The 107100-nt window shown below is 44.5% G+C and overlaps 2 protein-coding genes across 3 annotated transcripts; both read left to right on the top strand.

The window, feature by feature from the left end:
• Positions 1-4897: 4897 nt before the first annotated feature.
• tyro3 (TYRO3 protein tyrosine kinase) lies at positions 4898-79318 on the top strand. Of its 2 annotated transcripts, XM_052019688.1 has the most exons (19): positions 4898-5100; positions 14541-14727; positions 21669-21769; positions 22582-22755; positions 27111-27197; positions 28021-28136; positions 39964-40159; positions 42429-42571; positions 48809-48950; positions 52338-52464; positions 54479-54585; positions 56739-56834; positions 58335-58415; positions 65609-65701; positions 70038-70159; positions 70551-70660; positions 73875-74034; positions 75015-75151; positions 78760-79318. In XM_052019688.1, exons 1-19 carry the CDS (start codon positions 5049-5051, stop codon positions 79130-79132), a joined length of 2604 nt encoding a protein of 867 aa, XP_051875648.1. In that variant the 5' UTR covers positions 4898-5048; the 3' UTR covers positions 79133-79318. The 2 variants fall into 2 exon arrangements, with proteins under 2 accessions (XP_051875648.1, XP_051875656.1); XM_052019696.1 differs by lacking the exons at positions 75015-75151; positions 78760-79318 and adding an exon at positions 72628-72740 and having other exon boundaries at positions 73875-74005.
• Positions 79319-90875: 11557 nt separating this feature from the next.
• On the top strand, positions 90876-106595 carry pigh (phosphatidylinositol glycan anchor biosynthesis, class H). Its single transcript, XM_052018386.1, has 5 exons — positions 90876-91195; positions 94699-94908; positions 101809-101892; positions 102548-102667; positions 104641-106595. Exons 1-4 carry the CDS (start codon positions 91022-91024, stop codon positions 102629-102631), a joined length of 552 nt encoding a protein of 183 aa, XP_051874346.1. The 5' UTR covers positions 90876-91021; the 3' UTR covers positions 102632-102667; positions 104641-106595.
• The last annotated feature ends 505 nt before the right edge of the window (positions 106596-107100 follow it).

Genomic DNA, 107100 nt, shown 5'->3' with positions numbered 1-107100 from the left:
CTGTTAGCTTTCCTAACTACCTACAATACCACGTTACTAGCCTTTTATAGGTAAGATATCTTTCACCATTTAAATAATATACTTTTTATTGTTCCTGTCTGAAAGCACATTTTCACATTTTCCCATTTGCCAGATCTTTGTTCAATTTACTTAACCTATCTATATTCTTTGTTTATATATGTTTATATATAGAACAAGTCTATGTTCCTTATTAAGTATGTTCTATATCCTTTGTAGCCTTGCTATGTCCTCACAGCTTGCTTTCCTTCCGATCTTTACATCATCAGTAAATTTAGCAACCATTCCTTTGACACCTTCATCTAAGTCATGTATCTAAATTGTAATAAGTTGAAATCCCAGCACCAGTCCCTGTGGGACACCACTCACTACCTCTTGCCAACCAGAAAATGACCCAGTTATGCCTACTCTCTGTTTTCTACTCTACCTCTTACACCATAAGGTTTTATTTTCTGCAATAATCTACAAGATGGTAACTTATCAAATCCCTTCCAGATGTCTAAACATAGTACATCCACCAGATCCTCTTTATCTGGAGTAAATGTTACTTCTTCAAAGAATTCCAATAAATTGACTAACATGATTTCCCTCTCACAAGACCATGTTGACTTTGCTTGATTACCTTGAACTTTTCAAAGGGGCCTTTTATAATGCCTTTAATAATAGCTTCTAACATTTACCCTGTGACCAATCTCACCATAAGTGTACTTCCTGATTTCTGTCTCTCTTTTTATTAAGAGTTACATTTGCCATTTTCCAATCTAGAAGAACCTGCCCTGAATGTAGAATTTTAGAAAATTAAAACCAACTCTCCAGCCACTTCTTTTAAGACCCAAGGATAAAGTCCATCAGGACCCAGAGACATAGCAATCTGCAGTTCCAACAATTTGCTCAGTAATTTTGGTGATTGTAATTTTCCTGAGTCCCCTCTCTCTTTCAATTTCTGATTTACAGCTATTTCTAGGACATTTCTTGTATCCTCTGTAGTGAAGAACTATACAAAATACCTGTTGAATTATCTGCCATCTCCTTGTTATCCATTATTAGTTCCCCACACTCACTTTCTAAAGGACCATCGCTCATTTGGTTAATTCTTTTCATCTTTAAATATCTATAGAGACTCATAGTGTCTATTTTCACATTTCTAGCCAAATTTGTCTCATACTTATTCATTTTTAGTCATTCTTTGCTGTTTTCATATTCCAATCTTCTGATCCATTACTCATCTCTCCATTATTCCATATACAAACCATCTCTCAATTAGATTCCAGCTTATTGCAAGGAAGCACTATACCATATAGAAATTATCTGATGCCTTTGATCAAGTTCCAGCCAGTAACTCTCTATGGGCCATCTATAATATATAAACCCAATCTGAACTCCTGGATTGGATTGCAGGCTGTTTATCCATGCATACACACCTAGCTATTATCTCATAATCATCCAAACCCCTTGATTATATTCTAACATATACACTGATACCTTGTGATCTCAGGACAGAGAGTGTTAATGTAATTAATGTTAAAAGGGGACTTTTATAGCACTTTATGTAAAGAGAGATCCATTACTGACAACGCTTTGTGATGGGAGCCTGGCATGAACCCTTGCTCTCCCTGTTACTGCACACTGCTGTGCCTGGAACCTTGACCTCTCCCAGCAATGATTTGCCCCAGTGCTCAGTGTAGACAGGCTGACTGAACTCAGGCATAGGGTTATACAGCACAGAAACAGGCACTTCGGCCCAACTCGTACATGCTGACCAATCTGCCTACCTGAGCTAGTCCCATTTCCCTGCATTTTGCCCATATCCCTCTGAATCTTTCCTATCTACATACCTGTCCAAATGTCTTTTAAACTTTGTAATTATACCCCCCTCTACAGCTTCCTCTGGCAGCTCATTCCATATACCCACCACCCTCTATGTGAAGAAGTTGCCCCTCAGGCCTCCTTTCAACTTTTCCCCTCTCACCTTAAACCTATACCCTCCAGTTTTAGACTCCCCTAACCTAGGAAAAAAGCATTGACCATTCCCTTATCTATGTCCCTCATGATTTTATAAAGCTCTATAAGGTCACCCCTCAACCTCCTACGCTCCATGGAAAAAAGCCCCAGCCTATCCAGTTCCTAAATCAAGCCCCCCAGTCCCAGTTATATCCATGTGAATCTTCCCTGCACTCTTTCCAGCTTAATGACATCCTTCCTATAGCCGGGCAACCAAAACTACACACAATACTCCAAGTGTGGTCTCACCAATGTCTTGTACAGTTGCAACACGACGTCGCAATTCTTGTACTAAAGGCACGGACTGATAGTGGCAAACATGCCAAATGTCTTCTTCACCACCCTCTCTACCTGTGTCACCACTTTCAGGGAACAATGTACCTGCAGCCCTTGGTCTTTCTGTTCTACAACACTCTCCAGGGCCCTACCATTTACTGTGATGAGATATGGGTCTCAGGGCTACACCCTAGCCAGCCCAGTGAGTGTGGTCATTGTTGGGGACCACCAGCACCAGCTCCAGGTTTGGACAGACCGCCTGATCCTTCAGTCTCTCTCATCACCACCCAGTGGATGTGACAGAAGCTGCCATCTCCCCCTCTCTTTTGTTTGACTGCACAGCTCTCCCCTCAGCCCAGAGGTTCCTCTGTGGTAACAAGCTCAGTGGTGGTCCCTGGCTATTGAGCTGTAGTACAAGCTCAGTAGTGTACAAGTACATGGATCCCTGAAAATGGTGTCGCAGATAGACAGGGTGGTGAAGAAGGCTTATGGCACATTGGCCTTCATCAGTCAGGGCACTGAGTATAGAAGTTCGGATGTTACATTGCAGTTGTGCAAGACATTGGTGAGGCCGCATTTGGAATACTCTGTTCAGGTTTGGTCACTCTGCTGTAGGAAAGATGCCATTAAACTGGAAAAAGTGCAGAGGAGATTTACGAGAATGTTGCTGGGACTCACTGAGTTATGGAGAGAGGTTGAGCAGGTCAGGACTTTATTCATTGGAGCGTAGGAGGATGAAGGGTGATCTTATAGAGATGTATAAAGTCATGAGGGTCATAGATAGGGTGAATGCGCACAGTCTTTTTCCTTGGGTTGGGGAATCAAGAACTACAGGACTTAGGTTTAGGGTGAGAGGGGAGACATTTAATGGGAACCTGAGGGGCAACTTCTTCACTCAGTGGGTGGTCCATGTATGGAACAAGCTGCCAGAGGAAGTGGTTGAGGCAGGTCCATTAACAGCATTTAAAAGGTACTTGGACAGGTAAATGGACAGGAAAGGGTTAGAGGGATTTGGATTAAATGCGGGCAAATGGAACTAGCTAAGATGGGCATCTTGGTCAGCATGGAGCAGTTGGGCCAAAGGGCCTGTTTCTGTGCCGTATGACTGGAAGGAGAGGGAGTGACAACAGCTTCCAACAGGTGGTGATGGTCCTGAGCCCCAGGTCTCAGTGCCGAGTGGCCACACTGCCTGCTCCAGCAAGCCCACCACCAGCCTTCATGGGCAGTCTCTCCACATCTGGCTGTGGGCGAAGATGGCAGCAGTGGCAGGTAGGTGTGCTGGGTTTCTGACCCAACCCGAGTTTAATGCAAGGGGGAATGTGTCCCTCTGAGCGTTTGGATGGAGCCAATAACAATTCGACACTCCATGGTGCAGCGCTAAAGCAGGTACTATGTAATCATCCTCCTGGGTTTACATTACTCAATATATCACTCATCTTCACCCCTTTGATCAGATTCCAGTTTGTAGCTCTCTCCAAGGTGATCATTATTCTACATATAATCATCACTTGAAGCCTGGGTTGGATAAGGCTACAAGTGATGGGGCAGAAGGTATGTTACCAGGGCTAATAATCCAGAGACCTGCACTAACAATCCAGGGACCTAAGTTCAAATCCCACGGTGGTAGCTGTTGAATTCAAATTCATCTTAATAACTGGGAGCTTAAAAACAATTCCTTAGCGCCCCCCCCCTCCCCTCCCCTCCCCACCAACAGGTGCTGCTCGACTCGCTGAGTTCCTCCAGCAGGTTGTTAGAATCTCCAGATTCCAGTGGCTGCAATCTCTTGTGTCTCCTCCTTAAGATACAACTTGCTTGCAGTGACAATGACCAGTAGAGCTTGGGGTTCATTAAATGCCCATCTGGGTCACTGATGGCCCCTCAGAAGAGGCAATCTTGCCGTCCTTACCCGGGCTGGCACACACGTGACTCCAGACCCACCAACAATGTGGTTGACTCTTTGGTAAACCCAGCAAGCCACACAGTTGCCATGGGCAATACATGCCGGCCTTGACAGTGATGATCAGATGCTGCAAAAACGTATAAATTATATACGAGCTTGAAGCACACTAAAGGGTATCTATTATTCAATATGTAATCAATTTTGAACCACTTTAATGAGATTCCAGTCTATTACTCACGCTAGCTATCCATTATTCTATATATAAATCGTCTGAATCCTTCGATGAGATTCCAGCCTTTAACTCTCTCCCATGTGGCCATTATTCTGTAAAACATCTGAACCCTTTCATCTGGTTCCAGCCCGTAACACAGTCCTGGGTACCCATTAGGCGCATTCTCTGTAAGCAACCAGCTTGCACCCGGAGTCGCTCGTTGACTGAGGTGATCCCGGTGCCTGCATGAGTTGGCTCTGGGAAGACTGTGGCTGCAGTGAAGGAGGGTTCTGCAGCTCCGGGTATGTGGAGCTTCAACAAGTCAACGTGCAGGAGCTGGATTGACTCCTTCCTGGAGGGTGAAACTCCTCCTCGTTTCCTGGCCCGGGATCCATAGAGAGAAGCGATGGGAGGTCCCTCGTTCTCCTCCTCCTCCTGCCCAGTGTTAGGTCGCTGGCAACGCCGAGGTGCCGGGTAGACGAGCTGCTGAAGGCTCCTGAAGGGAGTGATGAAGCTTTCTCCGCTCCGGGCCAGGGCTCACACTGCGGCCAGGGTGTAGAACGGCGTCGGAGGTCCCTCCAGTGACCGGTTCAGCCAACCGGCGATCCCCGTCCTCACCTAAAGCCAGGCTGCAGTAGCTGGATGATTGCGGTATCGTGTCTGACCATCGCCTTCCTGCTCCACCTCACCTGGGGTAAGCCCGCCAGAAGGGAGGGGTGTGCGGGGGGTGGGGGGGGGGGTGGGGGTGGTGGTGGTGGTGGGGGGGGGGGGTTGTGTGGGGGAGAAAGTTTGGAGAGAGAGGCACAGAAGTTTTCCAAACTCTGACATGGGATGGTGATTGGTCAGCGTTTTTATGTTTGTGGTTTGTTCTGGGGTGACTGGTTTACTTTCCGCTCCCAACGTGTCTCCGTGCCTGTGCATTTGCTGGGATCTTGTTGGCGGGAAGTTCCTGACCCCCGCAGCAACTCCGGTCCAGACTGAGGAAAACCGGCAGATCCACAGGCAAGTGCGGGTGGGAAGGAGCTGTCCCGGGCATCCGCGTCACATAGCAGGTTCTCTCTCATCATCACGGGCGGAGAGAGGGAGTTGCAGGCTAGTTAACTGGAGAGAAGTGCGCCAGGGTGAATTTATAAAGCGCCTCAGAGAGACATTTCAGGATTTGTTGTTGTGGGATTGTGCAGAAGTAACCTCGTACCTTGCGGAGGTGCTGCATGGCCCTGACATCGCGCCATAGTGACGTTACAAGTGGCAACATATGGGGGATGACATCACACTGATTATGTCATATTGTAATGGGATTACAATTAGGTGACATCACACTGCAGTGACATCACTGCACAGTGAATTCATATTCTAGTGATGTCATACCACAGTGCAATCACGTTCAGTGACCTCACATTGTGTGACATCATGCCACAGCAACCTTACAAGTGACACGGGGGTGACATCACACCATCCCGAGATTACAATTAAGTGACATCACACCACAGTGACATCACACCACAGTGACATCACCGCACAGTGATGTCACAACTCGGGGAAATTGTATAACAGTGACATCACTGCACAGTGACATCACACCAAAGTGGCATCACGTGACAGTGACATCACGTCCCAATGCAATCGTGTCACAGTGACCTCACGTGTGATATCATGCAACAGTGACATCCCTCTGCAGTGACATCACAGCACAGTGATGCCAGACGGCATGTTGTAATTACATCACACTGCAGTGACCTCACATCATGGTGATATCACAGCAGTGACATCACAGCACAGCGTTATTGCATCACAGTGACATCACAGGCAAACATGATGTCACCGTGCAGTTAAGTTCTTTTTTTCCTTTTCCAAAGCAGGTATATTCAGTGATAACAGCGTCATATTGTTGCAATGCTACAGTATTCCTCAATTCACACTATTTACAGTTTCAAATTATAATATGGTCATCACTATCCAGAATGCACTCAAGCCCCTGTGGCACCTATCAGTCTTGGAAATCCCCCAATGTACCCGTGGATACTGTGTGCTCCTTCTCCAGGGATATACGGGCACGGACGTAATCCCGGAAGAGTGGCAGGCGATCAGCTCGGGCAGAACCCTCAACTGCCCGCCGCCTAGACCCATGAATGCTCACCTTTGCCAGGCCCAGGAGCAAACCCACCGAGAGATCCCCTGAGCAATCCACCCCCTTCCGCACCGGGTGACCAAAGATCAGGAGCGTGGGGCTGAAGTGCAGCAGTTAAGTTCTTTGCATGACAACACATCCTAGTGACATCCCATTGCACACAAGTGTCATGATAACGCTTCGCAAAAGAATGACCACAGACTGCATGGGAATAAGACCATATATTTTTGTTATCTTAAATGAGAGAGAGAAACCTACTCCTCGCTTCAACACAATCCTTGTCCCTGATGTACAACCTACCTGCCTCAGGGTCACGTGCAAATGTTTAAAGTTGATTTTCTTGAAATGGGTCATTTAAGCAAGTACATATACACATATACTGTATAAGTACATGTAGAGCATAGAACAGTACAGCACAGGAACAGGCCCTTCAGCCCATGAATTCTGTGCCGACCTGATGCCAAATTAAAATTAAACCTACAGTATATCATCTGTTGTGCGCCGTCCATACATGCACAGATACATGTTAAATGTATTCCACTTTAAGTAGACCAACCCCCCCCCTCCACCGTGCTTCTTCTTTCCTTCCCTTTCCTAGCCTCTCTCTCTTTTTTCTCCTCACCATTTTTTCTCTCTCCTTTTCCTCCCTTCCCCCCATGCCACCTGCCTCCATACCTTTGACCCATCCCCCAGTGGATCTGCTCTCCCCTCCTCCCCCACACCTGCTTGTCACTATCTCTTACCTGCATCTACCTATCACCACCTTGTGCCCACCCCGCCTCCCCTCTTCTGTCCTCCTATCACTGCTCTGTTTTTCCCCCATGTATATTGGGCTTCCCCTCTTCCTATCTTCAGTTCTGAAGAAGGGTCCTGACCCAAAACGTTGACTGTCTGTTTTTCTCCACGGATGCTGCCTGACCTGCTGAGTTCCTCCAGCATGTTGCTGCTTTTTCATCTAGATTTCAGCATGGGCAGTCCTTTGTTTCTCTGTTAAATGTGTATATGCAGGACTCCCCAAACCTGCACATTCTACTGTCCCTCATCAGGTTCTTGAACCTACCTGCACAACCCTAACCCTGCTTCAGCGATGGAACACTACAGACCACCTCTTGCACTACCATGGACGAGGAGGCGCTGCCTCAAGAAGGAGGCATCCATCATCAAGGATCCCCACCATCCGAATCATGCCACCTTCTTGCTGCTACCATCAGGCAGGAGGTACAGAAGCCTGAAGTCCCACACCTCCAGGTTCAGGAACAGCTACTTTCCTACAACCGTTATGTTCTTGAACCCACCTGCACAACTCGAATCCTACCTCAGCAACGCAACACTACAGACACCTCTTGCATTACCATGGACTTGTTTTCGATTGTGTCTTTGTTTTGGTTGCAAAAGATCTTGCTTTTGCACAGTCAGTATGGTATAATTTTATGTTTAATTTATGCATAATTTATATTCTGTGTGTTGTCTGTACCTATGTGCCTGTGGTGCTTCTGAAAGCAAATGTTTCATTGTACCTGTACCTCACCGTACTTGTGTATATGACAACAAACTCAACTTGACTTGACTCTAACCCACTTCTTGATGTGCATCACCTTTTGCCTTTAGACCAGTTCTTTCCCTGTTTTAACTGGATCTCTGCCCTAGTGCACTTGCTATCCAGCCCCATTCTGATCCCCAGTCAGAACCTGTTTCACATTTCTTCGCGCCCCCCCCCCCCCCCCCCAACCTCACCATCTCCACCCTAATCCTGGCTCTGCACTTCAGCTGTTCCCTGGCACTGGCCCACTCCCTATCCCTTACATTTTCTGTTTTAATCTGCTCCTTGTTTCCCTTCCTGCCCTGCTCCTGTCCAACCTACCCTCTCTCAGTTTATCAACATGCCCTCTTCAGACCGGCACTATGTAGACTCATCAGCTGATTGTCAATGCAGCGTTAATGCGCCTTTCTGGTGATCCTAACACTCACTGCAGTTTGCACTCTGACAAGCAGCCGTCGGACTGTTAAGCAAACTGGTTTTCAGCCAGTGTCTCCTGCGACTGCGTATCAAGGCATGCAGACTTATTATTTTAAGTTGTAGGAAATTCCAGGAAATATTTTCCATTGCAGAACTTATTCCCTGTTTTTTATTATCCCTTGATCTGATGCAGTGAATATAGAATTCCTTAAAAGTGACACCAATAAGGTTGCAGATTCAAAGCTTAGTCTCTGTGCCTCAGTCCGGAGAGGGGGAAAGCAACTCTTCCCCCAGTTTCCTGATGCCTGTTTGTAGAATCAGATTCTTAGAGCATAGAAACAGGCCATTCAGCCCATTGGGTCCATCCTGACCATCAAGCACCCATTTACACCAATCCTACATGAATCCCGTTTTTCTCACCATCTCACCCCAGATTATACCACTCACCTACATATTAGGGGCAATTTACAGTGGCCAATTAAGCTACTGACCCAGCCGTGTTTGGGATGTGGGATAACACTGGAGCTCCCAGGGGAAACCCATGCAGTCGAGGGAAAGTGCAAACTCCACACAAGACAGCACTGGAGGTCAGGATTGAACCTGGGTCTCTGGAGCTGTGAGGCAGTGGTTCTACTAGCTGCACCACTGTTCCTTTTGCCTGTTGGAAAATGCAGATGTGTAGATGTTAGACTAGAAGAAAGTCAGGCTGCAGTATGATGTCACATAGCTGGAGGAACTCAGCAGGTCAGGCAGCATTTATGGAGAGAAATCAACAGTCGACGTTTCGGGTCGAGACCCTTCATCAGGACTGGAGAGGAAGAGGGCAGAAGCTGGGCCTTCTTTCCCCTTCCCCCCTTCTCTTTCCCCCTCCCCCGCCCTCATGACCTGCCCATCTATTTCCCACCGCCTTCCCTTTATTCCATGGTCCACTGCCCTCTCCTACCAGATTCTTTCTTTTTCAGCCCTTTGCCTCTTCTACGTATCACCTCTCAGCTTCTTACATCTCCCCCTCACCCACCCTCCTACTTTCCCCCCTCACCTTGACTCACCTATCACCTGAATTCACCTATCCCCTGCCTGTGTGTGCTCCTCCCCTTCCCCCACTTTCTTATTCTGGCTTCTGCCCTTTTCCTTTCTAGTCCTGATGAAGGGGCTCGACTCAAAACGTCGACTGTTTATTTCTCTCCATAGATTCTGCCTGACCTGCTCTGAGCTCCTCCAGCATTTTGTATGTGTTGCTCCAGATTCCAGCATCTGCAGAATCTCTTGTGTCTACAATCTGTCAGGAAATATCGATATTTTGAAGAGAGGAAAACACGAAAACAATGGGTTAATTGTTTGGTAAACATATTAAAAATGTACAGTCTCATCAAAGAGATGGTTTTCACAGATGTAAGGAGTACCTGATGTTTGGAACAAAATGCCAAAGCTGATTTAGATCAATAGAGTTTTAGACAATTAGCAGCGAGGGAGAAATTTAATTACTGCAAAATCACTTTCACCTTTAGCTAGCAACCGGGTTCTTATGCATTTGTTGCAAAGTCACCTCATCTGGTCCAGAAAGTTATTCAGCTGTTAACTTCAAGCAGGACCTTAGTTTGGAAATCAGACAGTGCTTTGTCAGTCCAGTCTTTCTCTGGATTAAGGAATTTGCCTCCAGGCATGTTTTCTTAAATGGATCTCGTTCCATTCCTTCAACCAAACAGGAAGAACAAGTTAGGCAATGGGTGTGTTCCACACAACTTTGTTGTTGATAGTAGCAGATCACCGCACGCAATGTGCCAGTAGTCCCCTATTACACCCAATCATGATGTTCTGGTAAGTGGAATCACAGGAGTCTTGTTCCAGGTCCTAGATCAGGCTCAACGCTTCCTTCATCCAGACAAAGACTGGACTGTCAAGCACTGTTTGATTTCCAAACTAAGGTCCTGCTTGAAGTTGGCAACTGAAACCTCTTATGTGCCATGTTGTTTAGGCTCAGATAGGATTGCCAAGTCTGCTTGGTGCCTTCCAGGAGGTTTCATCGCATGTGTTCCCCTGTCAACCTGTTCCATCTCCACTCTGCCACACTGGTTGCCCAAGACATCAAACTCATTCCAAAATATCTTGATTCATCATTTGGGAAGCAAGCAGATTTCCCTTACTTCATTGGAATGTTCTCCCCTTTCTGGTCTAGAAATTCCAATGTCACGGCACATACTTCTTTAACACCATGGGTTGAATTGCAGAGTGAAATCAATTGTGACTGCCATGGTAGCTCTTAGATCACCTTTTGCTCCCTTAAAAGATTCCACAGACAGAGAACCAGTGTTAACATTTAAGTCAAGTCGAATTTATTCTCATGTGCACAAGTACAGTGAGGTACAGGTACAATGAAAAACTAGCTTGCAGCAGCATCACAGGCACGTAGGTACAGACAACACACAGAATATAAATTATATATAAATTATACACAAATTATACAAGGCAGTGAAGAGAAAAATAAAGAGTGCAAAGCAAGACATTAGTGCAAAGACATTAGGCGGCACAGTGGTGTAGCGGTTAGTGTAACGCTATTACAGTGCCACTGACCTGGGTTCAATTCCCGCCGCTCTCTGTAAGGAGTTTGTACGTTCTCCCTGTGTCTTTGTGGGTTTCCTCTGGGTGCCCCGGTTTCCTCCCACATTCCAAAGATGTACAGGTTAGGAGCTGTGGGCATGCTATGTTGGCGCTGGAAGAGTGGCGACACTTGCGGGCTGCCCCCAGCACATTGTCGGTAACGCAAAAAGATGCATTTCACTGTGTGTTTCCATGTACATGTGACTAATAAATAAATATCTTATCTTATGTCTTAAAAAAAAACTCATAAGTACATTCAGAGATATCCATGGTTGTGCAAGAGGTAGTCCGTAATATTCCATTTGCTGAAGTAGGGTTAGGGTTGTGCAGGTTGGTTCAGAACCTGATGGTTGGAGGAAAGTAGCTGTTCCTGAACCTGGTGGTGTGGGACTTCAGGCTTCTGTACCTCCTGCCAGATGGTAGCTGTGAGAAGAGGGCATGACCTGGATGCTGGGGATCCTTCAATAATCTGCCATCCGTATCATCGACCTGAAGTGTTATCTCTCTTTCTCTCTCCGCTGATGCTGCTTGACTTGCTGAGTATCCCAGCGGTTTCCGTTCGCATTTCAGATTTCCAGGTTCTGCGGCATTTTGCTTTTAAAAGGCTAGCTTGCACTATCCTGTGTGCATTATACCCACACGCTTGAAGCAAGCAGGGGTGATGCCAACCCACATTTGACACCTCTTCTATCAGATTGATTCACCTAAGTGCCATTAACACACAGCGTGGGCCACACACAGAAGATCAGGTCTGAGCACTGGGATCAAGCCCAGCATCCACACTATGTAGAGCGATCATCAATTAGATGCAGCTTTGCATCAGCATTCAAGTCATTTATGCAAATTGGAAACTGAATTGATTCCAATATTAATCCCTGGTGCACCCCACTCAGTACTTTCCCCTCCCACTCTGGTGTAATTCCTCAAATAAATAGCAATCATTGCCTCCCCTTCATAGAATGAGACAACAGAGAAGGAGGCACATAGTCCATCATTCCTATGCCTGCTCGATGAAAGAAGTCAATTACTTTTCGGATTACCTTAAAACACTTGGTTACAACCCTTATTGGAAATAGTTTCTCTTTACTTTATATTAAAACCTTTCAGGACTTTGAATAGGTCCCTTCATGTCTCCCTTTTACCCCCTCTGCTCTAAAGAAAACAATCCCAGTTTCCTTAGTCTCTCTTTCATTGCTGGTGGCATTACAGTAAAGTGTGGTGGCCAGGATTGGATCCAGTGTGCCAGATAAAACTATCAGAATCAGAATCAGGTTTATTATCACTGACTTAAATGTCGTGAAATGTTGCGGCATGGTGGCGTAGCGGTTAGCGCGACGCTATTACAGCGCCAGCGATCGGGGTTTGATTCCCATCGCTGTCTGTAAGGAGTTTGTACATCCTCCCATGTCTGCGTGGGTTTCCTCCGGGTGCTCCGGTTTCCTCCCACATTCGAAAGACGTAGGGGTAGGTTAATTTGGGGGTTTAAAATGGGCAGCGCTGACTCGTTGGGCTGAAAGGGCCTGTTACCACGTTGTAAACAAAATTTTAAAATTTAGGAATTTGTTGTTTTGCGGCCGCAGTATAGTGCAAAGACATGAAGTTGCTATAAATTACAAAATAAATAAATAAATGGTGCAGGGGAGGGGTGGTGGGGCATGGGGGTGGAGGAATAAAAAAGTAGTGTTCATGGGTTCATGGACCATTCAGAAATCTGATGGTGGAGGGGAAGAAGCTGTTCCTAAATCATTGGGTGTGCTCCTGTACTTCCTCCCTGATGGTTGTAACGAGAAGAGGGCATGTCCCGGATGGTGAGGGTCCTTAGTGATGGATGCCACCCTCTTGAGGCACCGACTCTTGAAGATGTTCTCTGATGGTGGGGAGAGTTGTGCCTGTGATGAAACTTGGTGAGTCTGCAACCTTCTGCAGCCTTTTGCGATCCTGCACATTGGAGGCTCCATACCAGGCCGTGATGCAACCGGTCAGAACGCTCTCCACCATATATCTGTAGAAATTTGCAAGAGTCTTTGGTGACATACCAAATCTCCTCAAACTCCTCATAACTTTTGTAATAACTTCTTTGCTTTTGAACTGACAACTCCATTAAGCCTGGCGCCCTAGTTGCTTTCTGTACGTCTGCCGGCCTTAAAGACTGGATTACATTCACAAACCCAGGTTCCTCTGTAACTGCACCCTATCTGAAGTCATACCATGTGGTTTTTCTCTTCTCAGTCCACTGTTTTACAGTTCTTGGTGTCAGATTTCATCCACCATGTGTCTTACCAATCTATATCCTTCTGAAGTTATGATTAGTTTACCATTTCCAAGTTTCATGTCGGGTGCAAATAGTTACACCTGCATTCTCAAGTCCGGATCATGAATGTATATCAAAAGAAGCAATGGTCTGAAAGCTAGTCCCTGGGAAATGCCACTATAAACTTTCCTTTTGTTTGAAGAATATTCATACACTGCTATTCTCTGCTTTCTAATTTTCCATCCACACCATCACTGCACATTTTTAATTTCATGGGCTTCAGTTTTGCTAACAAGCATATTATGAATAGTTTTCCCAAATATCTTTTGAAAATTCATGTACATAGCATCAACCACCCTCATCCACCCTCTCTGCGATTAATAATTCCATTCTTTCTTTCCTTTATTAGCCCACTTAGGAGTTATGTCATAGATTAATATCTCCAGTAGATTCCACACCACTGATGTCGGTTAATCAGCCTATAATTTTCACACTAGAGGAAGGATTACAATGCAGCACTCAGGGATCAGTCTTGGGACTAAAAGCAAAAACTGCTTTATGGAGTTGTTTAAGAGGCTCTTAGATAGGCACATGAATATGCAAAGTTGGAGGAATAATGGACCATGTGCAGGCAGAAGGGATTAGTTTAATAAGGCGTCATTAGCTTAATTAGTTCAGCACAACATCGTGGGCCAAGGGGCCTGTTCCTGTGCTGTGTTGTTTAATGTCCTGTATTCTATGCTATAAATATTTAGCAGATCAGGCCTCATTTTTACGTTGTTGACCATCTCCACAGATGCTGCTTGACCTGCTGACCATTTCCTGTTTTTCATTTCAGATTTTTAGTGGTATTTTGGTTTTGTGACTATTTTGGAACTGCTTCTCACTTTGATATATATTGTTGGGTTTATCCCTCTCCCCATTTTAAATAGAGTGATAATATTTGCATTTTAGTTTCAAAGAAGGCTCAGAAGTTTATGGCCAGGGCATCTGCAATGTTTATCCTGGCTTCTGAAAAAAATCACCCTCTGTTAACCGGCAGAATCAACATCACTTGATAGATATTGTATCGGGACCAACAGCTATTTCCATGTAGGTGGAGATCTCCACTCTTTTAATTGTTTTAAATTTGTTGATATGCTCTAAATTTAATGGATTATACTTTGTAAACCCATTCTTATTCCTCCCTTTTACTTTCAGGGCTGGACTTTGTGGTTGGCCCCACCAACCTCACCATCTCGCTGGGTCTGAACGCCCAGATGCGATGTCAGTTGAAGGGGGTCTCCAGGTTGCCCACCATCCATTGGCTAAAGGATGGCAAGGAGCTGCACAATGCTGATTTCACCAGCGTGCCCCTCGGCGAGGACGAGGTGCTGAGCGTCATCAGGTAATCCTGCGGACAGGGGTAGCTGTTTGAATCTTACTCCAGAGACATGAGCGTAAATCTCAGGCTGGTGCTGATTGGCTGAAGTGCCCTGATTGGAGGCATTGAGTTTGAGATGAGGTGTTTAAACTCAGGTGCTTTCTGCCCTCTCACGTGAATGCAAAAAGATCCCATTGCATTATTGCGAAGAGCGACAATAGAGATCTCGCTAGTTTCCTGGTTATCCTTCAATGAGTAGCATTGAAATGGCTGTTTATTCCATTGCTGCTGGTTGGATGTTGCTATGCACATATCGCTTGGAGTGTTTCCTCTCTAAAAACAGTGATTACACTCCAAGGGGGCTTCTGAACATACTGAGGTTGTGAAAGATGCAACGTTAATGCAAATCTGCCTTTACATTGCATTGAAAGTCAGGTTGAGGTTGCTTGACTCGAAACCACAGAGAGGGAATTTTATGGTGGGAAGACATTGTACAGAGTCGAACTGAGCGGTCTGAGCTTATTGTGATGTTGCTACCTCTGACAGCACGGATGAAACAACTGAAGCAGTGCTACAGCGTCAGATGGTTGAAATTACGTGTGAACTTTTGACTGTTAATCCATAGTGAATTCTCAATCAGTCAGGCTGTTGAGAGATATGCTAAACGGAGGTGACATGCTGATTCCATGGGATATAATGCTTCCTGAGCTGTCTCCAGCATATGATTAAGAAGGATAATTTGGTTCTGCTTTTTTTCCCTTTACTGAAGGCAGTAACTAATGGTGCCATTCAGTAGGACTAGTTCTCCTCTGTCTTATTGTGGTGTCAAAGCTCAGTCAGTAATATTGCCATATCTGAATCAAGAATTTATGGGTTAAGTCCCACTCCAGAGGTTTAAGTATAGGTTTGCATGTCAAATTCAGGCTCTGTAAATGTCACAAGATTGGGATAGATAGGCTGGTTCCCCTACTGGGGGGTAGGGGGACTGGTTCCTCTAACCAAGGGCTCAGAACTGGGGTGTCAGCATTAAGGGGTCTACCACTTGGGGCTGAGACGAAGCGGTGTGAAAATCATTGGAGTTCTCCACCTCAGAGAGCTCCAGAGTTTATTCAAGGCTGGGACTGATGGACTTTGGCACCCCAAGAGATCAGGTACTAGAAGTGGGTTGGAAAATGATTGAGGGACAGGAAGAGCCCTGTGCTCAGTAGTTGGTGGGTAGGCTTGAGGGTCCTCTTCCAGGTCCTTTCTCATACGTCTTCTTTCCGAGCGAAGAAGAAATGGGAATTGCCCTTCAGTTCGCATTGGCTGATGCTTATCCCTCTGTCACATCAAACCAAAACAAATCACCGGCTCACGCTCACATTGCAGGGACCCACCTGTATATAAATTGCCTGCTGCATTTCCTACATTACACCTCAAAAGTACTTTGACTGTAAAATTCCTGGAGGGATGCGCAGGTTAGGATCATTTCTTTAGTCTGTGACTAGGGAAGTTGTGTAGCCGGCAGGAGAGAGTCGGTGATCATTGCTGCCAGTCTCCCAGGGCGGGAATCACAGAAGCTGATCTACGCAGTGGATTCATGGGTGATCTCTGTGAACACGGATTTTGAAGAAGAAGGAAGACAATTGGGACTCTTCATGATCAAGTGGCTGCCCGATGAGAGCTTAACCTGCTCAGATAGGGATGGATCCTAATGCTGGTTGGGAAACCAACCTAACAGCCCTTTCCAGTAACTAAACCTGCTATAACCAACCAGCTCCATCAGGATGGCTGCAGCGACAAGCACCTCGGGAGGAGGACAGGGGATTCGCAACACTGTCAGGTTGACAGTGAAGGAGATCAGCGAGGGGAACCCCTTCTCCAGGGACCTCTTCACCAAGAAGGTCCTGCTGGAGTGCTGCAAGTTTGAAGTGAAGGATATCTACTGCCTCCAGAACTTCCCAGGTAACGGGTACTTTGACATTACCTTCAAGTACCCGGTGGGATGGCAGAAGACGCTACAGGACTTTAAGGAGAAGGGGAATGAGACTCCGCAGTCACTGTTGAAGGTGCAGCCGCTCTTCACCCTCCCCACCCAGAAGGACCGTGTGATAATGGTGCACATGTTTAACCCACATATGCCCGTGGTGGATGACCTTACCTTCCTAGCTCGTTATATCAAGGGAGCAGGAAGCTGCATGGACATCAAGGACCTGTTTGGGATCTGGACCAGCAAGTGCCAGGTGAAGGTCAAGCTAAGGGAGGATGATAAGGGAGCCATTATTTGGTATTGGTTTTATTATTGTAGAGTGGTACAGTGAAAAACTTGTCTTGTATACCGTTCAAACAGATCAATTCATTACACAATGCATGACGTAGTACAGGGTAAAAACAATAACAGAATACAGAGTAAAGTGTCACAGCTACAGGGAAGTGCATTGCAGGTAGATAGATAGATATCTTTATTAGTCATATGTACGTCAAAACACACAGTGAAATGCATCTTTTGCGGACAGTGTTCTGGGGGCAGCCCACAAGTGTCGCCACGCTTCCAGCGCCAACATAGCATGCCCACAACTTCTTAACCCACGCGTCCTTGGAATGTGGGAGGAAACACACGCAGACACAGGGAGAATGTACAAACTCCTTACAGATAGCGGCTGGAATTAAACCCGGGTCTCTGGCGCTGTAAAACGTTACGCTAACCGCTACACTGCCGTGCCTGCCCAGTAAGGTCATCGGAAGGAACCGTGGGTACATGCTGTATGCAGGACAACCTAGGGTGTGTCGTAACTGCAACAAACCCGGACATGTGGCAGCCCAATGTGGTGCAGTCAATGCAAGAATTGCAAGCAGCAAGGCCACCAGACCAAGGACTGTAGAGGAAGCAAATGCTTCAACCTGTTTGTGGAGGCAGGCCGTCTCTACAAGGCCTGCCCCAAACGTGCCTGTACCTACGCACAGGCAATAAGAAGGGGAGCTGGCACCAACAACATCCAGAGGAATGCCAACACAGCCCCTACCAGTGCAGAGGCCCCAGCAGAGACTGAGACCAGGACTGAGGAAAGGCAAATCACCTCGAGCTCCCAAACCCCAGCCACAAGCCACCAGGTCCCTCCGCAAGAGGAGGAGTCAATGGAAGAGGGGCTGGCAGAGGGAAAAGAAGGGGAATGGCAGGTGGTGAAAAGGAAGAAGCCTCAGAAGATACCACCCAAGGGACAATGGACCTCCAACAGTAATGGGAAGAAAAGGGCCATGCAACAGAAAGACACCAGCAATCTCTCCTCGTCGAAGGATGAAGCCAAGATGGGAAACCGATGATGCAGGCAGAGAAAGCATCAAAGTGGAGGTGACAAAGAGGAGGAGGGGAGTTTATAGACAAACACAGAGGAGGGAAGAAATGAACCCACCACTCCTCAGCTCCAGGGGACGGGAGCAGCGCAGAGTCCAATGTACCCCAGCTCTGGGAGATGGAGAGCACAGAACCGTCAGAGTCAGCAGCCAGAACATAAACACAGACTGATCTCACCCCAGTGACACCACCAGCATCGCCACAAGGGACCCCACACCCTGGGGGAGACTATCCCGAGCACCTGAGCCCAAAAACAGTACGGCAGTTCACCGAGACTGTCGGCATGAGGGCCCAGGCTGATTCACAATGGACTGTATTGGTGAACCCTGAACACCAAAACAACTATGGAGGTAAAACTGGCCTCACTAAATATGCGCAGTGTGAAGAGGACAGTGCAATGTGTTAACGCCTTGCAATACCTTGCCAAGGTCAAGGCGGATGTGACTTTTCCAGAGGAATATGGGCTGCCACACCTCCACAACTATCAGAGGAGGTTGAGATGGCGGTCCCATGGATTGTCTATATGCTAGGGGGGGCAATGATTGTCGCACATCCCACCTGGGTATTCTGCTGCGGGAGGCAACTTCTCAATCACCGAAGTCAAAGAGGTGGTTGGTGGGCGTCTCCTCGTGGAGACATAAAGTACTGTAACATTCCACTCCGGGTAATCACTGTGTATGCCTCGCCCATGCCGAGCGAGTGGCTGGCTGTCTTCCAGCAGCTTGCACGGTTGCTGGTGACGTCTCAACCAGTCGTTCTGGCCGGTGACTTCAACTGCATCATCGATGCCGCTGGACAGTCCGGCAGTGCTGACAGGAGACTGGACAGCAGCTCCAGACTCCTGACGGAAATGGTTAAAGATGCAAAGTTGTGTGACGTTTTCAGCACCCTGCAGGTGGAGCACAGCTGCAACACACTTGGTTGAAACCAAACAACTCAGTACAGTCCAGGGTAGACTTCCTCTCCACGTTGAAGGCAGTCACGGTCAGATCCACCAATGTTGACTGGTATTCTTCTCTGACCACTGCCTCCTTCGAGCCTCCTGTCACCTACAGGAAGGTGAGAAGGCAGGCAGGGGGACATGGAAGTTGAACGTCAAGCCGCTGACCCTAGAGAACATTGAGAAACTAAACTGTGATTACACAGGTTGGAGAACCGTGAAGCCCCTCTTTGACTCTCTGATTCACTGGTGGGAAGCAACCAAGGAGAACATCAAGAGGTTCTTCATCCTCAAAGATGTTCAGAAAGCAAGACAGAGTCAGAGGGAACTGTTCCGACTCCAGACAGACTTGCAGCAACTTGTCCTTCTGTAGTTGAGGGGGGTGGATGTGAGAGAGGAACTCCGAGATGTGATGAGCCCGCAAGTTGTGCTCTTTGCCTCAGAATCCTCCAAGATCATCTTCTGATGCAGGGTCCACTTTGTGGAACAGGATGAGATGGGCTCATGCTTCTTCTTCCAAAAGGTTCACAGGGGGAGCTCCGTGATCCACAGCCTTAAGGAGGAGGATGGCTCAGTAACATCCTCACAGACAGACATACTGAGGATCTGCAGGTCCTTCTATGCCGGTCTGTATGACAGAAAGACCACAGACAGTACAGCCACCCAGAACGTCCTGTCCTCTATCATAGAGGTGTTAGACGACAGCAAACGGGAGAGTCTGGATCAGCCACTGCCCCTGGAGGAGCTGACTGGCTTCATCCATTCCCTTGGCTCGAATAAAACTCCTGGAGGCGACGGCTTACTGGCAAAATTATACTCAGCTTTTTGGAACTGGATGGGCCCAGACCTGCTGGAAGTGTGTAACGTTATGCTTCTGGCGGGCAACATGTCAGACTCCATGAGGAAAAGCATCATCACCCTAATCAACAAGCAGAAAGGGGAGAGAGAGGACATCAGGAATTGGAGACCCATTTTGCTGTTGAATATGGACTATAAGATCCTGTCCGCCATCGCCAACCAAGTCAAGTCTGCTCTGGGACAGGTGATCCATCCGGACCAAACCTATGCTATACCTGGCAGGAAAGTCTCTGACAGCCTTGTGCTACTCAGGGATACCATTGCCTACGTGCAGGACAGAGGGGTGGACAACTGCCTGGTCAGTTTGGACCAGGAGAAAGCCTTTGACAGGATATCACACACGTATATGATGGACGTGCTCCCCAAAATGCGTTTTGGGGACGGAATCAGAGAATAGATTCAACTGCTCAACACAGATATCCGTAGTGCAGATTACAGATTTGCTAAGAGGGTGTGGAGGAGGATGCAAGGGTCCTTGACTTGGTTCATCCCCAGCAGCTGCTCTGATCTACGGGCTGTTCCCAGAGACTCACACCAAGACAGACATCCAAGCACTGCTGGAAGTTCATCAACTCAGTGAAAGACGTCCTTTGGTCTGCCTGAAACTTGTTGGTCTTCCAGCACAGCAAGAGGTCCATGAGGGAATGCTGCCGACTGGTACATTCCAGGCTGCAGGAGTACGTGCTGAGGGACGCACTGAAGCTCGGTGCAGCCAATACAAAGGCTCTGTAGGGAAGGACCACAGTCAAGGCTCCTTCCACTACCGCACGTGGATGGGCTGAGTCGGGTGGGAAAGCCCCTCAAACAATGAAAGGGTGCATCTTCCCAGGGGACCACATGAGTGGTTATGGTGCGATGGTTTTTAAAAAAAAGTTAACGATACTGAATGTAATGACTGTGAATGTAAAAGTTTTGCACTGTTCCTCTTTTTCGTTATTATGAATAAAGTCTATTTTTGAAATATAAAAAAGTGGAAGTTGTGAAAGGGGTTTTGTACAAGTGGCCTTCCCTGACGCAGCAGTCCTGAAACTCCACGTGATTCCTGGCCATGAAGCGGATCACAAATGAACCTGCTTCCACCCTCCCAACAACCTCCCACTCCAATTTTGTCCGTGCCGTTTCAAGGGAGTTCACCTTGGCTTGAGTGTATTCTACTAACATAGTAAAATTTTACCTTTATTTTTTCTTTCTCTTGGACTTTGTCACCCTTTTCTAACGGCAGTTTGAGAAGCACTTCCACTTTCATGTAACGTGAACTCCTCACAGCATGTCAGCACTGTGCAGTCGACTCCCCGTCAAGCAGAAGGAATCCACAACTTGCCGGCGTCACTTTGAGACAAAAACAGAAAATACTGGAAACACTTAGCAGGTCAGGCAGCATCTGCGGAGAGAGGAACAGAGTGACAGATATGAAACGTTAACACTGTCTCCTGCATTTTCCTGTTTTATTTCAGATTTTGCTTTTTTTTTTGATTTTCACTGAGGCTGGTTGTGATGCTCTCGATGCCTTGGCTGAGATTCACGATGAAGGGTTTCCTTGAAACGTTGGCTCTGGTCCTGTCCTCATCTGACCTGCAGCCATAGTGTGTTGCTTTTGAATCATCTCACTCCAGATTAAACTTTGACCTTTGCTGTCCCATGTGGCCTAGACCTAGATCACATGATCCATTCAAATGCAGATATGTTGGGATAACTGAAAATTACGAGTGCTGGGGACCAGCACTCTCCCTTTGAATTAAATGAGTGTTTTTGCTTTAACACCAGTGCAAAGGTCACGTGGTTACTTCAAGTTTCCGAAGTTTGACTGGAGCCTCTGTGTTTCTGTCTCCGTTGCAGGTTAAGGGAAGTACAGCAGACAGACATGGGCTGGTATTGGTGCATGGCGATTGTGCAAGGAGTTCACATCAATTCAAAGAAGGCCTTTTTAACTGTCGAAGGTAGGAAGGGCAACCTTCAGGTCATCCTGGGCAAGGGAGACTTGGTGTTCAGGGTTTATTGAAGTGGACACAGAGAGGAGATGGGGCAATGTCAATGGTTTGGTGTTATGGATGATAGAAAGTCTTTGTGGAGTGCTTTGGATTGCTGAATAAGAGTGTAAAGTTTGGGATAATAGAGATTACACCCAGCGTCTCCATGTTCCTGGTACAAGGTTCAGATTCATTGGAATTGCAGGATCCTTAACTTGGAAAATTGATACTACTAAGGATAATAGTTATTGTAGGGCTCGTGTATTAGCCTCTAGGGTAACAGTGGTTGCTGTGTCTGTATTAAGAGCAATTGTGCAGGATGAAATTGGAGACTATAGGCTGTTATTAAGGATATTGCACAGGATTTAGGATAATAGTCGGAAAATGGGACTAGTTTAGATGGGAATCTTGGTCGGTATGGACTAGTTGGGCTGAAGGGCCTGTTTCCATTGCTGTATGACTCTATGAGTCTAATAGTGGTTGCAGGATTTATGTTTGGGATTTAGGATATTTTACATTTCATAAATTATGAAGAAATTATAATTAATTGGGGTTTAGGGTAAATTTTAGTGCGTAGGTTATAGGAAAATTGACAGGGTCAGTGTTGATCAGTGATATTTTGGGAGAACTAATCAACAGTTGACTGGTAACTGTAGTCTGGGTAACAAGCTAACTCAATGGAGAGGCAAATAATGGGATTTGTGCAGGTGGGGAAAGAGGAAATAGATGGGATTTAAGTACTTGGCATGACTTTGTAACGGCATCTCTATTTTCTTGACTAGGGTTGCCATATTTCACAATCCAGCCACAGGATATGTATGTATTTAAAGATGAGCCCTTTAATTTAACGTGTGCTGCTACTGGTCGGCCAAAGCCTACGGAGATTTTATGGAAGATCGCTGGGGTCTTAGTTGAAGAAACATGGAATGAATCCCCTTCTGTACTCACTGTTAAAGGTAAAACCTGTGTGAAAATGAGTTAGATTATTTCATATTATGTAGTCATCTTGGTATTGACAACGGCAAGAAAAGATCAACCGATCCCTCTGACAGTGTGCAGCTGTGATAAGGGGCATTGACCTCAAGTTCTAATCATATTATAGCACCAACCTTTGGTCCTTTCAATAAGAGTACATCATAGCATTGATATCTGACTGTCATCATTGGAGTCTATCATAGGAAGGACATGACTGCACTGGAGAGAGTGCAGAGGAGACTTACAACATTGTTGCCTGAGGTGGAACATTGAGGAGAGACTGGAGAGGCTGTGTTTGTTTTTCTTGGAGTGGAGGAGGCTGAAGGGGTGGTTGGGTGGACCTTCTAGAGGTATATAAAATTATGAGGAGCATAGATAGAGTGGATCATGGGAAACTTTTCCCCATAGTGGGGACATCTAAAACCATAGTTTAGTCTTTAGGCATAGTTTAAGCCCCTTTTATGGGAAGGCAATGGCTCAGTGTTATTATCACTGGATTAATAATCTAGATAGCCAAGGCAAACTCCTGGGGAACCTAGGTTCAAATCCCACCACAGCAGATGGTGATAAATTCGAATTCAAATTCTGGAATTAAAAATTCTAATGATGACCATGAATACCATTATCGATTATTGTAAAGACCCATCTGGTTCACCAGTGTCCTGCAGGAGAAGAAATCTTTCATCCTTACCTGGTCTGGCCTACAGGTAACTCCAGACCCAAGCAATTTGGTTGACTCTTAACTGCCCTCTGAAGTGGCTGAGTAAGTCACTCAGTTGTAATAAACCGCTAAGTGCTGGTAAATGGGAACTTGATTGTCAGCATGGACATGATAGGCCGAAGGGCCTATTTCTGTGCTGTATGACTCTATAACTAATAGTAATAGGCTATTATAGCACTCTATAATGTAGGAATGCTATGCTCTATTGCTTTGGTCATTTAGCCATCTGATTCAGTTTCATTATAGTACTGGAGATATCTATCAAATCTATCAGGTCCATTGAAAAGGACTGTACTACTGCATGGCTGGGTTGGCTCTCATGTTCTTGAAATGGGATCCATTCCAACGAAGCTGGAGTCTCAGTTGTTGTTATTCTGTTAATCTGTTGCTTCCTGAAATCAAAGTCAGTGCCGTGTCTTGTTCGCCTGGACATAGCAAAGATAGCCACGCAAGTAGATAGGGTGGTAAAGAAGGTGTAAGGCATGCTTGCCTCCATTGGTCAGGGCATTGAGTATAAGAGTAAAGAAGTCATGTTGCAGCTGTGTAAAACTTTGCTTAGGCCTCACTTGGAGTATTGTGTGCAGTTCGGGTCACCCCATTACAGCAAGGATGTGGAGGCTTTGGAAAGAGTACAGAAGAGGTTTATTAGGATGCTGCCTGGATTAGAGGGTGTGAGCTATATGGAGAGGTTGGGCAGACTTGGGTTGTTTTCTCTGGAGTGTCGGAGGCTGAGGGGAGTCCTGATAGAAGTTTAATTATTATGAGAGGCACAGATAGGATAGACAGTCAGAATCTTTTTTCCCAAGAAAGAAATGTTAAATACTGGAGGATGTGCATTTAAGGTGAGGGGAGAAAGTTTAAGGGAGATGTGCGGGGCAAGTTTTTTTACACAGAGGGTGGTAGGTGCCTGGAACTGGCTGTCAGGGTGGAAGCAGAAATGATAGTGACATTTAAAAGGCTTTTCGATAGATGCATGAATATGCAGGGAATGGAGGGATATGGGTCATGTACAGGCAGAAGAGATTTAGTTTAATTTGGCATCACGTTCGGCCCAGACACTGTGGCTGAAGGGCCTGTTTCTGTGCTGTACTGTTCTATGTTTTATATTCCAACTCATTTGACCTGCGGTTGAGGATGAAGTAACAGTTGCTTTGTTGGTTATTAAATTTTAAATTTTTAAGTTTTATTTACAGTGTGGTAACAGGCCCTTCTGGCCCAACGAGTCTGCGCCGCCCATTTTTAAACCCAAATTAACCTACCCGTACGTCTTTGTGACGTGGGAGGAAACCGCAGCACCCGGAGGAAACCCACACAGACATGGGAGAACGTACAAACTCCTTACAGACAGCGATGGGAATTGAACCCCGATCGCTGGCGCTGTAATAGCGTCGCGCTAACCGCTATGCTACCGTGCCGCCCTTTATGTCGGCACTTTGGGTTTTACCCAGCGTTACTGACAGCGCCCAGTCAGAATGGCCACAGGCCATGCAAGAAAGCCAGTACCAACCTGGCTGGAGGAGCAGTACTGTAGTCTGAGAACATTGGCCTTCTACCTGTGGCGCACAAGCCTCATTTGAACTGCTAGTTCTGCCCAGGTGACACGGCACCAGCTGTATTTTGCATTTTGTTGTCGTTTCCAATGTCAACAGGGAGTCTTGTTCTTGTAATTACTTCAGCCAGAACACATCAGAGTAACATCCTCACTGAGCTCTGTAGCATGCCTTCATGCCAGCAGGATGAAGCATGCTTTACTGTTTGAATATAAACGGGTTTCTGATTTAATTTGTCCATCGGCTTTTCATTGGGAGATGAGTGGTTATCAATTTCCTCCTCCTCCTCCACTCCCCTCCCCTTCTGGTGCAGAAGTAGGAAGGATGAGTGTGCTTAGAGGAGTTTCTCTGGGATCTGACAGCCCCTGGGTTTATTGGGGTTTCTTGTAGGGACCTGCTCTCCCATCCATCAGTTGCATCAGCCCATGTACCTGGAGACCTGTTCCTCCACGGACCAGAACCTGTCAACAGAGCTCAGCAATGAGCAGACAGACACTACACACCAATCCTGTTCATCCTTGTAGAGTCATACAACATGGAAAAAGGCCCTTCGGCCCAACTCAACCATGGATGACCAAAATGCCCACCTAAGCTAGTCCCATTTGCCTGTGTTTGGCCTGTATCCATCAAAAGCTTTTCCTATCCGTATACTTACCCAAATGTCTTTTAAATGTCGTTATTGTACCCGCCTCACCTACCTTCTCTGTAATCTAATTGGAATCTAACTGAAGGGTTCAGATGGTATGAATAGAATAATGGATACCCAAGAATGAGTTACAGACTGAAATCTAAGTGAGTGATTTGCAAGAACACAAGAAAATAAGAGCAGGAGTAGGCCAATCAGCCCCTCAAGCCTGTCCCACCACTCAATATGGTCATGGCTGATCTATCCAAGACGTCAACGCCTCTTCTGAGCCAGTTGCCCATTGCCCTCAATTCCTCAATCATTCAGAAATGTATCTACCTCCACCTTGAATACTTCTGATGAGGCTAGCCTTGATAAGTCTCCAGGGTAGAGAATTCCAGAGGTTCACCACCCTCTGTGGGAGGAAATTTCTACACACCTTGATTTTCAGTGACCACCCCTTATTTTGAATCTTCGTCTCTTCGTTCGAGACTTTCTCACTTGTGAAAATGTCTCAACATCTACCCTGTCAACCCCCCCTTAGGATCATATGTTGTAATAAGATCATCCCCCATTCTTTTAAGTGCCAAAGAATGCAGAGCTATACATTAGCATCATTTATATTATCGTTTGGGTGGCACAGTGATGCAGCTTGTAGTGCTACTGCTTCACAGCTCTAGTGACCCAGGTTCAATCCTGACCTTGGGTGCTGTCTGTGTAGAGTTTGCACGTTCTCCCTGTGACTGCGTGTGTTTCCTCCAGGTGCTTTGGTTTCCTTCCACATCCCCAAGATGTGTGGGTTTGTAAGTGGCTGCTATAAATTGCCCTGATTTGGGTGGTTTTACAGTGAGGGCACGGTCGGGCCCTTTATTCACATATGCACTGGGGTGGGAGGGGCCTTTGATTATATTGGCTGCTTTCCCGAGGCAGTAGGAAATGTAGACGGAGTCCATGCAGGGGAGGCTGGTTTCTGTGATGTGCTGAGCTGTGTCCACAACTCTCTGCAGTTTCTTGCAGTCTTGGGCAGAGCAGTTGCCATACCAAGGTGTGATGCATGCAGATAGGATGCTTTCTGTGCTGTGTCTATAAAAATTGGTGAGGGTCAACAGGGACATGCCAAATTTCCTTAGCCTTCTGAGGAAGTAGAGGTGCTGGTGTGCTTTCTTGTCCATAGCTTCTACGTGGTTGGCGCAGGACAAACTATTGGTGATATTTACTTGATAAGTAAGTGGGTGAAAGGTTACTGTAGTAGATGGGAATGAATGACAGGGCAGGTTTGAGCGTCTGCTCCTAATTTGTATGTTCTGTTCTCACCAGAAGACCAGGTTGCATGAGCCGCTCTGCCTCTTTACCTTCTTAGCTGTGTGAATGGGACGGGGAGCTGGCTGCTTTGAGTCAATGGAGTGTAACACATTGTCTCTCTGCACTCATTGCCCTCAGGGATTGAAAGCCAGACCACCTTCACTTGTGAAGCACATAACGCAAAGGGAGTTGCCGTCTCCAGGACAGCGAGCGTCTATGTCAAAGGTAGGTTCAAAGTCACGCTTAATCCACTTCCATCCAGCCTCACTGCTCAACCCCATAATTGTGTTCTTCACTTGACCATTCTAATGTTCTCCTGGCCCGACTTCCAGAAACCACCCTCCCTTCCGTGGACTCCGTCTACACTTCTCGGTGCCTCAGAAAAGCAGCCAGAATAATCAAAGACCCCAACCACCCCCGACATTCTCTCTTCCCCCCCCTTCATCAGGCAGAAGATACAAAGGGAGCTGAGAGAGTTTGTCTTTATCGTACAAGAGGTCTGTTCAAGAGACTTATAACAGCAGGATAGAAGCTGTCATTGAGCCTGGTGGTGCAAATTTTCAAGCTTTTGTATCTTCAGCCTGATGAGAGAGGGGAAAAGAGAGAATGATTGGGGTGGGAGGGGTCCTTGATTACATTGGCTGCTTTCCTGAGGTAGCGGGAAATATAGACAGAGTCAGTGGAGGGGAGGCTGGTTTTCATGATGGGCTGAGCTGTGTTTTCAACTCTCTGCAGTTTCTTTTGGCTGACTCAGTTTGGGGAAGCTTTTAAGATCACATTATTCAATATGTCATTCCCAGATGTTGACTGTTTGGATCCCAGAATAGTTATGTTAACAAGATCTGACAACACACACAATGGACACTCTTATACTCTTGTTTTCAAGCTGTAAGCTGGCTGCAGCCTGGATGCATAATTTTGTTTAAAGCCTTTGTCCGAACATTGCAAACAAAAGCTATATTAATGGTGAGATTCTGCATTGGGCAGGGAGTGGGTATGCAATGGGTTCACTGTCTGTGAGCCAACTGTTGACCAAATTATTCTTCAGTTTCACCAGACAAGCCCACCAAGTTGAGGATCGATGACCAGACCTCCAACAGCGTCAGTGTCTCCTGGGCTGTCACCTTCAACGGCTTCTCATCACTACACAACTGCACTGCTCAGGTAGGCACAGTGATCAGTTCAAGCAGATACACATTGCAGTGGAAAGCTGCTCCTTCCTTTGCTGGTCTTTGCAGAGAAGTACATGGATTTTGTGGATAGGGTTGGTGCAAAGTGGAGCAGGATTCAAAAGGAAGAAAGCAGAAATGAAATAGGAGGCGGAAATTAATGAGAGAATTTCAAAGTCAAAGTCGAATTTATTGTCATACGTGCACGAGTACATGTATGAAAAACTTACTCGCAGCGGCATTACAGGCACAGAGCATCAGATAAGCGGCATTAACAAGAAAAACATAAATTATACGCAACTTTTACAAGAAAGAACACAATTAGAAAAAAAGTCAATTTTAGTGAGAAGTGATCATGGTATTGCTATATTGTTGTGATTAGGGTTGTGTTGGTTGGTTCAAGAATTGAATGGTTGAAGGGAAGTAGCTGTTCTTGAACCTGGTGGTGTGGGACTTCAGGCTTCTGTACCTCCTGCCCAACAGTAGCTGTGAGAAGATGGCATGTCCCAGACGGTGGGGATCTTTGATGATAGGTGTTGTCTTCTTGAGGCAGCGCCTCTTGTAGATACTATCAATGGTGGGGAGGGATGTGCCCGTGATGTATTGCTCTGAGTCCACAACTCTCTGCAGCTTCTTACGTTCCTGCACATTTGAATTGCTGTATGAGACCATGATGCAACCAGTCAGGATACTTCCAACAGTACATCTGTAGGTTTGTTAGATTGTTGTAAGGAATGGCATCAGAAGCACATAATACTGATAAAGAACAATTACTAAAAGTGGGGAGAGAGGAAACTAGTTCTGCTGTTCGTAGGAATGAATGTATGTATGTACGTTGGACTTCTGAATTTAATAGTATTATGGGAGTTCCTTCATACGTAGGGGTGTCTGCAAGTCATGTATTCATAACCCAGGGACAGCCTGTGCTTGGATGTGTGCTTGAAGTTTTGAACGGTCCATGAACCCATGAACACTGCCCCTTGTTATTCCTTTTATTGCACTATTTGTTTTTGTAATCTATGGTAATTTTATGTCTTTGCGCTATATTGCTGCTGCAAAACAACAATTTTCATGTCATGTAAGTCACTGATGATAAATCTGATTCTGAAGTGTCGTGACCTGTGGGGTATGGACCCAGTGCTGGGAGGTGGGATAAAGAAGGATAGTTTTTTTTGACCAATCCGAAGATGCTGGATGAATGGCCTCTTTCTGTGCCATAACTTTTCTTTGATTCTACAGCCAGTTCTGTCAGTTAAAATTGAATTGGGGTTGGGGGGGGGGGGGTGGGCAGCAACAAAATTCAGTTCTTAAAGTGCTAGTAAGAAAAGAAAATACTTATATTTATATATTGTTTTTCACAACCTCACTCCCAAACCTCTATTCAACCGATTAAATACCTTTGGAATATAATTACAATAGAAATATGGCAGATTCCACAGACGACCAGGTAGATAGGTTTTTAGTGAAGTTGTTTGAGGGATAATTATTGACTAGGACAATGCGGTGAACACCATGCCCTAGCTCCTTTTTAAAAAGGTGGCATGGGATCGTTTGCATCCAACGCAGGGGAACTTTGGGCCTCAGTTTAACAAGTACAAGAGGTTTCTGAAGGAGAGGATGGGTGAAGAGCTTCCAAAGCAGTGACCAATGGAGGCTGAAGATAACCAACCTGTAACAACAGAAAAACTAGATTCTCAACCAAAGGAGTCAAAGTGCCTTTAGATCAAGATCTAAAGAGGAAGAGGTATTCCTTGACTTACAGAAAGCATGCATCCTTGGAAAATAAGGGAAATTTTGTGAATTGTAAGGGTTCTGCAAAATGCATTCTGGGTATTTTGGTCGAGTGTATTCCTATGGGTGGGAACTGGTGGGTTCCTGGTGGTGTTGAAAAACAGTTGGGGATACAGACCCCAGAGACCAGCATGCTGTGGCAAAGATTTGTAGGCTTGAGGTAATGGCAGACTGAACAAAGAAGGCAGAAGGAAGTGGCTGGGAAAAGTCAGTCTTCACCTTTTCATTAACCACAACCGTGGATCATTCCAACAGTGGGCAATGGAGACAACAGGCCCAGCTGTGGAAGGGTCTCCCATAGCCAGATGTGGACACTTCTGCTGTGGCCCCAAGGAAAGCCAAAATGAAGAGGTTTAGTCTGGATTAATGTCCCATTCCAAAAATGGCATTCAGACTGTGACACTCACCCTGAACACCATGCTGAAATGCCAGCCTAGAATTTTTTGCTGATCAGTCCCGATCAGTTTTTCACACCTCATTTACCAGCACAAGCATATGCATCGGTCATTGTTGCTTAGCAACTGCTGTAGTCGTGGTTTTTACAGGCAGGAGTATTCTGATGTGTGTAACTCACAAAGGGATCAACCTCTGTACTTTAACCTGAGTTTATGGCCAGGTATTTCTGCTTTACCCATCCAGCAAATGATTTGTGATTGGCATTAACCTTTAAAACATTACATTTTCATTTTCTCTGTGCTTGCCAGGTGTTGGTGTGCTGATTTGATTATTTATGGGTGCTTGATTCAATTCCTAGTACCTCTCGTTCGAGTTATTGGACTCCAGTTAGTTCATTCACAGACAGAGGACCTTTACTGAACAGCTTGGGAGGAGAAACCTGTCCACTCTCCTTGTATAATGAGGTGTGGGTGGATAACCAAGCAACATCTGTCATCCGTTGGAAATAGTCACCGTGCTCCCTATGGTGCTAACTTTTCCCAAGTGAAAGGTGGTAAAGCAATAGAATCAAAGCTCCAATTGTCTATTGATCAAAGTTCTCTTGAAACTTTAATAATGAATGAGTTGACAACCAAATTTGAAGAGATTATTAGGGGAATAATGATTGAGGCAGACATCTCACTGGAAGAGAAGTCCATTGAGCCCAGTAAACTGTGTGGTACACGAAGCTTTTTCTCTTTTGTGGCTGCTTCTTAGTATAGAAGGCACAAATCAGGACCTCCTTAAGAGTTTGGAAACTTATCTTGGTGTCACCTTATGTCATGTTCCACTAGCCCCACAGTGCACAAAGGGTTAAGGAACTGGACAGAGATCAGTACAGGAAGAGATCTCCCTCTCACACTTGCTCACTTATTCGCATTCTCACTCATTCACTTTCTTCTACACTAAGTAGCAACCACAAATGAGAAAACTCTTCGTGTACCACACAGGTTACTGGGCTCAATCATCCACACTTCTGCTCTCCCTCAGTCCGGATGGAGCTGAGAGGTGGCTCTGGAGATACAAGAGTGGTCATAGAGTCGTAGAGACATACAGCATGGAAACAGGCCCTTCTGCTCAACTGGCCTATGCCGAGCAAGATTCCCATCTAAACTGGTCGAATTTTCCTGCATTTGACCCATATCCCTCTAAGCCGTTCCTATCCATGTACCTGTCCAAGTACCTTTTAGAGTGGTGTGCTGTGGGAGGAGGTCAGAAGCTGGTTTTGTGAACGTTGAGTCCATTACTGTCCTGGGGAGAAGTGTCGTCATGTTTTGTGTTAGGTTTAATTCAAAGTCAAAGTCAAAGTTGAGTTTATTGTCATATGCAAAAGTACAGGTTTGCACAGGCGCAACGAAAAACTTACTTGCAGCAGCATCACAGACACATAGCATTTGATGCACACATTCACAAGAAAAACATACATTAAACATAAATTATACAAAATTATACAAGAAAGAACAGAATTAGAACAAAAATAAACCAAAGTCCATTGTAGTGCAAATTGATCATAGTGTTGCTATACTGAGGTAGTGATTAGAGTTGTGCAGGTTGGTTCAAGAATTGAATGGTTGAAGGGAAGTAGCTGTTCTTGAGCCTGGTGGTGTGGGACTTCAGGCCTCTGTACCTTTCTGTATTGTTCATTTCTTCCAGTCACTCTTGAGAATGTAAAGACTCCTGAGGCAAGGGTTAGCTATCATTTTTTCTCCTTACCTTTGACCCAACCCCCGGGGGATCTGCTCTCCCCTCCTCCCCCACACCTGCCTATCACTATCTCTTACCCGCATCTGCCTATCACCACCCTGTGCCCACCCCACCTCCCCTCTTTTCTCCACCTATCACTGATCTGCTTTTCCCTCCTATATATTGGGCTTCCCCTTTTCCTATCTTCACTCCTAAAGAAGGGTCCTGACCCAAAACGTTGAACATCTGCTTGGCCTGCTGAGTTCCTCCAGCATCATCGTGTTTTTCATCTAGATTCCAGCATCTGCAGTCCTTTGTTTCTCTGTTAGCTGTCATTTACATGCAAGAATGAGGCAATTATATGTCAGATGATCAAGTGAGCCAGTGATCAAGTGAGGAAGTGTGTGACTGTGGAAAGAACTTGTATAATTAGATACATTTCCCCCACTGTATTATCAAGAATTAGAATCATAATGGCTGAGCTATGATAGGAAGTAAGTGTGACACTTACAGGAAATATCTATTATATTGCAAGGCTTTTAAATCAATGTTTTAATATAAAATCTGTCCCTGATAATTGCATTGTGCAATACCACGGGTTTTGCTGGGATAACACTAACTGGGGTTAACACAGCTGGAAGCACAGGAGACTGCAGACGCTAGAATCTGGAGAAAAAGTAAACTGTTGGCAGAACTCAGAGAGTCAAGAGCATCTGTTGAGGCAAAGGGATGGTCGGCAGATTGGGTTGTGATCCTGTCTTTAACATAGCTGGAGGTGGCAGGGGAAGTGAAAGGGCACAAGGATTACCTGACCAGACTATTGACATCTGGTGTATAATTTTGGAAGATGTGAAGTTATTTATATCGGCAGGAAGTACATAAAGACAGACAGTTTTAAAATGGAGAGCGACTGTTAAATGTTAATATTCAAGGATTTGGGTTATTACAATAACAGGAAGTTAACCAAGCAATTAGACAAAAGGCCAAAGAAACATATTGGCCTTTATTGCAAAGAGGTTGGAGAACATGTTAAGGGAATCTTGCTACAGTTGTGCAGAAGCTGGTGAGACCAGACCTAGAGCACTAATTTGGTCTTCTCATTTCAGGAAACATATTCAAAGGCACTGACAGCTGGCTCCCAGGCCACTGGTGTCTGGAGTTTAATTGGGGAAGACGTAGGTTTATTCACATTGGCAGGAAGATTAAAAAGACAGAATATTTTTAGATAACTAATTCTTGGGCTAAGAGAAAAGTGGTATAAGGTGAATGAGTAAAATGGTCCTTTTTCTCTAGCAGAATTAGAGGGAATGCCATTGAAGTATGAGACTATTTTATCGGGATTAAGAGATCGGAAAACAAGAGCTTGATTTGAGACCCTGAAGGTAGACGACATGGTCTCTGGCTATTTAGTTCTGATTAAATAGCCAGACCTTCATCCTGCAACCGTGTTTCTCTCCCCATGCTGCCTGACCTGCTGAGTATTTCCAGCATTTTCAGGTTTTATTTCAGATTTGCAGCATCTGCAGATTTTTTGGGTTTTCTGGCCATTTAAGACCGGTAACAAGGACAGTTTCTATCCCACTGTTGTAAGACTTTTGAACGGTCCCCTAGTACAATAAGATGGACTCTTGATCTCACAACCTACCTCATTATGGCCTTGCACCTTATTGTCTGCCTGCACTGCACTTTCTCTGTAACTGTAACACTATATTCTGCATTCTATTATTTCTTTTACCTTGTACTACCTGGATGGACTGATGTGATGAAATGATTGGTAAATTGGTCTATTATTGTCACATGTACAGAAGTGCAGTGGAAAACTTTGTTTTGCATGCTGTCCATATAGATCAGTTCATCTCTTCAGTACATTGAGGCAGTACAAGGGAAAGACAATAACAGAGTGCAGAATACAGGTACAGAGAATGTGCGGTGCAGGCAGACAATAAGGTGCAAGGCAATGACAAGGTAGATTGTGAGGTCAAGAGTCCATCTTATTGTACAAGAGGTCTGTTCAAGAGCCTTATAACAGTGGGATAGAACCTGGTCTTGAGCCTGATGGTACGTGCTTTCAGGCTTTTGTATCTTCTGCCCCATGGGATGCAGAGTCAGAGGATTTGGATTCTTTAGAACTCCTCACCCCTGACTTCTGTTGATCTTCAGTTTATTCAAAACTGAGACTGAGAGAATTTAGGAATCCAAGGGTTTAAGATCAGCCATGATCTTATTGAATGGCAGAGAGTCCAGAAATGCTGCGTGGTCTACTCCTGCTTCTATATCTTGTTACTGCCTCAGGTGGTTTAAAGGTCCTCCAGGGGACAGGAGTCTAGCTCTCTCTTCAAGGGGACAGATACAAATGCATTTCATTTTCTTCAATTCTGAGAGTTCAGGCCTTTCTTCATGAAGGTACTTTTCCTCGATGAGGTCCCCTCTACTTATAATCTATATCAATGGCTTGGGTGAGGATAATATAGCCAAGTTTACAGATGATAGCCTGATGGGTGACAGTGTGGGCTGTGAGAAAGACACAGAAAGGCTTTGAAGGGACATAGACAGGCTGTGAATAGGCGAGATATGGCAGATGAAATATAGTGTGCAATAATGTGAGGTCATCCATTTTAGTAGGAAGCAAAGAAAAGTGGAGTATTTTTTAAATGGTGCAAGAATGAAGGGTGTTGATGTTACAAGGAACCTGGGTATCCTTGTACGTTAATCACTAAATAAGTTCATGTGCTGATATAGCACGCAATTGGTAATTGGTTTATTAATGTCACCTGTACCAAGATGCATTGAAAAACCCTGTTTTTCATGCCATCCATACAGATCATTCCAAACATCAGTACATTGAGGGAAAAGCAATAACAGAATGCAGAATAAAGTGTTAAAGTTGCAGAGAAGGTGCAGTGCAGGCAGACAATAAAGTGCAAGGGACATGACGAGATAGATTGTGAGTTCAAGAATTCATCTTTACCATACAAGAGGTCTGTTCAAGAGTCTTACAACAGCGGGATAGAAGCTGTCCTTGAGCCTGGTGGTACGTGTTTTCAATCTTTTGTATCTTTTGCCTGACGGAAGGGGGGAGAAGAGAGAATGTCCAGGCAGGATGGGGTCTTTGATTATATTGGCTGCTTTCCCGAGGCAGCAGGAAGTGTAGACAGAGTCCGTGGAGGGATGTGTCCGTTTTTGTGATGGACTGGGGTGTGTCCACAACTCTCTGCAATTTCTTCCGGTCTTGGGCAGAGCAATTGCCGTACCAATCTGTGATGCATCCAGATAGGATGCTTTCTATGGTGCATTAATAAAAATTGGTGAGACATGCTGAATTTCCTTAGCTTTCTGATTAGTAGGCAAATGCTGTGTTGGCCTTTATTTCATTGAGTAAAGGCTTGCTTTAGTGCAACTATAGAAAGCCCTGGTGACATCACAGCTGGAATATTGTCTACAGATCTGATCTCTCCCATCTTAGCAAATATAAACCTGTGATTGAGGGAGCTTTACAATGGTTCACCAGACTAATTCCCCGGATGGTGGGATTGCCCAGTGACAAGAGACTAAGCAGGGTGGTTCAATATTCTCTTGGATTTATCATGAGAGCTAACTTCATTATTGAAATTATGTAGAACCTTGGACCTAAGATTGAGAGGTTATCTCTTTGAAACATACTGACATCTTAGGGGACTTGACAGGATAGATGAAAGTCATGATACTTCCCCTGATTAGTGTCTAGAACCAGGCATCTCAACCTCAGACCAAGGGGTCAACCATTCAGAACAGAATTAAAAAGAAATCTTTTCAGCCAGAGGGAGCTGAATGTCTAGTTTTCCACACAAGAGGGCTGTGGAGGCTAAGTCGCTGAGTATATTCAAAAGATTTTTAGTTATTAAGGAAATATCAAGGGGTTAGTGCAGGATCATGGGGCTGAGGTATGAGATCAGGTACGATTGTATTGAATATTGGAGCAGATACGAGGGGCCGAATGGCCTGCTCCTGCTTCTGATCTGTTTCTCGTGCAGGGCCCAGCTTGCAGACCAATGCACCTTAGCACTCCGATCTTCGAGTGGAAATAGGAAACTCTGGGTGTAAGGATGCCACCACTGGCTGTAGCCCACGGCAGAATCCTAACGTCACTCACATTGTGGGGAGTGGGAAGAAGCTTTCACTCATTATGAGGATGATGAGCAGATCCAGGAGTTGCCTGAACCCAATCAGGGGTAGCACAACACTCCCATATCCTACTGCTTCGAATAATCCGGCCAGTGTTATAGTGAGTTTGGTATTGGTATTGGTTTATTATTGAGGAACATTTCAGTCAACCAGTAAGTGAATGTATCCTAATAGAAATTGTTGTGACCTCAAGATTCTCTCAGTTCAGCTCCTTACTGAATTGATTCAGTGCTGAGCAACTCCAGAAAGTGCAGGTGAAGAATGAAGTGGAAGATTCAGGGCTGAATGTACACAGGACTGGTTATACACTGAAGGACAGATCCTCATTGATACAACCATGGAGAGTCTCCTTAATGAGCAACTGCTCAGACCATGCATTTCTGAGTCTGTTCTTCAATTAAAGGATTAAAGTAATGAGCACAGATAATCTTAACCTCTTGCTAGTTTATTCTGGAGGTTAAATTCGGGAACCAGTTTGTCTTGACCCAATGCATGCAGATAGATAAAATTACAGGTGGAGTTTAGGGAAGGTTATTGATGCTGTTGAGCTGGCACCGAAGGTCGGGACGGTGTGGGTGAGGGGCGGTACTGAAGGACGGACAGTGTGGGTGGGGGGCGGTACTGAAGGTTGGGACCATTTGGGTGGGGGTGGTACTGAAGGACGGACTGTGTGGGTGGGGGGGATACTGAAGGTCAGACAGTGTAGGTGAGGGGCGGTACTGAAGGACGGACTGTGTGGGTAGGGGTGTTACTGAAGGTTGGGACCATTTGGGTGGGGGTGGTACTGAAGGACGGACTGTGTGGGTGGGGGGGATACTGAAGGTCAGACAGTGTAGGTGAGGGGCGGTACTGAAGGACGGACTGTGTGGGTAGGGGTGTTACTGAAGGTTGGGACCATTTGGGTGGGGGTGGTACTGAAGGACGGACAGTGTGGGTGGGGGGGGGTACTGAAGGTCAGACGGTGTGGGTGAGGGCGGTACTGAAGGACGGACAGTGTGGGTGGGGCGGCAGTACTGAAGGTCGGGACCATTTGGGTGGGGGTGGTACTGAAGGACGGACTGTGTGGGTGGGGGTGGTACTGAAGGTCAGACAGTGTGGGTGAGGGGCGGTACTGAAGGATGGACAGTGTGGGTAGGGGTGTTACTGAAGGTTGGGACCGTTTGGGTGGGGGTGGTACTAAAGGACGGACAGTGTGGGTGGGGGGGATGGTGCTGAAGGTCAGGACGGTGTGCGTGGGGGGCGGTACTGAAGGACGGACAGTGTGGGTGGGGGGGGGGTATTGAAGGTCAGACGGTGTGGGTGAGGGCGGTACTGAAGGACGGACAGTGTGGGTGGGGGGGATGGTGCTGAAGGTCGGGACGGTGTGGGTGGGGGGGATGGTGCTGAAGGTCGGGACGGTGTGGGTGGGGGGGGGGGTGGTCTGGAGATCAGGGTATTGCTGATGCTGAGGGGCACAGTACCAGAATGTTGCACTGTATTTCTCAGTGCAGGAGCTGGTACCAGTGTAACCCAGTGTTGGTGATGGAAGAATTGGTGCGGTAGAGTCATGAGGGTGGAGGTGGCACTCCTGCGAGGCACAGTGTTAAGAACAGTAGAAGCAGCAATAGGCCATTCAGCCCCTCATGGTTGTTCCACATTCAATAAGCCCCTGGCTGATCTTCTACCTCAGCACCACTCTCCAGCACTATCCCCATCTCCATTGATTCCCTTAATATCCAAAAATCTATTAATCTCTGTCCTGAATATACTCAATGACTGAGTCTCCATGGCCCTCGGGCTCTTAGTTTGAGACGATGATCCCCTGGTTCTGAACACTTCAATCAGAGGAAGCTTCATCTCTGCATCTACCCTGCCGAGCCCCTTGGAACTTTGTGTGTTTCAGTGACGTCACCTCTCATTCCAAGTTCCAGGTGCAGGCCAACCAGGGTCAGTACGCCACCTTTACTCTTCTACTGAAGTCCTCTTGCAGTAAAGGCCAACACATCATTAGTCTTCCAAATTGCTCGCCGTACCTGCACATTAACATCAGTTAATTTACATTCAAGGACACCCAGCTCCCGCTAAACACCAACGTGTTTCAATCTCTAACCATTTAAAAAAATTACTTTGATTTTTAACATTTCTTTATTAAAATGGATCCCACATTGTATTTTGTTTTCCACACCCTTGCCCATTCACATAGCTCTGTTTATCCCCTGAAGTCTCTCTGCAAACTCCACAAAACTCACATTGCTTTGAAGCATCTGTAAACTTGGATATATTATCCTTGAACCTTCCATTCAAATCTTTGAGAAAGGTTGTGAACATCTGGGGCCCCAGCCTGTGGCACCTCACTTGACATAGCCTCCCAATAGAAATATGACCCTCTTTGTCCTAATCTCTGTTTCCTGTCCTCCATCCATGGCATTATGTTACCCTGATCCAATGTCCTCTCTTGTTGTTTAATAATATCTTGTGTGGCATTATATCAAGGGCCTTCTGAAAGTTCCAGTCGTCATATCCATTGGTTCCCTCTACCTATTCTGCTAGGTACTGCTGTTGGACATGGTGGATCTAGTAGAGCAGTGTGCCATGGTGTTGGAGAGTGTGGAGCTGGGGAGATCCCATATTGGAGGGTGATGAGTGTAGCATACACCACAGATGAGACAAACCTCACCATTTGCTGTTGAAAATAGACTGTTACTTTTGAGCACCATTAGATGTTCTTGTTGGCATAGAGTCACAGAGTTAGACAGCACAGAAAGAGGCCCTTCGATCCGTGCCGACCAGGATGCCCTATCCAAGCTAGTCCCGCTTGCCAGTGTTTGGCCCATAACCTTCTAAATCTTTCCAATCCATGTGCCTGTCCAACTGTCTTTTAAAAGTTGTTATTTTACCTGCCTCAACCACTTCCTTGGCAGCTCATTCCACATGGATACCACCCTTAGCGTAAAAAAGTTGCCCCTCATGTTCCTACTAAATCTCTCTCCTCTCACCCTAAGCCTTTGCCCTCTAGTTCTTGATTCTCCAACCCTGGGAAAAAGACTGAGTGCATTCACCCTTTCTATGCCCCTCATGATTTTATACACCTCTATAAGATCACCTCTTAGTCTCCTACTCTCCAAGGAGGCCTGTCCAACCTCTCCCTATAACTCAGTCCCTCAAGTCCTGGCAATATCATTATAAATCTTTTCTGCACTTTTTCAGTTTAATAACATCTTTCCTACAGCAGGGTCACCAAAACTGAACACAATACTCCAAGAGTGGCCTCACCAGTGTCCTGTACAACCACCACCATGACCTCCCAACTTTTGTACTCAGTGCCCTGACTGACGAAGGCCAGTGTGCCAAAAGCCTTCTTCACCACCCTGTCTACCTGTGACTCCACTTTCAGGGAACTATGTATCAATTAGATATCAGGCTGTTGCAGGAGATTCTGCAGACTCTAGAATCTGGAGCAATACACACAAAATGCGGGAAGAACTCAGTAGGTCAGGTAGGCCTCTAGGGAAGGAAATAAACAGTTGACATTTCGGTTCGTGACCCTTCATCAGGACTAGCTGTGCCTTGGCTCCTGGATCCATATTAAATGAATATTCCATGGTTTTGGAATGTAAGGCAGGACTGAAAGGGATTTTGCAGTCAATATGAACCTGTACCTTTCCGTGTGGATGTGAATCTAAATGTACAAAGTTGCTTCTGGTCCCTTTTGCGCACAGGTTGGTTGTGAATAATTTGTTGTTTGTGTATTGTGTCTCTCTCTGTTCCTCCAGGTTTTTGATCCCAACAAGCTCAATGTTAGTTCAAACACTAACGTCTCCTTTGAGGTGACTTTTCCTGTGCCACCGTACAGCTACACAATCAGAGGACTGAGCCCGTTCACAACCTGTGGCGTTCGGCTCCGCTGTAGCAACGAGGTTGGGCCCTCGGAGTTTAGCGAGTGGACGCATTTTCGGACATCTGAAGGAGGTGATGCGATCATATGTATCGGGAGAAAATTAAAGTTTATCAGGGCACTGATTCTCTCCAGCCATTGCGCATTCTGCTGCCTGCTGAAGTTGCTTCATTCCTCTGGTAACCAGAGGTGTGGGTTTGAATCGAACTACTGCAAATGGAGAATTTAAATTTCAGGAATTAAACCATCTGGGATAAAAAGCTACTCAGTAATAGAAACTCATACAGCACAGAAACAGGCCCTTCAGCCCACTCCACCAACTATCAAGCACCCATTTACTCTAATCCCATTCTAATCTCCTCATATTTCCCTCGACTTCCCCCAGATTCTACCCCTCCCCTACACCCCGGGGGCCAATTTACAGTGGCCAATTAACCTACTAACCTACATGCCTTTGGCATGTCAGAGGTAACTGGGGCACCCAGAGGAAAACCACATAGTCACAGGGAGACCGTGCAAACTCCACACAGACGGCACCGGAGGTCAGGATCGAACCCGGGCATTGGAGCTGTGAGACAGCGGCTCTGCTAGCTGTGCCATTCTGCCGCCCCAGCTGATGATGGTGATTACAAGATGACCAGATTGATGTTAAAACCCATCTGGTTCATTAGTGCCTTCCAAGGAAGTAAAATTGGCCTCCGAGGAGTCACAAGAGACTGCAGATGCTGGAATCTGGAGCAACAAACAATCTGCTGGAAGAACTCAGCAGGTCGAGCAGCATCTGTGGGAGGAAGGGAATGCAGATGCAGGGTTTCGACCTGAAACGTCGACACTTCCCTTCCTCCCACAGATGCTGCTCGACCCGCTGAGTTCTTCCAGCAGATTGTTTGTTGCTCGATGCTGTGTCCCATGTGACTCCTGTCACGGACCAGCAACAAAAGAAACACACTGAGCATGATTCAGTGTTAAAAACTATTTTATTAATCACTACTTATGATAATACGTAAAATAAAAGTAAAAATGTTAGTATGTTAGAATTCAAAAATGTTAAACCTCGAACGTTAACCCCAAAACTAAACTCTTCGTGTGTGTGTGTGGCAAAGTCCCAAACTCCAAGTTCAGGAATGGTTCTTAAAGTTCAGTTCCGCAAGCCATAAGGTGAAACATGAGCAAGGGCTTCTTCAACAACCACCGTTGTCTGAAGATAAGACGTAGACGTAGAGAAACATAGAGAGAGTAAATACGAAATCCAAATGTTCCACGATGGAACCCAAACGACACTTCAGTGTTTACTCGATAGTGACTTCCTCACCCTGAAAAGCATCCGAATCGTGGTCGTCCACACACACAAATACCTGTTTCCTTCTACAGGTCAGCAACAAAGTGAACTCCACCGGATTACTTCCAACTTCCATACATGGATTTCAGTGGCAGACACAGTTATAGTTTCTCATCCATCGATAGAGAAAACTAGCAGGCTGGTGTCTCTCTCCCTTCTCTCTCTCTCTCTCTCACCTTCTTCTTCTAACTTCTTCAACAACGTCATTACGTCCTTTATCTTCTATTGACGTAAGCACGCCCCACACACACATACACACACACTCTCTATCTTAAAGGGACTTTCACTGAGTCCGTAACACTCCAGATCCACCACTGGTAATTCAGTAATTCGTTTATTATTGTCACATGTACCCAGATACAGTGAAAAGCTTTGCATGCCATCCAGACAAGACCATTCCATACATAAGTACATCCAGGTAGTACAGAAGGAAAAAACAACAACACAATGCATTTGATTCCTGACTGAAATGACACAGGTGAACCACTCGTTAATGGGGCAATTGGAGATAGGTAATGAATGCCAGCCTTATACCAGCATTTCCCACAACCCACGAACGATTAAAAAAAAGCTGAGTTAAACTCATGAGAGTGTGTCCCATATCTGGGAATGGAGAGGGAATGAAATCCATGCAGTCAATTAACTGGGAACAGCCAGAGATTGTGCATATTTCCGAGTTATGTTCCCAGTGTGGTCGAGGATACTGGACAGAACATCGTCTTTCTGCATAGCACCACGGAAGGTTAACTATGGGAAAGGCAAATAACGTGAGGAAATGGTTGATGCAAACTAATAATTTGTGATTTCACTTTGTGAGAAGTCAAATCTGGTATTATTAGTGGGGCATATTATGGTTTCTGCATTGTGGAGAAGAACTAGGGCCTCTCATTGACTTTACACTAGTTGTAGGGATCCAGTCACTGTTACTTGAACTTTTTGTGGTTGCATCTTTATGTGTTTTAGGTGGTACCACTCCAATGACATGTGGTCTGTTTTCCTCACAGCTCCAAGTGCGTCACCAAAGAATGTGACATACTCCTACAACGGCTCATTGTTGGTGATACAGTGGAATGAGCTGCCAGCGAGGGATATACATGGCATTCTTCTTGGATATGTAGTGGAATGGAGCAGGCCGGAGGGAAAAAAGGTGGCTATTTGCAGATACACCCTTCCATCATCATATATGAAATGTGCTGTGACTGTATTTCCTTTTGTCATTTGAACAGTGTCCTATCACAGGACAACAAACGAAGGAACATGTATCATTCAGTAAACCTGTTGTAGATAGAGTTGCGAAACCAAGCCTTGCCATCAACATGGCTGCACATCATGTGACCACCCTCCGCCCCTCACCCCCTCACCCCACACCCAGCCTCCTGTCTTCCAATCAGTTGTCAGGACTAAAGCCATCAGCAGTTATCTCCAGCAGCAGAATTAGGGTCTACCTTTCAGCTTTTGTAATCTTCCCCTGCTTGTCCCACTCTCTCTCTCTCTCTTTCTGTCTTTCTCTCTCTCTCTCTCTCCCCCACTCTCTCTCTCTCTCTTCTCCCCCCTCTCTTCTCCCCCTCTGTCCTCCCCCCTTTCTCTCTCTTCCCCCTCTCTCTCTCTTCCCCCCCTCTCTCTCTCCTCCCCACTTCTCTCTCTCTCTCTCTCTCTCTCCTCCCCCCGCATCTCTCTCTCTCTTCCCCCCCCTCCATCGATCTCTTCTAGGACCCCCACATGCTTCTTGCTTTTACTCACAATCTTGGTTTCTAATCTTTCTCACAAGTAGATGATTGTTTTGTTCGGTTAACAGCTGCCCCTTTTTGTTATCTTTCTCAAAGTCAATTTTGCCTTTAACTTAGTTCTCCATCATTGACTTTTAGAGGGCTCTTGACTAACTTTTTTTTATGAAACAGCATTCCAAAAGGTCAGGTAACCACTCCAAAGTAACCCACACCATGCCCCCGTTCTCCTAATTCTGCACCTATGGATCCGCAATACCAGTGATTTAGTCCAGTCATTATCCACACCTCATCCATCCTGTGTACCACAAGCCCCCAGGTACCAACCAGCTCCAAGCTTGCGCCACACTTCCCTGAACAATATGCCCAACCCCTCAATTATCCAACTCACTAATTATTCCCATACTTCTACAAATTACATTCTCAACGCCTTAAGGAGATTTGCAAGAAATCCACTTCTTTAGAAACAACACAGTCCCTGATTTACCATGAACAATCGTAACTGCAAAGTAATGAACGGCCTCTATATAGCCCTCCTGGTTCCTGTCCCCGGTTTCTTGGTTTATTATTGTCACATATACCGAGATACAGTAAAATACTTCTGTTTGCATGCCATCCAGGCACATCATGCCATACATAAGTACATCCAGGCAGGAAAAAGAAAACAGAGTGCAGAATACAATATAGTAGCTATAGAGAAAATGCAGGGCAGTACCAGAAGGAAGATCAAAGAACCTTAAAACAAAAAAGCAGAATGCTGGAAGAACTCAGGTCAAGCAGCATCTGTCGAGGTAATAGGTGTATGTCGACATTTCAGGTCGGGATCCTGCATCAGGACCCAACCTGCTCAACCCGCTGAGTTGTGCAAGCGATCTGTTGTCTTGTTCCAGGTTCCAGCACCTGCAATCTCTTTCGTCATCAAACAAGCTTGGGCTTTTTGACCTTGAAATGAGGTGCCCGACAGATATGGAAAAATAAAATACATATTAGTTCAAAGCAAATGTTGCAAAAAAGAAAAGACGCCATGGATTCACAGTGGTAATGAGCTAACGTAAGAAGTTGGCAAAATAATTTGCGTGTGAGAATAGAGAGTTTTGTTCCAATGATATAGGGCCCAGATCAGCCAGCACTTGGAATATTGTGTGCAACTCTGGTCTCTGTACTTAATGAAGGATATAGAGGGTGTGCAGTGAAGGTTCACCAGAATGATTCCTGGGATGGGGGACTTTGTCAAATAAGGATAGTTTAAGTAAACTGGGGCTATAGTGTCTTGAGTTTAGAAGAAAGAGATATGGATCTCATTGAAACAGGGATGCTAGAGGTGTTAAGATGATAAGAGGCATAGATCGAGTTGACAGTCAGAGACTTTTTCCCAGGACGAAAGTGGCTAATACGAGGGGGCATAATTTTAAGGTGATTGGAGGAAGGTATAAGGGGGATGTCAGAGGTAAGTTTTTTTACACAGAGAGTGGTGGGTGCGTGGAATGCACTGCCGGCAGAGGTTTGGGGGCAGATACATTAGGGACATTTAAGAGACTCTTAGATAGACACATGAATGACAGAGAAATGGAGGGCTATGTGGGAGGGAAGGGTTAGACAGATATAAGAGTAGGATAAAATGTCGGCACAACATCATGGGCCAAAGGGCCTGTAGTGTGCTGTAATGTTCTATGTTCTATGTTCTATTCCTATGGTGTGGAGATGAGAGTTCAGACTGTCTGCAATTCCTGGACCTAGAGTTCAGACTGTCTCTCCCATTCCTGAACACAGGGTCAATGTGGAATTGATGCATTCCCAGCGTGGAGTGTCTAGAACAGACTTAGAGTAATGGGTGAGCCATTCAGGACAGAGATCAAAGGAAATTCCTTCAGTCTGAGGATAATGAATCTTTGGAATTTGCTACCCTAGAGGCCGAGGATGCTCAATTGCTGAGTATATTGAAAGGTGGGGATTGATAATTTTTTAGATACTAAGGAAATCAAGGTTTAAGGATTTATGCAGGGAAATGGTACTGAAGTAAATAATCTGCCATAATCTTATTAAATGGTGGAGCAGGTGTGAGGGGTCAGATGACTTACTCCTGCTTCTGCTCTTATTTCAAAGCTCCTGCTCATACAGACTGATTAATGACATACATAGAAAGGAGTCTCAACCCTATAACCACTGGGCCTGCTCATGCTTCAGAGTGCAGGCGCCCAATGTGATAAAAGGCTACGCTTTAGATCGTCCCAGTGTGAGGAGGTGAAAGTTACCCTTCCAGGCTGCTGAAAATAGACCGCATCCAAAACGGCATCTCTGTGCGTGGGGTAGTCAATCTAGCATCACCCATGATGTGCCTTCAATTAAAAATACATTGCTGGTCACTTCAGGGAGATGGATAGGAAGGTCGTTTTGTCATTGAAGCCTCTCATTCATGTAGGTCGTGGGATTTTTCTGTGGACAGATTGGGGCTGCGTTGAATGGACGAATTACAGGAACTGCATCCTGTAGTGAGCATGATCTGGGAGGGATTTGAGGGGCTGGGATATTCATTGCTCCATTCTGCATATATTTCAGCCTGACTTGTGAATGCTACAGGGGGACAGTTTTAAAAGAGCTCATTCGGTGCCCTGTGTGTGGTTGCTGGACAGACGGATTTCAAAATGGAGAGAAATAGGAGCCAGAATAGGCCATTCAGCCCATCAAGCCTGCTCTGCCATTTAACATGATCATGGTTCATCAACCAAACTTAATAGCCTGTTCCAGCTTTCTCACCACATCCCTTGATTGCTCTAGGCAAAATATCCAATTCCTCCTTGAATATAGAGTCATAGAGTAATGCAGCACGGAAACAGGCCCTTTGGCCCAAGAGTCCATGCTGACCAAGATTCCCTTCTGAGCTATTCCCATTTGCCTGCATTAGGCCCACATCCCTCTAAAGCTTTTGTATCTATGTACCTGTCCAAGTGCTTTTTAAGTGTTGTTAATATACCTGCCTCAACCATTCCTCTGGCGGCATGTTCCATGGCATGTTGGTGGCACGGGCCACCCCTTGGGTGACAAAGTTGCCCCTCCGGTTCCTATTAAATCTCTCCCCTCTCACTTTAAACCGATTCGCTCTAGTTCTTGATTCCCCAACCCTGGGAAAAAGACTGCATGCATTCAGCCTATCTATGCCCCTCATGATTTTATTCACCTCTATAAGATCACCCCTCATTCTCCTACTATCCAACGAATGAAGTCCTGACCTGCTCAACTTCTCTCCATAATTCAGTCCCTTGAGTCCTGGCAACATCCTCGTTAAACTCTTCTGCACTCTTTCCAGCTTAATGGCTTCTTTCCTACAGCAGGGTGACCAAAACTGAACACAATATTCCAAATGTGTCCTCATTTGGATAATAGTTAATGATTTGGCTTCGACTGTTTTCTGTGGTAGAGAATTTCACAGGTTCATCACTCTCTGGGAGAAGAAATTTCTCCTCCTCTCAATCCTAAATGGATCATCCCTGTGACCCCTGGTCCTGAACTTCCCAACCATCGGAAGCATCTTAGGCTGTCCAGTCCCGTTGGAATTTTGAGGATTTCTATGAGATCCCTTCTCATTCTTATAAACTTTGGTGCATATAACCCTAATTAACAGAGTCATAGAGAGATACAGCACAGAAAGAAGTCCTTTGGCTCACTGAGTCCACGCTGACCAACAACCACCAATCCTACCCTAACCCATTTATTTACCTCACATTTTTATCAACATTCCTCTTCCCCAGATTCTACCACACACCTACACACTAGGGGCCATCTACACCGGCCAGTTAACTGACCAACCCGCACATTTCTGGGATGTGGGAGGAAACTGGAGGACCCGGAGGAAACCCACATGGTCACAGGGAGAACGTGCAAACTCCACTCAGACAGCACCGGAGGTCGGGATTGAACTGGGTCACTGGAACTGTGAGGCAGCGGATCTACCAGCTGTGCCACTGTGCCGCCCATTTCCTATTACAGCTCCTTCCCAGGTTACAGATGCCTGACTTATGTACAGCTCGCACATACGAGCAAGTGTTTGGGGCACTGGTGGGACAGATTTGCCCACTGGTGCGGAGCTGTAAGCATTTTCTGCCATGTGCAAATGGGGCATTTCGCTCATGCCTTCTCTCCCCACCCCCCCAACACAAAACGATCCCCCCTCCCTCCCCCATGCCCCTCCCAAGCCGAGCGGAGCTGGGAGCACTGAACGCACTCATTCACTTGCTCATTCACTGAGTCAGTGAAACCAGCTGACAGTCACTCTTCCCATGCCTGCTTGCTCTCCTGTCACAGCTATATCTGTGATCATTTCCAACTTACAAATGGTTCGGGTTACGAACAGTTCTCAGGAAGGGAACCCTGTCGTAACCTGGGGACCTCCTGTACTCTCTCATAGAGTTATACAGCACGGGAACAGGCCCTTCGGCCCAACTCGTCCATGCCGACCAGGATGTCTATCCCAGCTAGTCCCATTAGCCTGCATTTGGCCCATATCCCTCTAAACCTTTCCTATCCATGTACCTGTCCAAATGCCTTTTAACTGTTGTTGTCGTACCCATCTCTACAGCTTCCTCTGGCAGCTCGTTCCATGTACACACGACCCTCTGTGTGAAAACTTTTCCCCTCAGGTCCCTTTTAAATCTCTCTCCTCTCAACTTAAATCTACGTCCTCTGGTTTTAGACTCCCCAACCCTGGGAAAAAGACTGACCATCCACCTTATCTATGCCCCCTTATGATTTTATAAACATCTATAAAGTCACCCCTCAATCTCCTTCATTCCAGGGAAAATTGCTCCAACCTAACCAGCATCTCATAGCTCAAGCTCTCCAGTCCTAGTAACATCTTTGTGAATCTTTTCTGGATCCTTTCCAGCTCTCCCCAAACATTACAAAACCAAACCTTATAGCATTTGACTGACCAGAAAACTGACCGTTTTCTTCAACTTTAAACGAATGTGCAATGTGCACCATTTCCAATCCATTCATCCAGGTCTCTCAGTAACTTCCATTTCCATTCAGTCCTTGTTTAGTGCCCAATACTTTCTTCACTAATTTTCTGCCATAATTAATATCCATTCTTATCTAGTCCGTATTTTATGTTGCTGCTCTGTTACTTGGCATCCCACAATAATTGGGATTAAAAACTCAAAATCCGCAGCTAGTGTGGTAAATAAAAGCGCACCAGTTTTGAAGATGGAGGTATAATCTCCTCCCCATTCAGAGTGCAAATCCATTTGGTAGCTAACTTTCTTCCGATACATGTTGAACAGAAATGCTATGTACCACTATCACCAATATCAAGCCTGGATTAAACAGTTTGCCCACGGCAGGAGAACATAAAAAAATTGTCTGTATTAATTGCAGCATCGACCAGGAATAAGAGACCCTTTGAGAACTAAAAAGGATTGCAGGGTTTTGTGAATCATACCAATAGTTTCCAGGGAGACTGTAAAATGCAGTGGGCTCGCCAGTCATGTGAGGCATTGTGGTGATCAGATGAAGTCTGTATGTGATAATTAAAGACTGTGTCAGGGCATTCTGCTCTGTTTGGAACTAGTATTGTCAGGGAATCTTGTGAATCCAATGCTGTGGTTAGAAATGGTGTGTTTGCACCATTGCCTGAGAATAATGAGGGGCTTTGCATTGCTTTGCAGGAGATCCCAGTCGATACAGGAACCCAAGCTATCCTACACCCCTTCGATCCGTCTGAAAAGCATTCATTTCGGGTGTGTGCACTGACTGCAGGTGGCAGGGGCCCGTGGAGTGCACCAGCGCTTCCCTTAGGTCAGGAGCAAGGTAAAGCTAACTCCTCTCTCGTGTTTGGATAAGGGTGTGGGCTAATGAATCACACTGAAATAACTTGGCATTTACACAGAGAGGTTAGCACCGGTCACTGAGATGTTTATGTTGAATGTCTCGCCCCCTCCACATTTATTGGGTAACAAAGAAGGGAGGAACCTGGTCTTTCGTGTCTGTACTGGTTTGTTGAAAGAGCATTCCGATTAGTCCCATTCCCCTCCCAGTTTAGTGACATCTGTATGGTTGGAGTTGTACGCAACGGACCCAAGTCCAAGTCATTGATCTAAATTAAGCAAAGCAGCTGCCCGGGTACCATTCTCAGAGGAACTCCACCATAAAACAATGGTATCCATTCCAAAGAACAAGCTCTCATTATTCGCGTTTCCTGTAACCTAGCTGCTATTCCCCCTTGCACTGCCTGACCTTCATTCTTGACGTTAAGCCTACCATTTGGCACCTTTTGAATGTCCTTTGGATCTCATTAACTACATTTCCCTCATCAACCTTATTTTAGCCAAAACACTATTGTTAATTAGACGTGACCTTAACAAATCCATGCCAGCTTTCTCTAATTAATCTACACTGGTCCAAGTGACTTCCATCCATAATTAAACCAAAGTTACAATGACCAGTCTGTAATTACTGAGTTCATCCCTCAGCCCTTTTTTTTGAATGACGGTATAACTTTTGCAATTTTCCAGTTGTCAGACACCACCCCTGGATGGGACATAGTGGGACTTGGAAAAGGAGTCACTGTCTCAGAATACGGGTTAGGGCATTGATGGAATGAGTGGAGGAGAGAGTGGTGAACCTGTGGAACTTGCTACCACAGAGGGCTGTAGAGGCCGAAATTCAGAAGGAAACAGATAAATTCCTAGTCAGAAAAGGAATCAAGAGGCCTGGGCAGAGAGCAAGAATATAACGTTGAGATAGAGGGTGAAGCCATGATTGCATTAAATGTGGAACAAATGCCCTACCCCTGCTCTTGTATTTCTACTGCCAGAAGAAATCCACTGTCAGGGGAGATCCTGACTATAAGGAATTTATTGAGAGAACAGAACTACACCAGAGAGAGCTACTGAGAATAGGGATCTGCTTGGGGGATCTGCAACTGGAAGGAAATTCCTTCCAGAGATTTGCTGCTGGAGGGAAATCACTGTAAGCACTGATGACCAGCTTGAGTAGATCTAGGGAAATTAATGACCAAGAGATCTGTAGCTAAAGGGGATACATTGTGTGAGAACCTACTATGAGAACAGATCTTCTGTTGGAAGGAATTCACTGCTAGGGATCAATGTAAAAGAGAATCTTCTTCAAAGAATCTACCAGTAAGGGAATCCACTGCTTGATGGAATTAACTTATTGGATGAAGAGAGCTGGAGGTGGACAACCATTGCTGATAATACAGTGGAGAACCATTGCTGACAATACAGCCCAATTCTCTATAGCAAGAGGTGCCAGGCACTTGAGTCCAGTGACCATGTTAAGAACCAGACAGCTGCTGTTGACCCTAATGCTTCCTGGAGTACTCCACTCGGACTTTGGGCATCTGGCTCTCTGTCCATCTCTGTTACAGTTAGAGAGACTTGACAACTGACCTGAATTTAACACTCCGTTCAGAGAGACACTGGACACCTGTCTCTGTCCAGCCAGTGTCACTGGAGACACTGGATGCTTGACCCAGAGCCCTGTGCTGCACCACACATTCTATTGCAAGACCTCTGCTTCTCTCTCACCACAGATTGGGTAATGAGAAACGTGCTAACACTACTTGATAGAAAACTGAGATGGAGTGAAATCCTCTGACAACTATTTCCAGATCTTTGCAAGGAAGCTTAGTCCACATTGTGCCAGGAATGACCATCGTTGACCACTCCTGGGGCAACCATGTTTTCATAATAGTACTGGACTGGGACATCACCAAGTAAGACCAACATTTCTATCCTGCTGGCCCCACTCCCTTCCACAACACTGACTCCCCAACACCCCACTCCATCTAACAACTGATCTCACCACCAACTGCCACTGGTCTGACCCCTCCCCCCAACTTCTCCACGACTCCATCCCTTTATTACCCTGACTCCTCAATGGCTTGATGCTCCGATCAGCTCTCTGACAGCCAGTCCCTTCTCCCTGCAAGCCCCCTAGACCCAGCGTCAGTTCCAAATGTGTTCAGTTATACTGGGGGCTACTGAAGTTTGCAACGGATGGTTCCTGACTGTAACAGGGCCACTGGAGTGCTGTGTAACAACCATCTGTAATGGTGCACAACAACTTGTGAGCCATTGTGTTAATACCTGAAGGTTGAACTAATTACTGACATCATTATTCCTGTCACTGTAAATCAGGGTGTTATGTTATATTTAGCAACTCCTTTAGAACATACAACAGTACAGCAGAGGAACAGGCCCTTTGGCCTGCAGTGTTGTGCCAAACTAATTAAACTACCAATTAAGTGCCTAACCTAACTATTCTCTTCTGCCCACACAATGTCCATATCCCTCCATTCTCTGCACATACTTGTGCCTATCAAAGAGCCTCTTAAAAGACTTTATCGTATTTGCCTCCACCACCACCCCTGGCAATGCATTCCAGGCACTCATTACGGCTCCACACATCTCCTTTGAACTCAACCCCTCTCACCGTGAATGCATGCCCTCTATATTAGACATTTCAACCCCGGGAAAAAGATACTGGCTGCCTATCTATACCTCTCATAATCTTATAAACCTCTATCAAGTCTCCCCTTGGCCTCCACCGCTCCAGAGAAATCAACCCTAGCTTGTCCAACCTCTCCTTATAGTACATGCCCTCTAATCCAGGCAGCATTCTGGTAAACCTCTTCTGCACCCTCTCCAAAGTGTCCACATCCTTCCTCTAATGGGGCGATCAGAATTGAATGCAATACTCCAGATGTGGCCTAACCAGAGTTTTATAAAGCTGCAACATAACTTCCTGACTTTTAAACTCAGTGCCTCGACTAATAAAGGCAAGCATGCCATACACCTTCTTTACCACCCTACCAACCTTTGCAGCCACTTTCAGAGAGCTATGGACTTGGAACCCAAGATTTGCCCTATGTAATAGACACGTTCCCTGTCCGAACACATCCATCGGTGCCAGTCACCAGGAAGTGAACAAGAACGATTGGGGATGGGGTGGGTGCGAGGGGACTGGTGAATGATCTGCTTCTTTCCCACCATTTCCCAGGGTTGGGGACCCCCACGGTGTGAAGAAGCATTGGTTCAAACACTCACCACTGGCCCTCCAACGAGCACCTCTCTGCTTTTTATTTCCATTGCAATGTCTGCTGTGAGTTGCTGGCCCCTGACTGCTCTGCAGTTTTGGGGTTTAACCACGTCATTCATGACTTGTACCTTTTAGAGTCCAGGAGACAAAGGCCACGGATCTCATGGGCACCTTTGATAATTGGCATCCTGTGCGCAGTCTTAACTCTAATCAGTGTGCTGCTTGTTGTGTACCACATCCGGAAAAAGGAGATGCAGTTTGGGTGAGTGGGTCATTGTTACTCGATCTTAATCCTTCTACCGATGGCAGAGATACCCTTAGCTTAGGAACTCTTCTGCAAACCCTTTTTGCCCATCTACCTTCTTTGAAGGTGTTCCTTAAAACCTCCCTCATTGACGCAGCTCTCAATCAGCTGATTTGCAGTCTTAGATTCATAGAGTCATACAGCATGGAAAGAGGCCCTTTGGCCCAACTGGTCCATGCCGACCAAGAATCCCATGTATGCTAGTTCCGTTTGCCTGTGTTTGGCCCATATACCTCTAAACCGTTCCCGTCCATGATGCTGTCCAAATGTTTTTTAGATAGAATTGTACCTTCCACCACCACCTCCTTTGGCAGTTCATTCCATACACCCACCATCCTCTGTGTGAGAAACTTGCCCTTCAGATCCCCTTGAAATCTTTTTTGTCTCACTCAACGATTCAGGAATAGCTTCTTCCCCTCCACCATCAGACTTCTGAATGGTCCATGAACCCATGAACACCACCTCATTCTTCCTTCTTTATGAACTATTTATGTATTTTTGTAATTTATTGTAATTTTATGTCTTTGTACTGTTCTGCTGTTGTAAAACAATGCATTTCATGTCATTTAAGTCAGTAATAATAAATCTGATACTGATTCTTATTCTTAAACCTATGTCCCCTAGTTTTAGACTCCCTTACCCTTGGAAAAAGACCATGACCATCTGCGTTTCTATGCCCCTCATAAAATTATAAACCTCTATAAGGTCACCCCTCAGCCTCCTTCGCACCAGGGAAAACAGTCCCAGTCTCTCCTTATAACTCAAACCCTCCATTCCTGGAAATATCCAGGGTCGAAGTCATCGTGTTGATTGGACCAGTGCACTACTTTGTTAGTGATAAGCCTGTGATGAGTTTTGGGTCATTTTCCTCTGATAAAGGCACTTTCATTGCCAAACCAGGTCAAAGAGCAATCTCTTTTCCTTGGTGCATCTCCCCAGTTCGAACCTTCTCCCTGATACACCAGTGTAACCAGGACGCTGCCACTGCCTGGGAACTCTTGTTGTGTGTTTCCCATCTGTTCTCACTCTCCATGAGGAGGTAGTGCTTGCTGCCAGCTAATTAATCTGTTCAACATGAGCGGATCTTACATTTATATTTTTGAATTGATTAAAATGATGCTTAAATATCTTTTGGACAATACTTCATTGTTTTTCAAACATTTTTCCTTTTCCTTACTCTGAGCTTTGAGTGATTCCAGTCTTTTAATATAAATAAACAGGAAGGGTGGTAAAGTGCAAAAAAAAACAGACTGCTGGAGGAACTCAGCGGGTCAGGCAGCATCTGTGGAGGGAAATGGACAACTGACGTTTTGGGTCAAGATCCTTTACCTGACTGCAAGAGTAAAGGGGAGATGGCCGGTGTAAAGAGGTGAGGGGAAGGGGTGGAGCAAGAGCTGGCAAGCGATAGGTGGATGCAGGTGAGGAGGGGTGATGGGCGGATGTAGGAGGGAAGGGTGGAAACAGCGACAGAGGCTGCGAGGTGATGGGTGGAGGTGACAAAGGGCTGCAGATGATGGAATCTGATAGGAAAGGAAGGTGCAGCACGGAACCAAATAAGGGAGGTGGGGAGGGCAGATGGGAACAGTAGGGGGAGGGGCCCCAGTGGGATGATGGGCAGATGGAGGAGGTAGGGGAGGGGAAAGAAACAGGGTAATAGGAAGCTGGGTTGGGATGGAATCTGTAAATAACCCAGTCAGTAGCCTTATTGAAGGGGTCAAAGAGACTGTGGTCAGTTTATAACCACACCTTGGTGGAAAATCACTGACAGATACCAGCCTTGATACCAATATCATCTCAGCAGTGAGCACAAAGTAACCCCAGACATATAACCTTAGGAGAGGAGCCACGGGAGATTCTAGGCAGTGAATGGTTATTATTGGCATGACTTTATGATTCTGAGATGGGCACGTGTTCAGCGAGTTGTTCCGTATTGTGACTCTAGCGCTAATTTCTCAAGTTATTCTCCACACAGAGCTGCCTTTGCTCCGGCTTCTGCACCCGATGGAGTGGGCCAGGTGGTACAGTACAGGGCAGGAAGAAGCTACAATCGCAGAGGAGCAATGCGCATTGAGGCCACATGTGCGTGAGTTTGATGGCTATTGGACTCCTTTGTTGGCATAGTTATGTTGTTCTGGACAAACTAACACAGAAACGTCACACCCAATAGATCCTCAGAGTCATTATAACCAATTTACAACACAGGAACCAAAGTAGGCCATTTGGCCCATTCATTCTGACCCACCATTCATGGCTGATCTGGACCATTTACCCTTCTTGTCTCCGTGTCCTTAAAGCATCTTTATGTAATGCAGATCAACGGATTTTGATCTTAGAACCTTAAATTGTTACCCAGCTTTTAAAACCTTTGGAGAAGAGGATTTTATTTTGACAAACCTAGAAAAACTGCTTTCTGATAGCTTGCCAAGGTTTTAGGATTATTCACTGTGCCTCTGCATTCTCCACCATATAAAATTGCTTCTCAATATCTGCCCCACTGAATGTTTTAACATTTTAAGCCCTCTAATTGGCGGCTCTCCATGAACATGCACAACTGGAATATAGAACATAGAACAGTACAGCACAGGAACAGGCCCTTCGGCCCATGATGTTGTGCTGAACTGATTAAACTAATGACACCTAATCCCTTCTGCCTGCACATGATCCATATACAGTACCTCCATTCTCTGCATATTCATGTGGCCTAACCAGAGTTTTATAAAGCTGCAACATGACTTCCTGACTCTTGAACTCAGTGCCGTGATTAACAAAAGCAAGCATGCCATATGCCTTCTTTACCACCCTATTGACTTGTGCGGCCACTTTCAGGGACCCAACGTTTCACTTCCACACTTCTAAATCACAGTCCTGAGTGGTTTTGACACAGTGAATGTGGGCAGAATGTTTCCACCAGTGAGCGAATCCAGAATGTTTCCACCAAGTGGGTCACTGTTTGGAGTCTTTGAATATGTTTAAGGCAGAGGTGGGTGGATTCTTGAGAAGCAGGGAAGGTGAAGGACTAAGCAGTACTGTGGAATTGAGGTTGCAATCAGATTAGCATGTCCTTTTTAAACAGTGGAGCAGGTTTGATGGGCAGCTTACTCCAACTTGTAATTCATATGTTAGTATGTGCCGAGGTTAATGCCAACATAGAAAATTGAAGAACAGAACAACACAGGAACAGGCCCTCGATGTCTATGCCAACCATGCTTTCAACTAATCCCATCTCCCTGCACATGGTCCGCATCCCTCTATTCACCACCTGTTCATGTGCCTGTTTAAGTGCTTCTTAAACGTTGCTGTCATATCTGCTTCCATCACCACCTCCACCAGCACATTTCCAGGCAGCTATGACTCTGTGTAAAATACTTATCTCGTAAATAACCTTTTTGATTACACCTTGGACCCATAGATCTGGACTTAATGACACCTAAATATCTTTGCTTCACAGTTCTTAGTCCCTTGCCACTCAAAGATTTTTTGATTCACGTTGCTTGGATCTGTCACGAATGAATTCGAGGACCAAAGTTAATTTTTGGGAAGCATCAAACTAGCATTTATTTCTTAAGGAAGTGCGCATGTAAATCAGGTCTAAAGATTATTTTGGTGCCTGGGTGAAAAGAACACACACAGTGGAGTGGGTGTGTTAAACACACGTATACACACATTCCTGACTGCAATTTTTATCCATCTTTTGTACCTCTTCCATTTTCTCAGATGTAAATCCAGCCCCTATCTTGAACCTGCTGACGTGATCCACCTCCGCTGACTGTGTGGCAGCCTGTTCCACACATTTGCTTCCCTCAGTGTGAAATACAAAAAGTGGAACCATCTGTTCGTTGTGTTAATCATATTGTTAAAGTAACGCAAGCTGGAATAGGCAATACCTATTGTCTTAAAGCAGCACGCCGAGGAATTTTAATCTGTATGAAAGCCGTTGATTTTAGTGCTGTTGGAGCCAAAATGATTGGTCAGGTTATAATAATCCACTGACACATAGCAAAAAGTTTGATCAAGGTGATTGTAACATTGCATTACTAGAGTCTAACTTTACATTGAGGTGAATTGTAACAGTTTTGATATTTTTAGAAATTTGTTACTGAGTTAATCAGCTCTGTGCTTGTGAAAACTACTCACGGTTAACAAGGCAAAAATAATAATGCCTTTCGCACTTCCTCACTCATCCTGGTTATGTACAGTCCTGCACCCAGTAATTCTATGTTGTCTGAATGCAGTTGACACTTTGGGAATCAGTGATGGTTTGAAGCAGAAGCTGGAAGATATTTTCATCCATGAGAAGCAACTTGAACTGGGTCGGACACTGGGAAGAGGTCAGTCAATCAGTGGGTCTCAGGTCATCTACCCTGCTGGGTTTATGCAGCTGTTCTTGCTTAACTATATCTACTGGTGGGTGGGAGAGGAGACCTCGGTCAATGGCTGATGTTTCCTTTAATTTCTCCTTGAAGACATTGAATGACACAAAAGTACAACAGGAGAATGTGAGACAGTGCGGATGACTGCTATCTGCTAAACCAAAATGAAGACTGAGCTGATACCCACTGTAAAATCATTCATTATGTCACTAGGAATTACTGGGGACACAAAGGTGATGTGTTTGGTGGTACTGATGTCAGTCTTGACAATACATCTCCAGTGCCCACAGAAACTAGTTGGTTAACAAGCAACTGGCAAAAAAATATTAATCGCATCTGCTCTCCCTCACTTGCAGTAAAATACAATGTTGTGAAACAAAAACAGAAAATTCTGGAAATGCTCGGCAGGTCAGGCAGCATCTGTGGAAGGAGAAACAGAGTTAATGTATCAGGTTGAAGACCCTTCTTCTGAAATGTTAACCCTGTTTCTCTTTCCGCAGATGTTGCCTGACCTGCTGAGTGTTTCCAGAAGTTTTTTGTTTTTCGTTCAGACTTACAGCATCTGTGTTTTTTATTTGATTTTCATTTACAATATTGTTCAGTTGCCTTCTTTGGTCTTTCTCTCCTTCCCTTGATGCCCCGTGCTCAGTAATTCTATGCTTTGCCTTAATGCAGTTGGCATTGGGAATGAGCGATGCTTTGCAACAGATGCTGGTCCTGAGTCAGAAGATTGTGTGTGCAGGCCCCACTGCACAGATTCGAGCAGATAATCTAACACTGGAGGGATGGCTCTGCAGACACACAGCATTGGCTAGATTGGCTCTTCCTGTGCCAGAGTGATTCTGCCTCACTGCAGCTCACCATTGAAGCAGTGTTGCCCTGTTGGAGATGCTACTTTTTTGACATGGCATTGAAAATGTACTGTTTGGGCTCTCCCGTGGATAAAACAGATCTCCACATCCGAAGTGATGCAGTGTTTTCCTCAGTCCTTGCCAACATTTTATCCCCAGCACCTGGTTGTAATCCTACTGCTGCTTATGGTACAAATTGGCTACTTAATAACATGACCACACTTCAACGGCACTTCATTAGGCGCAGAGTGCTTTGGCTTGGTCTGGAGATGCAAAAGGCACTCGAACCCAGGCAACACCCTGGTGAATCTCCACTGCACCTTCTCCAATGCAGTCACAACCTTCCTTTAGTGTGGCGACCAGAACTGCACACAGTACTCCAGCTGTGTCCCAACCAAAGTTTTGCACAGTTGTAGCATAACCTCCAGGCTCCTTTTTTCTAGCAATGCCTTAAATTTGGGCCAGTATGTTGTGCATTACAGGCCATTGAACAAACCTCAGAATCCTGCCCAGGCCCACTGAGAAATCAGCTAAGACTCCCATCAGTGGTACCATTGATGATGCCATTCTCTGCTTTGCCAATGTTTGATTCCATTTTAATTTCCAGGAGAGTTTGGCTCGGTCAAGGAGGCATATTTAAAGATGGAGGATGGGTCCACCCAAAAATTGGCCGTGAAAATGCTGAAAAGTGAGTGGAGCGACTGAGCAGCCCCGGGGGCAACGGGATCAGACTGAAGTGGGGGCGTGACCTCTGGGTTTCTTCTCGCAATGCGATTGGTCTAGCTGTATGGATGTGAGTGAGTTCCAACTGAGCGACCTCACCTCACCTCACCTTCCCTCAAAGGTGAGATGGGAAGAGGCCATTTGGCCCCTTTGAGGCTGCTTTCCCTGTTACTCTCAGACCTTCCACTTTAACAACCAGCGGCAGCTCTCAGCTGCCCCTCAGTGGTTAAGTTCTCCCCTCCCAGCAGGATTCCCACCTCCCATTCTGCATCCCAGTGGGATTCTCACCTCCCATTCTCTCTCCCAGCAGGTGCTCAAACCTAAACCCAAATTCTCTACTTCATTCTTCTACTCATTTCCAAACCTGCCTTCTGCTCTATTATGGCCACTCTCCAAGAACCCAAGGTATTTAAAATTGTGTATAAAATTATGCTTCAAGTTTCTTATCACAACTTCAAGTGATATTCAGCCTTCTGGAGCTATTTAATATTGATTCTTCTTTCCCAGTACTTCAGTAGTTGGGCATTTCCAATCAGTCTTATGAAGTCCTGTTTCATTATTACCATGGGAGCCTGTTTAAGGTGGAACTGGAGGGAGTTAGTGCACAGGGAATCTGCAATTTCTGAGTAATCGTTGCAAAATCTGGACTGTGCAACAACCAAACTCTGAGTGAGGTTGGTGAAACTGGGCAGTGGCCATCACTCAGGCTGGCACCATGGCAACCTGATTATCAAGCTAAAGCTGGTTGGGGCAATACACAAAAAGTGCTGGAGGAACTCAGCAGGTCAGGCAGCATCTATGGAGGGAAATAAACAGTCGACGTTTTGGGCCGAGACCCTTCATCAGGACTGGAAAGGAGGAGGGCAGAAACCAGAATAAGAAGATAGGGGGAGGGGGAGGAGCACACACAGTGAAGGGGAGCAGTGAGAGAGGGTCTCATAGAACTCCCGTCGAAGCTGGTTGGGGAACCTTTCTGCCTGATCCATGGGCTGATCTTTGTATTTGCTGGAGCCCAGAGTGAAACAGGGAATGTGGATTAAATTATGAGGTCAGGTTGCTTAGAATAGGTTTGCATTCTCTTGAATGCAGAGATTGGTATTGGTAATTGGTTTATTATTGTCACATGTACCAAGCTACAGTGAAAAGCTTTTGTTTGCATGCCATCCAGACAGATTATTCCATACATAAGTACATTGAGGTAGTAATAAGGGAAACAGAATGCAGAATATAGTGTTACAGTTACAGAGAAAGTGCAGTGCAGGTAGACAAATAAGGTGCAAAGGCCAAGATAAGATTGATTGAGAGATCAAGAGTTCATCTTTGTCGTATAAGAGGTCCATTCAAGAGTCTTATCACAATGGGATCGAAGCTGTTCTTGAGCCTGGTGGTACATGTTCTCATGCTCCCATGCTCCCAAACAGTGGGGGGGGAGAGAAGAGAGAATGACCAAGATGGGGGCGGGGGTCTTTGATTATGTTGGCTGCTTTCCTGAGGCAGCGGGAAGTGTAGACTGAGTCAATGGAGGGGAGGCTGGCTTTCGTGATGGACTGGGCTGCGCTCACAACTCCCTGCAGTTTCGTGTGGTTTTGGGCAGAGCAGTTGCCGTACCAAGCCGTGATGCATCCGGACAGGAGACAATCTAACTGAGATATTCAGTAAAGGAATTGACAGGTCAGGTTGAGAGAGAGGGAGACTGTTTCTTTGGTGTGGGAGTCCGGAGAGAGTGGCATATGTAAAATAAGAGCCTTTCACTGATGAAGCCATGAAACACTTTTTCACTTAGGCGGTTGTGAGTCTTTGAATCATTGGGTCATACAGCACAGAAACGGGCCCTTCAGCCCACAATCTCTTTGCTGGACATCAAGTACGCTAAACCCACTAGAGAAACTAAGGACTGCAGATGCTGGAATCCAGATGAAAAACACTATGATGCCGGAGGAACTCAGCAGGCCAGGCAGCCTGACCTGCTGAGTTCCTCCAGCATCATAGTGCTAATTCCACTTTCTAGCACTTGGTCCTTAGCCTACTATGCTCAGGCATTTCAATTGCTCATTTAAATATTTAAATGTCACAAGAGCACCTGCCTCCACCATTCACTCAGGCAGAGTGTTCCAGATTTCAACCACCCTTTGGGTGAAAAAATTCTTCCCCAAATCTCATCGAAACCTCCTCCCGCTTCCCCTAAACCCCTGCCCCCTGGTTATAGACATCTCTGCCATGTGGAAAATCTTCTGACTATCTACACCACTCATAGTCAGGTTCCCCCCTCAACCTTCTCTGTATCAAGGAAAACAAACTTCGTCTCTCCAGTGTCTCTTCTGCACGCTGTACTAACTCAATGTAACTGCACTGTGTAATGAATTGACCTGTATGGTCGCTATGCAATACTGGTTTTTCACTGTCTTGCATACCGACACCAATACCAACACCAATACCATCCGAGGCAACATCCTGGTGAATCTCCTCTACACACTCTCCAGTCACATCCTTCCTATTGTGTGGCGACCAGAACTGCATGCAGTATTCCAGCTGTGGCCTAACTAATGTTTTATGAAGTTGTACTACAACCTCCTGCTCTTATATTCTATGCAACTAATGAAGACCAGTATCCCTTAGCCCTTCTTAAACATCTTATCTGCTTGTGTGCTGCTTTCAGGAACCAAGGTGTACACCAAGGTCCCACTGTTCCTTAGTACTTCCAAAGATCCTACCATTTATTGTGTATATCACAGCCTTATTAGTCCTTCCAAAGTACATTTTTCAGGATTAATTTCCATCTGTCTTTGCTCTGCCCACCTTTCCAACTCATCAATGTCATTATGTATCCTAAAACTGCCCTCCTCACCATCAACACCACCACTAATTTTCATGTCTGCTGCGAATTTACTCAATGTACCTCCTAGATTCACATTATTGTTAATGGACAGCAAGGGACCCAGAACCAATCCGCGCAGTGCACCACAGGTCACAGGCTTCCCACCGTGAAAAACAACCCTTAACCAACATCCTCTGTCTCCTATCACCAAGCCAATTTGGGATCCAATTTGCCAACCTGCCTTGGCCTCTTACCTTTAGGATCAGTCTTCCATGTAGGCCCTTGCCAAATGCTTTACTGAATTCCAATGGAGACTACATCAACCACACTACCCTTATTAACTCTTTATAATGACCTCCTCAAAAAAATTCAGTCAAGTGAGTCAGATAGGATCTCTCCTTAACAAAACCATGCTGACTATCCTTGATAAACCCCTGCCTCTCCAAGTGCAGATTACTCCTGTCCTGAAGGAATCTCCCTGTGGATGATGCAAGGATTAATGCAAAGGTTTGCCTGATGGTTGATGCGGACTTGGTGGGCCAAGGAGCCTATTTCTGTGCTGTATGACTCTTTAACCTTTTTCCAGTAATTTGCCTACCACTGGTGTTAGACTCACTGGCCTGTAATTACCTGGCTTATCCTGCTGCTCATTTTGAAGGTTCCACATTTACTGTCCTCCAGTCATCTGGCACCTCACCTGTGGCAGAGACCTGAAATTTTGTGTCACGAGTCCCGACAATCTCCTCCCTTGCCTCCCGAAGCAGCCTGGAATATACCTCCAACTACAACGTCCGTCTTCATAGTGAAAGCAGATGAGAAGTATTCACTTGAGATCTCACCTAAGCTCAATGCGCAGGTTGTCACTTTGATCCCCAACAGACCCTCCTAGTTACTCTCTTGCCCTTAATATACTTATAAAATGCTTCGGGATTTTCTATAATCTTACCCACTCGTGCTAGTTCACATCCCTCTTTGCCCTCCTATTTCCTTTTTAATTATCCCCCGACATTTTGTATCCTCCTGTACAGACCCTCCTGTTTTTGGATCCCTACACCTGCCATACGCAGCCTTCTCTTGCCTTTAGCCAAACGTGGATATTCCTTGACATCCAGGGTTCCTTGCACTTGTTGGCCTTATCTTTCACCCTTAAGGGAACACATTAGCCCTGAACTCTCACTGTTTAATTTTTGAATAGTTCTCACTGATTGCTTATAGACTTGCCTGCAAGTAGCTGCTCCCAGTTCACTTTTGCCGAGTCCTGTATCATCATATTAACATCAGCCTTCCCCCAATTTTGGACCTTAGTTTTCTGGACCATCCTTGTCCTTCTCCATAATTGCCTTGAAACTTCGAGTTATTGGTCACTATCTCCAAAATGATCTCCCACTGACATTCCCACCACTTGCCTGGCTACAGTCCCAAAGATTGCGTCCATTACTGTAGCATACCGGCTCAAAATGCTCTTCTGGACACACTTTAGAAAATCTGCCCACACCAAGTCTTTTATACTCAGGCAATCCCTGTTACCGTGGGGAAGTTGAAATCCCGCACTACAATTACCCTATTATTTTTACATCTTTCTGCGATTTGCCTACATATCTATTCCTCCTTCTTCTGCTTGCTGGGAGGAGGTCTGTAGTATACCCCCAGCAAAGTGATTGCCCCCTTTATGTTTCTAAGCTCCACCAATATGGCCTCATTTGAAGAACCTCCTTTGATATCCTGCAGTAATGGACTCTTTAAGATTGCAAGGCCACCTCCTCCTTTACATCTCCTCTGCTCCGCTAAGCCTGAAGGTTCCATCCCCTGAAATATTGAGTTGGCAGTCATGACCAAATTTCAAGCATATCTCCATGATAGAAGTAACGTCATATTTTCATGTGCTAATCAATGCCCTCAGAATCTGCCTTATTTGTCAGACTCCTTGTGTTAAAAAAGATGCAGTCCAGCTTTGCATTCCTGTCATACTCTTATCATCTAGGTACCTACTGGATCGAGTTAGATTTCCATCTAGTTTTGCCTGTGTTTAAGCCCCTGCACTCTAACCCTGTGTCCCTTTTCCCTTTCAAATTACCTTAAACCTTCCCCAAACCCCAGCAAACCCCTCCTCCCAAACAAACATGTTGGACCAATTCTGGTTCAGGTGAAACACTTCTGGCTTGTACAGGTTCCACCTTCCCCAGAAACTGTCCCAGTGATCCAGAAATCTAAAGCCCTCTCTCCCATGCCATCTCTCATCTGACCTATCCTCCTATTCCTATATTCACTAGAACACAGCACTGGAACTGATCCAGTGATTACAACCTTTGAGATAATTTTTTAAAATCTGTGACCTGGCTCCCTGAATTCAAATTACAGCACCTCATCCCCCATTTCACCTAAGTTGTTAATACTAATAAGAACCACAACCTCTGGCTGTTTGCACTGCCCCTTTAGAATGCCCTGCAACCTGTTCTGTGTCATCCTTAAAGTGGCACCAGGGAGGCAACACACTAACCTGGATTCACATCTATAGCTGGTGAAGCACCTGCTTAGTCTTCTCACTATTGAGTCTCTTATCATTATTGCCTTTGGACTTGTGCTCTCCCTTCTTGTACACGTGAGGCACTCACAGTATCATGATCTTCACTCTGGCTCGACACCTCAGAAGAACATTCACCTGCACCATTTTCAAGTCAAGTCAAGCTTATTGTCATGTGCACAAGTACAGTGAGGTGCAGTACAATGAAAACCTTGCCTGCAGCAGCATCACAGGCATGTAGGTACAGACAACAAAACACAGAACATAAGTTGTACATAAATTATACAGGGCAGTGAAGAAAAAAAACTGTGCAAAAACAAGACATTAATGCAAAAAAGAAACCACAATCAGAGACAAGTCCGAGGTAGTGCAAGAGGTGGTCCGTAGTGTTTTGAAGTTTCAAAAATGGGAAAACAGTTCTGGAGTGAGGTGCACTCTGAGGTTTCCCTGACTACCTGCCTCCCTCCCTTACTCTGCCTGGTGGTCACTAATTCCTCCTTTGACCGCATTTATTTAAGCTGCATGATGACCACCTCAAAAACGTGGATGTACTGTAGTGCCTCCAGCCACTGCTCAGGCTCCAAAATCTGGAGCTCAGGCTGATCAAACTGGTGGCACCTCCTGCAGATGGGATCCTCCAGACCACAGGGAGCATCTAAGGCTTCACACATGGCTGTTGAGTAAAATCTGGCACTCTTTCGGTCAATGCTGCAGAGGCTGGCGATCAATCAAAATGTTCAAATCTGCGATTGAAAGGTTTTTGTTCAAAGTCGAGTTTATTGTCATGTGACAAGTACATATATGCACAGGTACAATGAAAAACTCACAGCAGCATCACAGGCACATAGCATCAGATACACAACATTCAGAAGAAAACCCTAAATTAAAATTTTACAAATTATATAAGAGAGAACATAATTAGAACAAAAAGAAACAAAGTCCACTGTAGTGCAAAGTGGTCATAGTGTTGCTATACTGAGCAGTGATTAGGGTTGTGCAGGTTGGTTCAAGAACCGAATGGTTGAAGGGAAGTAGCTGTTCTTGAACCTGGTGGTGTGTGACTTCAGGGTTCTGTACCTCCTGCCTGATGGCAGCTGTGAGAAGATGGCATGGCCCGGATGGTGGAGATCATTGATGATGGATGTTGCCTTCCTGAGGCAGCACCTCTTGTAGATACTACCGATGGTAGGGAGGGACGTGCCCATGATGTATTGGGCTGAGTCCACGACTTTCTGCAGCTTCTTAGGTTCCTGCGCATTTGAATTGCTGTACCAGACCATGATGCAACCAGTCAGGATACTTTCAACAGTACACCTGTAGAAGTTTATTGGAAACACAAGAGAGACTGCAGGGTCTAGGCCCAAAACGTCAACTGTTCATTTCCCTCCATAGATGCTGCCTGACCTGCTGAGTTCCTCCAGCATTTTGTGTGTGTTTCTACAGAAGTTTGTTAGTGTTCAGTGACAAGCCGAACCCCCTTGACCTTCTAAGAATGTAAAGGCGCTGGCACGCCTTCCTTGTGATTCATCTATGCACTAGGCTCAGGACAGGGCATCTGATATGTTAACACCCAGAAATTTAAGGCTGCTGACACTCTCCACTGCCCATCCCCCAATGTAGACTGGCGCATGTTCGCTCTCCTTCCCCTTGCCGAAGTCAACAAGCACCTCTTTAGTCTTAATGACAACAAGGATATTGAGGGATGATAAACCCAGGTGGCAGAGGGCATTGAATGGGGGCCAGCCATGACCTAGTTGAAGGGTGGAGCTGGCTGGAGAAGATGGATGGTTCACATCTATTCCTTTCTTCCTCTCCTACACAGCTGAAATCAGCGCACCCGGAGACAATGAGGAGTTCCTGCGAGAGGCAGCCTGCATGAAGGAATTCGACCACCCGAACGTCATTAAGATCATTGGTGAGTGAGCCAGAGGTGAGGGTGTAGAGGCAAAGTGGTAGAGGTGGGTGGATGGAAAACGGTGCCAATTGATGTTCAGGTACTAAACCCGCTTAAGGGGGTGCACTGTGCCGCCAACTCTGGTTGGACACAGCCATGTCACGTGACATTCTGCACCAATCATGTTGCTCCCACCTCCCCAGCATTGGTTGCCTGACACATCCATCTCCTGACACCCACACTGGGTTGAAGTGAACTGATTTTCAGTCATCCGATCAACTGCCCGCTAAAGGCCTTCTCTCTTCTGCAATCATTTTACAACTACGTGATCAAAGTTGGAATCTTTTCTTCACATCCTTATGTCTTCTCTCCTGGGTGTGCTCACAGCAAGGGACCTGGAGATCAACCATCAATTCCTGGAACACTCCCATGTCAATTGGGGAGAGTTAGCATGGGTGGGACCGGGGACAGGGATCAGGGCCTGATACTGCTTTGGGCTGGATTTCAGCACTCAGCACCCCTACAGTGAGTAGACGTCCCCCACCCTTACCCCAGCTGACATGAGAAGTGGACATGGTGGTTGCCTATGGATTTTGGACAACCTATACTGTTGTGTTATTTCTGATATTTAGATTAATTTGGCACTTAAAAAGATTAGCTTAGCCTGTTTGTTTTTTTCTGGGCTTACAACCCTGTTCTACCTTCATTTAGTTTGTTCAGGCTGGGTGGGGATATAGAGTCATATAGCACGGAAGCAGGCCACTCGGCCCACCGAGTTTATGCTGAACATCAAGCACCCAACTGCACTAATCCCATTTTATTCCCGTCACATTCCCATCAACTCCCCCCAGATTCTACCACTCACGTACACACTAGGGGCAATTTACAGAGGCTAATTAATCTGCCAACGCGCCTATCTTTGGGATGTGGGAGGAAACTGGAGCACCTGGAGGAAACCCACACAGTCACAGGGAGAACGTGCAAACTCCACACAGACAGCACCCGAACCTGGGCCACTGGAGCTATACCACACTGGGAAGATAGGACGTAGTGGACAAGCACTGCAAGTGGTCACCTCTGGCAGTTGTGGCTCAGAGGGCAGAACATCTGCTTCTGGGTTAGAAGGTTGTGAGTGCAGGCCCTACTCTACAGCAGAAAAATCCAGACCAGTGCTCCCAGTCCCAATCAGAAATTCTTCTTTTGGTTATCTCCTTTTGGCAGTGGTTATATTTCAAAAGCCCCTGACTGACTGCGGGGCCCAGGGTAATGGCAGATGTGCAAGGACTGAAGGGGCAACACGTTGCGATATAACACTGGGCAGATCGGGTCATCTGCCTTCACCCAGACCTGATGTTATTTCATCTGTTCAGACCTACTGTGGGCACTGCAGATGCTGCCTACACAATAAACAAATTATTGAAGCACACAGCGCAGATAGAGGCTAATTGAGCCACCTTTGTCCCTGCTGGCTGTCTGACAGAGGGATCCAATTATTCCCGCTCTCCCCCTATGGACTTGTGAAGTTATTTATGCAATTCATGTATTTGCTTCCATCCAGCCAATCAGCCAGTTTGTTCCCAATCAGAGCAACACATTGTGTAAAAACAATGCAAAAACCATTTTCTACCCTTGGTATCTCTACCTTGCACCTATTTTTCCCTGGGTTACTAACGCTTCCACTTCTAGAAACTTTAGAGTGACGCAGCGACGCAGCTCCTAGAGCCACTGTCTCACAGTTCCAGGGTTCAATCCTGACCACAGGCGCTGTCTGTGTGAAGTTTGCACATTCTCTCTGTGACTGAGTGGGTTTCCTCCGGGTGCTCCAGTTTGCCCCCACGTACCAAAGACGTGGGGGTTTCCAGGTTAATTGGCCGCTGTAAATAGTGTGTACTGAGTGGTGGAATCTGGGCGGAGCTGGCGGGAATGTGGGAGAATAAAAACAATGGGATCGATGTAGAATTGATGTGAATGGGTGGTTGATGGTCAGCATAGACTCAGTGGGCTGAAGGGCCTGTTTCCGTACTGTATCTCTCTAAGACTCTATTTGACATTTATTTGCTCTGTCAAAAACATTCATGGTTTTGAACCCCTCCATTAAGTCTCCCTGAACCTCTCTCCTGAAGTGGGAACTTGAACTATATAGGATGATAGGGCAAGAGAAGAATAGCTCAAGGCACTAACCCATGCTCATAACCAGACAGCAGCAGTATATACCTGCTGTCTCTGGTTAGTCACCAGACTATCACATATGCCGATCACGCAGGGTGAATGATGTTAAAAATGACTGATCACGAGCTCGACTGTACCTCATTGGCCCAGTGCTGGTAACTATATCTCTGTGCATTGGATACAGATGTTGTAACACATTGCTGATTGTGTGACTTGTTCTGTGCAATCAGAGAGTGTGATCTGTGTTTAGTAAACTGAAGGGGCCCCTCTCCCATTTGCAGGTGTAAGATTGATCAAAATAACTAACCCTTTGGCTTGACCTGAAGAAGGGACAGTGCGAGTGGTCCTTTGCATCACAACATTCCTCTAAGGGCAGCAGTCATGGCTTCCTCAGTCCTTTAATGATGATAAGTATTCTCTGCACCCTCTTTAGAACATTGACTTTCTCCCAGAACTGGGGACAGTGCTCCAGCCCGGGCCTAACCAAAGGTCTAGGGTTTCCCGAGAGTAGTAAGCCACCTCTGCTTGCTGCTCCTCTAGCTACTAACTGTGCACTTACCTGGAGCAGATCTTCTTTTGACCCCCCAGATCTGGCTTCGACCTTGGCAGTGAGGGAGAGAGTGTTGTGGGGCCTTCTGACTATAAATAGTGAACATTGTTCTGGCCAAACCACACTCCTCAGGCATCCATAAACATTCAAGAATGATTAAAAATTAAACCTACAGTCATTACCAGATTGACAGAAGAGATGTGTTCTTGGGAAACAACTGGTTAAGTGAAATATTGTAAATCAAAAAGACTGGAGTGAAGGAGGCTGAGGGGTGACTTGATCGAAGAATATAAGATTATGAGAGGCATAGACAAAGTAGCTGGTCGGAATCTCTTTCCCATGCTAGGGGTGTCAAAAACAAGAGGGCACACATTTAAGATGAGAGTAAGGTGTTTTAAAGAGGATCTGAGGGGTAATTTTATTTTTACACAGAGAGTGTTTGATATCTGGAATGTGCTGCCAGAGGTGGTGGTGGAATCAGACACAATCACTATGTTTAAGAGGCATTTAGATAGACATTTAAGTAGGCAAGGCCTAGAAGGATGTGGTCCTAATGGGGGCAAATGGATTAGATGGGCAAAAGGGTTGGCATGGACGTGGTGGGCTGAAGGGCCTGTTTCTGTGTTGTATGACTTTATGGCTCTAAGATTGCATGAAACACATTGTGGGTAATTTGGTACAGAACACTCCTATTCACATTGTAGTGAAAAATAGCTTCGTAAATCAAAGGCATAAAGACTTAAAGGCATTAGAGTGGAAAATTGTAAATCAAACATTGGTAAATCGAAGAAGGCGTGCACTATTACCTTTTAAAATTAATATTTTAAACATAAAGAAAAATACTTAAGGGTATTTTTCAGTGGTGCAGCTAGTTGAGCCATTGCCTCACAGCTCCAGAAACCTGGGTTCAATCCTGACCTCAGGTGCTGTCTGTGTGGAGTTTGCAAGTTCTCCCTGTGACTGTGTGGGTTTCCCCCGGGTGCTCCAGTTTCCTCCTACACCCCAAAGATGTGCGGGTTGATAGGTTAACTGGCTGCTGTAAACTGTCCCCAGCATGTAGGTGAGTGGTAGAATCTGAGGGGAGTTGTTGGGAATGTGGGGAGAACAAAATAGGATCGGTGTAAATGGGTGGTCGATGGTTAGTGCAGACTCGGTGGGCCAAAGGGCCTGTTTCCACGTTGAATGTCTATATCACTTTATGCCTTTGACTCTAACATAAAAAAAAGAACTTAAAGCAATTAGGATTAATCAAATAAAACATGTCAGCTACCTGTGACTTCCTTCATTTACTCTCCTCTGTTGAAACGAACGTTCCCCTCCTTGCACAGGTTCAGCCAAGCATTATTGAAGGGAAGATGGTGCTCCACTCGAGAGCCACTGGGAAAATGTAGCCATGTGCTGTGCTTGTGCAGAAGTCCTGAACCTCTTGATTGCAAACATTTCTGAGGAAAATTGAGGCTACTCTTTCATATGGTTTCAGCATCACCTCCTGGTGTCTGTAGAGCCAAAGACCAAACGCTGTTTAATATCCCACTCAATTGATCCAGACACATTGGGGGACATGTAATCAGCACCTTTGTGGCCTGAAGTCAAGTTATTGTTTGTTTCTTTCTCCTTCTGTATCTCTGTGCTTCCTAGGAGTGAGTCTCCAGAGTCGACCTCACCGGCGGCTTCCCGTTCCCATGGTCCTGCTGCCATTCATGAAGCACGGAGACCTTCGCACCTACCTTGTCCTGTCCAGGCTGGGAGACCAACCAGTTGTAAGTCAGTGCTGCTAATTCAAAGGTCTGCCCTCTTGCCTATTTGCTTGAGGGATAACTTAGCGTTAAAGGTGAATTGATCTGCTTGTTAAATTACCTGGTGTACCGTACGTTGTGGTGTTGCGCACTTCAGGGAGAGATTCTGGTCCAGTCACTTGTTGGGGGATCCTCAGCTGGAGTATCTAGTGTGCTCCCCTCCCCGATGAAGAGACAGAGCAAGGACAGTTCCAGGCTGAAGTGCTACTCTGGCCCTGAAGCGTAACCGAGTGTCGGTCAGTCTAGGCAGTCATACATCATCATTCTTTCCCTGGCTTCCTCTTGCCCTCACAATCACTGGATGGGATGGTTTCTCTCTCTGCCAGCTGATAACCTCTCTTTCGTCCTCTTCCAGGAGGTTCCTTTTCGAACACTGTTGAATTTTATGATTGACATTGCCAAGGGAATGGAGTACTTGAGCAGCAAGAACTTCATCCACAGGGATCTGGCCACACGCAATTGCATGTGAGTGGGCATTTATTGAGAGGGATGGGGTGGACTAACTGTATGCTCTGGTTGCTGGGATGATGACCTTGAGGTTGAGTATTGAGATACTAAAATCCTAATCCACTGAAATGATTTCTAGTTGGCTGCTTTGAGGTGAGGGAAATAGCCCAAAATGTATCTGGTGAGAGAGGAGGGGAGTGAGTCTAAGGGGGATAATGTGTCTGGATCGTGGGATATGTAGGTGACGCAGAAGGGAGGCAGTGAGGTGCCTAAGGGAGGTGGGGGGTGGGCACAAAGCTCAGTGATGCATTGATAGCAGAGTGTGTGAAGGTGAGGTACAGATAAGTACTTAACTACATATTGTACATTATTGCTTAGTAATTTTGCTGGTTAGTGAAAGTTATTTGTTGATTAGTGACTGGTGCTTTTGTGGCTGGTATTTGTGTTTTGATTTTTACTTAATAGTTACAATCTCCAAAGTTAAAAAGAACTGAGATATACAGTGTAACGTCATGTTACGGCAGTTTGGGTAACAGAAATTCACCCTCACAGAATTCACATATCACTACCAAGAAATTTGAGATATGGAATAAAGATTTGTTCTTATGGAATTTATGTGAAAGAATAAACACAAACTGTATACAAAGAATTGAACTAGTTAACCAAGAACAGCAATAGCAGGTTACCGGTTCACTGCAGGAGGCCATGTAAGAGATTTGCTTTGGAAACTGACAAGGCACTCTCTTCTATTGATGCTTGTACAGTGATACTTCATCACATTATGTAATGTCCATTTCTAGTTAATTAAAACAATTCTTTCCATCCGGCCTGCAATACAATCAGAATTTCCTTGCCTATAGACCGCGCACCTGTGAGGACATGGCTATTGAGAGAAAACTTCCTGTAGGAACGCACCTCCATAGATAACATTAGATTCAATGAGGAAAAAATGGTTCATATCACAGAAAATCATTTTATGGATGGTTTTCTAGGAATGCAACCTTTCTATAACGCGTGGGTACACTAGGAATTTTCCACAAATAAGAAGACATTCTGCCAAACCTCATGTGGTATCTGGACTGTACCTTGTGTGAGTTTGGCTAGATTTCTTTGAGCAAATCTACCTCCAGTAGTTGTCTCTATCTTGAGTCTCTCCCATGTGGAGTTTGTGAGCTGCAGCAAGGTCTGTGGGCACCAACACAAACGAGAGGGATAAGAGTATCTGAACAGTTGCTCCGGACCTTAGTCACACCTCAGAGAAAGGACCTTCAGAAAGTGATTGTGTCCAATGACAACAATGTCTTCACTGTCTCTGAAGATAAGATTAAAGGCTCCTGGAAATCTGGTCAGAATAGCATCTTCAAGTATTGAGGAAGGAGAACAAATGCCTTATGCACAACTTAGACATTCAATAACTTTGGAGACAAATATTGCCCTTTGGAAGTTGGATTGAGAGCCCCTGTGGTGTGTTACTCACCTGTTGCCAAAATGAGGGACTCCTCATTTTGGCTTGAAAGGATATTGGAGGAGGAGGAAGAGGAAAATACCATGAGATAAGGGATAAGTTAGAGATCAGGCCCATGTACATCGACATAGGGATGAGATGAGGGTGGTGATGGGGCACTGGGACCAGTGGCGGGACGGGAAGTTGGGATGGATTCCTTCTGAACTAGTCTGGCAATAGGATCCTAATGAGAAGGATAAACTGGTAACTCCAGGATGACTGAATGGAAAATGGTGAATGTAAAACTGATTTGAGTTGGAATTTTGCTGAAGGCACTGCTATTAATGAGAACTGGGTACTGTGGAACCAATAAATAGGTAAATCATATTAGAATTGGTAATAATGAATGAGCCTGATTTAGTTAACAGCCTGATAATTGTTGAACATCTATGTAGTATAAGTCAAAATAGGATTGGGTTCGATCTTGTGTGTTAAAGGGAGAGACTCAGAACAGTTTATAAGGTAATGCTCGCTTCAACAGGATGTGGCAGAGATTGCCCACAGATGCTGGTAAAGCCACAGGTGCGAGATGTCAAGAAAAAAACTCAACGCAATGCAGAATCTGTTTATTTCTCTAAAGAGCTCTCCACCCCGGTAAGGCCACATATGCTCTAAGGTTAAAGGGGAGAGTAAATAAGGTACTAAACTAGCACAGGTCCTGCAAAACAGGGTGAGATAATATAGAACTGCTGACAGCAGATGGGAGAACGTGTACTAAGAGCTGCAAAAAGAGAAAAAGAAATTTGCAGGAGTTATAAAATCAATACAAAATACTTAGAGTCATAGTTGGAGAAAAAGAGTGATCAGACCATAAGATATAAGAGCAGAATTAAGCCATTCGGCCTATTGAGTCTGCTCTGCCGTTCAATCATGGATGATGTTTTTTTAACCCCATTCTCCTGTCTTCTCCCTGTAACCCTTAACTCCTTCACCAATCAAGAACTTATCTGCCTTAAATACACCCAATGACTTGGCCTCCACAGCCCTCTGTGGCAACGAATTTCACAGGTTCACCACCCTCTGGCTGAAGAAATTCCTCCTCATCTCAGTTCTAAAGAGACTTCCCTTTATTCTGAGGCTGTGCCCTCGGATCCTAGACTCTCCTACTGATGGAAACATCCTTTCAACATCTACTCCTTTCAGTATTCGGTAGGTTTCAATGAGATTCCCCCTCATCCTTCTGAACTCCATTGAGTACAGGCACTGAGCCATCAAATACTCCTCATACATTAAGTCTTTCAGTCCCAGGATCATTCTTGTGAACCTCCTTTAAACCCTCTCCAGACCCAGCACATCTTTCCTTCGATATGGGGCCCAAAATTGCTCACAACATTCCAAATGCGGTCTGACCAACACCTTATAAAGCCTCAGCAGTACGTCCTTGCTTTAATATTCTATTTTAGTCAGAACTAATGTGGACTCCTTGAAAATAAAACATTGGAAATGGCAGGCATGTTGAATGATTTACAGACTTATTTACAGTATCTTCTCCAAAAGTCAGCACCTCTGACAGTGCAGCACCCTCTTAGTAGTGCTCCTCAGTGTCAGCCTAAGCATTTGTGTTCAAGTCTTTAGAGTGGTACTTGATATCAGAAGCTACTGACCTGGGGGCAGGACTGAATTATAGCTGTTGATCAAGTGGTAATGCTATCTGTGTGTGTTGTGAAAGTGTGTAGCATAATAAAGTCGGCCAGGTGATCATTGTGCACTTATTAATATTTTCTCTAGGTTGGACCAAGATATGCGTGTGTGTGTGGCGGACTTTGGCTTATCTCGGAAGCTGTATAGTGGAGACTACTATAGACAAGGGAGCATGAGCAAGCTGCCCGTCAAATGGATTGCGCTGGAGAGTTTGGCAGATAATGTTTACACAGTTTACAGTGACGTGGTAATGTACAAAGTCTGTGCATATGTATAAGACCACACCGGTCACGTTGCTCAAGTGCAGTTTGACACCTAATTCACGGCTGTGACTAAGGACATAAATAGGAGCAGGGTTTGACCATATGCCCTGCTCTGCTGTTCTGTAAGATTGTGGCTGATCTGACCTTAGCCTCAGCTCCACTCTTCTACTTGCTTCCTGTGATCTTCAACTCTCCTTTGGATCAAAAGTCTCTACTTCCGCCTCCAAACATCTTGTGAGCCGTTCCCTGATTTTCAAATGTTTCAAGACCATTTTTCAAATTGTGAAGCAAAGGATGAGCAGGGGAGCTGTAAGACCACTCTGACCCCTCTCGCAGCTGGTCACAGGGAACGGGCAAGGCTAACCTGCTGAGACACTGGCCAAAACCACAAACAGCAGACCAGAGGGGCAGAGAAAACTTACACTTGTGTCTCTTGTTCATGCCCCAAAGCAATTGTCAGCTTGTGAGATGTAGTTGGCAGCCAACTGCACCCAATAACGGCCCACAAACAGCAGCGTGACACAAAGAGATTACAGTGTGGAAATTTATCCTCTTACTTGCGCTGAAAGTGCAATGCAGAGGTGGGGATGTTGCACTCCTCCTCTAACGGTTACAATGACTAGCTTAAGTATCTCATCCAACAGGCAGCCCTTTTTAAAAAAAGGAAATCCATAAATAAATAAGCTAGTACCAGTAAAAATGAAGAGAAAGTGGCTGAAAACAGCGTTTAGTTTCCATGGCCTTTAGACAAAGTCAAAGTCGAGTTTATTATCAGATGCACAAGTACATGTATGAAGTGCAATGAAAATCTTACTTACAGCAGCATCACAGGCACGTAGCATCAGATAAGCAGCCTTCACAAGAAAAACATAAGTTAAACATAAATTTGGATGTTTGACTAAGCCAGTGTACTTCGAGCACATGTCTTCTGTAGTTAACTGTCCATTCTTTTCTTTGATTCCAGTGGTCATTCGGGGTGACCATGTGGGAAATAGCAGCAAGAGGCCAGACCCCATACCCAGGGGTTGAGAATGCTGAGCTCTATGACTACCTCATATCTGGGCAGAGGTTGAAGCAACCCCCAAACTGCACTGATGAATTGTAAGTACACTCCTTGGTCTCAGTGAAATTATTCTTTGGACAGAAATCTATGTGGACTCCTAGCTCATGTCGTCCTGTACTTGCTGACCTACACGAGCTCGTGATCAAACCAACCCTTCATTTAAAATCTGATGCTTGCCTTTAAATGCCTCTGTGGCTTATTCCCTCCCCAACCCTGTAATCTCCTGCAAGCCACAGAGCTCCTCCTAATAGACCATAATAAGATACAGGAGCAGAATTAGGCCATTCGGCCCATCGAATCTGTTCCACCATTCAATTGTGGCTGATTTTTTTTCAACCCCGTTCTCCTGCTTTTAACTGCCTTACCAATCAAGAACCTATCAATCCCTGCCTTAAATATACCCAGTGACTTGGCCTCCACAGCCCTCTGTGGCAAGGAATTCCACAGATTCACCACCCGCTGGCAGAAGAAATCCCTCCTCGGATCCTAGACTCTTCAACTAATGGAAACATCCTCTCCACTCTATACAGGCCTTTCAGTATTTGGTAGATCTCCCTATTCTCCCTTGGATTTAATTACTCTGTCATCAGCAACCAAGGCCCTAAGCTCAGAAGTTTCCTCCTAAACCTCTCTGCCTTGTTTCTCCTTTGAGATGCTCCTTTAACTTTACCTCCTTACCTCTCACCTTCTTGGTCACCTGGTATAACATCTTGTCATATTCTAATTGTACTGTGAAGTCCCTTGGGATGTTCCACTATCTTAAAAGCTGTGTGGAAATGTAAGCAGTTGTTGGGTTAGAGAGGTTAGCAGTGCTATGAACAAAGCTTTGGGTTGGATTTAGTTGTTATTATTCAATAATGGGTCAAAAGAAATTTATTTTGTAAAGTGGGGCAATGAAGTAGATGGACCTCTCATATCTGGGCTACATCTTGTCATGTGATGCACAACCATATGACGTGATGTTAAAACAGGTGAACATGCAGCTGATTTTTGCAGGAGGCCAGTTTATCTTGTGAAATCAATTCTAGTGCAATAAAAACAGAAGATGCTGGACACACTTCTTGCACCCCTTCTAAAAAGGGCAAAAAAGGTTAGTGTGGACATGGTGGACTGAAGGATCTATTTCTCTGCTAGATGGCTCCATGACTCTGTAATCAAGATGGCTTCTCACTATGTCCTGATTTTAAATAAAAACCGGAGTTTCTGAAAAAACTCAGCAGGTCAGGCAGTATCTGTGGAAAGAGAAGCAGTTAACATTTTGGTTTTGGAAAACTGGGAAAGAGAAAAAAAACAAGTTTGTTTTCAATTACAGAGATGGAGGATTGTTAATTGGTTTATTATTGTCACACATACCAAGATACAGTGAAAAGCTTTTGTTTGCATGCTATCCGGATAGACATTGGTATTGGTATTGGTTTATTATTGTGACTTGTACTGACGTTGATGTAGTATAGATCATTCCATACATGAGTACATAAGGTAGTACAAAAGGGAAAAAACAGAATATAGAATATAGTGTTATAGTTACAAAGTACATTTGCATGCAGGCAAATAAAGTGCAAGGGCCATGATAAGGTAGATTGATAGATTAGGAGTTCATCTTTATTGCATTACAGGTCCATTCAAAAGTTTTATAACAGAGGGATAGAAGCTGTCCTTGAGATGGATAGAACAAAGGGAATATCTTGGATAGGGTGAGACCAAATGGGTAAATGGGGGCAGTGTAAGCACATTAAGCTTTTTTGTCCGTGTAATGTGTTGTTAAACGGAGAGGTTGTGGGACATACCCAGCCGGCCAGACTATACAAATAGAATAAGAAAAACTGTCAAAATGATGGCAGACAGAAATGGCCAGTTCTAGACTAGTGCCAACCCTACTGTGGGTTCTCCCCCCATTGTTCCCTCTCCTTACCAGCTTGTGAATGCTCTCAACACTGAACTGATATCAAGCCATAGAAGGAAATATTGAATGCCCAATTCAATTGCTTGATGCCCAATACCTTGACCAAAGGCATGGATCCCAAGCTGCGTCTTGAAGGAGGAAGGAGCAGTGGAGTGGTTTAGTGAATGAATTAGATATTTTAGGGGCATGGCAGCTAAGACTTGAACACCAATGATGGAACAATTTAATGTGGCAATGAGAGTCAAGAGCAGAATTGGAGGAGCACAGATAATCCTGAGGGTTAGAGGTCTGGGGGAATCTGTAGAGATACAGAAGGGCTAAACCATGGAGAGTTTACAAAAAAAGGCTAATTTTAAAACTGAGGTACAACTGGGAGACAAAGTAGATTAGCAAGAACAAGGGTGATGGGTGAACCAGACAATGGGAGTTAGGATGGGGGCAACAGAGTTTTAGATCTCCAACAGTCTATGGACAGCACAATGAGGGAACCGGGTCAGGAGTGCACTGGGGAGTCACATTGAAGTGGAACTATAATGGGGAGAAGAATCCTTCTTTCGTCAGGCTGACGTCAACCTTAATAAAGCACCATTGCTCGGTTTAATCCTTGAATCCAGTTGCACAGAGTGCACTTATATTCCCCTGAGTGAAGAAGATTAATGGGCGACCCATCTGCAGTGTTTGAGATGATTACAGGACCTAATGGGATGGAAAGGTGCAGAGTTATTATTTCCTACAGTGAGAGTACTGAGCGAGTGAAACTTAATGCTAAATATTTTAAAGATGATCTTCGGAGTGACTGCTCATAGAAAAGGTTGCAAAATTTCAGAACACTGTCCTTAATGTTTAAGGTTGGGATTCAACAGAAATTTTCAAAATTAAGCACTTTTTTTAGTTGGTGAAAGCATATTGAACCATTGAAAGAGATGCAGATCAGACTTGATCTGGGGGAATGACAGAGTAGTGCTGAGGGCCACTAGTACGTAGTTCACAGGGTGGTGAAGGAGGCACTTGGCATGTTGGCCTTCGTCAGTCAAGGCACTGAGTACAGGAGTTGGGACGTTATGTTGTACAAGACGTTGGTGAGACCGCACTTGGAGTATTGTGTACGGTTTTTGGTTGCCCTGTTATAGGAAAGACGTCATTAAACTGGAAAGAGTGCAGAGAAAATTTACGAGGATGCTGCCAGGACTTGAGGGCCTGAGTTACAGGGAGAGGTTGGGCAGGCTAGATATTCCCTGGAAGGTAGGAGATTGAGGGGTGACCTTATAGAGGTGGAAAAATCATGAGGGGTATAGAGAGGGTGAACACATATAGTCTTTATTCCCATGGAAGGGGAACTAAAAACTAGAGGGCATAGGGTTAAGGTGAGAGGGGAAGGATTTAAAAGGGATCTGAGGGGCAACTTCTTCACGCAGAGAGTGGTGCGTATATGGAATGAGCTGCCAGAGGAAGTGGTTGAGACAGGTACAATAACAACATTTAAAAGACATTTAGACAAGTACATGGATAGGAGGGGTTTAGAGGGATACGGGCCAAATGCAGACAAATGAGACTAGTTTGGTGGGCACCATGCTCAGCTTGGATGAGTTGGGCCGAGGGGCCTGCTTCCATACTGTATTACTCTATGACTGAATGGGTGCTCCCAGGCAACCTTGGAGATACTTCATGAGGTTGTGAAAGGAGGCGTTTCCTGCAGCCGAGTTGCCTGTTAATGAGGGCCTTTTAACTTTTGTGTTGAGACAGGTACCACCTCATGCACAGCTGCTGGCACGCTGAGCCCAAGCTCAGGCCCACTTTTGAATCTTTGAGAGGGTCACTGGAAAACCTCTTAACGGGCCTTTCCCCAGTCACAGAGCAACACCAGCATTTCTACATGAACCTACAGAATGGGGCAGGTGCTTCCGAGTGCAATCCTGATCACAGCATGGCCTGCTGGCAAGTGGACCAACAGTGTCTGGACAATGTTGAAGCCCCAGCTGTTTCGGACACTGCCGACTATCGTTACGTGACAGCCCCACTGAGTTTGATGGAAGATGCAGAGGACAACACAGCAAGTGAGGCAGAGGACCATTTACATGACGGACAGCTGGAAGGTGAAGTCATTATCCGTCTTTAACAGCTGGAAACCTGGGCCTAATTAATGAGCAGTGCAATAATGAAACTGGGGCCAAACTCCTCAGCTGTGCCTTGATACTACACATGGACTGAACTCCTGGAGGTTGACTAGTTTCAGCAGGATCCAAATCCAAAAAGACTTTCAAGAATTCTGTTGTCAATTAAAAAAAGATTGTCAATTTATTGAACACGGAATATTATTCACTGCATAGTTTTCATTGCAAAGTTTTTTTTTGATTTGAATTAAAACAGTTTTTTTTAAATGTCTGCTCTCTTTGGATGGTTGATTAAAACTGCAATAATTTTAGCTGTTGGGTTAATCTCCCTACAGTAAAACTCCAATAATCCGGCATCCAAATTTTGGCCCAGTGTCAGGCTAACTCACTACTCCAGTATGTCAGCCAGGGGGATCTAGAGTGCGGTTAGAGCTGGGGACTGAACTGTGAGCTGGGTGTGTGGCTATGTGTCATGTGGCAGTTGTATAAAACTTTGGTTAGGCCGCACTTGAAGTATTATGTGAAGTTCTGGTCTCCCCACTGCAGGAAGGATGTGGAGGCTTTGGAGAGGGTTCAGAAGTTGTTCACCAGGATACTGCATGGATTAAAGGGTATTAGCTATAAGGAGGGGTTGGACAAACTTGGACTGTTTTCTCCGGAGTTTTGAAGGCTGAGGGGAGAACTGATAGAAGTTTATAAAATTATGAGAGGCATAGACAGGGTAGACAGAGTCTTTTTCCCAGGTAGCAATGTCAAATTTAGCAGGCATAGCTTTAAGGTGAGAAGGGGCAAGTTTTTTAACACAGAGAGTGTGAGGGACCTGGAATGCACTGCCAGGGGTAGTGGTGGAAGCAGATATAATAGTGGTGTTCAAGATGCTTTTAGATAGGCATATGAATATGCAGAGAATGGAGGGATATGGATCAACTGCAGGCAGAAGGGATTAGTTTAACTTGGCATCATGCACGGCACAGACATAGTGGGCCAAAGGGTCTGTTCCTGTGCTGTACTGTTCTATGTTCTATGAGCCAGAGCTGGGATCCGGAACACCTGGAGTCGGGAACATGGTTGGGTTTGTCGTCGGAGGTGGGGTTGGAGTGTTGGTATATTTCCCGCTCCCTTGAAACGCACTGGGTTCACTGCAAAACTTATTATACTACCACGTAACGTAAAATAAATGAAAAACAAGTGTGTTTGGGTGTTAATGAAGTAACGACCAATAATCCAGACTATTTGCCGATCCGGCACCACCAAAGTCCCACAGGTGCCGGATTATCGGAGTTTTACTGTACTCAGTAAGTTGAGGTGATTGTCAGCTGACAGGAAGGAAGCAGAGTTGAGGAGAAGGGATTGCAAGACAGATGAAGCAGTGTCATCAGTTTGTGTGTCGGTTACAACAGCTCCTGAAGCTGGTTGGTTTTAATGCTAAGGAAGAAAGAATTTTATTTAGCTCCTTTCATAATTTCCTCAATGTCACAAAATACATCACAACCAATTAAATATTTTTGAAACGTGGTCATTCCGGTAATGTCAGAAAGAGAACAGCCAATCTACACACAGTAATTTCCCACAAACATAAATCTATACACAGTAATTTGCCTGCATAAGATATCTCAGTAATGTTGTTAACAGATATACAGGAACTCTCTTGCTCAAGAGGTGTCATAGAATTTTTTACATCCAGCTGATTTAAATGGGGCCAGTGTAATTTCTTATTCCGAAGGCAGCATTTTCAGCAGTGCTGCCTTCCCTCTGCGTCAGACTCCATTCCCTGGCCTTAAAAGCACAGCCTTCTGACCCTCATCCGTAAGAGTGTTATCCATTGAGCCACAGTTGATATCACTGCATTATTACTCTCCCTCCTGTGCTTTGATGGGTTTATGTTAATTTCTCATCCTGCTGCTTTAATATAGATGATTAATGTGAATTACCAGAGACTAAGACAGTTACACTTTCTTAAGTGCTTAATTCATCATCACCCTTCCAGCCTGCAGTAATGGAACAGAATTACACAAATCTACCCATTACTCTCCCTGAGATGCTAATGAAAAGAATACCAATATCACAGCACGGTAGCGTAGCAGTTAGCGTGACGCTATTACAGCGCCAGCGATCGGGGTTTGATTCCCGTCGCTCTGTAAGGAGTTTGTACGTTCTCCCGTGTCTGCGTGGGTTTCCTCCGGGTGCTCCGGTTTCCTCCCACATTCTAAAGACGTACGGGTAGGTTAATATGGGGGTTTAAAATGGGCGGCGCGGACTCGTTGGGCCGGAAGGGTCTATTACCACGCTGTAAATAAAATTTTTAAAAAATTTTAATTTAAATTTAAAATTTATAAATAACTTAAATGATGGTGAAAATACTTACGCAGAAACAGAAGCCATCACTGCATGTTAGAGGTACATTGAGGGGCTGTAGAACAAAACCCAATTCACTTTGATCTTTGGTAGCTCCTTCCAAACTGTGCAACGCCCACCACCGAGAAGGATAAGGGCAGTGTGTGCGTGAGTGGATCACCACGTAAAGTTTTCTTCACTGGATTGAGGCTTGGATGTAAACTAGAATGGCTTCCTCAGTCGTGAATCCTGGAGTAAACTCTGTAAGTGTGAGTGTACCTTCAGCACAAGGACTACAGGAGTCTGACCACCAACTTCTCAAGGCCACTGCAGAGATAGATAATAACCACAATGGCTATCCCAAGCATATCAAATAAATAGTTTTTTTTCCAGTTCAGGTTTGATACATGCCCTGACCTTCATAGCCAACTTCTGCTTATGCACCTGGAAACTTTGCAGAGTGTTTTTGTGCACTGAGTGGGATGGGATTAGTGTACATGGGCAAAAAGGTCAGCATGGATGTGGTGGGCTGAAGGGCCCGGTTCTGTGCTGGACCACACAGTGACTCTACGAGTGGTGATGAATCTCAGTGAGGTATTTAGATTATTGTTTGCACATATCTAGGTTCTTAGAGTAACTTGTGACCCTCTCAAAGGCCCTGGCTCTGTCACCCATATCTTGTGCATTATAATCTTCTCCCTGTTACCTGCCCACACACCAGTGCTCAACATCTGGCATTAGAAGCTTTCCTCCTCCAATCCCCCCTTCTCCATTCAACAGCTATGAATCACCAGTCACGTATATCTTGAACCTTACCTTTGATCCCTGAAAAGGGTATAAACCTTATGACATTTCTAACTCTAGCAGCATGTTGCTATTGATTAACCATTGTTGAGCCAGTTAATAGACAATAAGACACTGCCAGCGCCTATCTGCATCAGCTGGCACACTCTTGCTGCTATTATAATGTAGTTACTGCTTCACTTTTTATAAGTAACATAGCTATCACTAACTTCTAACTGCAAAACATATCACTTCGTAGCTACCAATCAGTGTCCAGAATTCCAACAATCCCAGCTCTCTGCACAGTGTGTTTCCAATTACCAGTTGACTGCTCATTAAACGGCTTAAGTACCTTAACTTTTGTTATACATATTTAGAGAAAATGCAAGCAACTGCTCCAAAATCTTGTACTGCCAATGTTGCCTGTAAGGAACACTGTTAGAAAATGAGTGAGTGGAGTAAAGCTGGAGGCGTCCAAGCTAAAGTGGCAGGTTGGAATATATATAGGCCCAGTGAGGAAAACTGAAGGGTAATAGTCGAAAGGAGTTTTGTTGTCTGGAGAGCGGGGTGGAGAGTGGGGTAGAGTGCGGGGTAGAGTGCGGGGTAGAGTGCGGGGTAGAGTGCGGGGTGGAGAGTGGGGTGGAGTGCGGGGTAGAGTGCGGGGTAGAGTGCGGGGTGGAGAGCGGGGTGGAGTGCGGGGTAGAGAGCGGGGTAGAGTGCGGGGTGGAGAGCAGGGTAGAGTGCGGGGTAGAGTGCGGGGCGGAGAGCGGGGTAGAGTGCGGGGTAGAGAGCGGGGTAGAGTGCGGGGTGGAGAGCGGGGTAGAGAGTAGGGTGGAGAGCGGGGTTTGTCATTGTGACGGTATTCCTCAATTTACAAATGTTCGATCTAATGCTATTGACCTTTTGGGCTATGTGTTTTCGGTTTAGGAACGTATTTTTCACTACAATGAATAGAGTATCACCACCTCCACCACCCATACGAATAGACTGCACCAAAATATGCACAACACACTTCAACCCGCCTTTCCAATTTATGAACTTTTGCTTAATGAAATATTTTCCAAGAACACATCCTTTTCCTAATTGAGGAATTACTAATATTTCAGGACATTGAGACACCCCAAAGCACTTTACAATCAATGATGTAGTTTTGAAGTGTCGGCATAATTGTCATGATGGAAAAATAACAGCCAATTTGCCTGTTCTCTACACATCTGAAGACACTGGAGCAAAATACACATAAAGCATTTTACTCAGACTTTTTGCTTTTATGAAATTCTGCTTAATGAAACTTTTTCCAGGAATGCGTCCCTTTTATAAATTGAGGAATGCCAGCAGATATCAATGATTTGGACTTTAAGTATGGGGACAATGATTATGAAATTTGCAGATGATACCAAAATTAACAGTGCAAAATAATGAGGTAGTTATTTCTGGGCTGCGGGAATATAACAAAGGACTTGTTAGGTGGGGAAAAACTGGCAAATGGATTTCTGCATTTGGGGAGGGAAATCAAGACAAGGGAATGCACAGTAAATGAAGTGAAGAGAGAATGTACAAGACCAACAAGCACAGAGGAACACTGTCACCTAGGCTGGAGTGCATGCCTGAAGGTAGGAGGGCGGGCCAGTGTGTTGATTAAGAAGGCATTGGTGGTGGCATGAAATACAAGAGAAGGGATTAAGAGAAGAGTATAAAACACTAGTTAGGTTACAGTAGAAGTGTGTGTATGATTCTGGTCAAAGTAGAGTAATCCTGCGACTTCTATCGTAAGAGCCACTTTTGTCGTGGGAATATTACCTACATTTCCCTCCAAGCCACACACTAATCCAATTGTTCAAAGTCAAAGTCGAATTTACTTTCATATGCACAAGTACATGTATGCGCAGGTACAATGAAAAACTTACTTACATGCATGATTCATTTACCTCTATCTGCAACAATGGTACTCTCGCCGACTTCGTGCTGATAAAAAACTTGTGCTTCTCTGAATGCCCATTTATTAAAATCATTCCTCTTGCTTCACATTCTTAATTCATCATTTCACGACATAGAGGGACTACAACCAACACAGCCAGACTTGGACTGTGTCCACATTTGTACCCTGCAGACTCAGACTATAACCCATCACAGCCAGACGTACTACAGGCTCAAACTAGAACCAAGCATGGACAGACCTGTACTGCAGACTCAGACTACAACCCACCACAGCCAGAAATGTACTATAAACTCAGGTTACAACCCACCAGCCAGACTTGTACCCGGCAAACTCAGACTACAACCCACTGCAGTCAGATCTGTACCACAGATGCAGACTACAACCCATCACAGCCAGACCTGTACCACAGACTCAGACTTAACTCTCCCAGAGACATATTTCAACCCATCTGAATGAGTGCTGCTGATGTACTCTATCCACCAGAGACTTACTTCAGAGACCCATCCTCCTGCGACAGACAGGCCAACATCGCACATAGTGTGGATGTATTAAGAACACTTCATAGGGACTCACGTACCAGCACAAATGCCACAATCAGTTTTGTACCAGATCGGCCACACTGATAATTCATCAAGTATTAAAATGACATAAGGCAAAAATGAAATCTGTGAATCCAGACCCACCAATGTGATTAACCTTAGCTACCTCCACAGTTCAGTTCAAGTGGGGCTGGATAACAAATTTTGGAATTGCCAGTGATATACAATCCAATGAAAGTTAAAATGTTGGATCTTTCAAGCTCTTCACTTTACTCCTCATTCAACAGTGCACCAGTAACTTAGTACTGTACTGGGAGCTCAGCTTGTTGTTTTTTCAATCTCCTTTATTTTCCTTTGAGTGGATGCCATGCCCAGCCTGACCTGCGGGGCATGTCTTCCTGTTCTGCATTTCCCCCTCCTACATTCTTTTGGCTATGATGCAGGATTTCGACCTGAAACGTCGACCATCCCACTGCCCCCACAGAAGCTGTTTCACCCGCTGAGTTCCTCCACTTTATTTTTTGCTTTGATTCCAGCATCTGCAGTCTCTTGTGGCTCCATTCTCTTTTCTTGTGTTTTCACTCTCTAACTGACTCATTGATTCAACTGATTCACTCTCTAACATTCACTCATTGAACAGGTAACCTTGTTTACAGTTTATCCCCATGGTCATCCTAGTTTTACCATATCAGAGGCATTCCACCCCTCTCCCACTGTCCCTGCAACTTAGCAAGCTTCTTTAGTCTCCTTCCCAGTTCTGACAAAGGGTCTTTGACCTGAAACATTAACTCTGCTTCTCTTCCTACAGATGCAGCCTGACCTGCTGAACATTTCCAGTATCTTGTGTTTTTATTTCAGATTTCTAGCATCTGCAATTGTATTTTTGATTTTTCACTGCACTGGGAGTGTCAGCCTGTGTTTTTGCTCAGGTCTCTGACTCAAGGAGAGAATGCAGTGAGCCCAGGCTGATACCTTCTATCCCTCACTGTCTCTTTAAGAATCTTTCAGCCCTTGTTATGGATTGTCCTAGAAAATCCAGGAATTGAAGATTAGTCTGCAGGGCATTGCTATGGATATGTGCTGAAAAAGGTTTAAACATTTCTTTCCTTTTGTTTGGAATATCTTCATTTACTGGTTCTAAGTATATTGAATGTGGGAAAAGAAGGCGATTTGATTAACATTCAAGGATAATCCAAATGGGTCACCAATTGTTCCCATGGTATGTAGAGGTGGTGCACCAGGACCACGGAGCAGTAGTTGGGGTGGGACAGTGTGAGGCAGGATAAAACCTCCAGGAATACACCCAACCAGGGTTGGCAACCTGAGGCCAACTGCTCAAATGTGATTTGATCTACAACAGGAAGCTGAATATGCTGCCATGTCTCTGATTCCAATGACTCTGTTGCCTCGGAAACAGATATGCGATTACCAGGGATCAATGAGCAACAAGCTCTTACTTTGACAAAGGACCCAGTGATGCTGATCACATCATCTCACTGCCATTACCAAACTGTCGCACAGGTAGTGATTTGTTACTCTAAATGTACAAGTTTATCTGCGGACACACTGGGGTTACACATTAGCAGTATGCTGCTTTATAGTTAGTACTTGAATTTCACTGTAGTGTGTTGCATTGTAATTAACAGCATATTTCACCATAATTAGTAGCACAATGCCACTTTAATTGGTATGGTGTTCCATTATAACTTTATAATTCCACTATAATTAGTTTTAAATTCCACTTATAGCTAGTATCGTATTCCACTATAAATAGCTGTTAGTCTATTATAATTAACAGTGTATTAACTACAATTTTATACTAGCTGCCATTCCAATAATTCAGTAGTTGTTATACTTAAGACGTACTTCAATGGTAATACTTCATTAGGGGAGCAAGAGGTTGCAAGAGCAGCAGTATAGCTTTCTTTGCTTTCTCCAAAGCCTTTGGATATGTTGTTTTCTCACAAAAATGTGCCTGTTTTCCACGATACTATGTTTGAATCCTTCCAACCACTGCACTTAACTGGCACTCAATGAATCACAAATAATGTCCTCCACATGACTGAGGTGAACCATTCTTCCTCAGGTTCTTCGATCACTAGCGGGGTGGAGCTCATCATCCTCTTCTTCTACCTCCCTTCCTGTAAGACATGTGCTGTCACCCTATTGTAATGCAGTTCAGTTGATGCTGTCACGATGGAGGATGACCACTCTGCAGGTTTGTGACTGGCTTAGAAATAGCATATAATTCGACTTGCCGAGGTGATAAGAAGTACTTTGTTTGAGGCAAGAACACCTACTGGGTACAGCATAACACAACGTGGTGTCAGAACAATGCTTAGGCATGCTATATCAATCAGTGTAGATTTGGTTAGAACTCATATCTGCTGTTGAGAAATGATGTGATGCTTGTTGTTGGGCAACAAGATGCAAGGCAAGATTCGAAAGATTTTGTATTCATTTCCTAGAATGGAGTGCTAATCTGTCTGACTGGATACTAGAGAGAAATAACCCCATGGGGGCAGCAGAAAGTAAATGTTCAGCCAAATGACTGGAAATGCCAGACTTGGTGTATTACCCAATGGAAGAAAACCACTGAGCTGTGAGTTCAAGGATAGAGCAGATAAAGCTGAAGCAAGCAACTTCCCAAATGGAGGATTTTTTTCTTTATTGTGTTGACATCAAGGAAACAAAAATGCTGTTGGAGCTGGTTGGTCTACCAAGCAATCAGGTTACATGAGATGCTGGAAGAGGCTCTAAAAGCTTTTTAGAATTACTGTAGCGCTGCAAGTGTTGAGACAGAGGGCAGATTTTAGTTTTTCAAGAGAAGTCATTTTGAACGGGAAACATTTGACATATATTTGACTGAACTGAAGTTGCTGGCTGCAAATTGTAACTTCGGAGATCAGAGGGACTCACTGATCTGCGACAAAGTTGTATGTCAAATTTGAGATGCAGGACTGAGGGAACATCCGTGAGAGAAACAGACTCAGACCCTGGCAGGGTGTGTGGATCCTGTAGGGCCTCAGAACTGTCCCCAGGTGGAGTTGAAGAGCTGGATGGCCAGTAACACAATTCTGTCTGTGCAAACAGGTGTAACAGAAAGTAAAAAAAAGTTTGCTAAAGGCGTGGCAAAGGCGGAAGGAGGAATGCCCAGTTTGTGGGAAACAATGCCACAAATACAAAAAGATGAATCATTTTTCATCTCTATGCAGAGGCAGGAAGAATGATGTCAAGCAGAGGTGTGGTAGTAAAGAGCCAAGGGCTGTTCTGAATGTCACATAAGCTGACTACAGTTCCTCTGAGATGTTTGAGAGAAAGTAGGATAAGTCAAAGTCATGACATTAATTCCATGGCTGAGAGGAGATGGTAGATTAAGTACACAGAGCAGAGGCCTAAAACCCAACACAATCTTTGCTACAAGGGAAATGGGAGAAAGTACCCACTGAGGTGGTGAGTAAATGGTGCAATGCACAATATTGTGCTAAAAGGCCTATGAGTAATCTTGAAGAGACCGAACAAAGTACAAACATTGAAGTGGAGCACCACAAAACTTATGCAGGTGTGAATGAAAAATCAAAACACTGAGGAGAAGTACAAAGCAGAATTTATTCCACGTGAAGAGAACTGTGTGCTAATCCTTCATTGTCACACAGCCCAGCAAACGAAACTGATAATGTCACAGACAGAGAACCTGAGGAGAGTACAGGCTACTGCGGATGCAAGTTTTAATTTCAGTGTTCCTCCTTGCAAATGTGAAAAATTGCTCAGGTATTCTGTTCACAAGAAGCAAAGCAAATCCAATCCAGTTAGCCCAATCAGCCTACTCTCAATCAGCAAAGTGATGGAAGTGCTATTGACAGTGTTATCAAACAGCATTACCTCTCCAATAACCTGCATCACCAATACAAAAACAGTAAATGTTGGAAGCACTCAGTATGTATTGAAGGCCAACATACAATTGCCTCTTGACTACTAAGTTTGATTTTAGTGGCTGCTGTACGACACATAGGTCTTTTTGTATATCAACATTTCCCAATTTATCACCATTTAAACAATACCCTATATTTCTGTTGTAACCACTGTGGTAGATAACAGCACATTGACCCACATTGTACTGCATCTGCCATGTATTTTCCCACTCACATGTCTAAATTGTCTTGAAGCCCTGTTGCATCTTTCTCACAATCCTCCCTGGGTCTGTGTTGTCAGCCATCTTATAAATATCATACTATGATCTTGATCCAAATCGTTGATATATATTGAGGACAGTTGGGATCCATGCACCGTTCCCTGTGCTACTGCACTACCTCGACAACATTCAGGCAAGGGCTGACAGGTGGAAAGTAACATTTATACCAAGAAAGTGCCAGACTCTCTCTCTCCATAAGAAAGTCTAACCACCTACTCTTGATATTCAATTATATTATTATTGCTGCAATACCTGCAGCATTATGAAGGAGTAGCAATTCAGAGCATGGATACAGGCCCTTCGGCCCACTGAGTCCATGCAGACCATCAACCACCCATTGACTCTAATCCTATCTTAATCCCATTTTAATTCTACCCGTATTCTCATCAACTCCCCCCAGAGTCCACCACTCACTTGGGTGACTTACAGCAGCCAATTAACATACCAACCTGCACTTCCTTAGACTGTGATACTATGTGCCTGTGATGCTGCTGCAAGTAAATTTTTCATTGTACCTGTGCACACGTGTACTTGTGCAGATGATAATAAACTCGACTTTGACTTTGAACAATTAGATTGATGTGTGGGTTGGAGGGAAATGTAGGTAATATTCCCACAACAAAAGTGGCTCTTATGATAGAAGTTGCAGGACTAAGTACTGCTACAGTCGAAGCAGATTTGGCAAGATGTGGCAATGAATCCTTGAAATAGCATTAGCTACAGGCAGATGGATATGGAGTCCAATGTGGCCCCACAGATCAATCTAATTAGTCTCATTTCCAGCTCTTTTTTCTGCAACCTTGCAACTTATTCTCTCTCACATGCCCAGCAATTCTCCTTTAGTTCCTTTGCCAGAGCTACGCTTAGGGGTACTTTAGCCAGTTAACCTACCAGTATGTCTTCGGGATGCAGGAAGAACTAGTTGTAATGGAAGATCCCAGGCCTGAAACTGTTTCTCCTTCCACAGATGCTGCCCAAACTGCTGAGTGTTTCTGTTTCTTTTTTGCTATCTCCAAGTTCCCTACCGTTGCTATGGACCAGCGATAGTAGTGCAGCTGGTAGAGCTTCTACCTCACATCTCCAGCAACCTGGATTCAATCCTGACCTCTGGTGCTGAGTGTATGGAGTTTGAATGTTCTCCCTGCAACTACATGGGTTTCCTCCCACATCTCATAGATGTGCAGTTTGGTATGTTAATTGGCCACAGTAAATTACCCCAGCGTGCAGGTGAGTGGTAGAATCAGGGGGAGTTAACGGGAATATAGAGAGAATAAAATAGTATTAGGGTAAGATTTAGTGCAAATGGGTGCCTAAAGATTGGCGTGGATGCAATAGATTGAAGGACCTGTCTCCATACTCTATGATTCTAAACATTATGGCTACAAGAGCAGGTCAGAGGCTGGATCCAGTGGTGAGTAACCTCCTGATATTCCAAAGCCATTCTGCCGTTACAAAACAAAAGCCAGGAATGTGAATGGAAGACTCCCCATTTGCCTGGATGAGTGCAATGCCAACAAAATTTAAGCTCACCTTCATCCAGGACAAAGCAGCCTGCTAATTGGCAGCTCATCCACCCTACACATTCATCCCATCCATCACCAGCACGCTGTGGCTGCAGTGTGCACCAACAACAAAATGCAATGTAGTTTCTCACCCAGGCTGCTCCAACGACCTATTCCCAGACTCCCCACCTCTACCACCAAGAAGGGCGAATGCCACCTGCTGCAGGTTCCCCTCCAAGCTTCACACCATCTTGAATCCCTCACCATCAATGTGTCTAAATCCTGGAACTCCCTCCCTGACAGCACACTGGGAGCATTTTCACCAGCAGTTCAAAAAAGATGGCTCACCACCACTTTCTCAGGGGCAAAAGTATGGGCAATAAGAGTTGACCTTGCCAGTGATGCACAGAAAAGCGAATAAATAAATATCAACAATGCAGTAAAATGACCCCTGAAACCCCCATTTAATAGGGTCACTCGCCAGGAGTGGACTGTCCCTTTAAAAGATCCCACAACAGAGGCAGATTGTGGTCACGTGATCGCGCACGACGTCCATGCGCCACCCTGACGTCACGCCGCAAAGGGCAGCCCAGTAGGTGAGAGGAATGGCGGCGCAATTCAAGGACATTAACGGCCGCGACATCGTCTTCGATCAACAGCATCACTCTCCACTGTGCCGCGAATTTACTGTCGTCTCTCCGAAGTTATCGCTGCGCTCTGTACTCGGATACACCGCCTTCACCTGGCTGGTCGCCTACTCCATCTTCTACAGCACGCAGGTGAGCGTTGGGGGGGGCGGGGCAGCGGGGTGGAGGGGCTCGATGATTGGTTGAACGGAGCGGAATCGGATGACGTCTTCCTCCGGTGTTTGGCCCGGCTCCGTGTCAGTCAGCACCTGGCCCCGCCCACTTACTGTAAGAGGGCTTCCACATAGCTGTGGATTTCAGGGACCAGTAGTCCGGTGAATGGCTTCACCTTTCCAGAGAAAGAGTGGCTACGAAGTTTGAAAATACGCTTTACCAAGCTCAAGGAAATGGACCTCTTGTACGATAAGATGGACTCGACCTCACAATCTACCTCATCATGACCTTGCACCTTATAGTCTGCCTGCACTGCACTTTCTCTGTCACTGTAACACCATATTCTGCATTCTGTTAGTGCTTTTCCCTTGTACTACCTCAAAGTAGTTGTGCTTTGAAATGATTTGTATGGATGGCTTGCTAAACGAAGGTTTTCACTGTATCTTGGTACCTGTGACACTAATATACCAATACTAGAGTAGTGATGGGATGATGGGCAACATTTAGCAGTGAGCAGTACCTGCTGAGGGTGGAGAAAGTTGGGAAGGAGGGCAGTGCCTGGGTAAGAGAGAGAGACAAGTGAATTATGCTTATCTGCTGCTGTGGGGAAAGGAAATGAAAGAAATGCATACTTATGATACAGCCCATTTGGACTATCCCAACAGAACAATTCCATCAGTCCCATTCCCACTCTACTTTTTTCCCTGTAGCCCCTATTACACATGCCCATCAATGCCCCTTTGATTTGTTTGCTGCTTTCCTATACTGTATTTATAGTAGCCAATTAATCTACCAACTTGTCATTGGAATGTGGAAACAAACTGGAGCACCTGCTGGAAACCTACATAGTCAGGGGTGCACGTACAGTATTGGCAGTGAGAATTGAGCCCAGGTCCTTAGGGTTATGAGGTAGAAAGGACTGTTGCTGCACCACAGTGCTGCAATTTAGTTCTTGTGAGAACCTAGTGAGTGAGTAATGTCCTGGGGCAGGGCAGTGTATAGGGCAGTTTGTGCGCTAGTTGGGAGGAACTAATGAAAGGTTAGGAAATATGTCCTGTGAGAGAGATCACTGTGTAAGGCATCCTATGGATAATGCTGGGACTATCATTGAAAGACTAGCTGGTGAGCACTAAGCATGGGACACCTGGTGATGAGACTAGTGGGTGGGTAATGGCCCAGGAGACAGAATTAAGGTTGACAACATGGGAAAACTTCCAGGTATGAAATGTTAAGATTTATGCTTGTGTCAAAACACAAACTGGATTGAGCACATCTCTTTAATCTCTAATTAGCTTTTTTGATTTTCCTTTACTGATTAAAATAGAAAATAGGAGTGGGAGGAGGTAATTCAGCCCTTCAAGCCTGCTCCATCATTCAATACAATCCCCTGTCTCAATACCAAATTCTTGCTCTTTCCCCATTGGCTTTGATGCCTTTTGTGTCTAGAAATCTTTCTGCCTCCTTAAAATATATTCAACAACTTAGCCCCTGCAGCCTACAGTGGTAGTGAATTCCACACATTGAATATCCTGTGGGCAAAGAAATATGGTTGCATGTCATTTTAACTCTCCTTCCCATGCCCATACCAACCTGCCTGTCCTCAGCCTTCTCCATTGCTACGGAGAGGCTAAACGCAAACTGGAAGGACAAAATTTCTTATTCTGCCTGGGTAACTTGCAACCCAGTGGTATGAATATTGAATTTTCCAATTGTGGGTAACTCCACACCCCTGTGTTGTTCTTCTACACATACACCCACACATCCACCTACACATCCACCTAATTTTTTCCTTTGTTCTTCCTTCTCATCCCTCCCCTCACCTGGTTCCATGCACATATCACCTACCAGCCTTTATCCCACCACCCGTGGCACTGCTATGTACTGGCAATCTTTCGGCTTCCGTCTCAGTCCTGATTCAACCCAAAACATTGACTTGCACCTCTTGTCTCCACAGCTGCTACTTGGCCTGCTGAGCTCTTCCACCCTTCTGTTTTTGTTCTAGATTTCAACATCTGCAGTCTCTTTTGTCTTCAAGAAATTTCTCCTCATCTCAGTGCTAAATGTTGTACCCAGTAACCTGAGACTGTGATCTCTTGGCAGGGGCAGCATTCTTCCTGCAAGCAGTCTGTCGAGCCCAGTTAGAATTTTGTACGTCTCCATGAGATTCCCTGGCATTCTTCCAAACTCTGGGTCAACTAAGGTTACATTCACAAATCTGTCCTCTTATAACGGTTCTGCCATGTCTGGAATCGGTCTGGTGAACCTTTGCTGAACTCCCCCTTATAGCAATTATATTCTTTCTTGGGTAATATTGGATTCAACTGTTTTAAGTAGTTTTTTAAGATAAGATATCTTTATTAGTCACATGTACATCGAAACACACAGTGAAATCCATCTTTTTACGTCGAGTGTTCTGGGGGCAGCCTGCACGCTTCCGGCGCCAACATAGCATGCCCACAACTTCCTAACCAATACGTCTTTGGAATGTGGTAGGAAACCGGAGCACCTGGAGGAAACTCACACAGACACGGGGAGAATTTACAGACTCCTTACAGTGGCAGGAATTGAATTTGGGTCACTGGTACTGTAATAGCATTATGCTAACTGCTACATTGCCGTGCCTGCCCGGTATACGTGTTATGTTATACATGTTATGACATTGTACATAACATGTATGGTGTTTAATCCACCTCAAGTGGCTGTACAAGGTATAACTGCTTCTTAGTTTATTGGTTTGTCCATCAGGTGAATACATGTTTTCTCATTGGTTGATTTTGCCACAGGTATCTAATAGGTTTTCTGATTGGACTATTGTTATCTAAGGAGTACCTTTTATCTCAGGTATAAAAGGTGTTTTTTGTTAGTCACTCTCGCTCTCTTCTCCCTCCCCCTAGCTCATTTTAGTTCCTTTGTCTCAGCTCATCTTCTAGTAGTAAAGCTAGTGCTGTGTGCTCTGTGACTGTTTCTTTGGTTTAAACTTTTCCATTAAAACCTTGTGAAGCACCAAGTTGTTTTCAACTCATTTTTGGACTCCTGAAAGAACCTGCGGATTCGGAAATAACCGGATCCGACAGTAAGGAGACCAAAACTGCATACAACACTCCTGAGTGTGGTCTCACCAAAATCCAGTAGGAAGGTGACCTCTGCTTTGTACTCAAGATCTCATCCATACTTTACAACCCATCTGCACATTGTAATTTGGTTTTTTTCAGTCTTTATAATTTTAACAAGGACCTTTCTGCATCTTTAAGGATATTTGGATGGCCCAAGATCTTCGGCAAGAGAAATGCATTAAATTCTTGCTCTGAGTTGACAGAATAGTACAGTGTAAGCCCTTGTTTATGATGTGTGGGGTAGAAAATGGTCCTGACCAGACACAGGAATGTGGGCACACAGCACAGGTTGGAGTGGAGTTTACTTTGGATCTATCAGCATGTTATAGAGGCAGAATTGATACTTGATATGGGAATTGATTCTTGCAGAATACTTCCGTGCTCTCGGCCACCATTATTATCACTCTCCTTGGGATGATCCTGCACCTCCATTTTTGTAAAGTCGATCAAGAGTCCATGCTGATTATTGGATCGATTGGAGTCCAGATGAACACCTTGTATGCCTCAGGCAGAGAGCACGTGAACTTCATTGAGATGAAGAAAGTGAAGGATATTGTAATCAACGAAGGCTTTCATATGGTAAGTGAAGCAGAGACTGATAACCACTTCATTTTCAGCAGTAAAGAAACTATGAATACAAATGAAAGTCAGATTTTAGAATTTTGACACTTGAGTAAATCCTTCATGAGGCAGGTTAGTATAGGTGCGGAGTTCTAACTGGATTTTTAACATTTTCCTGAGCCCATCTTTATAGATTGCAAATGTTCGAAAATAAGGAGAAGAACAAACCTGGCAGAACCAGAATTATCCTCTGGACTAAATGCAATGCTACTACATGGTGTGTAATCCACTTCAGTGGAGGGGTAGGTTTTAGATGCAATAACTCAGGAGAAATTTAACTTGGATCCGTGTGGATTGATAAAGGAGAGGTGGTCTGAATTTGTAAGGGATAGGTAAACCATGTCATATTGTTGATTGAGTTACGTTTTGATAGTGTAATAGAGAGAGTGGAGTGCCGTTGTTGTTGTGAATGCAGACTTTTAAAATAAGGTACCATATTAAACTTGTGAACAGGATTTGAAGCACATGGGATTATAGCTGTAATAGGAGCATGAATCCAAAATTGACCATGGAATAGAGAGTTGTGGTGAGTTGCTGGTTTTCCAGTCCGGAGGCAGGTGTACATCAGTGTTCCCTTACATTCAATACAAGTATTATGGGATCACAGGGCACAATCTTGAAATCTATAGATCATATGAAACTTGGAAGTGTAGTAAGCAATGGGGAAGAAGGTAAAGAAGTTCAAGAGAGCTTAAGATTGGCAGACTTGTGTCAGATGGTATTTTACACACCTTGGGTGATGTATTTTGTTGAGAAGATTGAGCAAAGACAATAATAGCTAAATGGTGCAACTTTTAAGGGGACTTGAAAACATGGGGTTGTTTGTGCACGCATCTTTGAAGATGATAGAAAAGGTTAATAAAGCAGTTATTGAAGCACATAGGATCCTGGGCTGAGGAGGAGATGCAGGAAATTATGCAAAACCTTTGTAAAACAGTTCACCTTCCTCCAACCCCCCACATGTGAAAGTTTTGGATAGGATACAGAAAGGATTACCAGAATGATTCCAGAGATGAACTGTAGACCTGGTGTTGTTTTCATTTGAACAGAGAAGGCTTAGAGGTGCTTTGATATAGTGCTTAAGTGATGAATTGTTTGAAGGACAGAGGGCATGGATTTAAGTGATTGTCTTTGGTCCTTTTGCCAATGTGATGAAAACATATGCATTGAATGGTTCAGACTTGGAATGCTTTTCAAGATAGGGTTGTAGATACTGTTTCTCTAAAGACTTTGAGAGAATTGGATGAAACTGGAAGGAAAAGGAGTACAGGGAAGTGGGAAAAGAGCAGGAGAGGGTAACTAGCTGGATTGATAATCAAAAGACGATGGGTCAACACACAAAGGAGCTGAAGCAACTGAGCGGCTCAGGCAGCATCTACGGAGGGAAATGAACAGTCAACGTTTCGGTTAGAGACGCTTCATCAGGACTGGAAAGAAAGTGGGGAGATAGCCAGTATAAAAAGGTGGAGGGAAGGGGTGCAGCAAGATCTGGTGGGTGATGGGTGGATCCAGGTGAGGGGGGATTTCCCTCCATAGATGCTGCCTGACCTGCTGAGTTGCTCCATATTCCAGCATCTGCACTTTCTTGTTTGGTCAAATTGGCTTTTGTATTTATACTATTTTATAATTATATTTTTCAATCTTTTTATTAATTTTCAAATTAGTACAAAATAATATATATAACATTAGTAATTATACATATGGTATAAAGAGATCAGGATAGCAATCATAACAGTTAATATATATAATCACAAAGAGTAAAAAAAAGTAATCTAGACCTCCCGCTCTCTTATTAAGTGAACAAATACAAAAGGAAAGATTAAAAAGAAATGAAATTTAATTATATGAAGGAAGAGCCCCCAAATCAAAAAAAAATTGATATTAAACCAAAAAAAACCAAAAACTTCAAAAAAAAACTGGACTGATATTTCTTCAATTAAAAAGAAAAAAAACATTATTATGTTGTCAACTCCGCTCCTCTGTATTCAAGGGTTATTGAAAGGGATCTGAAAAAGGTCTGCTTATATCATATGGAAATATTGAATAAATGCACTCCAAACTTCCTCAGTACCACTCCTAATTTTTTCTAAGTGTAATCATGCTATAGTTTGAGAAAACCACTGAAAAGTGGTTGGAGGTATTAGATCCTTCCATTTGAACAAAATGGATCGGTTGGCCATTAATGTGACAAGGGCGATCATACGACGAGCAGAAGCAGATAAATGGCGAGATTCCATCATTGGTAACCCAAAAATTGCAGTAATAGGATGAGGTTGTAAATCAATATTCAATGCAGATGAAATAATGTTAAAAATGTCTTCCCAATATTTTTCCAAAAAGGGACAGGACCAAAACATATGTGTCAGGGAAGCCACCTTCGAATTACATCTGTCACATATAGGATTTGTATGATGATAGAAATAGGCTAACTTGTCCTTGGACATATGGGTCCTGTGAACCACCTAAAACTGTATCAAAGAGTGCCTAGCACACATAGAAGATGTATTAACTAATTGAAGAATTTTCTTCCATGTCTCTGTAGGTGAAAGTATCTGGAGTTCTCTTTCCCATTCATTCTTAATTTTATCAAGTTCCTCTGAATGTATTTTCATAATCCAATCATAAATTATTGCTATCAGGCCCTTCTGACAGGATTAAAACCTAATTTTTTTTCCGTAATTTCAATTTTATATGGTGTCGGAAAAGAAGGTAAAGTAACTTCTAAAAAATTTCTAATCTATAAATATCGAAAAAAATGTGATCTTGGCAGATTGTGTTTATTAGACAACTGTTCAAAAGATAAAAAACAGTTATCAATGAATAAATCTTGAAAACATGTTATTCCTCTTCATTCTCCATAAGGAAAAGGCTGAGTCAATTCTAGATGGTTGAAAGAAAAAATTAGATTGAATAGGACTTGATAAATTAAATTTATTCAATCCAAAAAATTTACGAAATTGAAACCATATCCGTATTGTATGTTTAACTATTGGATATGTCACTTGTTTACTCAATTTAGTAAGTGCAAAAGGGAATGAAGCTCCTAAAATAGAAACTAATGAAAATCCTTGCACTGATCCACACTCAAGGTGTACCCAACAGGGACAATGAATTGCATCTAAATCTTGTGCCCAGAAAATAAAGTATCTAATATTAATTGCCCAATAGTAAAATCTAAAATTAGGCAAAGCCATACCACCATCCTTTTTTAATCTTTGTAAATATTTCTTACTTAACCTTGGGTTTTTATTCTGCCATATATATGAAAAAATTTTGGAATCAATAGTGTTGAAAAAGGATTTTGAAATAAAAGTTGGAATCGCCTGAAATAGATACAAACTTTTTGGTAAAATATTCATCTTAACTGCATTAATTCGGCCAATCAATGATAAAGAGAATGGGGACCATTTAGTAAATGATTGTTTAACGTAATTAATTAAAGGTAAGAAGTTCACTTTAAATAAGTCCTTGTGTTTCTTGGTAATTTTAACACCCAGGTACGAAAAATAATCAGTCGCTAATCTAAATGGTAATTGCCTATAAATTGGGACTTGCATGTTTAATGGAAAAAGTTCACTCTTATTAAGAGTTAATCTATAACCAGAGAAAATACTAAACTGAGCAAGCAATGATAATACTGCAGGGATAGATTTCTCCAGGTTAGAGATATAAAGTAACAAGTTATCTGCATATAGAGATATCTTATGAGTCCCCTTTCCACGAGTAATACCAAATATATTAGAAGAATCCCGAATGGCAATTGCCAAAGGTTCCAAAGCAATATTAAATAATAAAGGACTCAGAGGGCAACCTTGTCTAGTGCCTCGAAAAAGCCTGAACAAGGGGGATCTCTGATTATTAGTAAGTATTGAAGCCATAGGTGTGTGGTAAATCAATTTGATCGCGGATATGAAATTTGAACTAAAATTAAATTTCTCAAGCGTGTTAAATAAATATTCCCATTCGACTCTGTCAAACACCTTCTTGGCATCTAATGAAATAACACATTCTGGAACTACAGATGAAGGGGTATGTATAATATTCATTAACCTCCTGATATTAAAATGCAAACTATTTTATAATTTTGTTTTGGGTGTGGAAAATACTTTAAAGCCTTGGCAGACAAAGCAGCATTTGTGGAGAGTGAAACTGGGAGAAGATTTAGGTGAATGAATCTACAGAGAAACTGGAGGGAAAAAAAAGATTTAACACTTTATAAGTAACGGTCATGCTGTGAAGTGCCTCACCAAAAATTCAGGCCTTCAATTTTGTGTTGCAGTGACCACCCAAGTCACTTCACGCAAGGAAAATTGAGTAAGGAAACTCTCATTCAGCAGCCCCAGCTAGTTTACCACATTTGGTTATTAGCCTAAAATTCTGTACCTTCTTAACAATACTGTTGACAGGCCTCTTACTTGAAATGTGAAAAGGTGCAGATCTCCACAGACACTGCCTAACCTGATGAGAACCTCCTGCAGTTTCTGTTTTTATTCAGAATTCCTGCATTCTCAGTATTTTGCTTCCGTCTGTGTAATTTAAATTAAACGAATGCTTTGAATTGAGGTTTTAAAATTAATTAAATACAATAAGTTAAGGTGATGTTAAAAATATTCATTTAAAATATAAAAACTTTAAAGGGCTTGAGTTCCAGGGAGAGGTTGGGCAGGCTTGGACTTCATTCCATGGAATGTAAGAGACTGAGGGGTGACCTTGTGGAGGTGTATAAAATCATTTGAGGGGGATAGATAGGGTGAATGTGCACATTTTGTCCCAGAGAAAGGGAACCAAGAACTAGAGGGCATAGGTTTAAGTTGAGAGGGGAAGGATTTAAATGGGACCTGAGGGGCAGCTTCTTCACGCAGTGGGTAGTGTATGTATGGAACGAGCTGCCAGAGAATGTGATTGAGGCAAGTACAATAACAACATTTAAAAGACATTTGGATAAGTACGTGGATAGGAAAGGTTTGGAGAGATAGCTGTATTACTTACTCCAAGATCTTTCTTACTCCAAGATCTGAACCAAACGCAGGCAAATGGGACTAGTTTAGCTGGGCACCTTGGTCGGCATGGACCAGTTGGGCCGAAGGGCCTGTTTCCCTGCTGTATGACTAACTAAATCAGCATTGGAAAGGAGACAAAGTAAGTGGAAGGAAGGACTCTGAAGTGTGGAAATATAGTGTAGAAGGTGACAGATGGGGCTGGGAGAGGAGGCAGGGTTCTTTTTAGGAATGTCAGAAAGGAAACAGAATGAAGTGTAGGAGGTGACATATAGCTTTTGTGTTCAAAAACCCACAGACGTAAAAGGGAAAGTTTTGCGGTTCCAACCTTAGAACTTGATAGATTAATTTAAGAGTGGTACATGAGGAAAACTTTAAAACAAAAAAAAACTTAAGGGAGGAAAGTAATCATTATTCTGGGGTGTGAGAAGCCAAAAAGGATTGCATATATATCTGAGAAACTTGCAGGACTATGAAGGGATATTGAGGAGACTAGGACTAATTGAACTACTCTTTCAAGGGAGCTAGCACAGACTTAATGGGCTGAGTAGCTTTCACCTGTACTTTTCCATTTTAAAATACTATTGCTGCTGAAAATCTGAATTAAAGACGAGCTCTTGATAATTTGTAGCAACATGTGCGGAAGGAAGCTTGGATGATGTTTTTGTTCATAACCTTTTGCAACGACTGATAGTGAATAATTATCCTGATTCTGCTCTTGTCTGGACAGTAAGTAGAATGCTGGCTTTCTGAGCCTGAAACCGGCATTTAAAAGCTCCATCCAGTAGTAGATTTGGAGTGTGGGATCATAATTAACTAATGACATCTTGGACACCGTTTTGGTGCAAATGTTGGAATTCCATGTGTAAGAGTCAGATCTTTTCCACATCAAGGGTGCCTTTGACTGAGTGAGGCATCAAAGAATCCCAGTTAAGCAAGTTAATTGTAATCAGGATAACTCTCCAGTGGTGGTTTTCCTACCTAGCACAAAGGAAAATGGTTGTGGTTGTTGGAAGCCAATCAGAATCAGGTTTATTATCACTGACTTAATTGATGTGAAATTTGTTGTTTTGCTGCAGCAGTACAGTGCAAAGACATAAAAATTACTATAAATTACAAACTAAATAGTGCAAAAAAAGGAATAATGAGGTAGTGTTCATGGGTTCATTATTATACCCAGGAGACCACTGAGGAAATTCCCCAGGGCAATGTCCTGGACGATCATCTTTAGCTACCTCACCACTGATCTCTCCACTGTAAGGTCAGAAATGTTTGACATTTTCATAGCTTGTTGAGTTCAAGTTACAATCTGTCAAATATTGAAGCAGTTTATGATCAAATGCAACAAAACCTGGACAACATCCAGACTTCAGCTGCTCAATAGCTATGGCCATTTCCAACAAGAGTGAATCCATCATTACCAGTGCCATACCTCCCGCTGTAAACAAGGCATGGGTAATGGAGAAGTGTGAGCTAGTGATCAGAAACAGAACTGGATCAGCCACACGAATACCGTGGCTTTTAGGACACATCAGAGGCTGAGTATTCTGTCGTGAGTGGCTCACCTCTTAATTTCTCAAATCCCCTCTGTGTCACATCAGTAAGTAGTACAGTGAAACACACTTCACTTGCCTGGATGGGTGCAGTTGCATTAACACTGGGAGTATCTTAACAAGGATTGCAGTGATTCAGGGTGTGTTTCATCATCACTTGCTCAGGGATACTGGGCTACTAGTGCTGGCCATTCCAAGGTTGTCCATATCTCAGGGATGAAATTAAAGCAGTCATTCAGTTTGAGAACAGGGGGGAGGAAATTAACAAGGAACCTATTGTATAAGATTATTTTTCTTTTTACTTGCAGCAGAAGGTTATCTACTACCTGTGTATACTACTGATTGACCCAGAAAGCCCTCGAGGAGTGTCTGAGGTGGTGCCAGTGTTCCAGGTGAATTACTGTAAAGTCAAATGGTTGTGTGTGATTGTGAATGACGTCCACTTCCTCTCCTCTCTATATAACTTGTGAATGCCACTTGCCCAGCTACAGTACTAGGAATAGCCACAGGAGCAAGTTTGTCAAACTTCTGCCCTGATGATTTCTCCATCCTGGCACATTAAAACCACATGCAACTCAGCTGTGGCTGCTCTTCTGCCCCAATATTCAACTGTAGGCCTTGCAAGTGCAGCAGTCTAGTCAACTGTGAAAGGAAAAAGACATGTATAACACCATTCCCTCTGTCACTGTAGGTCTGACTTGCTAAGTTTTTCAAGTCTCACTGTCTCACTATTTCATTTGTCCTCTGGGTCTCTGTCTGTCTCACATTGTTGGTGATCTTTTATTACTCTTTGTGCATCCTGGTCGATGGGAACCTGTGGAATTTTCTACCACAGAAAGCCGTGGAGGCCAAGTCTCTGAATATGTTTAAGAAGGAGATGCCTTTCTAGACCTAAAAAGCTTCAAGGGGTATGGGGAGAAAGTAGGGATATGGTATTAAGACAGAGGATGAGCCGGGATCTTGTTGAATGATGGAGCAGGTGTGAACAGCTGAATGGCCAACCAAAAAATCCATGGTTCTTTAATGGACTTATCTTTTTATTTCAAGAGTGCAAAACCACGTCTGGATTGTTTGTCCCAGGTGTACAGAAGCTGTCAGGAAATCTTACAACAGACACAGGTTGATCAATGAACTTGTTGCTATTGAAGGACAACCTTCTGTTTCAAGGTATTGTTCTTTTCTGTACTGTTTCGGTCGGAGTTTGGTGCAGGGCTGGGTGGAAATGACATCATAAAGTAACTGGCGTACCTCGATCAAGTACCTTACACTTCCAATACCTAACACTTCCCTGTGCAGCCTTCACTAATTTGCATGAAAAGAGAATATGTGAGCAGTTAAAGTAGCACATTCTGAGTGCACCAAAACTTGACAACTGGCTGAGATTTAGAGCTTTAGATTTTAGAAGAAGCAGAAGGCTGGAGGAGATAATGAATATGACATAAACGCAGCCTCTGGTTGGCCAGCTTGCCCACTGAGGCTTATTCTTGCAAGCACGTCCCTTTCAGTACTACTGTCATCTCACTTGCCCCAGTCCCTCTATTATCTTGACCTCCTGCCTAGGGATTAGCTTGGAGAGAAAAATAGAACCTGACCTGACTGTGGCCACTCCAAACCTGACCTGAGCCCAAGGACCTGACCTGAGCCCAAGGACCTGAACTGAGCCCATAGCTGGATTCCCTCTAGCTCCGGTCAGGTAGTCAGACCCTATTCCAACCTAGTCTTCTTTCACAAGCATTGTTTCCACCCAAATATGTACTGTCCGCTTTCTCATCCCTTCCTGTGCAGGCTTCTGAAAGACCTCCCGTACAGCCATAAGTTCTTAAGTTTTCTCAACTTCTCTGCTGCTTTCGAAGTGTTGACCCTTCAAATTTCCCTTTTTGCCTCACTTTTTCTCTGTAACACTATACTCTTGCATCTTTACTCTTACCTGTCATATCCCCCAGTGTATTCCCAAGCCTCCCCCTTGATCTCCACCATCCTACTTGTGCTGTTCTTTGGTGAAGTCGTGGAGTGGTCTTCCACCTGTATGTTGACCAAACTCTCTCTCTCTTTCACCAATGCTATTGCTATCTCTGCTGCTGAAGTTCTAATTTACGAGTTAACCACTTCAATGATTTTCATTGAATCATCTTGGAACCATTCATTCTACACCAGTCACGTGGCATAAGTTGTGCATTTCATGGGTCTGAGGTGTCTCTACAGAGTTAACTCACTAATTTTTTAAAAATTTTATCTACAGTGTGGTAACAGGCCTTTCCGGCCCAACGAGTCAGTGCTGCCCATTTTAAACCCAAATTAACCTACCCGTACGTCTTTGCAATGTGGGAGGAAACCGGAGCACCCGGAGGAAACCCACGCAGACACGGGAGAACGTACAAACTCCTTACAGACAGTGACGGGAATCGAACCCTGATCGCTGGCGCTGTAATAGCGTCGCGCTAACCGCTACGCCACCGTGCCGCAGGTCCTAAGCAGGAATAAAGTACAAGAGCAGCTCCTTTTTGCCCTGTTTCACCTAATTGCTCCACTCACCAAAATCCTGAACTTCATATTCTGTGGGAGCAGTGCGTAGTGCGTTAGCTAAATCTTTGAGTTTATATCAGCCAGAATTCCAAAGACCTGAGTTGGTTGTTATTGATAGTTGATATCAAGTAACCAGTTCCAGTGGATTACCTAATTATGCAACTCTCACCATCAAGCAGCTGTCCACCACTGACTAGCACGATGAAAGAAAGTACGTTAAAGTTAAGTCATGTGTTTAACTGCAAAACTTAATTATGTTCTTGAGACTATTAAATTCCTCCACTTGCCAGAATCCTGACTGCCATATTGTGTAGGAGGAGCACTCTGTGGAACTGGCCTCAATGTATGTCAACAGATATTGAGTGAAGGTAGAATTGGGCTTGACTATGATGCCTAATAAAGCCAATTAGTTGGCCATCCTTGGGGTCCAGTTTTGCATGTGAAGAGTAGCCACTTAGAGGTAGCTGAGGGCTACAGGTGTTCACTGAACTCTATTCCAGCCAGAGGACCATTAAAAAGGTTATGGAAAAAATTTGGTAATGGAGGGTACAGATAAATGCAAGTGTGTGCTTGAGAAACTTCTCTGCAAGAGAATAATGTGGAATTTTCTTTTTCAGACAGGGATCCAGATGACAGAACATATTTTAAAACTACCCGTTTAAAATATTTGCACCAAAGGACTCTTGCAACCAATTAGCCAAACGGCTTTGAAGACTTGCCACTGCTTGCATTAATCAAAGAGGTGACTCACCAGATACAAAGCATCAAGCCACCATTCATTGCTATTACTGGTGACTAGTATGTTGTAGGATATTTTGGGATACATCTTGAAGGACATTTTCTTCCTTACTTTGAGAATTCTGCAAAACATTGGCTATAGAGTTGGTGAGAGTGGCGGGCCAAAGGATTTTTTTTGCCAAAGTGGCAGTAATAAAGAAAGGCTTGCATTCGTGATCTAAGGATGTGCCAGAACACTTTGCAGCCAAAGAAGTGCTTTTGAAATGTAGCCACTGTTGCGTTTTATAATAGTATAGCAGTCGATTTCACAGCAATCTCCCACAAGCTGCTTTAGATGATGTGTAATGTTGGCTTAGAGTTAAACATTGACCATACCAGCGAGAAGCTTTCCTGTTCCTTTTTGAAATACTGCCACATGATCACGGACATCAATTTAAGAGATTAAATAGGGGTTTAATGTTTCATCTGAAAGGCAGTGCATTTGAACTAGTACTGGAGCAGAGAGTCAGCCAACATTATGTGTTCAAGAGTAAAGCTGGTAAAGAATTTCTTTATGGAGATCTGTGCTTAATGTTCCATCTACTGATGTCTAATTCTTTGGTTTGCATCAAACTATTGTTTTAATTATTTGTTTGGTGGAGGAGGTTCATTTTAAGGCTTTTTTTAAAATGGGTGACCGTGGTGCAGTAGGTAGATGTGCTACCTCACATCTCCAGTGACCTGAGTTCGATCCTGACATCTGGTGCCGTCACCCTACAACTGCATGAGTTTCCTCCGGGTGCTCTGGTTTCCTCACACTTTCCAAAGACATGCTAGTTGGTGGGTTAATTGGCCGCTGTAAGTTGCCCCCTATTCTTCGTGGGTGGCAGGAGGATCAGAGTTGATGGGAATGAGAGAGAGAATAGGTCACAGGGATTAAGAAGAATGGGGTTTCTCTGAGAGACAACATAGACTCTGGGCTGAATGATCTATGTTGTAAAGAAATATGGAAAATGAATGTAAGGTATACTGACTTGAGTGAAGATTAAAGGCTAATTATGCTTACCAACTTTGGCTGGCAGCGCCATGTTGTAATTAAAGAAATACAGCCAAACTGTACTGAGAGACCTTCAACAGAAACTGAGTGTGCCTTGCTGTTGATAATGTAGTGCCCACCAACCTGGTTTCCTTACTGGGCTTGAAGATGCAACATTGGAGGTGACAACATAATTCTGTATGCAAACAAGAAAGCGGAGCTTCTGTTTATTCTGATCCAGTTCTCTGAAGCCGGTGTACTCCACAATTTCCAGACAGCAGTGAGCTCGGTTTTACTTGTGAAGTGAAACTGAGAACATGGCTCTCTCAAACAGCCTGTGTAAATCACCCAGACTGGAGGTTAGAATAAACATTTGAAGTGTCAGTGCTTTTTGATGGGAAGTGTTGAAATGGAGTCACAGTCTATGTCTAAATGTGTATGGAGGTGTTAATATATAGGTGGTGGGGTGGGCATGATATGGGAGGTGGCTGTGAACAAGCAAGACACATGCATTGGATATTGGGAATCAGTGCAAGGTCTTGAGCAGCTGATACTGTTGCTGGGGCATTCTAATGATGGGTAATAGCTCAAAAGTTTAGAGGGGAGTGTGTGTGTGTGTGTGTGTGTGTGAATATATGGATGACAGGAAGCTGTCCTCAAAGGGACCTCTCAACCATACACTCTGTATATGAAGCTCCCTCTTTTCCGGTGGGCAGTAGAAGTGGTTACTCTATCGAGGTGTGTGATATGGAAAAATCTTTACATGGAGTTGATCTTGGCTGTAAAACAGTTTATAAATACATAATTTAAAAAAACTAAGACCTCCCTGGTTTGGCTTCTGTGATCTAGTAGTTGCATGCTACTACAATAATGACTAATTGCATTATTATTCTCTATTATTACGAAACACACAGTCATGAGAGACAAGGAAAACCCCAGCAGTGATAGTCTTTGGGATCTACTTGTTCAACACAAGCATGTAATACTTACCCTGTGTCACTCACACAGCCTTATGGAAATATTTATGCAGAGGCAACCTACAGATGGTTTTTGAATATTTTGAGGTAAGAGTAATCCATATTAATTTAGAAATTGGATTTTGCTATTATTGGTATGTTAAAGCACCATATTACATTATTGTCAACTGGGGTCCTACCCCTTTTTCAAAAAAAAATTAGTGAAATTGGTCAAAAATAATTGTTCAGTAATGGGGTATTTTCCACCCCAGATAGACCAACCTGTGTGATGGGGCCAGGCTAAATTAAACACAACTGCCTCAACTTAACTACAGTATGTAGCATCAGCCAAAGGCACACTGCCCCTG

The sequence above is a fragment of the Pristis pectinata genome, chromosome 1, assembly GCF_009764475.1.
Source record: "Pristis pectinata isolate sPriPec2 chromosome 1, sPriPec2.1.pri, whole genome shotgun sequence".
Lineage (NCBI taxonomy): Eukaryota > Metazoa > Chordata > Chondrichthyes > Rhinopristiformes > Pristidae > Pristis > Pristis pectinata.
The sequence above is the reverse complement of the archived record's forward strand: the minus strand, read 5'-3'. Positions and strand labels throughout refer to the sequence as shown.

What these genes read in the sequence shown, in the direction of transcription:
- pigh (XM_052018386.1), top strand. Translation starts at nt 91,022, where the DNA reads ATGGCGGCGCAATTCAAGGACATTAACGGCCGCGACATCGTCTTCGAT. An exon ending in CCATCTTCTACAGCACGCAG is followed by an intron (nt 91,196 to 94,698) that starts GTGAGCGTTGGG and finishes TGATTCTTGCAG; the next exon opens with AATACTTCCGTGCTCTCGGC. An exon ending in AGGTGGTGCCAGTGTTCCAG is followed by an intron (nt 101,893 to 102,547) that starts GTGAATTACTGT and finishes TTTTATTTCAAG; the next exon opens with AGTGCAAAACCACGTCTGGA.
- tyro3 (XM_052019688.1), top strand. Translation starts at nt 5,049, where the DNA reads ATGATTGCGGTATCGTGTCTGACCATCGCCTTCCTGCTCCACCTCACC. An exon ending in GCAGGCCGGAGGGAAAAAAG is followed by an intron (nt 42,572 to 48,808) that starts GTGGCTATTTGC and finishes ATTGCTTTGCAG; the next exon opens with GAGATCCCAGTCGATACAGG. An exon ending in TCCCTTAGGTCAGGAGCAAG is followed by an intron (nt 48,951 to 52,337) that starts GTAAAGCTAACT and finishes TGTACCTTTTAG; the next exon opens with AGTCCAGGAGACAAAGGCCA.